The 144,179-nt window shown below is 33.7% G+C and overlaps 2 protein-coding genes and 1 long non-coding RNA gene across 3 annotated transcripts in view; 2 read left to right on the forward strand and 1 right to left on the reverse strand.

Annotated features, from left to right (window-relative positions):
* Positions 1 to 22,173: 22,173 nt before the first annotated feature.
* Positions 22,174 to 39,133, reverse strand: LOC127543806 (uncharacterized). The gene is made up of 5 exons (XR_007949310.1): positions 38,484 to 39,133; positions 29,261 to 29,413; positions 25,602 to 25,665; positions 23,472 to 23,520; positions 22,174 to 22,422 (listed from the first exon to the last, which is right to left on the reverse strand). It is a non-coding gene; the product is annotated as an uncharacterized LOC127543806 (long non-coding RNA).
* A 257-nt stretch (positions 39,134 to 39,390) lies between these two features.
* Positions 39,391 to 73,310, forward strand: VCPIP1 (valosin containing protein interacting protein 1). Its single transcript, XM_051970099.1, has 3 exons — positions 39,391 to 42,380; positions 47,262 to 47,348; positions 67,748 to 73,310. The coding sequence occupies exons 1-3, from the start codon at positions 39,677 to 39,679 to the stop codon at positions 68,614 to 68,616; spliced, it is 3,660 nt and encodes a 1,219-aa protein (XP_051826059.1). The 5' UTR covers positions 39,391 to 39,676; the 3' UTR covers positions 68,617 to 73,310.
* A 19,700-nt stretch (positions 73,311 to 93,010) lies between these two features.
* MYBL1 (MYB proto-oncogene like 1) overlaps positions 93,011 to 144,179 on the forward strand; it is a 53,009-nt gene continuing 1,840 nt past the window's right edge. Inside the window, exons 1-16 of the mRNA XM_051973639.1 lie at positions 93,011 to 93,168; positions 96,870 to 96,975; positions 97,288 to 97,359; positions 103,175 to 103,267; positions 109,717 to 109,937; positions 117,845 to 118,022; positions 120,676 to 120,750; positions 121,620 to 121,724; positions 129,889 to 130,122; positions 134,986 to 135,354; positions 136,082 to 136,224; positions 136,747 to 136,861; positions 138,721 to 138,837; positions 138,921 to 139,028; positions 141,814 to 141,993; positions 143,268 to 144,179. The exon at positions 143,268 to 144,179 is cut by the window's right edge and continues 1,840 nt beyond it. Coding sequence (XP_051829599.1) covers positions 93,011 to 93,168; positions 96,870 to 96,975; positions 97,288 to 97,359; positions 103,175 to 103,267; positions 109,717 to 109,937; positions 117,845 to 118,022; positions 120,676 to 120,750; positions 121,620 to 121,724; positions 129,889 to 130,122; positions 134,986 to 135,354; positions 136,082 to 136,224; positions 136,747 to 136,861; positions 138,721 to 138,837; positions 138,921 to 139,028; positions 141,814 to 141,993; positions 143,268 to 143,396 — 2,403 coding nt within the window. The 3' untranslated portion in view covers positions 143,397 to 144,179. The remainder of the gene's footprint in view (positions 93,169 to 96,869; positions 96,976 to 97,287; positions 97,360 to 103,174; positions 103,268 to 109,716; positions 109,938 to 117,844; positions 118,023 to 120,675; positions 120,751 to 121,619; positions 121,725 to 129,888; positions 130,123 to 134,985; positions 135,355 to 136,081; positions 136,225 to 136,746; positions 136,862 to 138,720; positions 138,838 to 138,920; positions 139,029 to 141,813; positions 141,994 to 143,267) is intronic.

Raw genomic sequence — 144,179 nt, forward strand, 5'->3', positions numbered from 1 at the left:
TATTTTAAAAATTAGCTAAATTCTCACAAACTAAATTATTATGAGGATTTTTATCTTTCATTTCCAGCCTCCTTAGCTCCCCCACCCCCACACTTAGTTCTTTTCCCTTTCTCTATCTTTCTTAGAAACCAAACTAGAATGGCTCAAAAATCATTAATATTCAATGGCTTTTCATGCATGTTATCAAAACTACAGTATACTATGCCTATTATTGATCATCCCTGAAGTAATGAAACAAAATGATCACAATAAAATCAGTTTCTCTGAAATGATGAGTAATTTCAATAAAGGTAAGAAAGCAATCACCCTTTATAAATAATAAGGGGCCAATACTAGTTTTATCTGGACTTCTTCTACCGACAAACAAAGTTTGAGTTTTTGAAGTTAAAGCAGCTTTGGCTTCTTTGACTCACTCTACCTCCAGTTAAATTTGGAGGTGGGGAGAAGTTTCTAATTTCTGAAATGAAGAAGGCTGAGATCTGGAATCAGCAGACTGAAGGAATTAATTGCTTTAAAAATGTTTGAGACTCTCTGGGCTATTTTCAGATCTTGTTAATTTAATAACAGTTGATGAGTGACATTGAATAAGCAGGTGGGGAACTTGAGAAGATGATAAAATTTAAAAGTCAGACACAAATACCTTTACCAAAAAGCTTTTATATACAAGCCAAATGCTGGGAATTGCTTTCATTCTTCATTAAAATGTACTGAACTCCAAAGTACACTAAGCACCAAATGGAATATTCAAAAAAGTTAGTTTCTGACTCTGAGGAGCAAGGCAAGGAAACCCACCTATATTTTTCTTTTCGTTTAGGTTTTTTCTTTTTTATGTAAGTAATAGAGGATCCTAGGAATTTTAGGGTCGCTAGGTGGCACAATAAAGAGAGTTCCAGGCCTACATTTAGACTCATATTCCTGAGTTTAAATCTGGCTTCAGACACTTATTATCTATGTGACCCTGGGCAAGTCACTTACTCTTATTTGTCTCAGTTTCCTCATCTGTAAAACGAGCTAGGGAAGGAGATGGCAAACTACTCGAGTATGTTTGCCAAGAAAACCCCCAATAGGATCATGAAGAGTCATATTAAAAACAACCAAATAACAGGATTTTTAGAGTGGTCTGACAAGACATAGGTATTGTTCTGTCAAAAGATAAAGTTAAGTTATTCCATGCAGATGAATTTGATTTACACATTTGTTTGTCTTGGTGAACTGATTCTTTGGAACTAGTGAATAAAGCAGGAAGATCACAGTGAGACATATATCACTAATATTAGCTTTTTAACACAAAAACTGTAAATTTTTCAACAAATTTTGCAAGAGAAGATAAGAAATAACTTGGAAAATATTATCTAGTAACAATTATGAATAGGCTCATGATAAAAGAAAAAAATAAAGTTATAAAAGAAATTTAAAAAAAAAAAAAAGCCTGGGATAGGATTAGAGTAAGGCCGTAAAAGGTTGAAAAGTTTTGATTGGAACAAAAGGAATAGGCTAGTGAGGATCCTTACTATTCAAACTGTATGAAGAATTATTGCTGGTAGGACCTTGACACAAAAAATTTTAGCTGTTGATTTTTAGTACACCGTGCTATCCTTCCCTGCTCACTGAACCCATATTAATAACAAGTTTGCTTTTTCACTTTGGCACTTGGGTTATGCTGTAAGAACATACTTAAGACTCTCCAAAGTCACTTCATAAAATAAAGTGGCATATTAAACTTTGAAACCTTTTGTTAACTTTTGGCTGAATAAACTATTACTTTGACTTATTGACATTCTGAATGATTTTATTCTAGATTATTTTTCTTGCCAATAAATCTTTGTTGTTCTTCAGTTATTTCAGTCACATCCAACTTTTTATGACCCTATTTGGGGTTTTCTTGGCAAAGATATTGGAGTGATTTGCCATTTCTTTCTCCAGCTCATTTTACAGATGAGGAAACTGAGGTAACCAGGTTAAGTGACTTTCCAGGTTACACAACTAATAAGTGCCTAAGACTGGATCCAGATCTGGTATTCTATCTACTATATTACCTAGTATCCCAGAGAACAGATCTACTTAGGAAATAATCATAGAGATTTTGATGGGTATTTCACTCAGGCATTAATGTACTGAATTGACAAATAAATATATTTTAGGTGCAAGCCATTGAACAGGCCTGTGGTATATATAAAGAAAAGTTCCTGCTCTCTTGAAATTGTCATAAAAATAAGCCATTAAAATTCTTTCTTTTCTAAATATTTCTCAGAGACTACCATTCCTTATCTCTTCCCAGCACAAAGATACATGTGCCAGAAAAAGCTAGTACATCCTCTCCCTTTTCTGGATGACCAAGGAAATGTCCCTAAATAATTTGAATAATTAGAGTAGGGGAAGAGGAGAGAGGAATTTGTAGATAAAAGGATAATTGAAAAAAATAGATTACTCTCCTAAATTCTGAGGTACAGTAGGAAGGACTGAACAGGGAGCACGATGAATAGATTTTAAAACAAGGAAGTAAATAGTAATGAATCACCATTAAACTACAGAAATCCGTTTTTAAGATACAAGGAAAAGGAGTTAACTATATGTTTCTTGTGTGAGGTTCTGGGCTCTGGAGATAGTGTATAAAATTAAGATTACTAGAAATAGGGCTCTTTTGATCTGCAAAAGCAAAAACAAAAAACCATAGGAGATCCTTTCAATGAAAATTTTTTTGTGTCAAGGTCCTACCTGCAATATTTCCTTCATATAGTTTTAATAGTAAGGATCCTCTCTATCCTATTCCTTTTGTTCCAGTCAAAACTTTTCAACCTTTTACTCCCTTACTCTAATCCTACTCCAGGCCTTTTTTTTCCCTTAATTTCTTTTATAACTTTATTTTCTTTTTTTTATTATGAGCCTATTAGTTTATAATTGTTACTAGATAATATTTTCCAAATTATTTCTTACCTTCTCTTGCAAAATTTGTTGGAAATTTTACATATTGCATATGAGGAAATATTAGAGAGCTGGTCCCCTGAAAAACCTGACTCCCCTCATCTGTAGGAGTTGAGAAGACCCATCAAACTGAAAGAATGAGACCAAAGTATCAGGAAGCAAGTGATAAGTGCCATCTGCTGGATATAAACAGAATTGCCAAACTTCTGGGGGCACATAGAGGAGGGGATGGCTTCTACGGAAGGGAGTCCATCTGCAATCAGGAATCCAATAGACAGATTGAAAGGAAGACAGAAAAGACTGTGATGAGAGGCACTGGAAACAAGTGTTTCCTTAGTGAGCTTAAGGGGGTAGATTTGAAGATAACTACCACAGTAGGAAAGCTGCTATGAAGAAGCAATGTAGTCCAAGAATTTGAGGAGGAAGCATTGACGGATGGGTGAGGAAAAAATTCTTGACCATTTCCAAATAGAATCCTGTGTGGGGCAGTACTGTTAGTCTTTCTGACTGTGAGGAGCTGGGCATCTGTTGCATCAATTTCTATGAATTTGTAAGTAAAACTTAGCTTTATTCTCAAGTGTGAGAGGAGTTAATGACCACCCAAGTGGAGGCTGATTCCAAAATCACAGAACCCGAGAGTTGTAAAGGATAATATAGATCACTTAGTTCAACTATTACCTGAATTGGAATCATAAAAGATATTTTTATTAATTTATCTCAAAGATAGTAAAATTCTGTTATTTGTTAAGGCAGTCCATTTCATTTTGGAATATTTCTAATTCTTAGGAAATATTGCCTTTGCATCAAACCTGAATTTGTATTATCAACCTATTACTCTTGGGCAGCTAGGTAAAGTGGATAGGGTCTGGAGTCAGGAAACCTTATCTTACTAAATGCAAACCTGAAGTTAGGAACTTACTAGCTTGATCCTGAGAAAGTCACTTAACCCTGTTTGCCTTAGTTTTCTCATCTGTAAAATGAGCTAGAGAAGGAAATGGCAAACCATTCCAGTATCTTTACTAAAAAACAAAACCGAAATGAGGTTAAAAGAATTGAACAGGACTAAACAACAAAAAATACCTATTCCTGTTAGTTTTTCTTTCCAGAAGAATCACACTAATCTCTCATCTGTGAGACAACCCTTCAGACACTTGAGATACCTATTATTCCTCCCTCTTCCTGTTAGCTTCATCAGATAAGGATCTCCAGCTCCTTTAATGGATCTTCAGATGAGTGGTCCTCAAGGGCTTTCACCATCTTCACTTTCCTCTTCTGGACATCTTATCAATATCTTTACTAAAATGCAGCACCCAGAGTCAAGCACAACACCCTAGATGTGGTTTGACCAGAACAAAGACTACTCCAGGAGAGTTATAGCTTAAGTGTTAATGTTCATTGAAGTGATCATGTAAAATGTATGGAAAAAAGTCATCATTCTTCAAGAAGAAATGAAGGGATCAAAGTGGTTCAGATTAGAACAGGAGTGAACCCTACAGCTAAGGACCTGCCTCTTTCCAATTCTAACTGGTTTGCTATTGAGTTTTTACTAGGGACCAGTTGCTATGCTACAAAAAATAAGACAGACAGTTCCTACTCTCAAGTTCCTACTCCTACATTCTACTGCAGATGGGGAAAAGGGAGAGGAAAATATCTAGCACTAGCACATGAGGGGAGTCTTGATTTCAGCCTTGAGAGAAATTAAGGCTCAGGTTTTTTTTGAGCTAATACTCATTCAGCAATTTAAAGCGAGGTAAGAAATGTGGCCAAAAAATGGTTTAGTTTGTCTACTTTAAAAATCAAATTGAAAGGGGAAGACCCTCAGAGTTTGAACCAAAACAGAAATAATTGCTACTTACACTTACTTTGGGCATCAAAACCCAAACAATGACTATTGATGATCTTCACTAGTACTGTGAGTTATGTGGGCTTTGCAGACAGGGGAGAAGGGTTAACTCTCTTGTGATCATAAGTATTACTCCTAAATATGAGTCCTTGTGAATCAGAACTTACCATGGAAGGAAAGAGAACTAGTTTGACTATTTATAGGTTCAGGCATGAGTTCTTGTTTTTTTTGTTTGTTTGTTTGTTTTTGTTGTATGGGATAGAATCTTTACTATAGTCACCATTTTGTTCATTTTAGGGTTTTTTGTTTGTTTGTTTGTTTTGTTTTGTTTGTTTGGAAACTGAAAATCCTTTGCCCTTTGGTCAGAAACAAATTCTGATGTTCCCAAAGGAAACATTTAGATAGGGATAGGTGTTTAAGAGATGCTTGTTAAGAAGCCCTCAATTTTGAACCTACTCCACCAAAGCCCATAATCATGAGTTGTAGGGCTGATCCATATTTGGAGGCATGTTACATCTTCAACTGTAGAATGGAGATATAACCTATAACATTGACCTCACAGAACAGCTGTGAGGATCAGCTTAAGTAATTTGAAAAAAAGCACTTTGTAAACTAATTATTAGTAAAGTAATTTAGTTTGGCTTGGCTAGGCAAACACTAGTTTGTATGCCAGGCACAAGTGCTAGGGATATAAATACAAGCAGAGAAAATGACATTACCCATCCTGAAGGAGCTTATATTCTAACGAAGGAAGACAGCTCATAAAAGGGAATTGAACATCAGTGGAGGAAGAGAGGAAAGGGAAAAAGATGGAGATACCCAGTCTACACTGGATATCATGGAAAAAGTCTGGGAGAATTAGGAGTGAATCCTGGAGAAGATTGTACACCATCAGCATACAGTTGTCAGACCAATCAATTTGTGGCAACATTCATTATGTAGCATATGAATGTGTAGGAGTAAAGAGACAAGAGCTCCAAAGAACTTTAGAGACTCTTTTGTGACTCATCTGTTTTTCTTTTGGATTTCCCTCTCTATTGGTTCTGAATTTTCTGACTTTCAGAACTCTGTGATAGGCATTTAGAAGCCTGTGTAAAATATCTGTGTGGTGACATATGGGTTCAAAGTTGGGTCCTTTGTTGCTTTGGGACCCGGATGCAGGGGAAATTGTTCCAGACTTGTTTTCAAATCTCTGCTCTGCCACAATACATATGTAACCTTGGGCTAATCATATAACATCTTTGAAACTCAGTTCTTCATTTATAAAAATGAAGTGATTTGATTAGATATCATTTAAGGTCCCTTGCAGCTCTAAATTCATCATTCCAAATATCAGAAAGTAAATCTGAGAAATAATACCTATAACAGTTGCATAAAAGTTTGGTGAAGACTATTTTACTGTCTGGGTTGTTGAGAATTTGAGGGAGAAAAGACATCCTGGTACCCTGGCTTCCAGTTTCAGGAGAAAAGATTCAGGATTCTAGATTCTCTTCAAGAAGAGATCCCTGATGGGAAAGAAAAATTTTGGAAAGAAGGTTGATGTGTAGAGGAGTTGGCACCTTGATCACATCCCTAACTCAGCCTTCTACCTTTGGGTAACATCTGGAATGCTCTCTCAGTTGAGATAAGATATCTTGCTTATTCACTATGTGTATTATCTTGAGTATCCTCATTTGTTTATCTTCTCTGATTTCTGTTTGATACTAGCTTAGATAAATGTATTTATTTGCTTTTTATTAGATGCATTCATTGTGGCTCTGGCATTTGTGGGGAAAGTCAATCTTTACTAGATATTTTGGGAAACTCCTTTCTCATTATCAGGCACTCAACTTGAACCTTTAAAATACATATATTAATTCCTTCAGAATGAAGAAAATATGAAGGAAGGTAGCTTTGCTGTAATAGATCTCAAAACGTATTATAAAATGGCAATCTGGCACTAGCTAAGAAACAGAGTGCTGAATCATTGGAATAGATTAGGCACACAATACACACTAGTAAATGATCATAGTAATTTAGTGTTTGATAAACTCTGAAGACCCTCCCTAGCTTTTGTGACAAGTACTCACTACTTGACAAAAACTTTTGGGAAAATTGGAAAACAATATGGCAAAAAGGTCAAAGATTAGGTCAAAATGGGAAAATTACTTAAATGTAGGTGATACTATAAATGATACTATAAACAAATAAGGAGAACAAGGAAGAGTTTACCTGTCAGATCAAAGGAGAAAAGAATTCATGACCAAACAACAGAGAGCATTATAAGATGTAAAATGGATAATTTTGATTACATTAAAAAGTTTTTGCAGAAACAAAACCAATGCAGCCAAAATTAGAAAGAAAACAGAAAAGCAGGGGGGGAAATTTACATCATCTCTGATAAAGGTCTCATTTCTCAACTATATGAAGTCAAATTTGTAAAGATACAAGCCATTCCCCAAATGACAAATGGTTAAAAGGATATGAACAGGTAATTTTCAGATGAAGAAATTAAAGCTATCTATAGTCATATGAAAAAATCCTCTAAATCACTATTGATTAGAGAAATCCAAATTGAAACATCTATGAGGAACCACCTCATAGCCATACAGATTGGCTAATGTGTCAGAAAAGGAAAATAATAAATGTTGAAGGAGCTACAGGAAAATTGGGACACTAATGCACTGTTGGGGGAGTTGTGAACTGATCAAATCATTCTGGAGAATAATTTAGAATCATGCCTAAAAGGCTATAAAATACGTGTACCCTTTGATCAAGCAATATCACTATTAGGTCTGTATTGCAGAGATTTTTTTCTTAAAAGGGAAAAGGACCTAACTGTACAAAAATATTTATAGCAATTCTTTTTGTAGAAGCAGAAGAACTGGAAATTAAAAGGATGTTCATTTGGAGAATGGCTGAACAGTGATATATGATTGTAATGGAAAACTTTTGTACTTTATGAAATGACCAGGAAGATTTCAGAAAAATCTAGAAAGCCTCATATAAACAGATGCAAAAGAGAAGTGAGCAGAATTAGAACATTGTAACAATAATATCATAAGATGATCAAATGTGAATAATTTATCTATTCTCAGCAGTTCATTGATCTAAGGCAATTCTAAAGGAATCACAATGTTTTCATGCTCTCCATTTCCAGAAAAGGAACTGACGGACTTTGAATACAGATTGCAGCATAATATTTTTGACATTTTTTTGGTGTGTTTTTGTCTGTTTCTTCTTTTGCAATATGATTAATATGGAACTGTTTTGTATGATTACAATATATAACTAACATCAAATCACTTTGCATCTGAAGGAGGGAGAGAATTTGGAATTGAAAAAATTTTAAAATAAATGTTTAAATGGTTTTTAAAAGTAATGGGGGAATGTAAGAAATGACCAGCAGGTTGAATACAGAGAAGCTCGGAGAGAGCATGAACTGATGTTGAGTGAAATGAGCAGAACCAGGAGATGATTTATATACCTCAACAACGACACTGTATGAGGATGTATTCTGATGGAAGTGGATTTCTTCAACAAAGAGAAGATCTAACTCAGTTTCAATTGATCAATGATGGACAGAAGCAGCTACACCCAAAGAAAGAACACTGGGAAATAAATGTAAACTGTTTGCATTTTTGTTTTTCTTCCTGGGTTATTTTTACCTTCTGAATCCAATTCTTCCTGCACACATATATTGTACCTAGGGTATACTGTGACATATTCAACTTGTATAGGACTGCTTGCCATCTGGGGGAGGGAATGGAGGAAGGAAGGGGAAAAGTCGGAACAGAAGTGAGTGCAAGGGATAATGTAAAAAATTACCCAGGCATGATTTGTCAATAAAAAGTTATAATTAAAAAAAATAATGGGGGAAAATATTATTCAAAAAAGCATCTCCCTAAGACTAGCAATATTTAGGGAAGCAGATAGATATACTTCTAGCTTGGTATCCTTTCTCTGAGGAGAATTGAATGGCTCATCTCTGGCCCCAAACTCTTACTTTTCTTTCTGGCAGGAACTAAAGTCTGCCTTGGAAAAGATTAAGTGGAGACTAGAAATATCTTTATTTACACCTTCCTCTCTGCCATATCCAGACAAATTCATGTGGTAATATAATCTATATGGGTAAAACATAGATCTCCCCACCCACACTTAAGTATGTAGCACAGATTCAGTTTATATGATCCTCAAAGATTGAACTGAACATCTTTATCCCTAGAAAAGGAGTGCCCAGTCATAGGCTCTGGAATATGATCTCATATCAAATCACAAATAGAAAATGGGAAAGTCACTGAATTGAAAACACTTCAATTTTGAACTTTTGTATAAAGAAACAGATGGTTTCATAATATTTCATCCCTATCCACTTAACCTAGTTGCTCTGAGTACAATAGTACCACTTAATATCTTTTTTCTTTTTTTAATGAATATTACAAAAATAATAAAAATATATTTTAATTATAGTTATAATACCTTTCTTACTCACTTATGCAGAAGAGGTAGTGGGGAACGGGGCTAGGGATAGGCACAGAAATAAAGCAACAGAATGATATTATACTCAGAGTGAAAGGAATATGGAGGTTCAATTTACACATCTGTAAAGGATATATTTTACTTGCTTTCCCAGTGAGTGGGAAGAGAGGAGAGAATTTATAACTTAAATAAAACTGAAATTTTAAAAAGGAGAGACATTCATTTCTGTGACCCTATATGGGGTCATGACCTATAGTTTAAGCAGCTTTGGTTTAGAGAAGTAATGGATTTTCAGCTACTCATTTTTTTTCCATAGCTTTTTATTTACAAGTTATATGCATGGGTAATTTTACAGCATTGACAATTGCCAAACCTTTTGTTCCAATTTTCCCCCTCCTTCCCCCATCCCCTCCCCTAGATGGCAGGATGACCAGTAGATGTTAACTATATTAAAGTATAAATTAGATACACAATAAGTATACATGACCAAACCGTTATTTTGCAGTACAAAAAGAATCAGACTCTGAAATAGTGTACAATTAGCCTGTGAAGGAAATCAAAAATGCAGGCAGGCAAAAATATAGGGATTGGAAATTCAATGTAATGGTTCTTAGTCATCTCCCAGAGTTCTTTCGCTGGGTGTAGCTGATTCAGTTCATTACTGCTCCATTGGAACTGATTTGGTTTATCTCATTGCTGATGATGGCCAAGTCCATCAGAATTGATCATCATATAGTATTATTGTTGAAGTATATAATGATCTCCTGGCCCTTTCAGCTACTCATTTTAAGATTTCATGTTTTATTATACATTGTCCCCCGATGTAAGTGTTGTTTATTTATCCATTTTGTGTTAGGAGTAAAAAAAATACTGTACACAGTATTCTAGTTTTTGAGTCTGTTTCTCTAGGGGAACCAACTCCATTATGCCAATTTGAAGTGATTGACAATCACTGAAAACAAAGTATAGTCCAAAGAAAGTTAGCGGATGGAGGCTCAGCATTAACTTCTCTTAATTCAGAATATCTCACACTACTCTCCACATGGGGGCTAGGAAACATACTTCCAGGAGAGTCAAGATGTTGAGTAATTTAGACCTTCTGTACCTGTTTCCAATTTGCTAACCAAGTGATTAAAGTGAGCCCTTTCACTTGGCTATGCCACCAGAACTGAAGTGCTGTCATAAGGAATCAGCAGAGCCTCAGGCACTTTCTGCTCTCTCTGGACATCTGCCCTGGATACCTTTCACTTATAGAAGCCAATGATAGTCATTGTTCCAAGGTGAGAGTCCTTAGACCTTTCTTGCCTTCTTTCTTCTCCTTCTCAGTTCTTTCTTCTTCGTGAAGAGAGCTCAGATCTTGTTTCAAAAGGTCAGGAAAGAGTAAACCTCTAGGTCTTTGGAGGCTGAGATTCTGGGAGAATTTTTACTGTATACCTGGAAGAGCTGCTCCAAGGAGCAAGGACTTCAGGACCCAGGGCAGCAGGAATGGCAGATTCATCTTAGTCGTGCCTTATGTAAGCAGGAACTTGATAGGATCAAGCTATGTAGAAATTATTAAGTCTGAGCCTGCTCTCCTCAGAGACTGAAGTGGTAGAAGGCAAACTGTACCCCTTCTCCCCCCAAGGTATCAGGGGGAGGGAACATTTGTATTTTTGTTTTTGTCAAACAATATTGCTAATCTTTGAAATAAATATCTTTGTAAGAGCTAGTTGATGTCATTGGGATAAATGGAACAGGAACATTATTCATTGTTGCTAACATGAAGGAGAAACACAACAAAGAATATTTGAACTGATTACATTCAATAATCACCACTCCCCTTCCCTTCTCCCCCATCATGCCTAGAATGATGAAGTTCCAAAGTTGGAGCAAAGTCATTTTTGCTCCGAGAGTGACGCTAGTGGGATACTCATACTCATTAATTGGTAGATCCACAAATCCACACACTCCTGGAAAAGAAGTACCACTGCACTATAGGAAGGGGCAGAGTTAAGGAAAGAAGATATATGACTCCCTAGTAACTACAGAGAAAATGGCACTTATTCATTTGGGGAAGCTCAGTACTCTGAAGTCAGTGTCTAATGGTACTGATGAGATGGAGAATTAAGGGTAAGAGATCCCCTCTGGTCGATGTGCAAGCCCAAAGTTTGTGGCAAAAGGGGATTTATTTGCACTAAGAAGACAGCTTGCTAAGAAGACAGTTTTCTTAATGGGCAGCGTCCTGTTAGAACTATCAAAAAGATGGATTTACACTAGAAGAAAATATCTTTATCAGTGGGCCTTCTTGATTAGGAATTAGCAAAGGTGGGTTAAGAAAACAGTACATTAAGAAGACAGCTTTCTTAGTAGGCACATTCCTGATTAGGAATTTGGCAAAGGTGGGTTAACAAATCCTTGATTATATCGGGTATATCTTGGCCTGGGGCTGGGGAGCAGTTTGAGCCACTCAAAAGGATGCTGACTATGCTCCAAGCTGATCTTTCCAATTGAATGTGAGTTGTCTGGGAAAGGTGTGCCCCCTCCCAGGGTTTGAGGATCAGGAATTCCCCCCCAAAGAGGACACAGTTTACATCTGCCCCCCCCTCCAAAGGTTAAAGGAAACACAATTTATATCAGTACCATCTGGTTTTTAAACAGTTATCTTCAATATTTATTTAAATAAAGCTGAAACTTTTATTCAGTTTTATTATGAGTTAGACTTTACAATTGTTTGAGAATAACTATTTTCATCATTCTATCAGCTCAAAAATATTTAGTTGCTTCCCAGTGCCTTTATAATATAAGAGTAAAACTTAATTTGGTATTCATGATCCTCTAGGGTGGCATTGTTGAAAGAAACTTCAGAAATCTTCTATTGCAATCTATTAACCAAAACCTAAATTTTACTGATAAATTCTTATTGAACCTCCACTTGAAGATGTTATGCCAGTTTTCTTTAACTGTTCTGCCTCAATTTCCCTGAATTGTTCTTAAAACTTAACAAAACCTTTTAAATCAACAAAACAGACAGACTGATCACACAGAACACAAAACACTGATTACACAGACAGGAGATTTACTCACACTTGTGCCAGAGGCACCCAGATTTATTGCCCAAAGACATATTCAGACCAGATATGTGTTTTAATAGACACTCAGAACAGATGGCACCCTAGCATCCCACAGAGTACCTCCCAGATTATTTGTGCCCATCAGTGTCTTATTTTCTGGGGACCCAATTATGCTAGCAAAACAGAACAGAAAGAAAACCACTTACCCTTCAGGGATTTTAAAACAGATTTTCCTATGGCCAAGTGAAGGTGTCCACAATGAGCCTTGCTGTGCTGAAACCTGCTCTTCTTCGTGGGAATAAAGAACAAACCAGAAAGGGTAGCCTCTTCAAAAGAGCCCAGACCTCAGTTGCCCCAAGGCTCACACAGAGACCAGAAGGTCTCCAATCTCTAATCCTGCTCTCAGTTCTCATGTATCGCAGGGAGCCTCCAAAATGTAATGCCGGAGAAACTGAGGCAGAACAATTAAAGGAAACTGTGGCATAACAAAGAGACCTCCAATGTCGGAGAATGCCCTTCTTCCTACAATAACACATTCTATGTATGTTTTTCAGATCATTCAATTCAGGTCTAATTATTTAAAGTAATGATTTAATGAGATGGAGGTTTATTAGAACAGATTGGCAACATCCTTGTCATTTAATAGACGATCCCTAATGAATGTAAACTTTGCATTTTTGTTTTTCTTCCCGGGTTACTTTTACCTTCTGAATCCAATTCTCCCTGTGCAACAAGAGAACTGTTCGGTTCTACACACATATATTGTATCTAGGATATACTGAGACATATTTAACATATATAGGACTACTTGCCATTTAGGGGAGGGGGTGGAGGGAGAGAGGGGAAAAATCAGAACAGAAGTGAGTGCAAGAGATAATGTTGTAAAAAAAAATTATCCTGGCATGGGTTCTGTCAATAAAAAGTTATTATTAAAAAAAAATAGATGATCCCTGAGAGCTGGTGTAAACCAAAAATTTCATTAACCTGTGGCCACCCTGGTAATATGCCTTTCTGAAGATACACTGATCTTTTGGGAATATATATAGAGTCCATCATTAAAGACCATATTCAAAAGGAGGTCCAGAGCCAAGATGGCAGAATAAAGAAGCACTTTTCTAAATTCTATTAACATTTCTCTCTAAATAACTTTGTAAAAAACATCAAATTGAATTCTAAGTGACGCAATCAATAGAAAGTCAAAGTAAATCATTTTTAAAGCCCATGGCAACTTAAAAGAAGTCAGAGAGGTCTATGGGCACTAGGGTAGGGTTAAGGGCAAAGTGAGCTAAAAACAATAGAAGCTGAGGTCTTAGAGGAAGTGACAGAAACAGCAGCTCTACTGTGAGCACTCAACAGCTAGACACAGTTAGGGATAAAATATCTAGTCAGAAAGGTAACACGGGACCCTTGTGCATACTCTGGGCCCGGGACAGGATGCCATTTTGCAGTGCTATTTGCCCATAATGCAGTTTGGGGTCATAGTCCAGTGCAGTTAGAAATGCTTTATGATCATAAGAAAAGTGAGGGTACTACCTGGGTATGAGTTGAGAGAGATCAGGGGTTCTATCTTCAGTATATTAGGTAAGTACCAAAGCATGAAAATTAGATCAGATCAGAAAATCAGTGACCATGCCTCTCCCTTGAAAGCACCAAAAACTAACAGATTCCCAGTGTAATGCCATAGAAACTGAGCAAGACAGAGGTTAGAGACCAATTTAATAGTTTATTAAATGGAGAGATATACTGGGCCCAAATGGATCTTGGTCCCAGGGCTGGACGAGACTATCATCTCAAAGAATCCAGCACTAAGTAATAGAGAGCAAGTTTTTTTTTATAGGATAACAAAGAACAATGACATAATAGGGGAGGTACCTAGATGGGGATAACCTAATGGGGGGGCGGGGGAAGGAGGCCCTAGGATGACACAATGGAGTGAGGTTACTGATATTCTAATGACATCTAAAATGGATAAACCTTTATCTTGTCAAACATTAAGAAGGAATGACTATAACCTAAAGATATAAAACCTTTATCTCATCAACCATTTAAGAGGGAATGATTTCAGCCTGGGGTTTTGGGGCAGAGCAACTGAGGTAGACCTTTATCTCATCAAACATTTAGAGGGAAAAGTTATAACCTGAGGCAGAATAACTAAATAAGACAATTAGGGAAACTAGGTCAGGACATCAAAAGGGAACTGTGGCACACCACCAGAACTATGAAAACCTAGGGTGGAAAGTCCTAACCTTGGGACAATCATCAATCCATTGAAATAAGCAATGTTTAATATAAAGTTCAAAATCAAGAAATATTCTGGGGAAATAGGCAAACAATAATAATAATAATTAAAAAAAGAATCTGATCATAAAAAACTACTATAGTAACTTAGAAATTCAAAACACAAACTCTTCCTTTACTTCCCTCCCTTTATCCATAGGGTATCATACCCTTTTTTTTTTTTTTTGGATTGCTGAACGCTCCCCAAAATAACCTGGGATTTACTAATTGATTTCTTTCATAAGGACCATGCTTTAAATGAAAACCACTCTGACTCTCACTGATTGGCCAACAATAGGTTCCAGGCCAAGCCCAAGTGGTCATTGTTTAGGTCCTGATTATTGCAATCACTTCTGCTTTGGCCAGAAACTTTCTCCCCAGCCTTAATCACTGAATGAGTGTGGCCTAAGGCAAAGTGAGATCTGTTGAAAACTTTATCTTAAAAAAGACCAAGACCTCCCACTGCATCCAAGGCCACCTCCACTCATCATGATCTATATCTGATTCTGGAGGGAAAAGTGAGACAGGGATGGTGACCTAGCCCAGCCCTTCCTCAATTAAATCCAGTTCCCTAGCCTATCATGGCATTACTTCCCACAACAACAACAATCTTGATAAGTGATCTTCACAATCTTGCTAAGACAATTCAAATGGAAGCAATTAAGTTTCCTGGAATGGCACTAATGTACTGTCCAAGTTTCACAGGCATACATCAATGATCAGCACAATGGATTTGTAGACCTAAGTTTGTAGAAAGTCTAATACTTCTTCTCTCCCACACTTTCCTTCAGTAAATTATTTACCTTGAAAAGGCCACAAGCAAAGACTAAAGTAGATGAAGAAGTGGAGGGAGAGTTGGTTCGTGACTGACTTTTTCTTCACAGATGATTTTGCACTCAATGCAGCTTCTGAGGCTGAGATGCTAGAAAGTATGAATTGATTCTCCACTGTGCTAATTTTGGCCTAATAATTAACATCAACAAAACAGAGGTTCTCCAACAGTCAGTGCCATACTGATGGGAGAACCTTGAAACTGTCCTTGACTTTTGGGGTGAACCCTGAAACTCTCCTAACAGGGACCCACCCTTGGGGCAGTTAAGCCGTTTCATTAAGATTGGCCCAGGACCACTTCCTACTTAGCTTGAACTTAAGTGGTCTCATTTAGCTAGAAATCTGGACCTGATATTTCTATTGAGTAGCTGACTTCGCCCTCTATTGAACTGAAAATTAGTCCAGGACCACTCCTATTTAGCTCATTCTACTGGAAATCTAGGCTTGGGGGCAGTGACAACATTGAAGTAATTTTATTCAATTGAAACTTGTAGAGGGCTGAAACTATGGAATCAATGCACTGAGGAAAGGACTGCTGAGCGCTTGAGGTTAACTTCTGATTGGATGATACTCTATGGGTATATGCTTGAAAAATGGTCCTTTCCACTATCCATACTGGCTCAATGATTGGTGTATAGAGGATTGTAGGGGGTAGAGAAAAGCTAGCCAGGAACACACTCTTGGCAGTAGATGAGGGAGAAGGCGGTTGCAGAGATTCTCTTCCATCCTCTTCACTTCTACCCCTAAAGACCAAGAATAAAGATGGACATTTGCTTATCCTGACTCCGGCTAATTCTGGGGCGTCCTGGGTGCTAGCGCAGTTGTTACAGAAACTTGTCTCAGTTTTCCTATTTGAAGGACATTTGGGGGGCTCACTTCTTTGAGAGGCCTAAAAGCAGGAATTATGCCATGCCAAGGGATCTTTCTTTGGCATAGTTGCCTGCCAGGACCCCTGCTTGCTGTGAAGACATTCTCTTCTCAGCATTAACCCCTCTTTATCTCTCTGCCAGGGTTTCTCTGCTAGGACCTTTATCTCTCTGCCAGGAGTGACTTCTCAGTGCCAATTAACTTCTTTTTGCCAGTCTAATATTTCACGTTCATGAATTCTTTCATGTTAGACCTGTGCCAAAAAAAAAAAGTCCAAAGTCTGACCAAAGAGGGGTTCCCACAACTCTCTGCACTGCCACTAACCTCATCATTTGGTTCCCTAATCTCATCAATACCATCCATATATGGAGCCATAGTTACAGCAAATGGAGAAATTTTGACTTCACTTTGATAGTATGCTTTCCAGGGACATACATGTGGATGATTAGGTTGATGCACTTACCAAAACTAGCTCAGCATCTCACATAAAAGAGACACATAAGGAAAAATTTTTACAATGGAGGGGAAAATGATGGAGTATATATGTATGGGGGACTGGGGAATGTATGAACCTCATTTTATTTTATTATTCATTTATTTATTTTATCATCTTACCTAAAGTAGGCAGGGAAGGGGCTAAAAGAAAAGCAGAATGATAAGAGGGAGGGCAAATAAGGGAGACAATCACCAGAAACAAAACAGACTTTTGAGGAGGGGACAAATTTTAGAAAAGGGAGGGGGGAGGAAGAAAATAGGATGGAGAGAAATACACAGTTAGCAATCATAATTGTGAATATGAATCAAATGAATTTACCCACAAAATGGAAGTGGAGAGCAGGCTAGATTAGAAATCAGGTAGAAATAGGATACCTTATGAGACACACACATGAGAATTCACATGCAGAATTTAAATAAAGACTGGAGCAGAATCTATTATGCTTCAGCTTAAATAAAAAAGGCAGGAATCATGATCTCAAGCAAAGAGAAAGCAAAAGTAGGCCTGCTTAAAAGAGAAAATCAGGGAAACTATATTTTGCTAAAAGGCATCATAGATAATGAAGAAATATCAATACTAAACATGTTTGCACTAAATACCAAAGCATTTTAATTATTTTTTCTCAATATTTTTTTTCAATTACATGTAAAGATTTTTTCAATACATATTTTTGTAAGATTTCGAGTTCTAATTTTTTTCTTCCTCCCTCCTTTTCCTCTTCCCCCTTCAAGAAAGGAAAAATCTAATATTTTTAAAAAATTGTTTCTTTTTATTATTATAGCTTTTTATTTACAAAACATATGCATGGGTAATTTTCAACATTGACCCTTGCAAAATCTTCTGATCCAACTTTTCCCCTCCTTCCCCCCATCCCCTCCCTTAGATGGCAAATAGTGCAATACATGTTAAATCTGCTAAAGTATATATTAAATATGATATATGTATACATATTTATACAGTTATTTTGCAGCATAAGAAAAATCGGATTTAGAAAGATGGTAAAAATAATCTGAGAAGGAAAACAAGAATGCAAGCAGACAATAACAGAAAGAGTGGAAATGCTATGTTGTGGTCCACACTCATTTACCATAGTTCTTTTGCTGGGTGTAGCTGGTTCTCTTCATTACTGAACAATTAGAATTGATTTGAATCATCTCATTGTTGAAGAAAGCCCCGTGCATCAGAATTGATCATCATATAGTAAACAATCTGATACTGATGTAAACTGTGTCTCCTTTGATCTTTGGGGGAGATGGACCTGGGTTAGAGAAACCCTAAAAATCTCAAACCCCTCTGGACTCTGGGAAGGGCCCCACCCTTCTTTTACGAGGGGAAAATTCCAGAGGATAATCTCCTCCTACAATTAAATTGGAGATCTTGGCCTGGGGCATAATCACCACCATTTATTGAGTTGAAAATTGGTCCCTCAAACTCATCTGGAGATTGTTCCCTCTCTTAGAGCCACAAAAAATCAATATAATTAAAGAAAGTGTGAGACCCCAAAACCTTTGCAAAAAATCCTAACAGGATTAGGCCCACTGAGAAGTTATTTTTTCAGTGTAATAAACCCATTTTTTGCCACAACCCTGACGTATGGGAATTGCGAATTCTTTTGCAAAGAACCTGCGGCACCAACTAGGAGATTTCTCAATCCTCAGTTCTCACACCTCAACAATATGAGTTATATATGAACAATCACTTAAACTATATTTCCACATTCGTCATCTTATGAAAGTAAAATCAGAACAAAAAAGGTAAACATGAGAAAGAAAAAGCAAATTTCTTAAAAGGTAAAACTATTATGTTTTGATCTGCATTTAGTCTCTACAATTCTCTCTCTGGATATGTGTAATGGGCTGAAACTGAGCAGATGCACGGAGATCCAAGCACTTAAGACTAATTACCAATTGGACAATATTCTTATCAGTATATGCTTGGAGAAAACTAACTTGATCTGTTATATAGGAGACTGGGTGGAGGATTTGGTGGGTGGAGTGAGAAAACCAGAGTCACTCCTGGCCGGATTGTATTTGATCTGCATTTAGTCTCTACAATTCTCTCTCTGGATATGTGTAATGGGCTGAAACTGAGCAGATGCACGGAGATCCAAGCACTTAAGACTAATTACCAATTGGACAATACTCTTATCAGTATATGCTTGGAGAAAACTAACTTGATCTGTTATATAGGAGACTGGGTGGAGGATTTGGTGGGTGGAGTGAGAAAACCAGAGTCACTCCTGGCCGGATTGTATTTTGCTTTCACTTCGTATTGCCACTCTGTTCATGTCCAAAAATAATAAAGATCAAGGACTTTTGCTGATCCTGACTCTGGCTGATTCTAAAGTATCCAGGATGCTAATGCGGTCTTCACAGATGTGGATGACATTTTTCCACCCTAAATCTAGTGGAATTTTCTTAGATCATTGTACTGCTGAGAAGAGTTGATTTGTATTGCTGAGTTATAATTGATCATCACATAATGTTGCTGTTATTATGCAATATTTTCCTGGTTCTCATTTCACTAAGCATCAGTTCATGTAAGCCTCTCCAGGCCTTTCTGAAATAATCCTACTCCTCATTTCCTATAAAACAATACTATTCCACTATATTCATATCCCATGATTTATTTATTTATTTGTTTATTTATTTTTGCTGAGGCAATTGGGATTAAGTGACTTGCCCAGGATCACACAGCTAGGAAGTATTAAGGATCTGAGACCAGATTTGAACTCAGGTCCTCCTGACTTCAGGGCTGGTACACCATCTAGTTGTCCCACCAGGATTTATTCAACTATTCTTCAATTGATGGGTATCCACTGAATTTCTAATTCCTTGCTACCACAAAAAGAATTACAAAAAACATTTTGCACATGTGAGCCCTTTTCCCTCTTTTATATATCTTTGGGATACAGACCTAGTAATGACATTACTGGATCAAAAGGTATGCACAGTTTTATAGTCCTTTGGCACAGTACTATAGTTCCATAGTACCTTTGGGTATGATTCCAAATTGCTCTCCATAATGGCTGGATCAGTTCACAACTCTACCAACAATGTATTTGTGTCCCAGTTTTCCCACATCTCCCCTAACATTTATCATCACCGTTTCCTGTCATCTTAACTAATCTGATAGATGTGAGGTGGTACCTCAGAATTGTTTTAATTTCTTTTTCTCTTATCAGTAGTGATTTAGAGCAATTTTTTTCATGTAATATAGATGGCTTTGATTTCTTGAACTGAAAACTATCTGTTCATATACTTTGATCATTTATCAATTAAAGAATGACTTGTATTCTTATAAATTTGAATTGGTTCTTTATATATTTTAGAAATGAGGACTTTATCTGAAATACTGGCTGAAAAAATTTTTTCCCTAAGCTTTCTGCTTCCCTTCTAATTGGCTACATGGTTTTGTTTGTGCAAAACCTTTTTGATAATATAATCAAAATTATCCATTTTGCATTTTATGTTCTCTTGATTCTTTGGTCATAAATCCTTTCCTTCTTCAAAGATCTGACAGTCCTTGCTCTCCTAATATGCTTATAGTTTCACCTTTTATGTCTAAATCACGAATCTATTTGGACATTATTTTGATATAGAGTATGAGATGTTGGTTTGTCTAGTTTCTGCCATACTGTTTTCCAGAATTTTTTGTAAAATAGTGGGTTCTTATGCCAGAAGCTGGAGTCTCTGGATTTATCAAACATGTAGAGGGCTGAAACTATTGAGTTGATGCATTGAGGTCAGGACTGCCAAGTGCTTGAGGCTAACTGCCAATTGGACAATACTCTATGGACATATGCTTGGAAAATGGTCCTTTCCACTATCTGTGCTGGCTCAATGATTGATGTATATAGAAGATTGTAGGAGGGACTAGGGGGTGGAGTAAGACTGGCCAGAGTCACATTTTGGTGGTAGACGAGGGAGGTGGTGTTTATGGAGATTCTGCTTCCATCCTGTTCTATCCTGCGTCTAAAGACCACGAATAAAGACTAAGGACTTTTGCTTATCCTGACTCTGGCTGTTTCTGGGGTATCCTGGGTGCTAGTGCAGTCATCACACAAACATTAGATTACTATGGTTATTGACTATTGTGTCTTGTGTACATAACTTGTTCTACTGATCCATCACTCTATTTTTTAGCCAATACCAAAGGTTTTAATGACTGCCACTTTACAGCTGGGTCACTTTCTTTTGAATTTTTTTTCATTAATTCCCTTGATATTCTTTTGTTCTTCCAAATGAATTTTGTAATTATTTTTTCTAGCTTTATAAAATAATTTTCATCAGTTTAATTGGCAATGAATAAATAGATGAATTTAAGTAGAATTATCATTTTTATTATATTAGCTTGTCCTGTCAATGAAGAATCAACACTTTTCTAACTGTTTAGATCTGACTGTGTGAAAAGTGGTATAGCATCTAAATTTTTAAAGGAAATATTAAGTGAATTATGGAAGGAAATAGTACAACTATACTAGTGAGGAAACCCAATTTATTTTTCTGAGATATAGATAAATCTAATCATAAAATAAATAAGAAGTTAAAAAGCTGAATAGAATTTTAGAAAAGTTAGACATGATAGACCTTTGATGTTTACTGAATAAGAAAGAAAAGAAAGGAATATGCCTTTTTCTCAGCTGTATATTGCACTTTTTTTTTTTGAAAATAAAAAATAAATATTTATTTTCAGTTCATTTCAATAAATGCTTAATATGCATTTGCCAAAGCCAGGTATTGTGCTGGACAGTAGAACAAGTCTTATTAACCTGAGGTTTGTGAATTTATTTTTTAAAATATTTTGATAACTGTATTTCAATATGATTTGTTTTCTTTTCTTTTTCTTTTTTTTTAATTATAGCTTTTTATTTACAAGTTATATGTATGGATAATTTTATAGCACTGACAATTGCCAAACCTTTTGTTCCAATTTTTCCCCTCCTTCCCCCCGCCCCCTCCCCCAGATGGCAGGTTGATCAATACATGTTAAATATGTTAAAGTATAAATTAAATACAATATAAGTATACATGTCCACACAGTTATGTGGACAAAAAGAATCGGATTTTGAAATAGTGTACAATTAGCCTGTGAAGGAAATCAAAAATGCAGGTGGACAAAAATAGAGGGATTGGGAATTCTATGTAGTGGTTCATAGTCATCTCCCAGAGTTCTTTTGCTGGGTGTAGCTGGTTCAATTCATTACTGCTCTATTGGAACTGATTTGGTTCATCTCATTACTGAAGAGGGCCATGTCCATCAGAATTGATCATCATATAATATTGTTGTTGAGGTATATAATGATCTCCTGGTCCTGCTCATTTCATTCAGCATCAGTTCATGCAAGTCTCTCCAGGCCTTTCTGAAATCATCCTGTTGGTCATTTCTTACAAAACAGTAATATAATAAGGATATTTTAGAGTCAAGACTAAGTTCTTTATATTTAATCAAAATCTTTTTCCATTATAGTTTTGGATTTTTACGACTAACAAGTATAATCCCTCGTTTTTGAAGACAAGAGATCTACTTCTCCTGCTCTTCCAAATTCTTATCTACTTTATTATAAATATCTTCAATTCCTTCAAATGATTCTCATCAGTCACCATCAGCTGAATATCTTCCAACTTTTCAGTCAACATACTTCTTTAAAAACAGCATCCCAGTCCTTGAAATGTGGTCTAATTAGAATAGAGAACAAATGAAATAGTACAAAGATTATACTAGGTCTTCTGGCTGCCATATCTTACTAGTGCCTGAAATTGCAGTTCTTTAAAAATCCCCAGTCTTTTAAAAAATGAAGGGTTACTTTTCTGTCATCCTGTATTTACACAGATGGTTATTAAAATCTGAGTGTAGAACTTGATATTTATTCTACTAAATTCCATCTTTTTCATCTATTAAAATGTGGACGGAATTTGTCACGAGAAAGTATGCCCACACAGAAACTAAGCACTGACCAATATCTAACACCATACTAAGATAAGGTCAAAATGTTTTCATGATTTAGACATAAAAAGTGATATTATAAGCAAATTTGAGCAACAAATGATAGTTTACCTCTCAGATCTGTGGGGAAAGAAGAAATTTGTGGTCAAAGAAGAATTAGTATACATTATAAAATGCAAAATGTATATTTTGATTATATTAAATTATAAAAATTTTGGACAAACAAAACAAATGCAGCCAAGATTAGAAGGGAAGCAGAAGCTGGTGAAAAATTTTACATTCAAGGGTTCTGATAAAGGCCTCATTTCTAAAACATATAGAGAATTGACTAAAATTTATAATTCCCATTCTTCAACTGATAGTCAAAAGATATGAAGACAATTTTCAGATGAAGAAATTAAAATAATTGCTAGACATATGGGAAAAATGGTCTAAATCACTATTGATCAGAAAAATGCAAGTTAGGACAATGCTGAGGTACCACTACACCTCTCAGATTGGCTAAAATGACAGGGAAAGATAATGATGAATGTTGGAGGGATGAGAGAAAACTGGGACTCTAATATATTATTAGTTGAACTGTGGATGTATCCAACCATTCTGAAGAGTAATTTGGAACTATGCCCAAAGGGCTACCAAACTGTGTATACCCTTTGATCCAGCAGTGTTTCTACTGGGCTTATATCCCTAAGAGATCATAAAAAAGGGAAAAGGACCCACATATGCAAAAACAAAAATAAAAAACACGCATCTTTCAAATTACTGAAGAAGTTACTTTTACCTTTTCTGAAATCTTGATTGAAATTATTTAAAGTTCTTGAATATAGGTACTTAAGGCAGTATATGAAAAAGAAGAGTCAAAATTAATAACACACCCTCCAAAGAAAGGCAAACACTCAATGATTTGGTCAAATTGATTGTACATTTTTCAATCAATATATACACTACACTCTTGTTATATTACACAATTTGTTTATAATCATCTGATTCCTTAATAGAGAAATGAAAGTCTTACTATGATTTCCATATACAATAGGGAAGCTTAGCCCAACATCTTAAATTACTCAAAATGATATTACCATTCTTAGGATAGAATCTCATGAGGTAGTTTCTTCTAAAATCTCTAGTCTTTACTACTTGAGGGTTTGCTTTTGCTCAGTGCTCTATTAAAGCACTGATCATTCTGTCATAATCAAAATGGCATCTTGGGCTTGTTATGATCTATTTTCAAGGGGAACTTGACCAATCAACCCTTTGTGGATTGACAGTGGCCAAGTTCATTTAAATATATGAATAAACTGAAGCCATACTTTAGTGTTTTAAGTTTTAGTATATCATAGTCTTATTCTTATTCCCTTCTCTCCCATAACATAAGTTCTTTTTTTTTTTTTCCATAACATAAGTTCTTGAAGAGAAATTGACTATGTTGGTTTTTATCCTCGTATCTAATGTGAACAAACTTGGAAGTCAGACAATAGGCATGTAATCTAGAGGCCTAGCACACAGTAGATATACAAATAAAAATATTAAGAAGACACTTTAAAGTTTTTCATTGCATGAGGTAACATTGCAAAATATTATCATTCCCATGTTAGAAATAAGAAATTGAGGCCAAGTGGAATTAAGTAACCATCTCAAGATCACAAAGGTGATAAATGTCCTGACTTCTAATCTTATATGCTCTCCCTATATATAACAATTATATGTGGTCATGGATGTAGGTCTAGAAGGACCCTCAGAGATCATCTCTTTAACCTTCCATTTTGCAGCTGAGGAAACTAATCCCAGGAGGTAACATCTTCCCAAGATTGCACAGGTAGGAAGTAGATGAGCCAGGACTGTAATTTAGGTTTTTTCAATATTCTTTACTTGGTACAAGCAATCATTGATTTCCATTTTTATGGCTGAACTTACAAAACAGAATAAACCATACATTTTTTTAAATGGATATTTTATTTGTAATTTTGTCCAATATTATGCTGTTTGGAAACATGAAGATTTTGCTTAGCATTTCAGATCTCTTCTAGCTCTTTAACTTATTTTTTACCTGATTTTTGAATGGGGAAAGGTTATATGATAACTTACCCTTTTTTGTGCAGGTGTATTGTTAACCAATTAATTTGAGCCAGTCACTTCTGGGATTTACTTTGCTGCTGTTGTTGTTTGGCCTGAATCTATGATTTTACTTGTGGGAGGAATTCTTAATGAAGAAAATGATTTTACCAACCAGTCTTAGAGAGTTGCCTTGGACATTATGTGGCAAAAATGACATGTAAAGGATCCTATTTGTCAATATTTTTTAGATCCAGATCTTTTTTTAAAAAGTGTTTGCTTATTTTTAATACACATTGCTTTTGAATCATGTTGGGAGAGAAAAATCAGAACAAAATGGAAAAACCATGGGAGGAAAAAAAAAAAAAACAGAAAAAAGAAGTGAACATAGCATGTGTTGATTTACATCATAGTTCTTTTTCTGAATACAAATGGCATTTTCTATCCAAAGTCTATTGGGATTACTTTAGATAGCCATGTATTCTTGATGCTGAAGATGGCGCTCTCTACTATATCAGACTGCCTATCCAGTCTATTAATATCATTAGGGCCTTTTCTTGCAGATTGTTTAGGCATTAATTCTTGAGTAGTTGTGGTCTGCTGACACCTAGTGCTAATGTCCCAATATGGCACTACTAAAGCAAATATGATGACTTCTAGTATAGTCTACAAAATATGGGCTTGCAGAAATTGGCTTCAAAAGGATTATTTTTCATTACTTTTTGATACTCATACATTAACTAGAAGGATGTGGAAAACTAATTCTTTATCATTCTAGGATTGACATAGGAAGTCTATATAAGCCAAAAAATTATGGTAATTTTTATATATTGCTGATTTATATAAATGTAATACTTACATATTCATTAATATAGATGATGAAAATGCCTGTTATTTGCTCATGAATAAATTGAGCTTCAATTCTGAAATGAGAGATGTTGTTGATTAAAATAAACTGTGGCAAACATATCCAGAGATAAAAACAGGTATTACATTAAATTAAACCTCAAAATTTGGGAGTTTAAGACTTTCCAATAATTGCTAATACAGTGAGTAGAATATTGAATTTGAAATCTGGAGACTAGCTTCCCATCCTGGCTTTCTTACCTATGTGGTCGTAGAAAAGTAACTTAATCTGTTAAGTAAAGTGAAAGATCTTTGATTTCATTAGTAAAGGGAAAATGCCAAGAAAATGCACACAAATGTAGACTGGCAAATTCTCTGCAATTTATAGTCTCTGAGCACTGAGTTATCTAGCTTTATTAGGGAGCTTTGAACCTAGGACTCCTTGGTTTAGAAGAGTATTCACTCACCATGCCAGCTCCTTCTGTCCCTACCCCCAATCATTTCTAAGTATGTGTTACCATGTCACAATGGCAACAACCACCACCAACAAACATTGAGAGACAGCATGACACAGTAGATGCCCTGAAACCTATATTTGCATCCTAGCCCGATTACTTGCTAACTTAGCATAATTCTGGTAAATTATTTAACCCAAGCCTTGGTTTCCTCATTTGTGAAATGTGGGGAATGATACTTAAAATTTCTCCTCACATTCTGAAAATAACCTGTTATTATTTATGAAGTCACTTCCATGGATTATACTATATTGCTGAGAATCAAAGTCAGCTTAACTAATTTCAAATACAAGGATAAAAACTGTCATAGTCTCTGCCCTCTAGAAACTGGTTTTCAACTGAAAAATCCTAAGGCTAAGACATTGAAACTTAAACATAGAAAACACATGCATGCTCTGTATAGCGTTACTATGCTAGATTAATTAATGACTTCATAATCATTAATTACAATTAAAACATTGTTTGATGGTGGTAGTGTTACTATTAGAGCCAAATCTTACATTAAAATGATGAAATATGGCTGTAATTTTGTTTTTAAGGACCTAAGAGATTCTTCCTACTCTCACTATAACAGTCTTTCATTTAATGTCATGTTGTTTCAAGCCCAATATGTAATGAGTTGGGGGTAACCCTACATTTCCTTCAACAGTACAATCCTTCATTTATCAGAGAGTAAATTATGCTTGCACAAGGAACTGAATTAGTGATTAGATCCAAAGGCATCTTGAACTCAACATATTTAAAACAGAGCTTTTTCTTTCTGCCACCCCCACATCCCAATCTTTCTTTTCTCTAGACTTCCCTGTTTCTTTTGGAGAGATCAATAACCTTAAATTACCCAGGTTCACTATGGAGTATCTTTGAATTTTCCTTTCCTTATCCTTTCATCCAATATAAGTCATAGCCATGACTTACCCATTCTACTTCCACTCCATTTCCTCTATTGTTCCCTATTCTCTATTCACAAGGCCACCACCCTAGCTTAGGCACTTAACCCTCCCCCAAACTACTGCTGCTTCTCATTGCTCAGCCATTGTCAGACTTTCCATGACCCTGTAGGCTACAGTATGCTGTCCATGAGGTTTTCTTGGTAAAAATATTGGAGTGGTTTGCCATTTCCTTCTCCAGTGGATTTTCAACAGCCTACTAATTGGACTCTTAGCTTTTCCTCTTTCCACTATATTCTCTAAACAGCTGCCAAAACAATTTTCTTAAAACACAGATCTTATTATGTTATAATTCTCACCCAATGCCCCTCAATATACAGTGACTATCAGTTGCCTAGGATAAAATGCAACCTCTTCATCTTGATATTTGTATTCATTACAATTTAAACCTAATCTTTCCATTACACCTAGAGAGCTATCAAATTGTGCATACTCTAGGATGCAGTAGTATCTGTGCTCAATCTGTATCCCAAAGAGATCACAAAAAAGGGAAAAGGACCCACATGTGCAAAAATGTTTTGTAGCAGCTCTTTTTATAGTGGCAAGAAACTGGAAATTGAGTGGATGCCCATCAATTGGAGAATGACTGAATAAATTATAGTGTATGAATGGTATGGAATATTATTGTTCTGTAAGAAATAATCAGCAGGATGATTTCAGAGAGACCTGGAGAGACTTATATGAACTGATGCTAAGTGTAGTGAGTAGAACCAAGAGACCATTGTACATAGCAACAAGATTATGTGATGATCAACAGTGATGGGCTTCGCTCTTTTCAATGAGATGAATCAGGCTAATTCCAATGGACATGTGATGGAGAGAGCAACCTGCATCCAGAAAGAGGATTATGGGGACTAAATGTGGATCATAACATAGTAGTTTCACCTTTTTTTGTTGTTTACTTGCTTTTTTTTCTTTTTCAATATTTTCCTTTTTGATCTGATTTTTCTTGTACAGCATGATAAATGTGGAAATATGTTTAGAGGAAAAAAAACCTAACTGTTGCAGACTTAATTCCTTTCCCATATTAAAATATGTTCAAACTGACCTATTTGTTTTTTTTTTTTAATTAAAGCTTTTTATTTACAAAACATATGCACCGGTAATTTTTCAACATTGACTTTTGCAAAACTTTGTGTTCCAAATTTTCCCTTGCTTCTTTTCATCCCCTCACCTAGATGGCAGGTAATACAATACATATTAAATCCAATATATGTATACATATTTATATAGTTATCTTGCTGCACAAGAAAAATCAGATCAAAAAGGAAAAAAAAACTGGTAAAGAAAACAAAATGCAAGCAAACAACAACAGAGAGTGACTATGTTGTGGTCCACACTCAGTTCCCATAGTACTCTCTCTGGATGTTGATGGCTCTTTTCATCACAAGATCATTGCAACTGATCTTAATCACCTCATTATTGGAAAGAGCCACAAAATTGACCTATTTGTACCATACATCTAATATACCATATTCACCTCCGTGCCTTTGTATAATATGTGGTACTTCCTTCTCATCTCTAACTTCCTTTACTATCCAGTTCATGTGTCATTTCACATGAAAAGTCTTTCCTGAGCCTCCTATTGGTAGAACTATTTCCTTCCTAAAAGTTCTTGTATTGTCTTATCTGTTATTTATTTGTACTCCTTAGAACAGTATATGTGTGCATATATATGTATATTGATATATCGCTATATACTATTTATATTTGTAATCCTATATATCTTATGCATTTAAAAAATATTATTCTGAGAAGGGGTCTTTTGGTTTGACCAGATCAAGGAGTCCATGACATAAAACTGCTTACAATTCCCTTCTCTAGAAGGATATAAGCTCCTCATAGGGACTTTTAAATTTCTTTCTTTGTATTCTACATCTCTAACACAGGGATATCATTAATAGATCCATGATTGGATGGCGTGTTTGAATATGTAATGGTACAAGCTTGTAATAGGTACAAGCTCTGATGTTTGGAGTAGAAAAACCCAGGTCAACTTAGTGCATTCCCTAGAATCTACCCTATCCCTTTTATTCTAGGCTTTGGACCTCACTAAAATATTAAATACATACATACATGTGTGTGTGTGTGTGTATTAAATACATACATGTGTGTGTGTGTGTGTGTGTATATATATAAAATACATATGTGTGTGTGTGTGTGTGTGTGTGTGTGTATATATATGCATTTACTTAATCTTATTTAGTCACCTTGAGCTGACTTAGTTGCAGAAAGTACTGCCTGTTTTAGATATTGCTGGGGAAGAGTTCATTGTTCAGTTGCACCCCACTAAGGTGGGTGCTTGCATCTACAACAGATTCTGGACATTTTTTGAGACTCTGTTGGTTTCCAGTTTCCATCACCTACAGAACACAGAAAGAAATGTTAGTAGTCACTAATATACTTATTATAACACTAAAATAAACAATGGCAAAAAATGGACACAAATTGCAATGGAGAAAGAGGAACACATGAACACTTGCTAACTTAATTCAGCCACTCAAATCAGGTTTTTTCTGTGTTAATTTCTTTTACTTGTAGCAAAGTAAAGTACGACTCCAAAGGAGTGATAAAATGAAGAGCTACTGCATTCTCTAACAGTGGGAACAAGAATCTGTTTTTGGGTCAACAAGGGTCCTTCCATCCAACCTGGCCCAGTAGGTGTAACACTCTCTGGTCATTCTAAAGTAGCAGTAGCTGAATTATTAATTTGGGTGTTGGACCAATGGTTTCGTAACTGCCTTTATTCAGTTTTTGAAGGGAAATCAGAGAAGCACTAATTCTATGCTGAGTAACTCTACAAAATCCTAATGGATGCAAGATGGAGATGATCCAGCTTCCTACCCAAATTTTGTCCACTCTCTCCATTTTTGCCTTTTTCCTAGAACTCTATGATACAGTCTCTGGAGCTTTCACAAGTTTTTGTCCTGTGGCCAACACAATATGGAGAAGATGTTTGTTTTTCTAGCTATTCTGCAGCAGGATGAGATTCTTAATACAGGTTTAAAAACAGACTGATTGATAGAATACTATCTTGGGGCAGCTGGATGGCACAGCGGATAGAGCACTGGATAGAACGCTGACTCTGAATTTAGGAGCATCTGGCCTCAGACACTTAACACTCCTAGCTGTATGACCCTGGGAAAGTCACTTAACCCCCAATTGCCTCAAAACAGCCTCAAAAAAGAGATAGGATAGTACCTTGTTCATAGTAAGCACTTAATATTTGTTGAATTTAATTGAATTCACAGGGGTCATGCCCTGTTTATGGGTAGTAAGACACTGATGAAATGTTTTTTGAATGGAACTGAACTAAGATAATGATAAAAATGGCAATTGCTCAAGTTTGAATGTTATTGAAACTTGATTTAAATTTTTTTTCGATCAAAAATTTTTTTCCTTTCTACCTCCATACTACCATCCCCCTAAAAAAAAAGAAAGAAAAAAGAAAAAAAAAACCTATAACAAATAGGTACAGCTAAGCAAAAGAAATTTCCATACTGGTTATATCCAGAAAACCAGTTTTCATTCTGTATCACCTCAGTGAGGAAGCAGGTAACACCTTTATCCTGGGTCCTATAAAGTCATGGTCGATCAATTGTGTTGATTCAAGTTCTTACATCTTCTAAAGTTGTTCATTTTTCAATGTTCTTACTGTACAGATTGCTTCTCAGGTTCTTTTCATTATACCCTGAATCAAGTCATAAAAATTTTCCCAGTTTTCTTTGACCTTATACCTTTCATTTTTCATTACATTCACATATCACAGTTTGTGCAAAAATTCCCTAATAAAACAGTTCTTTGGTCTCCAATTTTTAGCTAGTATGAAAAGTGGGTCTTTTCTCTCTCTCTCTCTCTCTCTCTCTCTCTCTTTTTGGCTTTTTGGGGTTTAGGACTAGTAATGGTACAGCTAGGTCAAAGATTATGCAATTTAGTAACTTTTTAGAACCGTTCCCAACTGTTAATCCAAAATAACTGTACTAATTCATCAAGAAGGGAATAAGCATTTACATACTGTATGCTATGTGCCTTACACTGTGCTAAATGCATTACAAATATCTCTTTTGAGATTTATGACAACCCTTCAAAGTCAGTGCTATTACTCTTATTTTACAATTAAGAAAACAGGCAAAAAATGTCAAAGAACTTGCTTTAGGTCACATAGCTAGGAAGTGTCTGAAGTTGGATATGAATTCAGGTCTTTCTGATTCCACATTCAGCATTCTCTACCTCTTGCTACAGGTTTTTATCAACAATGAATCAAAGTATTTGTTTTTGCTCTGCTCCAAGAACATTTTTCATTTATCTTTCCCTTCAATTTTGTCAATACAATAGACATGAGAGAGAACATCGGGATTGCTTTAAACTGCATTTCTCCAATAATTAATGTTTTGGAGCATTTCCTCATAAAGCTAAAGAAAGCTTGGATTTTTTTCTCCTTTAAAACTGTCTGTTCATATCCTTTTATCCTTTCTTGGTTGCAGGCAAGCTCTTATTCTTATACATTTGAAGCATTTCCTTATATGCCTTGGAAATGTGACCTTTACCAGAGAAACTTACTTTAAAGATTCTTTTTTTTTTTTTCATTGCTATTAACTATTTCCTTTTCAAACTTAGCTACATTGATTTTGTTTGTGGAAAAAAACTTTTAAAATTTTATGTTATCAAAATAGTCCATTTTATTTTCTGTGATTCTTTCTGTTCCTTGTTTGGTTATGAACTGTTTCCCTACCCATAAATCCAAAAAGTAATTTCTCTTTTACTCTGATTTGTTTATTATGTGACCTTTTATATCCAAGTCATATGACCATAGTGTGTGAGATGTTGTTCTAAACATAATTTTGGCCAGACTGTTTCTGTTTTCTTAGTAATTTTTGTCAAATAATGAGTTTGACCCCACTAACTGGTATCTTTGGATTTATTGAAGACTAAGTTACTAGTTTGGTTTGCTGAAATTTGAGTTTGTATGGTGAGAGTTCTGCAGAAAGTACTCATTTCAGGCTTTCTCTTCTCTATTGATCTTATCCCAGATAATTTCTGTCTGCTTAGAATTTTCCTAGGTGGTCTCCAAATTAGAGACCACTGATCAGAATGTAAATTGGAAAGAACCTCAAAAATCATCTAGTCCAACTAAATATCCAAACAGGATGCATATCTATGACATCCCTGATAAGGCGATAAACTTAGAAATGTCTGTTTCTTCTTGGAGACCTCCAATAAGGGAAACCTACCACCTCCTGCGATGATCCATTTTACTTATGGATAACTCTGTTACAAAGTTTTTCACTTGAAGCATACCAAGATGGTGAAATAGTAGGAAGCAATATCATGAGCTTCTCTCTACACACTCTTCCTAACAGTTCTAGAAAGTGAAGCAAACCAAATCCTGATAGGGAAATCCAGAAAAGGCTTCACTTGAGATCTCTGTCCAGTCTAACTCAGTCTAGAGAGACAGGCAGGGAAGTCTGTGGAGTTGGGCTCAGGCAAGGGACACACTGTGCTGTGATATACACAGAGCACTACACCACCAGGGGAAGAGTGAGCTCAGACGCATCTCCTAGGCCCATGTTAGTAGCCTGTGATTATGACAAGTGGAAGATTTGTCTCTCACTTCTCAGTCCTAGGTCATAGATCCTGGACAAAATAGAAGGGAGTCTAAATGTAGCACTGATATGCCACAATAGGGAGGCCCTGGTCAGTGTACGGAGAAAGGAGGATGTTCAGGAACTAGTTTTGAAGAAGTGATGTGGCTCAAACTTCAGGCACAAAGCAAAGTTTCACTTTCAAATTCTACTCCAGATTGCAAAGGAAGAACCAAAGTGAACCTCCCAGGCCAAAGAAGAGCTTACAGTTCTGTTGCTCTGAATCAACGGAGCTTTCTAGTTGGTTGACAGGGGTAAGGTTCAGCAGTAGTCTACTCTGGCTCAGACTTAAATCCAGGTTAGAAACTTGCAGAGCTCAGACCAGAGTGGTGACACTGACTTTGCTCTGAATTAGAATTTTGGGAGCACTGAAAGCTTGTAGATTCTTAGCCTGTCACTGAGATTCAATATCCCAAGAAAACAGCAACAGTAATAGCCCAAATTTTCCCTGTAGAAGTGTTGTAGAACCTCAAGATTTAAATGCAGGAGAATGATTCTGAAACATTTACAAGAACTGCTTCAGAGAAAAATACAGTTTGGACACAAACACAACTATAATTTTTGGAAGAGATGAAATGAGTTTAAGAAATATTTTTATAAATAGAAAAGAAAAAGTGAAAAAAGAAATGAAAGCTATGGAAGAAAAACTGTAAAGATTGGATAAACAATAAAATTAGCTAGTCAATTCAACTAAATTCAATTCAATCTAAGTCAACATTTATTAAGGACCTTTTCTGGACAAAGCACTGTTAGTTACTAACTGAAAACATCTGTTTATTGAGTTTAAGTTCACCTGAGAAGACACATTTTAAAAGATAAGTAAAACGTGGGGGGCATTCTAAGAACAATGATACTATAGGGTTCAGGAAAAGATTCACAGAGAAGCCCAAACTGAGTCTTGAAGGAATAAAATAATTGTGAGAAGCAGAGATAAGGAGTACAAACTAGTTATAGGAGATAATATATCCAAAGGTTTGGAGTCAGGAGATGATTCCAGGAGATGGAAGATTGAGAGAACAGCTAGTATTCTGGTTTGTTTGGAATCGAATGTCTGATTAGTATGAAAAAGGTTAAAAAAGTAGACAGGAGATAGATTGTGAAGGATTTTAGACTGGGAGGGACTGGAATTTGTATTTTATCCTAGATCACTGTGTGGGGAACCCTTGAAGGTTTCCAAACATAGGAATGGCATGGTGAAATCTCCAAAGTAATTTAACTGAAGTTTCATAGGAAGCAATTAGTGAACTGAACTGGGAGGTGTGTACATACACACACACGTCTGTATATACATATTTTGACATGTATATGGAAAGACAGTGACAGAGACAGAAAGAGCACTTGGGCTTATAATCACAGGCATAAAAATGATGGTTGTTTTCAATAGAAATAAAGAATTGTGAAGAAAATAAGAGAGGTGGTGTTTTGTTTGGACTCAGTGAGATGATGATGGGAAATTTAAGATAGTCATTAAGTAGCTTTTGATACAGGAATGAATTCAAGAGAGACTCCTAAGGTTTGGTGGTCAAGATGGTAGTGATTTGATTTGCCTGGCACATGCTAAACTTGTTCTTTATTTTTGCTTCAAACTCCAATCTTTTCATTCCTCCCTGTTCTTCTGGTACTTCACCCCTATCCTTCCTTCTCCTTTTTTCCCCTGACCTTTAGGAAGAGAAAAAGGAGATTACAATAAAAGAAATTTCAGAGCTTAAAGTAATGGAGATGGCAGAGGTATGAGTGACAAAGATATTCAACACATGACCATCTCTGTGGGTAGCTGTTGAAGATATATACATCATGGAAATTAAGGATGGTGATGAACTGAGTGTCAGGAGAATCTGAGGAAACATCAATATGTATACAGAAGTTTCTAAGTGTGAGGGCAAGGGTTGGAATGGAAAAACTAAATTAGATATTCAACATCTTGAAAAAAAGAAGAAAAGTTATCTGGAGGCTGGAAGACTAATAAAAATCAGACTCTATATAGGCCTTCATGTTGTCATGTGACAGTAGAGTAGAACTTTAGTACATAACTTAGTCAAGTTTGTATAGGTATTACAGATCTATCTATATCTATATCTATCTAAATAGAACCAGGCCCAGAAATGATGAGATCAAGCTCCAGTGCATTTGGGAAACTTGTGTAGCACTTTTAATGGAATCTTGGTTGCCCCCTTCTCAAAAAGTCCAACTCTTTTAATACCAATTTTCTTCTGGTAATCCAATGTGGCTGTCAACCACAGAATTTCAGAAAAATGTAGGCTGTAGCATATTTCTGCCAATGATTTGTATGGGAAAAGAATAATAGATGAGGTCTGAGTGAATTAAAATATTATTAAAGATAAATATATCTGGAGTGGGTCTGTGATGTAGGGAAAAGAAAGGACAAAAGATAGCCTGCATTTTCTATTGGTATACATAAAATAGGAAAAGAATTCAAGGAAGTCTTCCAACATATTGAATGGATCTTCTATGGAGGATTTATATAAAGACATAGATAAGAACTATACAGTATAAAGAGGTGTAGATAAGTTGTAATCTATACATAACAAGCCACACATATTTCAGAGAAATAGACTTGTTGAAGTACCAAAGGATGTACAGGAAGTATCACATCTAGTATTGAAGTACTTAAAGGGTAAATCTTCCTTTCCCGGCTCTAACACTTACAATCTGTAAACATCAAATCATTTGGTCATTCACTAAGTATCTATTGAAGATGTGCCAGGTATTGTACCAAGTAAGCACTGAGGATATATAAAGAAAGGCAGAAGATAGTTCCTGCTTTTGAGAAAATAACAGGGAGAGACAATGTGGAGCTTTAGTTTCCTAAATTATAAAATGAGAGGATTATACTAAACGACCTATAAGATCTCTTTCAGTTCTAAATCTATGATTTTCTATGTTTCACTCAGCATCTCCAATGTTTCAGTTATATAATAAATGGCAAATAATATCTATTTTTTTCTTTGTTTACTATTATATCATGTTACAGATCCATATGTATTTAACAGGAACTTGTCAGAAGCTAAAGACCTAGAAGAGGAATGAGGTGGCTCAAGTTCAAGTCTTTGGCTTAACTTCATATCCCCAGTCTACTTTATTTCTCTTTTATTCCTTTATTTCTCAGCCTTTTCCCCTTAATTGGCTGTGAATTGAAAATGAAGCACATTTATTATTCATTGCATATATAATCAAATTCTGTGTTCCTCATTCTTAATTACAAAAGCTTATGAACTGAAATTTTATTCTTAAAAACACAAGAGCCAACTAAATGAAATTAATTATTAAGTTCCCTTTTTTATCTCACTGGGGCTTTGGATTTACTTTTTTTTCTCTGTGTGTAAGGTGTATTTTGAGGGAAAGGACATTCATTGGTCTCACGGAACTAACAATACAGCAGGAAACTACAACATGTAGCTACTTTTTAAAAATAGAGAATTATGAAATTCTATGAGATTTAAGAAGATAGACAATTGCCACAAAGCGGGAGCAAACAGCACTAAACTCTAAAAAGTACAGGCTGAGAAGTCCCAGAACTGATATTTCTTGACATATCCCTTTCCCCTTGTCCCTATGTCCTTGCTCATCATCAATAGGGAGAACATTTCCTCTGATTTTGAGACTCAAAAACCTATCTTGGCTTGCTAGAATCCTTTCTTCCTCTCTTCCTTTCACCAAATAGCTGTGTAGTTCAGGGGTCAAGGTAACTGGACAGTGCTCTGGCTTGGTTACCATGGCAAAGTCACTTGGCCTCAGCCTGACAAACTGGATAACTAGATCTTCTCTTAGGCTAGGGAAATAAACTAAGATCATCTCTCCTGAAAACCATTTAATATATGGGAGAGGAAAGGAGAAAAGAAAGAGGATTGCTTACCCTTATGGCCTAATCTATTCTTTATTAGCCTGTTGTGAAGGCATCACTTCATTGCAGAACATCCTATACAATTAATTTCCACTAAGATCTCTCTCTTCTTTAAAAAGCACTTCTTCCAAGAAGTATTTTTTGACACAATTCTAGATTAGAAGTAACTGGTTCAAGTTATTTCTATAATTTCAGTGGCTATCCCCCTGATTATACTTATATGTATATATGCTGAAAATTAAGAAAATGTGGTGCTGCCATATGATCAAAATATTACTTGAAAAAGAAACAGTTTTAGCTCAGTATTACTGTTTGCAGAACATGGATGATGACTGCTGAGAGCCTGCCTAAATCTGAGGTTCTGTGAATAAAATACATTATTAGTTATACTACTAGGATATTGTGAAGGTTTTTGACATCTCATGTAATGGAATTTAGGAAAAGGTACTAAATAAAGGTCTGATATTTTTAGTGATTTTAGAGATTTTTAGGGAGGTCAGACAAGTAATGAAGCTGATTAAATAGTGGTAAGGGGGATTGCAATAAGTATTTCAAGAGCAATGTTATGTTTTTTTTGTTTAAAAAGGACTTGGAACTTCTAAAAATTATTTAAACAGATAAAATATGATTATCTAAAAGTTATATTTTTCAAGCATGTATGCTATAAGTGTATATATTATTTATAGGATATTGTGTATTATCCATTGTATGTATGCACATATACAAAATAATTCTGAAAGTCAGTTTTAGACAAGTATATTTTGTCTTATTTTTATAATTCAAAACTCAGAAAAATTAAATATTAAATTAATATATCATAATATGGTTCTTGAAAGAAATTATTATAGCACCTTTTCTCATTTTTAATCACTTTTACTACTTACCTAGGATTTGATTAAAATACTATATGCAAAATGCTTAGAACCTTAAAATACTACTTGTTAGTTATTATTTGATTGCATATAAGCAATCATATAACTGTACATACTATAGTGATGCTTTAAAAAAATACATGTAACATCACAATTGTTTAGAAACAAGATTTCTTTAAATTGAATCATTTATTCAACAAGCACTTAGTAAATGCCTACTATGTGCCAGGCATTGTGAGACAGACATCTACAGAAAATACAGAGTGAATTAATTCTCAGCAATTAGTTCTGGAAGAATTTATTTAACTTGGCGATGGAGTACTATCACTCCAATTGCTTGCATTTGAAAATTAATTCTATGAAGGTAAGTGAAATAGTAAAACTATATAAAAAAGATAACTTGGGCTTTGAAAAAAAAAAGAGGAAGAATTAAGAGATAATAGGAATTATTTTGCTTTAATGATCCACAAGCCATTTTTCTTTTTTGGTTAAATTAGTTGACAAATATTGGAAGAGAATCAAAACCAAGATCCTAGTGGGGGAACAACTAACTGCCTCCCAGAGCACTCATTTCATAATATTCATGTGACTCGAGTCAAAGCAGCTAATAGGACCGGCAGTTTCCTTGGCAGCCTCTGAAGCTCACATGACCTCAAGCTCAGTACTTTCTGTCTACATTTTGTGCCAAGACTTACAGAAACGTTCAGGCAGTTTATCTAAGTCTCCAGAAAGCAACATCAGCATTTCCATGAAGATAAACTTTGTTCCAGAAAAGTGAAGTGCTGATGACAGCACAGTTGTAAACCTGATAGATATATATAGATAGATCAGATAAGTTGTATGTGTACACGTACACACACATATTTGGGGGAGGGAAGGAGGAAGAGAAAGAGAGAGAGAGAGAGAGAGAGAGAGAGAGAGAGAGAGAGAGAGAGAGAGAGAGAGAGAGAGAGAGAGAGAGAGAGAGAGATCAACGTTCATTAGGAGAGGAACGTGGCCGCGATCCTAGTTAGTGGCAAGCCATAATAATGTCTTTAAAGGTAAACAAACACTCCACCTGGGAGACAGAGGCATGACTGGCTCTGATTGTAGTCAGTCGGATTCTCAGCGTTCTTCCCAGGAGCAGGTGGTGGCCTGGGCTGCCCCTCCTTCTCCTGGCAACCCATAACTTCCCTGGTCCCAAATGACTCAGCTCTCTTGACCTTTATGTAGTGAGTTGCAAAGATGAATCGGAAGAGAAACTGAACTCATTTCCCGGAGTGACAGTTCTAGCTAGAGGCTGCCTCCAGCATCCCCGCCCTGGTTGGGAGGAGGGAACAAATAGGAAGAGCTGAGAGGCTGGAAAGACCAGGGAGGAATCCCCTGACCCCACAGGGAAATCCCAAACCTTTCTTTTCTTCGTCTTCCCGCACTAGTTCACAACTCCTTCCAACCTTCTCAGCCCAATACTTCCCTGGTTGTTCATTTCCCAATAACTCTCTCTATCTCGAACTACCCATCACTCCACTTAAAGGTGTTGTGAATACAAAAGACTTCCTTACTATTTCCCGGCAAATAAAACCGGGTCCTCACCGGCACCCTTCCTTCTCCCAATCCTGCAAAGCGGTAGGGAAGTGCAACAGGTACCACCGTAGGGCAACCTAGGAAATGTGGTCCCTCGGTGGCTCAAGGTTGCGCCTTCAGGCAGACCAGGGAGCGACCTTAGACTACACCTCCCAGCAGGCAAAGCGAACCATCTTGTTTTCTCCTTGCATTACCATAGTTCTATACTTTCCCCTTCCTCTTCTTCCTTCGCTAGGCTCTGAGCCGCACTGCCTCACGGCACTCGTAGTCCTGACCCGGCCCAAGCCTTCATTATCCTGAGGTCAGAGCACACTGCTGGTAGACTCTAATTCCCAGGGGGCAGAGCGAAGGCCGCGCCTGCGCGTTCTCCTCGGGAGGGCGTGTGTGTATGTCTGTGTGTGAGAGAGGGGTAGGGAGAGAGAGTGTGAGAGAGAGTGTGCGGGGTAGGGTGGAGGCCGTTACGTTCGGGGCAACGGCTACGACAGTGAAGAAGCAATTAGAGAAGCCGCGTCCTGTGCTTCCGCCTTCACTTAGGTGTCGGTAGTGGGGCTGATAAGGAGAGGAAAGCGAATCGCCAGTCAGGCGAGCCGGGGCCTGGGCCGGGCTGAACGGGGCTAGTGCGGGTCAGGGCTATGAGCCTTTGAGGGGTCGCCCGGGGCGCGGAGCGAGACCCGAGAGCGGAGAGCGATGTCTCAGCCGCCGCCGCCACCGCCTCCCCCTCCTCCTCCTCCTCCTCCCGAGGCGCCGGCGGCGGCCGCCGCTGCGGCGGCGGCTCCGGGGGGGCTCGCGAAGCGGAAGGACCGACGCATCCTGTCCGGGAACTGCCCGGACCCCAAGTGCCAGGCGCGTTTGTTCTTCCCGGCCTCTGGCTCGGCCAGCATAGAGTGCACGGAGTGCGGGCAGCGGCACGAGCAGCACCAGCTGCTGGGGGTGGAGGAGGTGACCGACCCGGACGTGGTCCTACACAACCTGCTGCGGAACGCGCTGCTCGGGGTGACGGGGGCCCCCAAGAAGAACACGGAGCTGGTAAAGGTGCTGGGCCTCTCCAACTATCATTGCAAACTGTTATCGCCCATCCTGGCCCGATATGGGATGGACAAACAAACGGGCAGGGCTAAGCTGCTTAGAGACATGAATCAGGGCGAGTTGTTTGACTGCGCCCTGTTGGGCGACCGCGCCTTTCTCATTGAGCCTGAGCATGTCAACACTGTGGGTTATGGCAAGGACCGATCTGGAAGTCTGCTCTATTTGCATGATACCCTGGAGGACATTAAGAGGGCCAACCGGAGTCAGGAGTGCCTGATTCCAGTGCATGTAGATGGGGACGGACACTGCTTGGTGCATGCTGTGTCCCGGGCATTAGTGGGCCGGGAGCTATTTTGGCATGCCTTGAGAGAGAATCTTAAGCAGCACTTTCAGCAGCACCTGGCTCGATATCAAGCCCTTTTTCACGACTTCATTGATGCTGCTGAATGGGAGGACATTATCAACGAATGTGACCCCCTTTTTGTGCCACCTGAGGGTGTACCCTTGGGGTTGAGGAACATCCATATTTTTGGCCTTGCCAATGTGCTACACCGGCCTATTATTCTCCTGGATTCCCTCAGTGGCATGAGAAGCTCTGGGGACTATTCTGCCACTTTTCTTCCTGGACTCATCCCTGCAGAGAAGTGCACTGGTAGAGATGGCCATTTGAACAAACCAATCTGCATTGCATGGAGCAGCTCTGGCCGAAACCACTATATTCCTTTGGTTGGCATAAAAGGGGCTGCTTTACCCAAACTGCCTATGAAGCTACTTCCTAAAGCATGGGGAGTGCCTCAGGACCTCATTAAAAAATATATTAAACTTGAGGAGGATGGTGGGTGCGTGATTGGAGGAGATAGAAGTTTGCAGGACAAATATTTACTGAGACTTGTGGCTGCTATGGAAGAAGTCTTCATGGACAAACATGGTATTCATCCTAGTTTAGTTGCAGATGTTCATCAATATTTCTATAGGAGAACTGGGGTAATAGGAGTTCAACCTGAAGAAGTAACAGCAGCTGCAAAAAAAGCAGTGATGGATAATCGCCTTCACAAGTGTTTGATCTGTGGTGCCCTTTCTGAACTCCATGTCCCTTCTGAGTGGTTGTGCCCAGGAGGAAAATTGTATAACCTTGCCAAAAGTACCCATGGACAGCTGAGACCTGACAAAAATTATAGCTTCCCTTTGAATAACCTGGTGTGCTCATATGATTCAGGGAAGGATGTTCTGGTACCAGACTATAATCTGAGTAATCTAACAGCTTGTAATTGGTGCCATGGTACATCAGTGCGAAGAGTTAGAGGTGATGGTTCTGTTGTATATTTGGATGGGGACAGAACTAATACTAGATCCACTGGAGGCAAATGCGGTTGTGGATTCAAACATTTTTGGGAAGGTAAAGAATATGATAATCTGCCTGAAGCTTTTCCTATTACTTTGGAATGGAGTGGGAGAGTGGTCAGAGAAACAGTATATTGGTTCCAGTATGAAAGTGATGTGTCTTTGAATAGCAATGTTTATGACGTTGCAATGAAACTTGTTACCAAACATTTCCCTGGTGAATTTGGGAGTGAAATTCTAGTTCAGAAAGTTGTCCACACTATATTGCATCAGACAGCCAAAAAGAATCCTGATGACTACACTCCTGTAAATATTGATGGTGCTCATGTTCAGAGAGTTGAAGATGTACAACATGGGCAAGATTTGGAGTCTCAACTTCCAACTAAAATTATTCTTACTGGGCAGAAAACAAAAACTTTGCACAAGGAGGAATTAAATATGAGTAAAACTGAAAGAACTATTCAACAGAACATTACAGAACAAGCTTCTTTAATGCAGAAACGGAAAACTGAGAAGTTAAAACAAGAACAAAAAGCCCAACCTAGAACTGTTTCCCCAAGCATCATTCGTGATGGTCCATCATCTGCTCCTGCTACACCTACCAAGGCCCCTTATTCACCAGTATCTACTAAGGAGAAGAAGATCCGTATAACAACAAATGATGGCCGGCAGTCAATGCTTACACTCAAACCCTCAACAACCTATTTTGAACTTCAGGAAAGCATAGCCAGAGAATTTGATATTCCTCCATATTTACAATGTATTCGATATGGTTTTCCTCCTAAAGAGCTAATGCCCCCCAAAGCTGGAATGGAAAAAGAGCCTGTGCCCTTACAACATGGTGATAGAATAACAATAGAAATATTAAAAGGTAAAGAAGAAGGTGGTCAGCCCAGTGCAGCACACTCAGCACACATTGTGAAACATGAAGATATTGCTGTTACTAGTAAAATATCTTCTAAGGAACTTCAGGAGCAGACTGACAAGGAAATGTACTCCTTGTGTCTTCTGGCAACATTAATGGGTAAGATCAATTTACTTTATTTAGCATATATCTTTGTAAAATAAAGAAAATGCCCCCTTCTGTTCTTGAGAACCCTGAAACTGTGAAAATCAGATCATATATGCTTGGGATAAAAATGGTTTTGCTTTAGGTCTTTGATTTGCCTGAATAAATATGCCAGATAGCAAAGACGTGCTTTTGCTGTCTTAGATTCCTTAGAACAACATAATTTGTACTTGCAGTGGTTTTTAAATACCATGTCTGGCGTTTCATTTTCTTCGAAGGTTTAGATGGCAGTTGAGTTGAGTCTACCCACCATTTCTCCTTTGATTTTTTTTAAAATTTATTTTGTTTTCCTGTGCTTAGGTCAGGTGATTCAGGACTTCCTGTCTGATGAATTGCAGTTTCTGGTGTTGATATTTCCTCCCCACCCCCACCTAATTCAATGCTGGTGTTTTCTTAACTCTTTTCCAGTTTTTACCTCCTGCCCTTACTCTTGTTCACATCTTTTTTTTTTTCTTCTTAGTAGCTTTAAGTGCTTTTTTTGCTCTCAGTAAATCTGTCTTTGATTGTAATGAAAATGCCATAAAGAGAAAGAGGTAGTTAGTGGTAGGGTTGTTTTTGAAATATATTAGAGAGAGAATGACTTCCTTTCCAGTGATGCAGCTGAAATTAATGAAAAATCTCTTATTACCATTGAAATGTAATTTAAAGTTTTAGTCAATAATTTTGTTTTCTAGCAAGTTTGAATAGAAAGGTTTATAATATTGCAATGATATGTTGCCAACAAATTTGGATTTGTCTTAATTTTTTTTAAATTAGTAATTTGACCTCTATACATGGTGATATGATATGAAGAAAACAAATGTAGATTCTATTATTCCCTGATTTAGTTTTCTTGGGAGATTTTTGATTTCTGCAAGCATAGTGTCATAAGTGGTTCTATTCACCAAAATGCTACTGAATGTTTATTTTTTTAGGGAGAGGCTCAGGTTTTTTCCTGAAATTTTAATTTTGGGATTCTAAAAGTTACGGAAACTAAAATCTTATTAATGCTTTGGTTTAGTGGACAGAGTATTCAGGAAATTCAGGAAAGTCTAGTCCAAACTTCTCTATAAGCCAACTCATGATATTATAAAATTACCTAGACAAAAACTTGGTCATAATTTGTTTCTTCTCCAAATTTGTAGTGATTTTACAGTAAGAATTCTAATTCAGTGGATTTGAAGGGAAGTGTAAATTGTTGAATTAGACCTAGATTAACTCTTTAAATCAATTATTAAGTTTACAATAAACAAATATTAGTTAAACATGGTGTTATTGCTTATAAACATTCCCTTCTATGAATATTTGCTTTTTATGTTTAAATATAGAAACTTAAAGGATTTGGTAACTAAAAAGGATTTTAAATGTTACTCTAAAATATCTAATTTTATATATGAGGAAAATGAGGTTCAGATAGGGTGATTACTCACAGTTGTAGTTGCAAGTGGCAGAGGCAGGATTAGAACCCAAGTCTTTTGATTCCAAATCCAGTATTTTTTCTGTTAAACTTCAAGAGGCCATTTATTATAACTTTAAATACAACCTAAGATATTAATAAAATTTACATTTTTTGATGTGTATTTATAATTTTGAGTTCTAATCTTAACTTTGCCATTAACTACCTGTAGCCTTAAGCATGTCACTTGATCTTAACTTGTAAAATGAAGCAATTGGTCTAAACGGTATCTTGAGTATGTTTGGTAAAGAATGGAGAACACTTGGTGCCTGGACTGAAGAGGTTATAAAATAATGGAGCTCAGGATGGAGACAAAGTTTGAAGGATGTTTTGTTTCTTAAGTGACCCCAACTGAGTAAAGCTGGTGATAATTATGGTGCTTCTGGCACTTGACTACACTTCGTTTTATTTCCATCCTGAGTTGAAGGATTCCTGTGACTTTACAACTTTTATTAGATAGAGTCTAACATGTTCTTCCATGTAGCAAAATTTTAAAACCCTCAAGTATCAGCATTATATATAATTTTGAAAAATATACCTTAAAAAATAATAGATAATATAAAGATATTAAAACAGGTGGCTTTTAGCATATTCCATTAAAAAAAAGTTGACAAATAGTCAAGAGCCTCAATTTATTGTTTTATAGTATTTTTAGGTTCAGAATATCCATATATGAAATTCATTACATTTGCATCAGAAAAGCATCCCTCACTCAGGTGCATCTACCCTATGATTAATATTGGTTATTAGCCAGAGTGTAGAGCTAACCTTTTTTCTATAGAGTGGTGTTTTAGTACCAATTAAAAAAATAACAAAATTCAGGATTCTTCCTGAAAAATGTCATGTCTTATGAGATAGTTCATCTCTTCATCTGAATGTTTATTCAGTCTTTAAATGACACAATGGGTAAATTGTGCATCCTTTGATACCGTTGAGTACAGTATTAAAATGCCTTCTAAATCCAAATTTTACATAGTGTACTGTATTGTATTATTGGCTCAGTTTTACTGATCTTGTAGTATTAATTCAGTTTTCTTCTCCTCACAGTTTTTTAAGTGACATGCTAATTTAGCGAGAGTGAAAATAATTTATTTTAGATTGTATAAATAGTGGTATAATACCTTTTGTGTTTTATCAGTTTTCATATCAGTGACTCTTCACTTTTTAGGAAGGAGAGATGTTTCCATTATTTGATTTATAAACTTTTTCTTGATTCCATATCAGCTCCCAAAGAGCAGTGTGGATTCGATTCTAAGTGATATTAATTTACTATATATTTTTGATATCTTAAAACCCCTTGAAATTGTGTACACACAGGCAAGTTACAAAGCCAGTGTATATAGTGAATACTGTAGATGTAACTGTACATGAATATGTTCACTATATTTCTGAGTTTTTCTTTAAAATGAAAGGCAGTTTTATAAAATTAAAATGACACTTTATTGCCTCATGGTACTTCACTTTCTTTCCCTAGGCTTTCTGTGGATTATTATGTACTGTATACTCCTAACAGGGAAACTTTCATAACTTTGCATAAAATATCATTAATAGAGTTTGTGTCTAACTTAAAATGCATTTGCATAGTGTTGTATTTTGTTGTTTTACATGAAAACATGTTTTTTGTTTTAACATCGATTGCATAGAGAGGATGCACTTGAGAAGTTGGATATATTAAGGAGAAAGGCAAGCAGATGATTCCTGGGAGCTATTTTAGCTAAATAATCTATGTTAGAGAATGGAAATGAGAAAATTAATTGCATTAGTTTCTTCATTTAATTCATCTTTAAAATCTTTTGTAGCAGACACATTTTCCTCATTTGCAGTAGAAATTTGTATTTTGATGTCTTTTTAATGGTTATAGATTCTTCAGTTCATAGCCATATTCATTTTTTTGGTGAGTCTTAAGAGTATGTTGAATTATAAATTTTCACCACTAGTTTCACAAAATAGTTGAAATTTTTGTTTTGTGTTAATTTTTGCTCTCAAACTTTAATTTATAATCAGATCTTAATTATAGTATTCAGTTTATAAGTTTGTAATTAGTTTTAAGTCCTTGACTATTTTATTATTATTCAGGATACACACTTGATTTGTGTAAGAATTAGATTAGTACTTGGCATGCCATTACTGTGGATTCTGTTTATTGAGTTTTTTAAAAAGTATGGTATCATAGACTGGTAGATTAGAACTGAAAGGGACTTTAGACATCATCAAATACAACTCTCATTTTACAGGTGAGGAAAATAGTACCCAGGAAGATGTAGTATCTTACCTAAGTCATGTAGACTATACTAAGAAACAGTTATGGGATTAGAACCTATGTTATTTGACTTCAAATCCAGTATTCTTTCAACTATACCATTCTGTCCCTAATTAAAATTATAAAGTGGTTGTTAGGAATTGATTGAAAATCTAATTGTTAATTTTCCAACCATATTTATACCTGATAGACAAATTAAGTAAGAATGGGCAGGGAAAGAGGGTTTGTAATTCCAATTATGGGACTTCTGGGGCTGGTGCAAGAGCCAGAGAAGGCATGAGAATATTGAAAATGGGAATTAATTGCAAAGTATGGGTCTCTTGAGAATACGATTAGCTTTTAACCAAAGTTCTCACTTTTTCATTGATATCATTTATATTTGGCAAAATTATAAGTGGAGTAAGAGAATTTGTCCAAGATAGGTGATTTTCTGGGAAGAAGAAAAATAGTTTTGGTGAGTTAGAAAAGAGACTGTATTAAATATATAAAATCTATTGAAGGTTTAAGGTTGAAATGATCAAGAAAGGCTTCCTGGAGAAAGTAGGATTTTAGCTGGGAATTGAAGGAAGCCAGGAAAATCAGGAGGTGGAAATGAGAAAAGAGAGCAGTCAATGCATGGAGAAAGGGAAAACAATAGTCAGAAATTGAACAGAAGTAGAATCATGAGTGCTTTGTGTAGCACTAAGCAAGTTTTGCTGGGGGAAGTTATAAAAGAAATAATTGTTTTTATTTTTTGGCCCTTTTATTTTGAGCAGTAGTTAATAGTAGTTGCTCACATTTATATGTTGCTGAATAGTCTTATCAATTTTCACATTTTTTAATGGGCAAATCACTGATCTCTGAACCTCAGTTTTCTCATGGGTAAAATGGGGGAATAATAATATTTGCATTGCTTACTTCATAGGACTATTGTAAGGACAATCTTTTCTTTTGAATATTGGAGTTGCAACAGGCCTTAGAGATCATCTAGTTTAAACCTATTGTTTTCTTCAGCTGTGAATGTATAAAATGGTTTCATAAAAAAATCTCATTCTAAAACTATTATTTTTGTTTTTCTAATTGATATATTAAAATGAATTCTAGCCGGTATTATAGACTCTTGATACCAATATTGATTCTGAATCTGTTTTTTGTTCTACAGGAGAAGATATCTGGTCTCATGCGAAGGGACTTCCTCACTTGTTCCAACAGGGTGGGGTATTCTACAACATAATGAAGAAAACCATGGGTACAATTTATTTCTAACTTTATTCTTGTATAATATATCTACTCAAATCATGTTTATAATAGGGAAGTTTGCATTTAAATGGGTATACCTTAAAAAAAAAATCTGGAATTTAGCTATCATCTATATATAACAGTCAGATCAGTTAATGTGTTATTACAGTGATATCTGCTGGACAGATATTTTTCTTGTCTTATCACTAAAAATGTTCAAATAATTTGATCTTTCTTAATTTCTCCTTATCTAAAAATTGTCAAGTTCTAGAAGTAGGAAATTGGAGTAGTTTTTTTTTTTAATCTCTTGTCAGACAAAATCCATGGGATAATAGCTATATCTCAAAATTAGAAAGTTATAGTTATAGAGTAAAAAGCTAGCAAAGCCAGTGATAGAAATAGAACCAGAAAATATGTGCATTTAAAAAATTAAGTATCATAAATGATTATATTTGTGATTTTCTGGTCCAAATTTGTTAACCACTAATTAACTTTTTCCTCCACCTTTAATCTAACATACAATAATATATGTGTATACATACATATACATATGTGTGTGTGTATATTATATATACATATGCTTAGAGTCATAGGACACATATCTTTTTCTCCTTTGCTCACTAACATTTAAAATCTTTTCCTAAATTCTAGAGTTATTGTCCAGGCTTCTGTATCCTTTGGAGCTCTGGTCTTAGGAATCACCATTTATTTTTTGACTTATCCCGGTCTCATTAAATTTTACATTATAGTTTTCATTCCACTTAAAGTAATATTTTCTTTTTCTTAGTTTTTTCTTGATTATGTTTTTGGTTGAAATACCTATTTAATGTTTATTCTTTTGAGGGTTCTTAGCTATATGGCAAAAAAAAAAAAAAAAGTAAATTATTAAAATTTTGTTGCATTAAATCCAGCCATTTGTAATTGAATCTCCCTAAAAGATTGTCTTCTAATCTGTTTCTTGTAATCTTGTCATTGAAACAATGATAGCAATGCATAGTATAAATAGGCCAATGCATATGGGACAGTTTCACCTATAATTTTCTTCCAGTGTTTCAAAGGATCATTGTATGTTATATTTTCTATTTATATAGCTTCATTTCCCTTCACCCTCCCCTTTACCTCCCACCCTGGAAAACCTCCAAACTGTACTAACAGACACAATCAGCATGTAGTATAGCCATCATAGTTTGATCAGACCCATAATAACAAGTATCCTGAGATCTTTGTGCTTTGACTCATTTTTGATATGGAAGAAATTTAGTGTTATTTTTGAAATTTGGGAAAATATTTTAACTAAATAATTTTTAAAAATCCTCTAGCTTCTATGCTATACTAAACAGGTTAAGGCAGCTAGTGGAGAAATGGATAAAAGTATAGAGTCAATAGGAATCATCTCCCTGAGTTCAGATCTGGCCTCAGTAATTACTAGCTCTGTGACCTTGGGCAAATCACTTCCCTCTTTGCCTCTGCTCCTCATCTGTAAAATGAACTGGATAAAAAAATGGTAAAACTATTACAGTCCCTTTGCCAAGAAAACTTCAAATGAGATCCCAAAAAGTAGGATACGACTGAAACTACTAAACAGTAATAGCAACAAAAGAGGCTATAAAAGTATAATTCCATAATTTTTAAGTTGAAATATATTAATAAAATTAATATGAATATGTTCGTTATAACATCAAATAATCCAAATGACCATGAATGAAGGTCGTTCTTTGGGGAATGATACAATTTTTAATGTGCACTAACTTAAATCAAGTTTTTATAAGTATGGGGAGAAGCTTAAATATTATTCTAATTAAGTAATTAATTTTAATAGAACTTTATTGATATGATATTTCTATTCAGAATGGTATGAAGTTTGAAGAAGTAGCTGACTAGTTGCGCCATTGTTAGTTAGAGTGATTGAAGAAATAATGTGGATTTATTTGCTCTGCAATTCTTTTGGTTCTCTAAGATTTGAATGGAAAAAATGTAAAGTTACATTTAGTTTTGATGGAATTCATTATTATCAGTTCTTGAAAATCACACTAACCTATCAAAAAAAAATTGTTTTTCTCAACCTGATAGAAATTAGTTGTAGTAATTTTGCTATTGAGCAACCTAAAAAGTGGGGGAAATGTCTACTAGAAAGAATAGCAACTCTTCACTTTTTCCCCTCATTCTTCATTTTCAGAAAGAAGGGGACTACTTATGTTTTAGGTCATTCTTCCAATAGCAAAAGACTTGACTCTAAAAAACAAAAAGATTTATAATTTAAAAGTACTTATAAAGCTAAAATAGTCATATACTTTGGAGACATTAAAGCTTCTCCTCTTTTAAAAAATCTACAAAATTGTACAAGGATGAAGGATTATGTTGAATTATGCTTATTTTTTGCTATTAAAACATTATTTCATACTTAGGATTGTAAGGAAACATTAAATTTTGTGTTACACAGAGGCTAAAACAGGTTGGCGCTAAATATATTAAAGTGCAGGTCTGAATTTTTTTCAAGATTCAGGATTTGTGATAATTGGGAAGGGTTTATCAATTTTAACTTTTTATCATCTTGACAAAGAAAGTTAATAATGTAAAAAAATTGCAAGGGAGAATTTAGCTTTCTTTGTGTTAGGTACTTTAGCTCTCTTTTATAGATGAATATATTTTTGATACTCAAAATAGCTTTTATTCATATTTTTGTTTTTATATTTTCTGCTTTCCCTTTGGATCCTTCCCCTCTTCACTTCCCAGAGAACCATCCCTTATAAGAAAGAATTTTCTTTTTAAAGAAAAAATCTCAGCAAAAATGATCAATTTATCAAAAAATTAGTACATATATATCTATGTATATATATGTATGATTACAGACTTTAACCTCTTTAAAGTAGTGGGGGTAGTTCTTCTAGATCTTCTTCAAGCTTTTTAATTTTACAACATTCTTTTTGATTGTAGTTCTTTTTATTTACATTGATGTAATCATTGTATATATTGTTTTCCAGGCTCTGTTTAGTTTCTTTTCATCACTTTGTGTCTTTCCAAGCTTCTCTGTCTGTATTCATCATATTTATTGTTTTTTGAACTCAGTAATATTCCATTATATTCCACGATTTATTTAGCCCTTCCCAAATGATAGGCATTTACATTATTCACTTTATTTGCAGTTTTTTGCAACTACAAAAAAAAGTGCTGCTACAAAAATTTTGGTGTATTAATATTATTTTTACTTGTAGAAGACATTCTTTTCTGTCATGTCTATAGTCTGTCTGCAAGACTGTAGATCTTTGGTTAGAGTCCTTCACGTGATAAATACTGTCTATATGAACCTGGGCAAATCATTTAGTTGGCAACTCTCTAAAACTGTAAGTTATAGAAAAAGTACTGGGGTTGAGTGGAGTGGCAAATGATTGCTATTCCCAGGGAGGCAGAGGCTGATGGATTGCTCAATTCTGATTTGGAATGGGCTAAAACCATTTGATATCTACACTGAGTCTGATATCAGTTCCTAGAGAAAGATCATCAGTTGTAATTTCAGTATATTTTTAAAGATATGTCCTAAAAATACAGAATTAAAATTGTCTTATTTTAATTAAACAAAGCACTCCTAAAAGAAAATAAAATCTTTTCATAAAACTGTATAGACAGGAAGTTTTGGAAAGCCACAAAAATGTTTTAAAAATATATCATAGGATCTTAGATAAGAGTCAGGGATCTCAGACACCAGCCAGTTTTTTGAACTCAGTAATATTCCATTATATTCCACGATTTATTTAGCCCTTCCCAAATGATAGGCATTTACATTATTCACTTTATTTGCAGTTTTTTGCAACTACAAAAAAAAGTGCTGCTACAAAAATTTTGGTGTATTAATATTATTTTTACTTGTAGAAGACATTCTTTTCTGTCATGTCTATAGTCTGTCTGCAAGACTGTAGATCTTTGGTTAGAGTCCTTCACGTGATAAATACTGTCTATATGAACCTGGGCAAATCATTTAGTTGGCAACTCTCTAAAACTGTAAGTTATAGAAAAAGTACTGGGGTTGAGTGGAGTGGCAAATGATTGCTATTCCCAGGGAGGCAGAGGCTGATGGATTGCTCAATTCTGATTTGGAATGGGCTAAAACCATTTGATATCTACACTGAGTCTGATATCAGTTCCTAGAGAAAGATCATCAGTTGTAATTTCAGTATATTTTTAAAGATATGTCCTAAAAATACAGAATTAAAATTGTCTTATTTTAATTAAACAAAGCACTCCTAAAAGAAAATAAAATCTTTTCATAAAACTGTATAGACAGGAAGTTTTGGAAAGCCACAAAAATGTTTTAAAAATATATCATAGGATCTTAGATAAGAGTCAGGGATCTCAGACACCAGCCAGTCTATTTTACTCCTTCATATTATAGTTAAGGAAACTGGCGTAGGAAGACTAAGTGATTTGTTTTAAGGTCACACAGGTAATGAGCACCAGAGGCAAAATTTGAACCCCAGGTTTCTGACTGTAGAGCCAGTGTTTTTTCTGCTGTAACTCTCCCTCCCCCCTCCCCCCAATCTAATCAATTGGATTAGAAATAAAATTAGCCAACAAACATTTATTGTGTCATTTATATCCTAGGGATACAAAAAATAAAAATGAAATAGTTTGTGTCCTTAAGGAAGTTATTTTCTATTGAGAAGAAACACATATAGTGGTTGATTGATGACTGCTTATACAAACTAACCTACTATACTGATTGGCCTCAAACAGATCATATTTCAACTTCACATCCCATCAAACAATTTTACCATGTTCTTGTTCCCTTCCCTCCTTTCTTTAGGCCCCCTAAAATCTCTCCTTTTCCTGGCCATTATTACCCTTTATATGTTGTATTCCCTTAGAATGAAAGTTCTTTGAGGGCTGAAGATTTCTGGGTTTTCTTGGTTTTTTGTTTGTTTTTTAATTTGTATCCTCACTACTTCGCATAGTGCCTGGCCATCTGTAAGTGCTTAATACATACTTTTTCATTCATTCAGAGGTGAGGAGAGGGGATGCATTATAGGCATGGGGACAACCTTTGCAAAGTCATGGAAATTGGAGATAATGTGTCAAGTGAGAAACAGGAAGAACAACAGTTTGGCTGGACCACTGAATTCATGAAAGAGTATAATCTATAGTGCTGGAAAGGTAGGTTGGAGCCAGGCTGTGAAGGCTTTAAATGCCAAACAGATGAATTTGCATATGATGACAGAGGTAATAAGGGGTTACAGAAGGTTATTGAACAAGGAAGTGACTCTTTCAGACTTGTGCTTGAGGACTATCACTTTGGCAGCTATCTGAAGATTTGGAAAGTGGACAAGGCCAATTAGGAAGCTGTTGTGAGGGCAGACGAAGTGATGAGAACTCCATGAAATCTTGAGTATGAGCCATTTTTCATTGTTACATTCAAAGATTTTAGTTTTTCACTGTGGGCTTCAGAAAGTTTAATTTTTCTATGTGACAACAGACAAAAGTATAATAGTTTGTATATTTGTTAGTGAAATGCATTTTAAAAATATTTTGAATTTGGACCACAATTCAGACTGGCTTTTTATTTAATTACAGTGTTTCTGTTAGATTTTTTGTACATATGTGAAAAGAGAATATTAATTTTTTTTAATGGTGAGAAGCCCTGGGTTCAAGTTCTGCTTCTCACATGAACTATGTGACTATGGGCAAGGTATCTTAGTGCCCTAGGCAACTAAGACTCTTAAATTACAGATGAATCATTGACCTACATTGAGGAGTGACCACACTAGGTATGAAATCACAGGTACAGATTTGCTTCTCACCTCTACTAAAAGAAAAAAAAAAAAAGAAAAAAAAGGGAAAGTTGTATAGTTACCTAGATTGTAATAATTTATATATGTAGTGTTATAAAAATTTTTTAAATGGAGAGAGAAAAATTTTTAAAAATACATTTTTTAAATTAAAAAAATGAAATATATTTATGAGATATAAAAGCTTGATATAATTGAGTTAAGTTGCTTATAAAAACTGATAAAGATGCTTTATTTTATATAATGAATAATCAGTCCTCTGAAACATATCTGACAGCATATCCAGCATTCCATACCCATGATCCCACATTCCTCTAAGGAAAGATAATGTAGTACATTTCCTTATTTCTTCTTTCTTTGATAGCTCTAATGTTGTAGAAACTTTAATATATATCAGAGTAGCTTTTGTGGTTACTTTTACATAAAAGTTATATATGTGTGTGTGTGTGTGTGTGTGTGTGTGTCTGTACATATTATGTATAATTTATATGTATTATAGCAAACTTTTTTTTAAAAAATAGCCTTTTTTTTTCAAAATATATGCAAAGATACTTTTCAACGTTTACCCTTCAAAATCTTGTTCCAAATTTTTCCCCCTCCCTTCCCTCCACCCCCTCTCCTAGAGAGCAAGTATTTACACATTTATCATGCTGCACAAGAAAAATCAGATCTAAAAGGAGGAAAAAAGAGAAAAAAAAAAAAGCAAGCAAATAACAACAAAAAGGGTGGAAATACCATGTTGTGATCCACATTCAGTCCCATAGGCCTCTTTCTGGATGCAGATGGCTCTCTCCATCACAAATCTATTGGAATTGGCCTGAATCACCTCATTGTTGAAAAGAGCCATGTCCATCAGAATTGATCATTGTATAATCTTGCTGTTATTGTATATAATGATTTCTTGGTTCTGCTCATTTCACTCAACATCAGTTCACATAAGTCTCTTCAGGCCTCTCTGAAATCATCCTGCTGATCATTTCCTATAGAACAATAATTCTCCATAACATTCATATACCATAACTTATTCAGCCATTCTGCAACTGATGGGCATCCCCTCAGTTAACAGTTTCTTGCCACTACACAAAGGGCTGCCCTAAACATTTTTGCACATGTGGGTTCTTTTCCCTTTTTTGTGATCTTTTTGGGATTCAGGCCCAGTAGAAACATTGGTGGATCAAAGCGTATGCACAGTTAAATTTAGACTATGTTTGGCCAACATTCTAATTTTGGTCTTATTTTAGGGTAAATCAGGTCAGTGATATAATTTTCAGTCACCATAGATCCTTTCCTTTGTTAACATAGTCCACCTATGCCCTGTGTGACCATAGGCAAGTTACTTAGCCTCTCTGTGCCTATGTGTCCTTAACAGTAAAATAAAAGTTAGACTGATTCTCATTGATTAGCCACAAATTGGTCCTAGGCCAGGCCCCATTTGATCATTGTTTGGGTCCTGATTGACTCAGATTGAATATAAATCACAATCATTTCTGCTTTGGTCAGAAACCCTGAGGGTCTTCTCCTCCCAGGTTCATTTATTTATTTAGATTAGATGAAAGAAGAGATTCTGTGCCTCAATTTTTTCTTACCTAATCACTTCGGTAATCTTAATTACTTATCTTAAGTAATCTTAATCACTGAATGAGTGCAGCCTCAGTCAAACTGAGACCTGATGAACACCTTAAACCAAGAAAGGGCAAGGTCTTCCATTTCATGACCCTGGCCATCTTCAGTTTTTTGAGCTCTATCTGGCCACTGGACTCAAATTGCTCTGGAAAGGAAAGTGAAGCATGTGAGCTTGCTCAGCCCTCCCTCATTTATTTCTGATTCTCTTTCATGTCGGCATCACTCCCTGATGTCATGGTCCTCTTTGAGAACAAAGGACAAACTACAAGAAATTGGACCAGATGAAATTTTAAGTTCTTTCCAGCTTTAAACTTGTGATGTTTTTCCCTTGCATTTTTGACTTCAAATTATGCTTATCCTATCAGACATTTTCATGCTTTTTAGCTTATTCTATATAAACCTTATTTTCTCAATGTAATTGCAAAATTTTTAAGGATAAGGATTGTATTAGTTAATTTGCATTTTTTCAGTGCTTATTATGTACCAATCACTGCTAAACAGTGAGGATTCAAGGGCAAAATTGAAATAGTCCCTGTCTTCAAAAATCTTAGTTTTAATGAAGGAAGCAACATGTATATATTTAGCTCTATCCAAGATCCAAGTAGCAGCTGGGGGACCAGGAGAGGGTTCAAGCAGATGATGATGATGAGTTGGGTCTTGAAAGAAATCAAGGGAACAGCTAGGTGACATGGTGGATAGAATGTTGGGTCTGGAGTCAAGAGCACCTGAGTTCAAATTTGGCCTCAGACATTTACTAGTTGTGTTACCCTAGCCAAGTCATTTAACCCTGATTGCCTCCAAGAAAGAAAGAATGAACATAAGGATTTCAAGTCAGAGATGAGGAGGAATATTGTATGCCCTATTCAGTTTTCACTCTGTCGTTTTGGCTCTGTCTCCCTGTATGCCCTTTTCAGGCATAAAGAGTGGAAGTAGGAGAAGCAAGTAGATCAGTATGGCTGTACCATAGAGAGAATGGAGGGGCATATTGTGCAAGAGACTGGAAAGTTTGGAAGGGATGGGGTTGAGAAGAGCTTTGAGTGACAAACAGAAGTAGAATTATATTTTTTCTATTTGAACTAGAGGCAGTAGAGAACTGGAGTTTGAATAGAAGGTGACGTGGTCAGACCTATACTCTTGCACTTTAGGAAAACTTTCTACACATTTACTTATGTACATATACATACATATGAATTACACATATGTGTGTGTGATGTATGTATTTTGTGTGTACATGTATGTATATATACACACATACACAAATCCAGTGATAATCTGGATTGAACTGAACTATTGCTATTGTAAGTGCTAGGTCAGTATGATGATGAAGTTTATAAAAAAAAAAATTCAGGTTTTTAAACTACCTTTCTACATTGTAAAAAAGTTATTTTCATTATTTATGTAAAGGTAATTTTACTCTTTGAATTTGGGTAATCTGTATGTGATACTTATTTATTAATATTTTGCACCAGGATAATCAAAATGGCCCATTTCCTGGCTACGTCAGGTAACAGCTATTCACTATATTAGGTTTTGTAATAGTTGGGAGTTATAAGGATGTTAACTATCTATCACTATCTATCACTAAGAATAATTTTTATTCTTTAATAGCCGCATTTGGTTTGTGTAGAGAAAAAGTTAATTTACTGTTATCTAGCAGAAAGTTATGAAAGTAACTATAAATATTGGAACATAGAAGTTAATATTGTCTCTTGCCCTAGGGAAGTCCAGATTTATTTATTTAGAATGCTAAGAAATAGACTTGTCATTCAGGGAAGACAATAAGTTTAAGTGGTTGTTCTGTAAACTATTTTTCCTAGTTGATATTCAATGGGGGTAGGGGAGGGGAATCATTCCATATTGGGATATATTAATTTTCCAAAGTATTGATAGTCTTTAAATTTTATTCTTAAATAATTCCTTTCTTATATTTGACAGCTAATCAATAAGGCATCATGTAAATGTCAGCTGCTAGTATATAGATGTGATGGTTTGATGAGTTGTATGACTACTAGTCACAATTTAACCTTACAAAAAGTGCCATATTATAAGTTAGTGATTTGGCTCTAAAGTTAGTAGGCTACAAAATGAATTAACATTTATCCTTTTTTTGATAATCAACATAAATAGATGAGAAATGAAGAAACACTTTTATATTATTAGGTTAGTTAGGTGTAGCTGTATGAATTATATAGCTATAATATATGCATATATATATAGTTATATGATTATATAGCCATGAAACTATATAATCTGTTGTTTTAATTCAACAAGTATTTGTGAAATACTTAATATATAATAATGCTGTGCTGTGTTTTAGGGTATGCAAAGACAAAAAGATGAAATATTCCCTATCCTCAAATAACTTACATTCTATGTAATTCTAATTTCTCTCAGGAAAAAGGGTAGAGATGAAAAATTAAACACTGATGTGTTAAAATATCCCCTTTCCAAATGTTAGAGAATTGAAGGAACTCCCAAGAGAATGGCGAGCTTGATGTATTTTGAGAATTCTCTGAGACAGTAAAAGAAACCAAAAGTGGAATATAGGAGCTGGAAAGGACCTTAATCTAATTTATCCAGAAATCTAAGGTATGAGAAAGGCATAGTCCAAAGCTCAAAAGGGCCTTGAGAGAACTAAGGCAGGCAGCAATGATGAAAAAAAGAATGTGCAGGTTTTGCTAATCAAATTAGATGGGCTAGGAAACGCCAAGATCCCCAAGACAAAGGGCATACTAGAAGATCAAGTCTCCAGGTTGTAATAGTAGAAGAATGTTGGAGAATAGTTAAGGCCCAGTCACAGAAAAAATAAAGAAAGATTCTTAGGGAGAGAGACAGAAAGATGACAACTGAGTAAAAGGAGAAGTATCTTTGGAAAGTCATCTCTTTTTAACCACAGGAAAATATTAGTGAAATTGGGATCTCATTTTGTTTCTCTTCTGAATATTAGAGCAGTAAGTCATGTAGTCTGATCTATGAATTCTGCAAGTTAAATAATTATGGTTCACAGACCTTAAATAACTTATCCAGGGCCACAGAGTAATAAAGTAGTAGATTGGGATCTAATTCAAATATTTTAAATATATCCAGTTCTTTTTCTAATGTACCTTACACGAACCACCTTTAAAGATGAGAAGAAAGAAAATAAGGTAACATGCTATAAGAATAGTCTTTGTTCCCAAAATTGGGACAGAGTAGAGGTACTCTTAAGGGCTTTAAAACTGGTTTCAAGATAGTCTTACAAAAACTACTTTCAGATCTTTTTTTTTTTTTATCCCTTGAAATTTCTTCACACTACTGTAGTTTGATTATTTTTATTTAAACAGATTGTGCCTTAATCAGTTGGTAGAAAAGGTGAGGAAGAAAAAAAGAGTAAAACCAAAGATGTGGGAAGGTTGGGATCTAGAGTCTGTAAGAATGAACTGCATTGATAAAACATGGATGTCCCACTTCATTCTGACACTACTAGCAATGGATATACTTTAAATATTTTCATAGAATCGATGACTATGGACCTAGGATAAATTAAAAAAAAAAAAAAAGAACATTTACCTTTTTTTCTTAATAAACCACTGTGAACTTGCCCTTTAGAAATTTTATTGTTCTAAAAACTGGATTAGATGGCAAATGACATGAGTTCTCATCTTCAGGGTTTTGTTTTTTTAAATAAGCTATATAACCTTGAACAAATTATTTAATCTCTTTTAGCCTGAGCTTCTTTTTATAAAATGAGGTCTTGAACTGTAATATATTTGTTTTAAAATAGAACAAGATATATAGTAGAAGCCTTAGTTAACTGGAATGTAGTTTACTTAAGTAATTTTGAGTGTTTGTTGTGTATAAAGGTTAGTTGGTGAATGAGATGTAGAAGCATAAGACATAGTCACTACCTTAGAGAAACTTGAGCCTACTTGATGAAACTAGATAAATGCTAGATTTAAAAAAAAAAAAATTCTAAATAAAAAATTTCTAAGAGCAAACTGAACTTTTCCCCTTCAAAACAAAAAAAACAAAACACAACTTGGTTACTATAAACATTTCTTTTCGTTTGATTTTTGAAGTGTGATATACATATAAATCATAAGCTGCACTTCCACATTTAGCAGCTTGGCATCTCTCCATGGTGCTGGAGTCAGTCCCAATAGTCTCCAAGTGCTCAATCCAATATAGTCTCCTTTCTCTTACCTTTCTTTTTCTTACTCTCACCTTTCCCAACAATTACATTTCTCAGATCTGGCATCTATAAACAAAAATTCTTTTCAGAGGAATAAATGAACAGGTATTGTTTTTCAAAATAGGTAGGTAGGAAACACAACTTTTATAGACCACAGATCAGAAGATCATCTATTTAAAGCTGAAAAGAACTTTAGAGACCATTGAGTTCAGTTCTTCTACATACCTAATCTTGTCCTCCTCCCAAGTTCACTGAGGGGTATAGAAAGATAAGACCTCCGATTATGCTATTAGTCAAGGTGTTGGGTCCACTTTTCTAGAAAGTAATGTTGAACTGTTAAGAAAATGATTAAAAAATTCTATAACTATAACTTAGAGATCCCATTGCCAAGTATATATCCCAAGGACGCCATATTTATAATAGGCTTTTTTTTTTTTTTTTTTTTTTTGGTCATAGCATAGAATTAGAAACAAAGTAGATGCCCCTTAATTGGGAATTGCTTACATAATATAGTACATAAATGTAATGGAATGCTGTGATGCTTTAAGAAACTACAAACATGAAGAATATAAAGAAACATACAAATAGAAGCAAAGTTCACTAGAACCAGGAAAACATATCAACAATGACTTTTAAGAATTTAATAGAATGAAAAACTTAAATTGAATGCTTTGTAATTATTATGAGACCAAGTTTGAAACTGAAGGTGAGATTAGAAAATGTTTCCTTTATTTCTACAAAGAAACACACATCTAGGAAGTGTTAAATGTCTGAGGCTAGATTTGAACTCAGGTCCTCCTGATTTCAGGGCTAGGACCAGCAGGCTATTTCCAAGCATTCAGAGATGAGGTGATAAGGGCCTATATCAGGGTAGTGGTGAGAAATTGATATAATTGTTTTATAATAACATTTTGTAGTATTAAGAGCCATTTAATACATTCTAATTATTCTGAAATCTTATATATAAATACTTTGAAAACTCTAAACTTTTATTTATATATATATATAAAATTATAAACTTAGGTAAAAAAAAATTGATTATGTCAGGCTTCCTCTTTAAAATGAACAGAAACCATAACTAGATATACCTCCTAATATTTGCAATATATCACTTAGTGTCCCACATCATTAAGACTTCATCCCACAAGACAGAAGTTCTCTTCAGTTATGTTAAACCTCTCAGGAGCATTACCCAACTTTTTTTCCTTTTCTACACTCACAAAAGAAACAGTATCCTTTTCCCTTGCTAATTTGCTTTTCTTCCTCATTAGATTTTTAATACCTTGAGGACAAAGATTATCAAGTACCAAGTACGATACTTGCTTGATAATTATTTACTGGTTAAGTAGAAAAGAATACAACTACACTTAGATTTAATATTTATATACAAGCTTTTTATTATTACCCTATCAGGATTTTTGTAATTTTATATCTTTTTCATTTATTTTTGAAAGATATTGTTAACTTCCTTAGATAATCTTGAAAATATGAAATAATTGCTTAATTTTGACATTGTGCACATAATTTTGGTATGCATACAGCTTAATACAATTAAAAAAATTTTTTTAGAATAAGCTTAAAGAAATGGGGAGTTAAAAATGGTAAATAGTTTAATTGAAAAAAGTAAGAAAAAAACCTTGGCTTAAGTTGCAGCATGCAGTTTGTCAAAACAAGGAAATAGATTTACTATAATGATCTAGTATGGCTAAATATTTGACTTGGGAACCTCATTGAAATGTGCCTCTCTAAACAACACATAATACATATTATGTATATAGACATATATGTATATGTGTGTGTACATATATATGTATGTACATACATACATATATATGTACACACACATACATATATACATACATGTATATATATACACACACACACACACACACACATATAATTTCCCCCCAAATTACACACAAAAAAACTTTAACATCCATTTTTCAAATTTTGAGTCCCAAATTCTCTCCCTCCTTCCTCTCCCCACCTCATTGAGAAGGCAAGCAATTTGACATAGGTTACACATGTAGAGTCATGCAAAATATATTTGTTGTAAGTCATGTTGTGAAAGAAAAAGACAAAATAACCTAAGAAAAATTTTAAAAATATGCATTGATATGCATTTAGATCCCCATCTGTTCTTTCTCCGGAGATGGATAGCATTTTCATTATAAGTCCTTCAGAATTGTCTTGGATCATTTGTATTGCTGAGAATAGCTAAGTTATTTACAGTTGTTACTGTATACAATGTTCTCCTGCTTCTGCTTACTTCATTTTGCATCAGTTCTTTTAAGTCCAGGTTTTTGGAGAGCATACTATTCATTTTTCTTATAGTAAAATAGTATTCCTTCAAAAATCTTCATCATATACATATCATGTAAAACATCTTGTTCAGCCATTTTCCAGTTGATGGATACTCCTTCAATTTCCAATTCCTTGCCACCTCTATATTTTTCTACATACAAGTTCTTTTCCTTTTTGACTTTTTATCTCTTTGAGATATAGACTTTGTAGTGCTATTATTTGGTCAAAAGATATGCATGGTTTTATGTCCATTTAGACATAATATTACATTATCCTCCAGAATCTATTCTTAAGTCAGACCTTTGAGACTGGTTTATGCTCTTTTTCCATATGAAGGAGCTTCAAATACATGAAGATAATTGTTCAAAGCATTTCTTCTTTGCTAAATCTCTCTAGTTCTTGCAGCAGGTGCTAGATATAATTTGTGTTACTGTCTGGTATGTTTCCCATTTATCATTCCCTATTCCAGTTTATCATTTACCTCCCTGAAATGTGGCACACATAACTAAACACCGTATTCTAGATATAGTCTGACCAGGGATATTACAACAGGACTCTCAGTAAAATTCAAAATGACATTTGCTTTTTTTTTTTTTTTTTTTTTTTTTTGTTATGTCATTTGTATTGAATTTGAAGTCCATTAAGTTTGCTGGAGTTTATACACAGATCTATGGTTTAGTCACTATTTCATATCTTGTTCTTGAATTATCACTAACCCCAAAGTTTTATATTTATTTATTTCATTAAATTTCATAATTTTAGATTTATTTTTTTGGATCTTGCCTTTGTTATTTAGTTTTTTAACTACCCCTTCAAGTTTTGTTCTCTTTAAGTTTAATAAACATGTAATTTGTACTTTTATCCAAATCACTGATAAAATATTGACTAGATCTCTTTCATGCACCAGTAGAGACTTCTCTCCATTTTGCTAGTTAAAACTTGCAATTAAAACTTTCTAGGTCTGTTCATTTAACTAGTTTAAATCCATTTAACTCTGCAATCATTTGGCCTACCTCTCCATCTTATCTACAAAGAGAGGAAAAGCATGAGAGACTTTGTTAGATGTTTTCTAAAATCTTTGTATATGGCATTTACCTGCTCCCCTAGTATAGTAACCCTGTCAAAAAAATAAATTAGATTAGTTGGGTCTGACCTCTTCTTGATTAATTTATATTGGGTCTTAGTGATTACTGCTTTTACTTCTAAATGTTTATTAATTTAAAAATACATTTTAAAAATTTCCTCCAGGTATCAGTAAAGCTCACTTCTCTGTAGTTCGAAAAATTTATCTGTTTGTCTTTTTTTAAGAAATTGACATTTGGCTGTCTTCAATTTTGGGATTCCTTTTCCATGATTTTTTTTCATGATTATTCAAAGATCACCAACTACGAACCAGCTTAGATTCAATTGGACTATTCTCTTTTTGAAAGATATTAATTTATTTGGATGTGTGTTTATGTTTAAACAGATATATGATGATCAACTAGATACTATTCTCTCTCTCTTTTTTTTTAACCTTCCAGTAAACTCTTTTTGTTTTCTTTATTGTTTTTATTAGGGAAAAAAGTGGGAGTACAATAATACCCTATCTCCACCTGTTAACATCTGTTTCCTCTAAGTAGCATAACTTTTTTTTAAAGTATTTTTTTGTTTTTAGCATTCATTACTAGCTTCATCTGTTTCTGAGGTTTAGCCCTCTGGACATACTATTAACAATTTCAATTGTTGCCTGTGTTTTCATTTTCTCTTCTAAATTGATCTGTGCATATTCCTTGGATATTCATATTGGTATCATTATACTGCTCTTTACTGAAATTGTCATTAGAATAAGAAGGATCGAATTTCTTATCTTTTTCTTATGAATTTTAGGTCCTGGAAACTTATTCATCTGAAATCTTTGAAACTGAACAATTTGAAATTGACTGAAATTTTAAGTATGTTTCAGATTTGCTTGGTTTCTTCTTCCTTTACCTGATATGAACTTTCTAGGATAGATTAATCTTTTCTTTATAAAGTTCCTATCATTTCCACTTTGGCAGTCACTTTGATCAGAATCCTGTTAAAAATAAGAGTTCCTTTTGTACACTTTCTTAATCTTTTGAAGAATGAAATATTGTAAAACAAATCAAGAATTAATCATCTGCTCTACTATTAGAAAAGGGAGTGTTTGAGAAGATAACTTGTATAATTGAAATTCTCTATCTTTATTTACCCTTTAAAGGGTGCCTCCATCTCAATTTGTGATTAGTTTCTTGGACTCATTCATTTTCTTATTTTGTTTAGTAGTCTCACCATAATAACTTATTACTTCTTCCATTGTTTCTCATTCAAATGTTCCGTACTATGCTTTCCCTCTGTAGTTTGTGGATTTTTCTCTTGAATGTATTATCTTGATATTTGGTTTATACCACTTCTATTTTATCAACTTTTTGCATGTCAAATTCTAACATGGTCCTTATTGCCTTAAACCCAAACCACTCTGATTCTCATTGATTAGCCTCTAGAGGTCCCAGGCCAAGCCTTATTTGGTTATTGTTTGGGTCTTGATTGAGTCAGGTTGAATATCAATGAAAACAGTCATTTCTGCTTTGGCCAGAAACCCTGTTTGCCTCCTATTTTATTTTATTTATTTATTTGACTAGGGGAAAGAGGAGATTCTTTGCCCACTTGATAATTAGTCTTAATTGCTGAATGGGATGAGGCTTCAATCAAACTGAGACCTGTTGAGGGACCATAGCTTAAAAAGGTCCAGGTCTCCCATTGCCTCAAAAGCCATCTCCAGTTGTCCTGATCTACATCTGGCCACCAGACCTAGTGGAAAATGAGGCAGGTAACCTTGCACAGCCCTCTTTCACTTAAATCTACTTCATTTGGTATCGGTGGTATCATTGGTACCACCAATGGTATCACCTCCCTGATATCAAGATCCTCTTAGAAAAAGAAGGACAAACAACAGCAACTCTTAACATAGTCATATTCTAGTTACATATCATCAGAATTTGTAAGATTAAATTTACCTTGTGTTAACATAATTTACTTTATTATTAGTTAGATATCTAATATGTAAGAGTTATTCCTTCCCCTCATTTTCAATAATTTTGTGTCATACATGCTTCTTTGTGTTATCTGGCTTAATGGATTTTTATGAATTTTCTTCTTTTCCACTTATCATTTTCAATTTGAATTCTTTTTGGTCAATGTATCTTCTCTATAGGCATATTTTATATACAGGCATATTTTAAAAATAAATTTTCACTCTCCTTTCCAAGAAAGCTGTCTCCTTAAAAAATAAATAAATAAAAGAAGGAATAAGAAGGAAAAAATGAGCAAAATGGACCAATTCTTAGGGGAAAAAAATTTGTGTTATATTCATTGTTTTGTACCTATGGACTAGAACCTCTACTAAGACTAGCGGGGAGATATAGCTTCTCATATGCCTGTGTTGGGGACTAGGTTGATCTTTAAAATTTCACTATATTTGGTATTGATTGTTTTACAGTTCTTTCTATCTACATTGCTGTTAATTGTATAATGTTGGAATTTTTTTTTTTTGGCACTGCTTATTTCATTTTGTATCAGTCAATATGTTTTTCCTTACTTTTCTGTGTTTACGTTTAGTTTTTTCTTGCAGCACAATAATATTCCATTACGTTCATTTTCCCACAGTTTATTTGTTTAATGGACATCTACATTGCTTCCAGTTCTTTGCTACTACTAAAAAGTACCTGTGTTCACATATAAATTTTTGTAGAATTTTTCTTTCAGTGACATCATTAGAACATTATATCTTATAGTGAAATCTTTGAGTATGAATATTTTAGTCTCTTTATTTATATTACTTTTCAGAATGAATAGATGTCCAGTTCCATTAGCAGAGCACTGGTGTTTCTGTCTTGAGGCAGCTAAGTGATGAAGTGAAGACTCAAGTTCAGAAGTGTCCTCTGATGTTAGACTAATCTCTCTTTCTGTTTTTAAAAAATTCTTGCCCATTTTTAAAAGTCCAGTTCAAATGTCACCTTGCTATCTCCTCCAGTATTTACCAAGGGTTCTATACCTACCAAGTGCTAAGTGTATTAGTATAGTAACCCTTCCAGAAAAGAAAACAAGGTAAGTTTGTCATGGAATTTTTAATGAAGGGATGCTGGCCTTTAAGAAATCACCTCTTCTCTACCAGATCACAAACCAAAGAACCATTCTAGAACAATTCTAGAATCTTGCCTGTGATTGACTTCATTTTTACTAGCTAGTAGTTTGAGAGGCTCATAAAGCTGGAAGAGCTTTAGGCCATGTATTTAACTGAATCATTTTACTGGTAAGGAAAAGGGATTAAAGACTTGCTTAAGGTCACCTAAGTTTAGTATTACCAGTGGTAAGATTGAATCCAGGGTCCCCTGCCAAACCTAGTTCTCAATATTTGAGATGATATTTATCCATTTCAAATAATACAACACACTTTTTGATTTTGTTGTTGGGATTCATGAAAGATTATCGACCTGCAAGTAGTTTCATTACCTGTTTTGTACTTTTCACTGGACCAGGAAATCTTACATTCATTAATGGCAATTAGATACTTTATGATCTCCTTTATGTTTTTTGAATTCTAATTCCCTATTAAAATTTTATAAATTTACAGATTTTATAATTTCCAGTCTGATAATCATTCTCCTTTATAGAAAAAAAGCAGCAGCAAAGTAGGAATAAAGTAGTTCTTTCTTATATTTCTTATAACTGAAGAAATCCTTTTTTTGTTGTTATTTTGAGTACTTATTGCAAACCTCGACTCTTTTTGGCTTCCTGGATCAATGGGGCCTTTCCTATGTTATTAAATATAATTTTTAATATTCATATTTGTGTCTCCTTCCATGTTTGATACTGCCCTTCAAAAGTCTGAGTACCTTTAATGAGATCTCTGTTTAGTCACATTGTTCTCTTTAGATATATCTCCTTTGTCATCAGAATTCTGGAGAACTGCATAGTCAAGTTAATCAATAAACATCTGTTATGTGTTTACTATATGCTAGACACTATAAGGGCTAAATGCTGGAGATGCAAAGAATATTAAAAATACAAAAAAGTCTCTGTCTTTAAGGAATTTATGTGCTAATGCAGAAACAGCATGTAAATAAATAGGTATACATATACTGTTACCTTAAAGCAGAAGGCTCAAGTGGCCTGGAATTGGGAGATAGAAGATAGGGTGAGAATCAGAAAGGCCTCCTTTGGAAATGCCATTTGAGTTGAGTCATGAAAGACGCCAGGGATAAAAAAGAGGCTGAAATGAAAAGAGGACATTTAGGGTGTGTATGTGGGGGGTGTCAGTGCAATATCATAGAGATAGGAAATGAAAGAACAGCAGGTAAGCTGGGATTTCAAGATCAGAGTATGTATGTGTGGAGCAAAGAAAAGTTTTATTCTTGAAAGTTTCCAATCCCTTTTGAGTCATCTTACCTTTTTAGAGTTTTATATTTATAATAATATAATTCTAATATGTACTGTTAATGAATTTTGACATTAATTTTTTAAAATTATGTTTATTATTTTCAACTAACAAAAATTTCCCTGTTTTTTTGGGGGGAGATCTTTGTAACTAATAAACAAACAAAAAATAGCTGAAGATATTTTAATTTTGTTATCTGTTAGGAACTTTATATCCTGGCTCCAGATACCCTGTTGTGAATTGGCCTTGTGGCAGACTCCATTATGTATTCTTAACACTGTGTTGCTTTATTTTTTCTTGTTTCTTTATCTTCATTCATGTTTTTTCTCTTTTATCTCCCTCTCCAATGTCATGCTCCTATGAGGTTCATAAATTTCCATAAATTAAGTATTTTCATGATAGAAAACATTACCCTATCTCCCAAACTATTCCTTTTGGATGGGGAAGAAGTATATTTTAGATATAATTAATTTTGCCAAATAAATAGGTTTCTATTTTCTTTCTCATTTTAAGAACCTGAGCAAACTTTTTGTTATACACAATCTACATAATGGCATATGGACCCATGAATATTGTTTTTGTTTCTCTTTCCTATTGTCTCTGGTTAAGAATACATCATTTTAATAGGCCAGAAGACTAAATCTCATTCTCCAGTATGGTCTTAGGCAGTTAATTTATGTGTTGATAAAAATGATTTAATTTGAATTTTAGACGATTGAATAATATCTCCCTTGAATTACATATGGTAAACTTTCTCAGATACTTCATCTTCATTATAAATTGTTCTTTAGCTAATATTTTCCCCCAATAATTGTTTTTCTTTTCCTTTGTCATTTTTTCCCTTTTCTTTCAAGTAGATAAAAGGCTTATGAACAAATATTTTAAGTTTATTTTCTATATAGTAGGATGTCCTTGTTACTTTTAATTCTTTGGTTTCTCAACTACTAGGTGTAGAAAAGCTGCATAAAGCTGCTGACCATTTACTGAGTTAATGTAGTTAAGCTTCACTATATTTCAGAGGTAACAATACTTTTTTACTAATCTTTTAAATAAGAATTGAAGAAATTAAATTTCTGACTTTTTTCTCCTCTTCACAGGTATGACTGATGGCAAGCATTGCACTTTTCCACATCTTCCTGGTAGAACCTTTGTCTACAATGCTTCCGAAGATAGATTGGAATTGTGTGTGGATACTGCAGGGCACTTTCCCATTGGTCCTAATGTTGAAGATTTAGTGAAAGAGGCTGTAAGTCAGGTTCGAGCAGAGACTACTTCAAGAAGTCGAGAATCAAGTCCCTCACATGGTCTTTTGAAATTAGGTAGTGGTGGAGTAGTGAAAAAGAAATCAGAACAACTTCATAATGTGACTGCCTTCCAAGGAAAAGGGCATTCTCTTGGAACTGCATCTAGTAGCCCCCACCTCGAGCAGAGAGCTAGAGAAGGTCCAGTTGTCAGAAAACATACTTCCGGGACAGATTTTGCTGCTAGTTCTGCAAAACCAGATCCTTCTGTATTCACGGCGCCTTCTAGTAACAGTGAGCTTATTCGGATAGCTCCTGGAGTAGTAACAATGAGAGACAGCAGGCAGCTGGATCCTAACTTGATTGAAGCCCAGCGAAAAAAGTTGCAGGAAATGGTTTCATCTATCCAGGCGTCAATGGACAGGCACTTGCGGGATCAGAACACAGAGCAGTCACCAACTGATTTTCCTCAAAGGAAAGAAGTTGTAAGTTCATCAACAAAATCTGGGAGTTTTCAGGCTGGCTTACCTGAATCTTTTACTGTAACTGGTGGTACTGAGCATTTGAATGTGGAAACAACTGGTGGAAATGTGGCAAGTGCAGTAGGAACAACATTTGCCACAAGATCAAAAGCACAAAAAGGAAATTCTGTGGAGGAACCTGAAGAGATGGATAGTCAAGATGCTGACATGACTAATGCAACTGAGCCAATGGATCATTCTTGATTAGTGAGGGGCTGATAAGGGCAGAATGTTTATTGTGAATATGTAATGTTGTTGGCTGGACCACATACATGATTAGTCATTTAAAAGAAAAAAATCTTGTATGTATACTTCAAAGATTATATCTTGTTATTCAGTGCATGATAGCAAGTGTGTGATTGGCAATAGCTTTTAATATACTCCTGCCCAGGCTGGCTCTGAATTACCTGTAAATTAGTTATAAAAGATGCACTGAGAATGAGTTTCTGCTGTAGATGTGGGTAATTGAAAGCTCTTTGTAATTTTAATTCCATGAGAGTCTTAATTCTTAAAACATGTGAAAGTTCTCTTGCTAAAAGTATCTAAGATTATTGAAAAAGCTAGAACTGGGCAAAAATTAAATTTGTTAAAGTTAATATTATTCCAAATAACTATCCCAGACATTTATTATAGTGTAAAAATACATTTATGTAAATCTGAGAACAACCAGAACTGAACTGTATATTAAAATTCATAATACAGTATATTAGACACTTTATATGAACCTGACATTTCCTTAGATTTAAACACATTCATAAGAGTATGTATTCTTGATTAAAATAACTTGGAAATAGGGTGTAATGATACACAGTTTTTTTTGCCAGTTGAGCAAGATTAAAACAAAAAATGCTATTCTAGAATGATAAAGTGAATTTGATTCCGTTATGTTACTGTCTGTATCAACACAGCCAGTAGGATGCTCTGTTAGTAAGTGGTAGCATGTTAATATTGTCTGCTGAATCTCAAGCCAGGCAAATGCCACCTAATTTTTTAATCTCACAGAAAGGTTGGTTAGAGAGTGTTGTGGTAGGAAGTGCAATAGATAATGGTAGATAGAGTTACATGATCTCCAATTTTCAAAATTTTTCAGTCACAGAGAACTTATCAAATGAGAATTATTCTTTAATGAGTTGCTTTATTCTAAAAATTTGATCAATGGTATTTAACTTGTATATGCTAAGTGTCTTTGTTGAAATTTCTTGGAAGCAGGAAATGTTTCCTTTTTGGGGGGGAGGGTTGTTTTTTTGGGTGCCCATAGGATCATTATTTGTTGGCTTCACTTGAATTTGTGATGCAAATTTTGCTGCATCATACCCTGAGCAACTTGGCATTCACTTAGTGTATTCATAAAATCTTTAGTGCCAGCTTCCTTGAGAAGCAGCTGTCGTGCTTATTCCATAAGACAAAGAATGTTTATCCTGACGTGGTATTGCACTATTTTACCTCTTATCCTGCAGATTTGCATTCTGTTATGTGCATTTTGCTTTTACATTCTTCTTCTGTTCACTGAAATTGAGTTTGAATAGATGAAAGACAAAATTTATGTTAATAGTCTCTCCTCTAGAGCATTGAAGGCTTGACTCTTTCTGTTTGTACATGTAAAACGGGTCCATGAAAATATTTTAATTTGGAAAAAATCCACAGGTTATCCTATTATATACTTAAAAATCTTTTTTTTGTCATAAGGAATTGAGGCACTTTAATGCTACCTGGTTTAAAAAAAAAAAAAGGTTCTCTTTGTAAAAGTACATCATTTGAAGTCATGTAATTTTGGAGAATCTGAACACTTTAAAACTAAACTGAGTGAGGTATGTTTGGGTTAATTTTATCAAGTTTATTTTTTTTTTTTAATTTGGAAACTTTCAGGTTTTTGGTTTCTAAATTTTACTTAGAAGAATTTGTCTTTCTGCAGATCAGAGAGTAGGTTGAGGGAGATTTACAACTAATAATTTTATAGTATGTACTATTTTTGCATAAAGTGTGAAATATAACCACCAAGTAACATTTCACATTTGTGTATAAGAACTCTTATGTATAAATCTACAGACTACAGTATCTAACCACAATAATTATTTTGGCTTTCTTGGTCACTAAAATGTACATTTCCTCTTCTTTTACCACAGGGAAACTGTCTAACAAGGTAATTCCTTGCTTCCAGGTAAATCACAGAATCACCTTTTCTTTAACACAAAAATATTTTCTTCACTTGTGACTTTGTGTTTTGGATTGATGACTTACAAATCCTGTTTGAATATAAAGTAAAACAAACACAAAGTTAACTTCTCATATTAAGTTTTCATGCATATCTAATGTGAATCAGAATGTACAAGCCAAAGCAGGAATTTGGTCATAACCTCAGACATTTTATTAATTTCTGTTGCTACAGCATGGCTGCTTACATTACACTGATGTATGGACATTAGATCAGTAGTTTGGGCTCTCTTGTGTTTAAAGAATAAAAAGCTTGGCTCTGAAGTGATCAGATTCCTAGAAATGATTTTACCCCAGATGAGGTCTTGGATGGTGTAGGTGCTGCCTGATAGAGATAAGCAAAATGACAGATCTTCACTAAATCTCACAGTAAATAGAGGGTCTTTATAATTATTTTGTCTCATTCTACTTAATTACAGTCATCCTTTTTCTTTTACGTGTACAATAATCAAATAGATTGTTGTAGAATTTAACATTGTTATCTTAGTCCTACCCTTTATGATAGCATGGGAATCACTGTAAATGATCACCAAATTTTTACTTTGTGAGCTGGAATGTCTTGCAGTGGTCATTGCATTTTTATGTCCTCTTAGAAGTTATGCCATAATTTTAGGTTAACTTTTCAAACTAAGTTTTATTTTACAGTGTTTAGTTTGGTTGAAAATTTTAAATTAATTTCTGCATATCTTTCCCTTTCAGTTATCTTTCTTATAGGTAAACTTATCATGTTTGTTGTTAATGGTCCAAGTTCAGGGATATCTAAAAAAAAAAAAAAACCAGAATATTGGTAATGAGTATGGGGAAACCAGTTGAATTTTAAAAACTCATATATAACAACAAAATTGCACAATGCCATGTAGGAAAATATCTATTATTAACTGAATTTTGAACTATGAAAAGATGGTACATTCAAGAATAAGTTTAAAAGCCTGAAATTTATTGTTTTTCTTTTCACTATGCTTAAATATTCCTTGGGAAGTTTCTAAGTAGCTAAGAAATTTAGCAGCTGTTGTTGGCTGTGGAAGATATGAAGATAATTTCTTGCTTTGCAGCAGTATTGGGGTTGATTGGTTGGTTGTCCTCCTCCCTCCCCCAAATCTGCCTTACTGCTTACCGTTGAGATATGACTGAAAAACAGCAGATGTTTTTGGAAATTTTCAAAGTACCAAATTTAATGGAAGGTGAGCAATAATTTTTTTCAGGGCGTTGAACCTCAGGGAATATCATTTGGTAAAGTTTCACATACCAGTCAGTATTGACATCTGTTGAGCATCACTGATATATCATTTGTTAGCTACAAAATGGAAAAGTTTATAACAGTATTATTTTACATGGTTAACTACTCATATAAGCTGCTAGCTAACATTTTCCTATAAATTAACACTTAGGAATGTCTGACTTTTTAGGCACGACATTAATATGCCACTTCTCCTATTAATCATACAAAAACTTGACATTGACTTGAACTTTTTATTTATGCAATTATAAAATCTTTATTTTTCAAATCATATCATTTTGTTTTTAAAGCCATTCAAGAGTACTTTGATTTGGTCCATTATTAAAATACTGCAGAGAAGAATTTGAGATGAAAAAAAAATTCTCAGTTTACATTTGGGTTATTTTTCCCCCATGGGCCAAATTTTACAATTGAATTTAGATGGCCTTTTAAAATTATTTACAAAATTTAAAATTAATAACAAAATAGATATTCTGAAGTAAGACTGCTAGTGATTATTAGATCAGTTTTGCAAAATTATTTTGTCCTAATGCCCATCATTACTAATTTTGTAAGAAATTTATCATTTTGAGGACCAGAAGACCCAGAACTGTTGGTTTTTAAAAAATCATCATAGTTAAATGTATGCTTAGTGAATAAAATAACAAAGGGTACTAACAACATGAGATTTGCCAGATAGCTTACCAAGTTCTGCCATTTTTGACAATATATAGAAGTGTTAAATGTTTTAATTCATATGTTTAGGATTATTAAATCGTGGGAGTTTTAGCTTTGTTCCAAAACAGCAGGAATCATACAAAATGTGAATTACTGAAGAAAATGCCATTACTTGTATATTTGACATTGAATTTTTTTAAATTATGGAATCTTTATGCTTTTATATTACAATATTAACATGATTATTGTCATGTAAAAGAAAAGGAAAACTAGAACTTTTTAGTTGATGTTATTTTTCCTTGTCAATATCAGTTACTTAGTATTTTACATTTTAAGATCTTGCATCCTTTCTAAAATGCAGAATCCCATTTCTGAGCCTTTATGCCTGTGGTAGAGCAATAAAAGACTGAAAAGGTTATTAGTATTTTCAGGTTTATTTGACTTTGAGGATTATTGCCAAGAACTAATGAGTGCACTTTTTGGAGGAAAATGTTATTTAAAATATGTAAAAATAAGAAGTAATAGTGTATATATTTAGAAGACAACAAGTGCTTTAAGTGTTGACTAAAAGAAATTAGCATAGAAGTTACACCATCCCTCACAGCACTGATTGTTATCTAGCACGTTTTGATTTGTTTTATTTGTGATTGCTGTATTAATTACATTTGGGTTTTTTAAATCTGTAATGTAATGATAGTGTATTATAACAGTATATAGTGTACCATATTACACTTCACTGTACAGTATTTGGAGTTTTCTTTGGTTGCTATATTAAAATTATAAGTTAAAACATGCTGCTTTTTTCCCCACCTTCTCCACATCTCACAAATTTTGGTAATCATTTTTAATTCTTAAGTTTCCTTGGAATTATGCCTTAATATGTGATAGATGAAAACTATTTGAATAATCTGAAATATTTGTTACTGCATCAAAGGTTGTTTTATATTTTTTTGTAAGTTAGGTATTATAAAGAGAAATATTTAAAACATTTTCTTTCTAAATGCAGATCTAATTGTTGAATTTTTAAAACCTGATTTTTTAAATCGGGAGCAAAAAAAAGTTTAGCACTGTTAGCCATAAAGTATTGGTAATACTGGCTCTGAAATACCACACAAATAACAAAGACAATATGCTACAAAGCAAGGAATTCTTAACCATTTTTTTGTTCTGAACTCTTTTGGTATTATGATGGAGCTTTTGAGCTCTCATCTCAAAATAATGTTTTTAAATGCATAAAATAAATTAGGGTTACAAAGGAAACAAATTAAAATAGTTATAAAAATATTTTAAAATTTTAATAGACTACAGGTTAATAATCCCTGCTTTAAAGTAAGGACTTTGATTTTGTGTTAATTTTTTTTATAAAACTGGATTAGACATGAAAAATTTTCAGAATGTTGCTATCGAGCATTAAGCTACATGTTTTTCCCACCTAATCAGCTAAATTGAATCCTGCATTTGTCTATTTAAACAATAACAAGTTCTAAAATACACTTGAGTGATAACTTTTGATAAGTTAATTTGCTGCCTCCAATTTGTTTTGTATCCCCATCAGAATAAATAGAGCAATAGTGTTGAGTTAGCATGTTTGATAAAGTAGCAATCATAGGGAAATAACTTATTTAAATCACTTGGTATTTCATTAAGCCTAAAATTTTATTTAGTCATTTATGGTTGATAATTATTAGAATAAAGCTGATATTTGATGTATCTTCAAAAATTTATATAATCGTTTTATGACTGTAATCCTTTACCTTTTTCTACTAACTAGAGAAAAGCCCATGACTGGTTAAGCTTACTTAATGAGAACACAGCGATAAATGTCAGAAGCATGGGTTAGATCAGTAAGTGGATCTCTTAGCTTTGTTTGTTTTATGGCCCTTTTAACCTAGGCCAGCTGCTTTACCAATTGGTCATTTGGTGTCCTATTCAAAATCAGTCTCTGCCAGTTAATCAGGCTTTAAGAACCTGCTATTTGTCTCAAAGTGGGAAAAAGCCAACAAGAAAGTGTAGTTGGACCAAAAAAGCTATCAGCTCAGAAGACACATATATAATGGTAAGGAAATAATTTTTCCTTGTGACTATATATTTCAGATCTAGTTGAGCATCACCTCAGGGATCATTCATTTAAAAAACAAAACAATAAAAAAAAACCCATAAAAACCAAAAATCCTCCTGGTACCTGAAGGAATTATTTTCTTATCAAGATAACATTATATATAGTTTACAGAGCAGCAATGTGAAGATGCTTAGACTTTGTGGTGTTGAGGTTTTTTTCCTATTAAGCCCAGGGCTTGGCTGTCTTTTTTTAATAATCATTGGCCTGAGGTCAAATTAATGTGTGAAAATCTCAGAATTTATGTCAGGTTCACATATTGGTCAGTTCTGCTTGCAGGGAAAGAAAAATACAAAATGAGGCTATAAAGTAATGAGACTTGCTTGTGGACTGTCATTTATAATTTTGTTAGGTGAACACGAACTTGGTAACATTGTTGATAGACTAGAACAATTACAAGAAACATGCTATAAAATTACTCCTTGTGGTGTTTTTATGGCTGTTCTGTATTAATATAAATGATAATGTGTTGCACTGGTGGGCAAGGAATGAAATGGGTAGTATAAATCCTGTGTAGCTCAATCTCAACTGTTTTCACATATTCTCTTGTATAAAATGCTTAAAGGAATATATAGTACCCAAATTCATTAATAAGCAATAGTAAATATTAATAAGTTTGTCTCAATTTGCAGTGAATAATTAGACTTAAAATATAAAAAGAAAAACTGGTGCTAATTGTGTATTCATAAGTTAGTGAGTACATGAATTATGCACATTATTTTTCAGATTTTTATATAATTCAGATTTACAGTAATAAGTCCCTTTGTTGACATAGTTGTAGAGTAAAAGGGTGAAATCTTAAACAGTTCTTTGTACTTGTTTTGCAGATAAATAGAAAGCTATGGCAGGTCATTTTGTTATTAACACTTGCCAAACAGATAAGGATTTACACGAATTCTCTATACTAGTAATGTTACAGTTCAAGATTCTGTAACTTTTCAACTTCATGTTCTCAGGACACAGAAATGTCTGAAAATCACACTTTGAGTTATGCAATTATATATATATATCACACTTTGAGTTATGCAATTATATATATAGCTGAGGCAATTGGGGTTAAATGACTTGCCCAGGGTCCCATAGCTATGAAGTATTCCATGTCTGAGGCTGGATTTACAATTACATATATTTTAAACTTACTTTAATCTACATAAATTTGGTGGCGATTCCTTTTTGCAGATCTAGGGAAAATTATTTTTTTATAGCTCTTCTCCAGCTTCACTTCCCAGCATCTTGCAGCTTTTTCACCTTGACCCATTCTTTTTTCTCCCAATAATGGGCAGCTTCATTTTCTTCATTTCTCTTCCTTTTAGGAGAGGTTGTAAACATCTCAGAGTATAAATTCAATAATAGCTGTTTAAATTCACCTGCATTAAATAGTCCAGATTTGGGGGATTTAAAAAACCTATTTTCTATACTAAATGGGACTATTGATATTTTCCCCTTAGTCATGTTCCCAGAAGAACTTAATTCTATATTCTGCTTATTATAAATATTTACAATTTTATATAATTACCCAACATAGAGTTTGGTCATACTTAAAATATTTTACTTGCCTAGTAAATATATTTCTAGGTGCTTATGACTTTAGTTGAGACATAAATAACTCGTTTTTAAAAATCCAGTAGGTACTATTGAGCTAAGATTTTTTAGTCTCTCTTAGTGGAGCACAGTCCACTAAACTTTCTGGGAAGGAACTCAAGACTTTTGATTCACAAGTAACAATCTCTTTAATGATTTTGGTGTTGTGTGAAGAGTAGTTTCACAAGACTATATTTTTTAAAATATACAAAAACAAATTTGATCCAATTTGCAAATTTAAAATAATTCTGTCCTCAAATTTTATCATAAGAACATCATTCACTGATTGTTTAGTACTTATATGTGTTCATGTCATTATGTCTAGCAGGAATATCCCTAACAGCTAGCACAGTGCCTTACAGATAGTAGGTACTTAATGTTTATTGGATAAATGAATCACTTTCTTGGGATTTTGATATCTGTATTCTTTTCATGCCAAAAGCATAAATATTTTTCTTGTGATAAACCTTAAATAAAAAAAGGAATCACTTAAAAATTATAAAATCCTCATATACTCAAAATTGACTTTTCATTTAAAAATTAAACTGTAAATTTCAATTTTAATCCAGCAAACATTTGTTAAATGTCTGTTATGCACTAGGTACTGTGGTAAATTCTAGAGATTAAAAGACAACTAAGTAATTAAATGGAAGGGATAAGAAAATATAAGTATGGCTTAAGGTAAAATAAACTCAAATAAGACATCTAAAATTCTACAAGAAAATAGGCAGAATAGGTCACATTGAATGGGAGTCTAAAAAATTCTTCAAAGGTACTACTTCAGCTGGGCCTTGAAGAATTTCACTAGATGGCAGTACGGAGAGAATATGTTTCAAGTATTGATGATAATTTGGGTAAATGCACAGAGGGCAAAAGGCAACTGCTGGTAATTCAATTAGGCTGAAAGGTAGATTGGGTGCAAAGTAGGTTGGAAACATTCTAGAAGACATGAAATAGCAGTTCTATGGAATTTGCATTTTATTCTTCATGCCATAGGATTAGGGACTATTTAGTATGGCATGGAGTAAATGAGATATGTAGTTGTGTTTCCAATAACAATTTTTTTTCTTAATAAAAGAGTTTTTCTACTCTTAGTAGGTTGATAATAATTGTCCTAGTCTACTGAATAAAATCTCAGTATCAGCAGGGCTTACATGTTGAGTGTCAGGCTTTAGATGAATGACATGATTAATCCCTACCTTTTTAAATGTATGGTAACTTCAATCTTCTACTTAACAGATATAGCTTCAAATTTTCTCTAGTAATTCTTACTACCTAGAATCCCTTATCACTTTTTAACTAGTGGATAAGACTAAATCTGAGAGTAGATGGATGGATTGTGGCTAATGGAGGAAAAGAAAACAAGTTGGGGAAAAGTCATAACAAAAATTGACTAATAATGCCCCTCATGTTTTTAAGTTAATTTGCAAAAACATGTTTCAAGTATTATGTCCTGAGGACTGTAAGACATGGAAAGCTTAAATAAGAGACTCCTGTCATCTTGCCCTCTTCCTCACAAATTAAAATCTTAATACTGAACATGCCCATTACAACCAATAACATTACAAAACTTATTTGGGGCTTATTAATGACTAGAAATGAAAAGGAATAGTAGAAAATATGGTAGAGGAGAGTATTCTGACTATTTGTTTAGAAGGTATTGCTCAGAAAATTGAAGGGCAATAGTAAGACATTCTTTCCTTTTCCTTATATCTAGTCCCATTTCCCCCTCTGCCAAAAGAACCCTTAGTATCCACAGTGATTCCACTTTACTGCTTATACTCTTATTCATTTGAAAACATGCTAGACATTTGTGGGAAAGAATTTGGTTAACATCTAATCTGTGTTCTATCCCAAAGGTATTGTAAAAAAAAAAGTTGTTGAAAGATTGTTTTGTGTCTTGATTTGCAGTGTCTGAATTTTAGAGAAATTGAATGTCAGAGATGGGGGAAATAGTAAAGGTCAAGGGATTTGATTATAGTGGGGAAAAAAAATAAGAGGAGAAATAGTGAATCAAAGAAAAAAATATTTTTGTAGAACCAGAGGTGTCTTGAGTCTTTAGTGACTTAGAAATGAGAAAACTGAAGCTGAGTAAGTTTTACGTGATTATACAAGATCAAAAAGCCAAGTTCCTTTCAGAGATTGACTCCAAGTCCTGCTTTCTAGTTAAAGGTTCTCTCTACTACACCACACTGCCTCTTAAATTACATAAAGATCGATAATATACTTTTGATGTCTCCTAATATTGGTGTTTGATTACTCAGAATTCATGGAATTTAGAGGTGGAAAGGACTTTGAAGATCATGAAGTTCAATCTCTTCATGTAACAAACAGGTAAGCAAAATGAGGCCCCCAATGAGGAGAGATTGCCTCAAATTACTCAGGCCTGACTCCTGGTGTGATAACTCTTTTTTTTTTTTTTTTTTTCATTATATCACTGTTGTAACTATATATGGAACTCTTAAAAATTAGTAATAATAACTGTAAGAGTGAGAAAAATTGTGCAGTTCTGACTTTATGAAATAGCATGGCTCTGTCACTGCTTCTTAGTTGTCCTAGTCCAACACAAGTATTTAATTCAATTTAATTTAATTCAATTAAATATAGTCCTGCTATATACAGGTATATAGGCACTGTACCTTTTTGCACAGTAACTCATTGCTAGCTTTATTTCTCAATTTCCATCTGGCTTACAAGATTTTAGTATAGCAATGGCTTTCTTGGTTGTTAGGTGAAATGAATAACAGATTAAGTGCAGATACTCTGAGGAGATTTAACTAGGAAAAAATGTATTAAAGTTAAGTTTCTTTAATGAAAATTATATGTATGTCTGGATGGTCAATTTGACTCTGTCTATAATACAAAGTATGATCACATTGAATTTATTTTGTTATAATTAAAAGATTAGAAATTTAAACCAGAATATATTAAAATGTATATTTTTATAAAATTATATATTGAAGTAAACCCAGATTCTTAATTGTTTACACTGACATATAAGGTGTTTGTTTCTTTACTACATATAGGTGAAATTAATTCATAAATGGAACTTAATTCCATTCTAAAGAGGATTTTTAGTATTCCTTATAAGCAGTTTGAAGTATCATAGGCAAAAATCACTTGACCTAATTTGTAGGAGGAAGACATTGATGATTAAAACCCAACACATTTAAAGAATTGATCTTCAGAGAGATTGGTGTGGGCTCAACTCAGAGGGCCCCAAATACCAGACCACTACATAGGCATCCTGGGAGCCATGCTCCTCCCTTGATCCAAATTAAATATCTGTGATGAACATTTTTGATATCTCCGTAATTCAATTTCTACAAATAGGAATTCTGATTCTGCAGTTGTGAAAGACGAGCAGGGGTCTCTATATTCATATTCTCAATACCATAAAAGCATAAAAGAAGATGGTACTTAAGAGACAAGGCTAGTCTCATTGCAACTGGTGATTGGTTTCTTCTTGGTTATATATGTGTGCGTATACATATACATATATATATATATACATATATATATATGAAAATAAACATAATGCTTTTATGAGCATCAAAAACATGAGCTAGTCAACTTTCTGCTATTAGTATTCTGTTTGCATCTCTCCATAGTAACTATAGTTGATAATATAGTAACAAGACATCTGTACATTTATATCATGTTGGTGTAACAGGTGTAGTGAGATACTATACATATATGAGTATAAAAGCACAACCATTTGAATACTTAAAGATTTGGTGATTTCATTGGTGTGGTCATTCCCCATAGACAATGCAGTCCCTTTATCACTTGGAAGATTTTTGAAACTTGCTGTGGCCAGAAAATTCATCATCCAATCTGGTGACATTCTCTGAACCAGGTCTTAGGTTATAGATCTACAATCTAATTGAACTTATACTTGAAGTCTTTCCAAGTTGGGAGGACCTGTCTGAGCTTGTGCTCTGCTTAAATAGCATTGATAATTCAGTGGCAGCGTTACACCATGAAGATGCATCGGAGTAGGATTTTAACATTTTTTTAAGTTTGAGAAGGGGAAGACTGGAGATCCTAAGCAATTTTAAAGAAACACAGAATGAGGCTTAAAAGATTATGTTGTAAAAATGTGGCAATTTTTTATGTGCTTGAATATATACTAGCATGCTTTTACAGTGTGTTATAATATAACCTGTCTCCCATCATGGGATCACCAGATTTTTAGGGTCTAAAAGCCAAAGTAAGTCCTGGACTCTGGCTGAATGATTCTACTTAACCACTATTGCTTCAGTTTCCTCAGCTTAAAAAGGAGATAACAGCACTTACCTAAGCAGGGTTGTTGTGAGGATCAAACAGGATATTTGTATTGCACTTACCATGATGCCTAGCACATAGTAAATAAATGCTTATTTCCTTTCCTGAAACACATAATTTTCTCTCAGAGTTTCTGCAGTTAATATTGTAAATATTGGCTTTTGTGTTTTTTTTTTTTTTTTAAAGCCTTATATGAATTCCATGGCTCTATCGAAAAGGCTGTTTGGTATATATAACATCTCTAAAAATAATTTTTAATGGACTAGTTTTATTATTTTCTGCTAAAACTTTTAAGTTGTGTTTAATAAATTGATAGAGCATGCCAGGGAGTTATCAAGTTACTTTATTTGTAAAACTGAAGGATTTGGAGGAAAGAAGCTACATAAGGTCACCATGTGCAAAATTTCTTTTTTCCAGCATACCTTTTCACTTTGTTCTGTAGGTAGGGTGGAATAAGGAAAAATGGAGACGGCATCAGGCAAAGGTAAAAATAGTGAATTTTTAGTCTTGGTCTTGGGAACTGCAGTGCTATTGGCTAAAACTATATCTTCCACCACTTGAATATTGGGCCTCAGGAAATTTGGGGTAAGAGGTAAAGATAAAGCCTACTTTGATTTATATAGAAGAGCTTTAAGGTTTGATGAACACTATAATAGCAACTATGAAGCATTTAATAACTTGGTTTGTAAAAACAAGGTTTTGCAAAACTTAAATTATGCTATTTCACTTGATCCTTATATAATCTTAGGAGGCAAGTGCTATCATCCCGAGGAAACTTAGGCAAATAGAAGTCAAGTGTCTTTCCTGGAACATATAGCTAGTAATTGTTTGATGCAGAATTCAAATTCAAATTTTACCACCTCACTTATCTTGGCAAGATGTTCTTATCTTTCTCCAGGAAGAACTTGTATTTAAGATCAGAAGAATGGTTGAGAACATTAATCTCCAACCAGTCCTAGATGAAACTTTTAAAATGATATTTTTCAGATTATAATAGAACTTAGGAGACATCAAAAAGCATCTGTTATGATTAAGGAATACCTCCTGAAAAAACCTCAGCCAAACAACAAACCATGAAATCAGTTTTTGAGCCCAGGAGTTTCTATTGTAAATACAAAATTTTTAGGGTGGGCAATAGTATTGAGGAAAGGCCTCAAGTAAGGGATGACATCAGTTGAGCTACAAATTAGGACTTTCAGGTGGATTAAAAATCATTTACTGACTGAAAAAGACAGCATATTGAGCGAAAGGGAAGTTTTAAAATAGAATAAAATTGTAAAGTCACAGTTTCTGATTCAAAAAGGCTTCCCAGAAACCCAGATTTAAAAAAAAAAATGCAGCCGTTTTAAATTTTGTCAGGTCGGTAAAAAGCTTTTAACGTCCATTTGCACCTGCACCTCTGTTTTGCAAATATAGCACGCAAATTTTGTTTTTCTAAGTGGTTCAATAGAGCATGCTGCCTTGCCAATGAAAAGTGACATTTGACTTCTGGAGTACTCTATATTTACGTTTAAGTAACGAAGAAAAAAAGTTGAATGACTACTAGTAGTCTAATGTCCCCAGAAAAGAGAGGGTGCTTAAAAAAAATTATAAATGGGAGCTTCAGTTGATTTAGAAATCTTCCTCTCAGCCAGAGCGCAAGGTTTCTTTGAATTTAGTAAACCCACTTGCTATCCTCCAAGATAGGTTAAGGGACAGTAGGCGGAACAAGTCCTTTGGGATACGCGGACTCGCGCTCAGGTCCTCGAGGTAATTTCCATTTAGCTCCGGGAGGATCAGCCACGCCCGCTGCGCCCGCAGCTCCACGCCTGACTCCGAATGGCGGTGTGTGCCAGAACGTCTTACCTACCAGGAGCCAGTTTCGGCTGCCCACGCTGCAAGGAAGCGAGCGAAGGGACCGCAGGCAGCGGCTACAGGGGCAAGGGATTGCGTAAGCAGGCTCTGCTGAAGCCTCGGAATTAGTGCTACAGCGCCTGGGTAAGGGCCGAGTACCTAGTCCGCTTCCGCACTCCCCCGCCCCCGGGAAAACGCCAGGAACTCGCTTTCCCAGCTCGCCGTGCGCGTCTGTGTCCCCGTGCTCCGTCCCCTTGTGGGAACCAAGATTCCCCACCTCCCACCCGCTATAGGTCTCCCAGGCTTCGCCCAGTCAGCCCAGCCTTGTCATTTCTCCTCAGGTTCTAGGCGCCCCCTTCAGTACCCCCTGCGTCTCTTCACCCCGCAGCCTTTTCAGATTTTTTTTCTTCTTGTCTTAGCCAGTCTCCGGTCCGAGATCTCTCCCCCACCCCCCTTCTTGCGCGCGCTCTCCCCGCCCCACCTCTTCCCCCACCCCGCTCGCGTGCGGCTGCCCCAGCCAATGAGGTTCGGGGCCGCGTGCGCAGATTCAAACGGCGGCTCTAGAGGGAGGCTGGGCGCGAGATTCGGCGGTGCGGACAAAACCCACTGCAGGAGGCTGCTCGCCCCGCAGAGCTGCTCGCCGCGGGCAGGGTGGGGTGACGGTCGGGTCGGGCGCCGAACCGGACCTAGAGCAGGCGTAGACCGGGGCAGGGGAGGGGGAAAAAGGCAACACTCTGCCGTGACATGTCTTTGGCATCCCTCACCAGGACGGGCCAGAGTTAGACGCGGGACCCGGGAGCCCCAGGGTGCGAGGTGGGGAGGTCACAGTCCATCCCCCTCCTACCCCGCCCGCCCGCCCGTCCCCGGCGGGACTCGACCCATCGCCCTCCGTCCGGGGAGGGGGGGCGGTGAGGAGGGAACGAAGGCAGGAGAGAGGGTGGGAGAAGAGCCCGTTCTCGTCTGAGGCTGGAGGAGGCACAACCGCATCCCCTGTCCAGCCCGTGCCTATGCGGTACTTGAAGGATGGCGAAAAGGTCGCGCAGGTGGGTGACTTCCTTCCCCTTTGCCCACGTCCTTAGGCACCGCCTCACCTTTCCGCTTGTGGGGGCTCCGCCGCTCCATACCCCCTCCCCCCGGGCGGCCGTGACCCCTTCCCTAGCCCCACGTCTCGCTTACTTTCTCCTCCCACCTTTGACTCAGACGCGGATCTGTGGGAGATTGTGGGGTGGGTGATGGGTGGGAGACACTGTCATTAAAATACTTAAAAAGTGAAAATGACCTTGGCCCCCTTTTTCCCCCAGCCCTGCCTGCCCCCGGGGGAGGGTAGTTAGCCCATCCTAGTCCCCAGGACCCCCCCACTGCCTCTGGGTTAAACTTCTCCAGCCCCATCCTCGGGGGCTCGGGCAGCTGTCAGAACACCTAATCCTGCAAGGGTCTTCTTCCTGGGTAAAATACTCTTTGCTTCGGTTCAGAAAATACACCAGGAGATGAAAAGAGGGCGGAGTTTCTTTAATTCTGCTAGGACAACCGGAATATGAATCAAGGTGCTGTAAAAAAAAAAAAAAAATGGGGGGGGGATTACAACCTCAAGTAGTTGAGGGATGAATCTTTGCTTCATAAAAATGCCACATCAGCATATTTTACATTCTCCAAAGTGGAAATCGTGGTCTTAATGAATTTAATTGCTTGACTGACTGAATCCACTGATACTACAATACAGATGTTCTAATGAGTTTACGGTTCCAATTTCCCTTGAACTTTCTCCCTGTAAGGACGAGAAAACCACTTTAGAATCGGACTCATTGTTTTTGGGGTATGATAATTGACTAGGGATCTGAGAGGTTTTTGGCCACCAATTCCAGAAGAGTCCAAGGGTATTTGAGAGGCTGCAAAGTGTGATGGACTTGGAGTAAGTCCATTGGTCCACAACTATTGCTGTACCTTTGTGATCTTGGGCAAATCACTTAACCTCTCTTTGTGGTTCAGTTTCCTTATCTATAAAGGAGTTGGAATGGGCAATCTTAAAAGTCTTAGCTTCTAGATGCTATAATTTCTGTAATTACTTGTGTATTCTCTTCTTTTGTCATTATCCTTAGTTTTTTCTGTAAAGAAGTCTCAGACTGCTTGCAGTATCTAAGTAAAACAGTATTTTTGATAGTTAATATTTGAAAGTATTATATCTCTGACTACCTAGGTGTTAAACATATATTATGAAGTACACATTTTTGTTATTGAAGAATTCACAGCAAGATGAATCATTGCAGTATAAGACAAGACCTAATCTTATTCTTTAGTGTCCTTATTCTTTAAAGTTTTGAAGCTGCCCCGAAACTGTAGTAAATAAAAAAAATTAATCTTTCTAATTGTTATTATTTAGTAACCTGAAAAGGATGTTTTAGATTTTTTTTTAAGCGATCTGAATGTCTTTTTATTTTTTCAGCTATAAAACAAACCTCAGATTTCCCTGAGGGTGATGTTCTGACATTTAATATTCATATTTAATTTTGGTCCCATTAAAAACACAGTTTGGGAAAAATCACACATATTATTACTACAATTTATATTATTTAAAAAGTGAAATATAATTTCTTAAGCTCCAACTTTACAGAATCAAAGTTGGAAAGGACCATATATACCATCTGGTCTAGCCTAGCACTCCTCTCTACATCATACATTTATTCATGGTGGTTATAGAACTGTAATATAGGAACAATCGTTGATAACCTTATACACAGAATACTGAGAGGGACAAAATTAAAAACCAGAAGCTACTTTCAGAGACCTCCAAAACACTGAACACAGAAAACTAACAGTCTTTAGAATTTTAGGACCCTGAAGTAAACCTTGAATCTAGCAGATTGAATTTGTAGAAAATAAATTTCTTTTTAAAAATGGTGAGCTAATGAATAAAGTGAGTAGGCTTATCCTTCCTTTTATCAAGTAAATAATAGTTAAGTTTAAATTTCTGTTTATCTGGCTTTTGTATCTATTATTTTTCTCATTAATTTTATTTAAATTTTTTCTTTTTACTCAAACTCCATCAACCATTTGTGAGTGAAAAAGTTATCGAAGGACTTGATTCTCTTGTTTACAAACATAATAGCAAAAAATATCAGTATTAACTTTTTGTTACCATCTTGTAGTTGGGAATGTTTCATATTTCTAGTACACAAAGTATAAAATATAAAGATAACTTGTTTCCCTTGTTTCTTTTCTCATGTTGATTACATTAGTTATATTGTTGACTTTAACTTCTTACTAGCTATTAAGTAAGTTAAAATAGAAATTGTAATTGGAAGCTGCTAAGGTTAAATTGATAGAAAATAATAGAAAGTGTCACAAATCTTTTACAGTAATTAAACTTAGATTTAAAAATAAAAAGAACCTATTCCTCTTGGGGAGAGTGAAGGAGAATGGAATGCAAGAATAGCTACATAAAATGATGTTTTTTCTTAGGCTTCTATATTGTACTGAGGTGCTTTGGACCATAAATATTTAGAATAAAATTAGTTTGTGTGTATGTAAATATAACTTATTTAGCTAAGAAGTTAATATAGTGTAAAATGAGGAAGTATGCCCTTATTCATCACCCATAGGAAGTGTTTACTGTCTCTAATGATAGATGTCACAGCAGATTATTTCCTTCCTTCTGTAATTGGAATTTTTTTTTTAGACAATGATTTCATGTAGCACATCTCCCAAAGGCATTGTAACTAACAGTTAAAATATATTTATCGCATAATCATTTTGCATAAGATCATATACATGAATGCTGTATGATGTTATTTCTATGCAACTTGTAAAAAAATACAATTTAAGTGAAGACCTTGTGTTACCTCAGGTGTGACATACAGAAAGTACTTTTGATCTGAATATTTTGTGAACATCAGAAATTAATAATTAATTAATTAATTTAATTAAATTATTAAGCATCAGCAAATAGCATTTTTTGTTATCTTTTTCTTTCAGTTATTTTTTCAATGATTTTATTCTTTCATAGTGAATTGATGCATAGGTAGAATTATAAGTATTGCTAAAACATCTAACATACCATAAGAGGTCATTCAATTCTTAAACTTTTGCAAATGTATTAAATTTTTTAAAACTGGGTTGCGTATAATTTTACAGACAAATAAAGAATTAAAAGATAGAAAACTTTTCTGCTATTAACTTGGGTTGAGTCACACTTGAAATTTCTCAGAAATGAAATCACTATTAGTCATAAGGCAATAGCAAATCCTTCAGTGGGGAGGAGTAATAATATGAGAGGAGAAAAAAGAGCATTTCTTAATATAACATTTCCATTCAGGTTGGTAGTTTGTTTGCTTGTGATCTGACCTGTAATTTCATTCATTGAACTTCTGTAAGTTAACACCCTACTGATATAGGCCTGCAAATTTTCTGCAACTTTGTCTTAAGACAGTTTATTAGGAGACTTGCCCACAATCTCAAAACGATTATGTGTCAGAGTTGGAACATGAATCCAGTATTTTGTGACTTCTGAGGGACTTTCAATACCCTGTATATGATACTGCCTATCGTATAAGGTTTAAAAAAAAAAAAAAAACAGAACTCTGAAATAGGAAAAAGGGTGAATGGTTTCTGGTCATTGTTTTATCTGTCTTTCTAGCCTTGGACAAGTCATCTGACTTATGGTTAGTTTTCTGACTTTTTTCATCAATAAAATGAGTGTGTGTGCGCGTGCACACACATACACAGAGTCTCTTATTGGTAAGGTTTATTTTTTAATTAAATATTTTGTTAGAAATTTAACTTTGAAGATCAATTTAGCTTTCAAAGTAACTATTTAAATTTTTATTTAACGTATAAAGTATCAGTTTTCATTCACTCCTAAATCCTTATTGAGATTTTGTCCATTCTTCTATTTATTCTAATTCACTTTTATATTGTTGTAGTTAGTATATCATTTATTCTTCTGATTCTGTTCTCCCTCCCTACTCTTATTTCATAAAGATCATTTCATATTTTTTTTGTATTCAAACCATTTATTGGCTTTAATTGCATTTTGGCCTTCTAGCATATAGATATACCACAGTTTATTTCACCTTTTTATCTGTTAGACATTTAGGGATTTTAATAGTTCTCTGCAATTGCCTGTAATACAGTCTTTGAACAGACACATCCTTTTAATTTCCTTTTCTTTGCACTTTCAGGCTATTTTTCTGGGACTTGAATTATTGGTTCAAACAATAAGGTTTAGTTTTTACATGGTTGGTTATAATCTTTCAATATTTAGTTTGCTTCTGATATTTAGTCAAAAGAATCACTTTGGAATGTGTGAAGACAAGTCCTTTGCTACACATTGGTGGTGTGATGACAGCTCTTATTTGAATAAGCTATTAATGAATGCAATACACAATATTGGCCACAAGATGGCCTAATTTCATTTTGATAAATGAACCTAGTCACCTTCCTAACTGGAATGAGATGAAAATCACAACTTCACACACTTGAAGCAGTGTATTACTAACTAAAAAGCATTTAGACATGGGACATTTTATTCAAGATATAAAGTTATAATCTTCTTTCAAAATCTCCAGAAAATTAGTTCTATCCATACTTTTAAATCAAAAGTTGTTTTTATTTTTGTTTGGAAAGGAAATAACCAGAATTCTACTAACTCTACATTAGGTATTTAGCTACCTTGATGTACTTCTTTAAGGAGAATAACTAGTATCACTTAAAGATAGAATATAAAGGATAAGTTTGAATGCTAGCTATTTGCTCATTTATTTTTTTACATGTAGAGGCATAATTATATTGTTAATCTCAAGTTAAAATTATAATTAACTAGGTTCATTAATCAATAAGCATTTATTAAGCAATATCATATTTATTCTTCTTTGATAATCTTATTAATTTTTACTTAAGATTCTTTTCTCAGACTGATTAACTACAAAATTAGTATTTTCTTTTGTAACAATCTTTCCTGTACCTCCCCTCCACCCCAGTTGTGCCAAATCATAGTACCTTTGAGAACTAAATTCTGAATGGAAATTAAAAGACTGAGTTCAAGTTCTATTTCTGCTTTTATAACTCTAGAGAAATGATTTTGCTATTCTGCTGTGCTCTTTCTGCCCCCCTCCCTTATTTTTGATTAGTTATTTGTGCTAGTTTAATAATAACTTAACATCTACCCCTTATGGTAATTGACTGAATTTATTTGGGAAGAAAATATTGCCTTGGTAGAGGACTGACTAATTGTAATGTGTATGTGAAAAGAGAGAGAGAGAGAGAGAGAGAGAGAAAGAAAGTAAGTGTGTGTGTGTGTGTGTGTGTGTGATTTAAATAGGCAGAAAAATAGAGGAGATTTGATTTGACATGTCCCGGATTAAGGCAAACATTTTTATGGGCTTTATTTCTATTATTATCTAATTGGATGTGGTCACTCGTACTATTCCCATATTTCTGCCTTGTATCACAGCATCCTAGAGTTTCATTCTTTGTACAGATGAGGAAATTGAAACCCAAAGATGATAGATAAGTGACTACCCCGGGTCATATTCAGAGCCAGAACCTGGCCTTTTGACTCCAAGCCCAGGGCTTTTCCCACTGTGCTATGCAGCCTCTTATATTGTCCATAAAGATAGAATGAGAGACTTTGTCAAGGCTTTACTGAAACTCAAAAAGAAAGTATAAAGGAGAAGTTATGTCTGTGGCATTCAACAACAACAAAAGATTATAATATCCTGGAATGACCTGTTCTTGGTGAAGCCATGATGACTCTTGGCAAATGTCTTTTTATTTTTAAAATGCTTACATGCCTTTAATAAAATGTTTCAGAATTTTGTCAGGATTGAAGGTCAAGGTCTTTAGTTTTTGGATTCAAAATCTTCTCACCCTCACCATCCCCTTTCACAATTTCCCCTCTTCCTCCCTCCCCCTCCCCCTTTTTAAAGTCATGACAAGGAAGCAATGATGACTGGAATCACTATGGTGGGGACTGGAAGAATGATAGTGAATTATAGAAATAGATACATCACAAGAAGTAGAGGATTTTGGGGGGAAATAATGGTTTTAATTTGATATTGTTGAATCTAGGTAGAAATGTCATGTGGTCTGATCTTCAAAAAAGGTCAAGTCCAGTGATAGATTGGTTAGTTTGCACTGATAGCTCATTTTTATTAATGACTTAAATGAACCATACATGGTTTGCTTATTAAGTTTGTACGTAATACAAGAAAGTTAACACTGTAAGACAAACAGGATCCCAAATGGTTCTTTTTAAAAGAAAATTTTTGTTGATACATTTTGTTTCAGAACAACATACAGATGTCTATTGTACTCCTATGTGATTCCTTTACTATGTAGTCTTTCCCTCAAATACTTGCTGACTGTGAAACCCAAACTGAACTTTGGTGCCACTTCAATGAAACTTCCCTGATTTTCTTAGCAGTTATTATCTTCCTCTACAATTTTGCAAGTACTGAATTTGTTTTTGTATATGTTTGTATTCACTTAGTATGAGGGTTCTTAACTTTTTTGTGTCATGAAATAGTGATTTTTATTAAGTCATCTCTTTGTGACTCCATGGATCATTCCTTTTTTCTTGGCAAAGATACTGGAGGTATTTGCCATTTTCTTCTGCAGTGAATTAAGGCAAACAGGTTAAGTGACTTGTCCATGCGCTAATGTCTGAGATTAGATTTGAATTTGGCTTTCCTATCTTCAGGATTAGCACTTATTCACTTAGCTATCTAGCCGTCCCATGGCCCTATATACCCCCTTCTCAAAATAATGTTTTTAAAATACATAAGAATAAAAGGGATTACAAAGGAAGCCTATTAAATTGAAATTAAGATGTGATTTTTTTTCCCCATCCAAGTTTATGGACCTCCAGAAATCTATCCACAGGTCCTTTGGGGGTTCATAGATCCCAGATTAAGAATTTCTTTGCCATGGTAGAAGTAGTAAACTCTTTGAGGATAGGTACTGTTTTTGGTTTATTTTTGTATCCTTAGCACCTAGTGCCTTGCAACCAGTAACTAGTATGTGCTAATAAAACATGGAATTAAATTTGACAGGTTATAAGTGTCATTTTACTTGATATTTTTCATTATTAGTAATTGTTTGGACATTTTTAATATAGTTGTTGATAGTTTTTATGTTATAATTTCTAATTTTTATTTTGGTAACTTCACATTTTTTGACTACTTATCTTTTAGTGAATGAGTTATAATCATAGTTTTGGATGTCACACTTTTATTGAAGATGCTTTACACCATTATTTCCCCCTATCTTTATATTTTCTTCTTCCAATTACATTTTTTATATGAAAACTTTTATATCTTTTATTTTGTGATATTTCATAGGTAATTGCTGACATTCATTCCAAAAGTATAAAAGAAAAATTATTACATTTTTTGACTTTTTAATATTTAGCTTTTTCCTATTTTATTCTTTTATCCATTTGAAATTTATTACGATATGTGGTATAAGATACTAATCTAAATCTGTTTTCTTCCATGTTGCTCCTAAGTTCCATGAATAATTTTTTTTCTTTCTTTTTCACTTTGTGTTCTTGGGTTTCTACAAAATATGGTGGCTACAGACAATTCCTTTTGCATCTTGTTTATCTAATCTTTTACTGGACAGTTAAAATTATTTTTTATTCACTATAAGGTAGTTTTTGACAAATTATTTTGAAATCTTATATTTCCAAACCCTCTTTCAAAGAGGTTCTGAACAGCTATATAATGGTGGACCAAATTTAATATGAAATTTAATAATGACAAATTAGTATAAAACTTTACACTTGGGTTAAAAAATTTGCTGCTGATAAACAAGATATTGGCACATGGTTAGACAATAGTTCATATGAGATTAAAATTTAGGTATTAGTGGGATAAATAATTATTAAATGTAGATAAATTAATAGAGAAAATATAAACAGAATGGAGAAAAGACAGTGAAAGAATAAAGCCTGGGCTATGCCTTCTTTTCATGGTGAATACTTGAATTTTTTTTTCCCACTTGATGACAATAGCCATCACTCCAAAATGTATCTAAATTGTTTGGTTTACCAAAGCAACAAATTGTGTATTATATATATATGTTTATTCAATAGTAAGCATGATAATTTCATATATATATATAATAATTTTTTATTTTTTTCCAAATAACATCTTTTTAAAGATCATTCAAAACCTCGTGTTTCAAATTTTTCTCCAACCCAATATAGATTAGACATGTGTAATTCTTCTAAACATATTCCCATATTTATCAAGACATAATGATTCTTTTAAAAGGATATGCTTGCTATCTCGTGGAGGGAGTGGGGGGGGAGGGAATTGGAGCACAAGATTTTACAAGGGTCAGTGTTTAAAAAATTATCCTTGCATACATTTTGAAAATAAAAAGCTTCAATTAAAAAGAAAAGAAATCATTCATATGTGAGAGTGAATTATTTATTATTATTATCAGGTATTGCCTACAGGGAGGAAATCAGAATGCAGTGATGCCTTATATTCTTTGTAGAGAACCAGCAGGCATTATGAGTAGAGTGATTGAAGAATCTTTGAACATTTAACTTGGTCTGAATTGTAAAATTATGGAAATGTTAAGGCAAGGAATGTTGGAGAGGACTGTGATGCATCTGTTTGCTTTTTTTTTTTAAATCAGTTTTGTAGGATTATATCTCAGTAGTAGTAATAATACTATATAATAATACTGTACTGTGAAGTGGAAAAGGAATTGATTTGTAGTCAGGATCCTGAATTTTATGCCTATGGTGTATGTGAACTTGAGTAAGTCATGAACTTCCCTGACTTCTCTCTGGCATCTCTCACATGGAAGAGGAACTGTAGCAATCTAGTAAGATCAAGTCATGAAGAATTTATTAAACATTTACTAGTAGTTTTAGCCACTAAGCACAGGGAATATAAATAAAATGAAACCTTTGCCCTCAAGGGCATTCTAAAGAGAAAAGACTACATAGAAAAGAAAGTTAAAAAGGGGAGGGATAGTAAAGAAAGTATCCCTATTTGAGTATAGCAGAAAAAGCAGGAGTATTTTAAAGTCTCTTCCAACTCTAAATTAATGATCCTTTGATTTCACTTTCAGAATTTTGCATTTGAAATGTTAAATTATTACCTCACTATGTTTCAATCTCCATTGAATTAGTTCTCTTTGGAGGTGGATAGCAGTTTTCTTCAAGTCTTTTGGAATTGTCTTGAATCATTGTACTGATCAGAATAACCAAGTCTTTCACATTTGATTATTGTTACACTATTGTTGTCACTGTGTACAGTGTTCTAACTCCACTTCCTTCACTTTTCATCAACTCATGTAATTCTTCCCAGGCTTTTCTAAAACCATCCCATTTGTCATTTCTTATGCACATTAGTATTCCATCAGCCATATACTACAACTTGTTCAGCCACTGTCCTAGTTGATGAGCCATCCCTTCAATTTCTAATTCTTTATTACCTCTAAAAGACCTGCTATAATTACCTTTTTACATATTGGTCCTTTTCCCTTTGATCTCTGTGATACAGACCTAGTGGTATTTGGCCATTAAAATGGTCAAATGAACATTTTAATAGCTTTCTGGCTGTTGCCTCTCTTTAAGAACTCAAAGAATATGAGTCATTTGATCTCAGGTGAGATGAATGAAGTGGGAAACTCAGAGAGTGTGAAATGAGCTCCAGTTTATTATGTCGTACAGCCTTGTTGAGATACATTTTTGCAAGCATGATCAGTGCATGAACAGTAGGCATTGCCCCAAACACCATTTAGAGAAGCAGCTCATGGGCTTTGTGTATGTATGGTATCTGCCAATGGGAGGAGAGCCAATCCAGCAACTCGCTCATAGGTGACAGGCCCTGTTAAGACAGCCCTGCTTACAAGCAACTGTGCTGTGATCCTCAGACCAAAATTCGTTCCCATAGTCACAAATCATTGCTCCCTCCTCAGACAAGAGCTTTTCTGCAACATGGCAGAAAACTTATTGTGTACCAAAGGTCAAGGTGGCCTCTTTATTCCCTTTCAGCAGGGTCCCATAGCCTAGCATCTGGGCATGGTTCCAAATTATTTTCCATACTAATTAGATCAATCCACAATTCTACCAACAGTGTATAAATGTCCCTATTTTTTTTTTACACTCCCTCCAGCATTTGTTATTTTTCTTTTTTATCATGTTAATCAATCTAATAAGTATGAAGTGGCACCTCTACTCTCCATGCCTGTGACTTTCCAGAGCATAACATCCTTTCCTGGCCTCCACTGCTTGATATGAATATTACTAAAAATAAGCCCTAATTGAAGGCTTGAAAGCAGGGATTGAATTTTTTTGGTATACTTATCCCCTGGGTTAGCATAGTACCTAATAGATAGTGAGCTCTTCACAAATACTTTTTCATTCATTTAATGTTTCAAGTGTCTTTGTCTTATCTCTTTAATTTGTAGGATAAATTTATCTAGAATTAAGACTTATAAAGATTAGCACAATTTAATGAATTAAATTAAAATGTTATGAAAGCATATATAAGTTAAGTCTATGGTGTCATAAGCATGGATACAAGTACAGATTCCAACTATATCCATGACTTTTTAATAATTCTCTTCCATATCTTTCTTTAGGTACTCCAAGAGAATCTATTCAGTATGCTACAGGCTTTCCTGTGCTTCTTTTAATACCTCTGTGATAGTAGGAAAACCTAAATTGCTTGTTTTATTTCCAATAAATGACTAGCTCTTTTCCTTTTCTAGTTATATTTGATCTTGATATCTTTTATGTCACATTTCATAGAAAAGTCATTGTTAGTATTTTGCTGAAATCTATGTAATAACCAGAGCTTATTAAAAATTTTCCCTTTAGTTATTATAATTTTGATTTTTCTAAAATTATTGGTATCCCAGCATTTGCAGCACCAGGATAATATAGTTGTTAAAAAGTTGAACTACTTCATCAAGCAGTTTGGAATCACTGAGAGCACTGGCATCACTTTAGCTCAAAAAAATATTGCATAAAAAGCATAAATGATTTCTTGATTATTACAGGACAGTGAGAGATGAATAATGGACAAGAATAGTAATAGAGATATTAATATTGCATAAAAAGCATTAATGATTTCTTGATTATTACAGGACAAGTGATAGGTGAATAGTAGATTAGAATAGAAATAGAAATATTAAGATATTATTCTTTAGTTTTAGAAATATTTCTCTGAGCTTGCATTTTTAGTGCAAAAATCAGTATGTTCATCAAAGATGTCTCTAGACTTGTTCTCATCTGTATCAGCATTGCAGAAAATTGCCTTCTTAACACCTTCGATGATGCTTGTGAAAGTAAGCAAGGGAAATATCTCTTTTTTTCCAAGAGTTAACTTAGGGAAAATTATAAAGTGGGTTGTCTTTGCTGTACTTTTATCTTCTGTTCCCTGGTGCCTAGGGCCCTCAATCTACCTTTGCCATCATCTCCACCACTACATCTTTTCCTGCTCTTCCCCCATTTATGTTTTCTATGTAGATTCTCTCCTTTTCTACTATAAAATTACCTTTCTTGCATACCTACATTTATCCCCCAAATCCAAAGTCCTATTTATTCAGTGTAATAGGTTTAAGTTAGATCTCTGAAGAAAAATATCTAATAACTTCATAAGGTTTGAATGACTGATCTAATCTCTTAATTGCCGATTGATAAAAGGTATAAGAATATGAACAGCAGTTTAAAATTTTAAAAAAATTTTTTCTTTTGTTGTTTTTTTTTTTTTTTAATTAAGGCTTTTTATTTTCAAAACACATGCATGGATAATTCTTCAACATTAATCCTTGTAAAACGTTGTGTTCCAATTTTTCCCTCCCTTCCCCTACCCTCTCCCTTAGATGGCAAGTAGTCCAATATATGTTAAACATGGTAGAAATATATATTAAATCCAATATATGTATGCATATTTATACAATAACCTTGCTGCACAAGAAAAATCAAGTTAAACTGGAAAAAAATGAGAAGGAAAATAAAATGCAAGTAAACAACAACAAAAAGAGTGAAAATGCTATGTTGTGAACCATACTCAGTTCCCACAGTCCTCTCCCTGGGTGTAGAAGACTCTCTTCTCTTATGGTCCTTGGAACTGGTCTGAATCATCTCATTGTTGAAGAGAGTCACATCCATCAGAATTGATCATTGTATAATCTTGTTGCTGGGTACAACGATTTCCTGGTTCTGCTAATTTCACTTAGCATCAGTGGTATTTTCATTTATTTATTTTTATTATAGCTTTTTATTTACAAGGTATATGCATGGGTAATTTTTCAGCATTGACCCTTGCAAAACCCTCTTTTTCAACTTTTCCCCTCCTTCTCCCTACCTCCTCTCCTAGATGGCAGGCAGACCTATACATGTTAAATATGTTAAAGTATATGTTAAATACAATATATGTATACATATCCATACAGCTATTTTGCTGCACAAGAAAAATTGGCCTTAGACAGAAGGTAAAAATAATATGAGAAGGAAATAAAAAATGCAAGTGAACAAAAACAGAGGGAGTGGAAATGCTATGTTGTAGTTCATATTCATTTCCTGTACTTCTTTCATTGGGTGTAGCTGGTTCAATTCATTATTATTATTGGAACTGATTTGATTCATCTCATTGTTGAAGATGGCCACATCCATCAGAATTGATCATCACATAGTACTGTTGTTGAAGTATATAATGACCTTCTGGTCCTGCTCATTTCACTCAGTATTAGTTCATGTAAGTCTCTCCAAGCCTTTCTGAAATCATCTTGCTGGTCATTTCTTACAGAACAATAATATTCCATAATAGTCATACAACACAACTTATTCAGCCATTCTCCAATTGATCGGCATCCATTCAATTTTCAGTTTCTAACCACTCCAAAAAGGGCTGCCACAAACATATTTGCACATACAGGTCCCTTTCCCTTCTTTAGGATCTCTTTGGGATATAAGCCCAGTAGTAACACTGCTGGATCAAAGGGTATGTACAGTTTGATAACTTTTTGAGCATAGTTCCAAATTGCTCTCCAGAATGGTTGAATTCAGTGAACCAGTTTTTAAAGGATGAAATCCAAGCCATTTGAAATCAATACCATATAGAAAAATGTTCCAAATGCTAATAATTAGGGACATGTCAAATAAAGCAACCCTTTGAAGTTCTACTTTATCCTCATCAGATAAGCAAAGATGACAATTGCTGGAGCTCCTTAAACAGGAAAAACAGGTACATTAGTGCACTGTGAATTGGTATAGCTCTTCTGGAAAACTATTTGGAACCATGCTTCCCCAAATCACTAAACTGCATGCTGATTTAACCCAGCAATGCCAAAACAAGGCCAAAAGTCAAAGAAAGAAGAAAAATATGTACATGTACAGAAATGTTTAGAACAACTTGCTTTGTAGCAACTATGAATTAGAAACTAGGTATTCTCAACTGGGGAATGGTTGAACAAATACAGAAATAGCAACAAGATGTAAATATCTTACTAGGTCCTTTGGCTTTATAAAGTTAAACAAAACTTGATCTCTTGAATTTATTGCTTTAATAGTGAGGATGAAGATGATGACCTTCAATATGCTGATCATGATTATGAAGTACCACAGCAAAAAGGATTGAAGAAGCTCTGGAACAGAGTAAAATGGACAAGGGATGAGGTAATGTTTGACATGAATTTTATATGGAATGGGGAAAGACTGTATTTTGTACTTATGTTTATTGCTCAGTGCTTTATATATGAGTAAGATGTTTTTTAAAAACACACCCTAATAACCATGGCATGCATATTTTTCTTGCCTTAAGTGTCTACAGGAATAGTAGCAGATTAATATAAAGATCAAATCAGCAGAGAGTACAATTGTATTGTCTGGACATTTTCTTCCAGATATAACCATCAGCAATACTGTGACTGAAATGTTTCTATTCTCAATCTTGAATTTATTGAATTCTAATTTGCATCTTTTTCTTAGGATGACAAGCTAAAGAAATTGGTAGAACAACATGGAACAGATGATTGGACTCTAATTGCTAGTCACCTTCAAGTAAGTGAAATATTTGTTAAATTTTTTGCTGTCATACCAGTTTAGACATGTTAAGCATTAAACCAAATAATGGAGTTGAGATTGAACACATTTCTCAAAGAATTTCCACTATCAAAGGTTGCTTATGCCTTAAAAAATGACATATTATTTACTAAATACTGATTCTCCCAGGAACTGAAAATTATCATTTTCTATGAAGGTGACTCCCAAGTCTATATATTTAGCCAGAATCTCTTTCTTGAGCCATAGTCCTGCATCAACTGCCTCCTAGATATCTTAAATTTAGCCTGTCTGTTGAGATGTGAGAATTGAATCCCCTGACAGCAGTGGGATTCCCTTTGGCCATTAGCAGGCTTTGTGAAAGAATTTGCAATCCCCTATGAATACAGACTGGAGGTTTTTTGTGGCAAATATGGATTTATTTACTCTTTTCTTAGCTGGCAAAATCCTGTTAGGACTATTGCAAAGATGGGTTTACACTGAGAAGAAAATATCTTTATCAGTGGATAAAATTCTGTTAGAACTTATGCAAAGGTTTACACATGAGAAAGACCAGCAGGCTTAGTCCAGAAAGGCATTAGCAAAGATTTGGAGTTCAGAGTAGTCTTTTATTAGCCTGCTGAGGTTTGAGGCTGAGGTTAGAGGCTGGGGAGATTAAGGGCTAATTTTCCATGTTATAGAGGGAGGTAATTATTCCCCAGGCCAAGATCTCCAATTGAATGAGATTACTTATCTGGGAGTGTCCCTTGTGGACAGAAGGGTGGGCCCTCTCCCAGAAGCCAGAGTTCAGGACCACTCTTCTCCTACAGTTTACATCAGGGCCCTTCCCCCACAGATTAAAGGGGACACAGTTTACATCATGTCCAATATTGAACACATCATCTTTGCTCTTTAAGCCTCTTACTCTGTAAAACTTCCTTAACTTGAGGGTTGCAACCTTCTTTCCAATCCCTTAGGTTCACCATTTTAAACTCTTCACTCTCCCTTAAACACTTTATGTTCAACCAGCTCCTAAATCTTGCTCATTTTAAACATCTTTTAAATCTTTCCTTTTATGCCCTCTCAACAAGGGCTATTCCAATTCAGGTTCTCAGTACCTTTGTATTATATTTGCCTCCTAATTGGTCTTTCTGCTCCTAAACTTTCTCTTCTTTAATTCTTTCTCTACATTGCTGTCAAAATAATCTTCCTGAATTAGGATTCTGTGTCATTTCTCTATCTGACAAATCTTCAGTAATTTAAAATAAAATTCAAAGTAAAAATAAAGCCCTTCACAATTCCAACTCTAGCTTTTCTTTCTAGGTTTAGATTGTTCCTTTTCATATATTCTTTTCTAGTCAAACTGTAACTTATTGTTGCTAACTGGAACTTGGTATTTTCTCTCTTTAAATAGGCTATCTCCTATACTTAGAAAGTACTGTTATCACAGCCTTTCCATCAAATTGCTTAGCCTCCTCCAAAGCCTCCTCCAAAGCTTAAAAGAAGTGCTCTCTTCTAAAGGAAAACTCTGCAGATTCCTCTAATTGTTAGTGTCCTCTCCTTGCTTGAATTTTCTTTAATTTAGTCATCTGTGTATTGCCTTATTTCTTTCCTTCCCTCCTTCCCATCAAGGATATTTAAGGCTCTTGAGGGCAAGAATTGTTTTTATGACTTGTCTTTCTATTCTCAGCACCTATCATAATATGCTGCATGTATTGAGGGACAAATAAATTGTCATTCAATTAAATTGACTTTTCAAAAAATGATGCATTTTAGAATTAAATTATTTCACTCTAATTAAGTTTATATTGTATATCTTGAGAATATTGTTATTATCCTTTCATCATTATGACACTGGGAAGTAGGTGGAAACTTTAGTTTGATAAATAACTTAATTGCAGGGAAATTTTGAAAGCTAGTAAAAAACGAGGAGGACTACTTAGAATTTTATTTCAACTAAGTCTTAAGATTTTTAAGCAGCAGAGTTTGGTTCTTTTTATATCATGATCAGCTTTTTCAAAAATTAGATTAACTTTGCTGATTTGGAGACAGATTATGAAAAACTAAAAGGTCCTTGCATTTCTGGCAAATGTAAATCGAAATGGCATAAAATGCATAATATACTTTACAAATCATGATATTTACAAATATTGTAAAATACTGTACTTGTGCTTTAAGTAAAAATGAAGTAGTCGCGAATGCTATGAGAACATATAGAAGTAATAAAACTTAGTTGTTTTGTAGTAATTGACAGAATGAAATTAATTAGCTTTGGTATAAAAAAATCGGAGATAATTCAATTTGAATCAAAATATTATATGATTCACAAGGCTTAGTAGAACCTCTGCACTTAACTACTGTGAACTGGGAAAATTTGATCACTGAGTTTTTTAGGATTATATGTAAAATATGAATGGAAAAGCATAAAGATTTTCATAACAATAAAGTACATGCATTTTGTATCTTCTAATTTGTCAGAGGTTTCTTTTATTTACTTTATGACTCAGTTATGTTCTGAGTACTTGGGTAAAGAAGGTACATTAAAAATATTATTTTCAGTTCAACAAACGTTTATTAAGTAAAAATGTAGGTCTTATAAAAGCAATTTCACATGTGTCTCATATATGTTATTTGGTTTAAAATATTTTATCTTGGTGACGTACAGATCCTGAGATTATCCTTATACAACAGGGAGCAGCTATATTTTTTCCAGTTTACATATGGCAGAAACACAGAGATAAATGTGATTTATCCCACTTTACATAGTGATAAAACTAGAATCCAATGTTATTTGATTCATGATCTAATTTTTTTTTAAAGAATACAGCGCATTTAGGTTCTTTCTTATTTATATTCAGCCATTTTTCAGTTGGACACAACTCTTTTTTTTTTTTTTTTTTAACTAGCTTTTTTATTTAGAAGTTATATGCATGGGTAATTTTACAGCATTGATAATTGCCAAACCTTTTGTTCCAATTTTTCCCCTCCTTCTCTCCACCCCTTCCCCTAGATGGCAGGATGACCAATACATGTTAAATTTATTAGAGTATAAATTAAATACAAAATAGGTATACATGTCCAAACCATTATTTTGCTGTACAAAAAGAATCGGAATCCGAAATATTGTACAGTTAGCCTGTGAAGGAAATAAAAAATGCAGGCGGACAAAAATAGAGGCATTGGGAATTTGATGTAATGGTTCTTAGTCACCTCCCAGAGTTCTTTCGCTAAGTGTAGCTGGTTCAGTTCATTACTGCTCCATTAGAACTGACTTGGTTCATCTCATTGCTGAAGATGGCCAGGTCCATCAGAGTTGATCATCACATAGTATTGTTGTTGAAGTATATAATGACCTTCTGGTCCTTCTCATTTCATTCAGCATCAGTTCGTGTAAGTCTCTCCAGGCCTTTCTGAAATCATCCTGTTGGTCATTTCTTATAGAACAATAATATTCCATATTATTCATATACCACAATTTATTCAGCCATTCTCCAATTCATGGGCATCTACTCAGTTTCCAGTTTCTGGCCACTACAAAGAGGGCTGCCACAAACATTCTTGCACATATAGGTCCCTTTCCCTTCTTTAAGATCTCTTTGGGATATAAGCCCAGTAGTAACACTGCGGGGTCAAAGGATATGCACAGTTTGATAACTTTTTGAGCATAGTTTCAAATTGCTCTCCAGAATGGCTGGATGTATTCACAATTCCACCAACAATGTATTAGTGGACACAACTCTTTATGACCCCTTTTGGAGTTTTCTTGGCAGTAGTACTACAGTGGTTTGCCATTTTCTTTTCCATCTCATTTTACAGATTGGGAAACTGAGGCAAACAGAAGTAAGTGACTTGCCCCAGGGTCACATAGCTAGTAAAGTGAGGCCAGATTTGAAATTCTTCCTAATTCCTGACCTAGTATTCTATCCATTGAGTCACCTGTTTGCCCTGTATTTAAGTACTAATTTAGTAACTACTAAACTGACAATGCCTACTATGAAGGAAACACCACATGTTTTGAAAGAATTGAAATTAATCAAAAAAGGGTCATAATTATATCTTAAAACATTGTACATTAAAAAATTAAATTAATATTTATTGAATTCCAAACTACACACATTTCTTTGTTTTTATGACCAGTATTCTTAATCTGGAGAGGCAGGAAGTTATATACCCCAAAATTTCCTACTTTTCCTTTTTTTTTTTTTTTTTTTTTTGTATATCTAGTCTAAAATTCTTCTTTTGGAAAAAAAATTTTTTTTTATATCTAACTTCTACCTGCTGTGATTTAAATCAGCCCATTCCTGCCCTTTTTTTTTTTTTTTTTTGGTCTTGATTGAGATAGGAACTGTAGTGGACTTGAACTGATGCATTAATTTTTATTCATTTAATTGAATCTTATATGTTTATTGTGTATTTTGTTTATTTATTTAATTTTTATTTATATATATATTTATGTAATTCACAATTAAAGAATTGTGGAAAGTTCTCTCTTTCTTTTTTAAAAATTTAATAGCTTTTTATTTACAAGTTATATGCATGGGTAATTTTACAGCATTGACAATTGCCAAACCTTTTGTTCCAATTTTTCCCCTCCTTCCCCCCACTTCCTCCCCTAGATGGCAGGATGACCAATACATGTTAAATATATTATAGTATAAATTAAATACAAAATAAGTATACATGTCCAAACCATTATTTTGCTGTACAAAAAGAATAGAACTCTGAAATATTTGTACAATTAGCCTGTGAAGGAAATCAAAAATGCAGGCGGGCAAAAATATAGGGATTGGGAATTCGATGTAATGGTTCTTAGTCATCTTCCAGAGTTCTTTCGCTGAATGTAGCTGGTTCAGTTCATTACTGCTCCATTAGAACTGATTTGGTATGGAAAGTTCTTTTGATGAAGTTTTTAAAATATCTGTTTCTATTTTCTAAATATGTTAGCATAAGTATTTGAGAGATAAATTGGAGACAAAAGTTTAATACATTTAAAAACTGTAGTAAAATCCAAGTACTTTGTGTTGTAATGTTGCCACTTTCTAATTGAGCAAGTCATTTTCTCATTGACTTACATGGTTTGGTACTTTTTTCTTGCCAAATTGGTTTGTTTTGAGAAACTGTATTTTCTATATTACAGGAGCTCATTTCATTTGATAAGATTCTTTATGTTGGTCTGAATTTTAGAATTGAGAATTTATCTACATTGTTTCAAGATATACTTGAAGCAGTAATTAGAAAGCATTTATTGGCATCTTATAACACCATACCTAGAAGTGAAATATTACCATATATTATGACTGAATATATGTTCATATTTGCCAGGACCAAGACTACCATATCAACAAACCATTATTGTCTTGCTTTTCTTTTGCTGTTCTTCGTATTACCTTATCTTTTGCTCGCATTGAGTTGAGATATACATGCTTGTGCACTGTAATTTTGGCACCCAGGCCTCTGTAATAGTTAATTTTAGCTTTGTTCTACTGTTTCAAGAGTAGATTAATAGCAAGATGGCCATGTATACTTCATCCTAATTCAACATTTGTTTTTATTGAATAGATTAAGTCCTTGGGATAAAGAGAACAAATATTTAGTCATAAAACTTCTCATGTATATATAGATGTATATGTGCATATATACACAGGCACATATACTTGTATATATACATATGTGTGTGTATGCATAAAATAATATCAGTATAAGAATCCTAAGTGTGAAAGCTTATTATTGTCAAGTTGTAGGATTTTTGAAATTAAGTTTCCTTTCATGTTTGGGGAAATATTGTTGTGGGAAGGAAAGTATTTCATAGTTAAATAATTTTAAAACTATGTTTCAGAACCGATCTGATTTTCAGTGTCAGCATCGATGGCAGAAAGTTTTAAACCCAGAATTAATCAAAGGTCCGTGGACTAAAGAAGAAGATCAGAGGGTAATAAATTCATGTTTTTTTTTTCCCCTGTGGTGAAGAAATAATAGGTAAAGTTATAAGATCTTGTTTTTCTACTTGCTATTTGTAATCTTGTTATGCAAAATATCAGTTTATTTTGATTTCATGTCTTAGTCTTCCTTCAAGCTTCAAAATAAAATATTAGTATATATTGTTCTTTTGAAATGTAGGTTTCTTCATATTATATCTCATTGAATAGAGGGCAACTAACTATACACTTGATTATATGACTTCTATTTTTATTAATATATGGTGATGAGGAGTCAATTTTTAATAGCTTGTTCACCTTTTCTCAGTCTTATTTGCAGTTGGTTGTGTCAGCCATTAAAAAAGAAAAAAGAAAGAAAACAAATCTAATATAATAAAATGATAAACTAAGGAGGAATTTTGAATCCAGAGAGCCTTTCATCAGATAAAAGAATTAGAGTGGAAGAGAGCCTAAAAGGAGACTAGTGACATTGACAGTTCTGGATTGGAAAGTCTTCAAAGTTTAACCTGGTCCAAAAGAAACCAAAGGGAGGTTGTGATTGCAGTTTGATTGCAAACACACAAAACAGCTAGGGGAACCAGATTGGTGATTACCCTTTTAGAGGGGTCAGTATATTTTTCAAAGTGAATATCTTGCATATTTCACTGAAGGACAGTTTTTTACTTAAATAAGAACACTATCATATAATCTTTTTCTGTCACATTGTTAAACTCATATTGTAGGTCTTGCTATGTCATGTGAATCATCTAAAATATTAGTTATTCACTATAGCACTTATCTAAACAAGAATAAAAATTAATATATATTGATCATTAGCCTGTGTACTATGTTCCATGGTAGAAATAAGATGACCTGGAGCACAGGAGAGAAATCTGTGGGTAATGCTGGATTTAGCTGACCTGAAAATGGGCTGGGCTCTTCTGTTTCTACTATTGAAGTTTGGGACTTGCCATCTTTATTATTCAATCAGGAGAATCCATCAACACAGGCATCCTTCTCCTTAATATTCAATCACAGATTACTCTGGGGAAGAGTTTCAAAAGATGTGGTTTTGAATCCTTACTGTGCTACTTATTAGCTGTTAGACATTAGACCAAAAAAATAAAAAATCAAAATCTTTAAGTGCTTTAGTTTCCCTAGGTGATCCCTAATATGTATATCAAAGTCAATATTTTATGAATAGAAATGTAATATAATACCACATGTGTGTTTATTTCTCTGTGGTTAGTATGTTTATGTTCATAAAGGTCATTACAACAAAACCATCAAGTTTTCATTTATTCATTCATTTATTTATTTATTTATTTATTTATTTATTTTTCTTTTCTGTAGACAAGGAAAGTAATGTTCTAAAACGTTATGACTTTGCCCAAAGTGACCAGAATGTCTGGTTCTATGTCTGATGTTCTTTCTGCTTTACCATATTGCCTCTCTATATCATTGTATATTTTAAAATTTCTTTTAAGAGTAAAACGGACCTTATCTGTTTTGTTTGAATTATATTTTTATAAATTTTTTTCATTGGTTTTTTTCTAATTTTCTAATTAAGAGAGTTCTGTTAAATTTCTTGAATTAGCAACTATGTTGTCATCATATGGATTGAATTTTCATTTCATTAATTCCTTCTAAAAGTTGTATAGGAAAGTTAAGTGTATATTGACAAAAATATCCTTTTTGAAGTTATGCTCAGGATCCTTGAATGTGATTTTCTTATTTTATTTTATAGTGTGTACGCTTATCTTGAAATGCATCTCTAACTCTAATGGAAATCATTGGGGAAAGTATGATTTGATATATAAATATTCACTTTACAAACTATTCAGGAATTATAATCTAATGTGTAAAACAACACCCACTTCTGCTTTTAAATCTATATGTGTAAGTGCTTTTTTTATATAGTAGGCATTGTTCACAACAAAATTTTGTTCATTTTATCCTTGAGATGAAAATTAATGGATTATTACAATAGCAGCAGCCTTTTATCAGATACAAAAGGGGCACTTTAGATTAAAATAACAGTAGCAAAAAATGCAGTTCTATTAGAATTAACTAAATACTGGATAGTGGGAATCACAATGAACAAGTGTCCCAAAAAATTGTAATAATGATGACAATGCAATTTGTTAGAACTTCATTTCCTTTCCATTCTGGTCTTCTATCTTTTTAAAATCTACTTCTGAGTCTTTTTCTTCCTTTTCTCATTTTAACAAACATTTGAGTGCCCAGGGTTAGGAAGAGAGAGAAGAAGGAGAATAAGAAATAGTCTCTGCCTTTGTGAATGTAAATAATAAATAAATAAAAATAGATTTGTTAATATAAATAAGAACTTTATGCAAGACTATAAAACTGGGTAAAATACTTTAATCTCAGGTCCAAAGTACTTTGTTAATTCAGAGGGAATTTGTATCAGAGGGAAAATAAAAAGATTCATATTGATATTTTTCACAACAAACTTTTGAGATAGTATTATCTCCATTTTATAGATGAAGAAAACTAAGGCATAGGGAAGTGACTTTTTTATGGTCACATCTAGTAAGTGACCAAGCTAGAATTCAAATTTATCTTCGCCTGACTCCAAGTTCTCTTCCCTTTTTTACTATGTAATATTTATATGTGTGTATATACACATAAACATATGTATTATTTCCCTAAGATGACAATTACTGGATGATTACAGTTAAGAGTAGTCTTATACAATGAAGAAAGAACGCTTTAGATTAAAATACAATACCAAACAACACAATTGAATATCTAAATGTCTAATGCTTTAATGTAGTATTTTAATATTTACATGATATATATATTCTCTCATTTGAATCTCTTAGCAGCCCTAGGAGTAGGTGCTGTGGTTGTTATTCTCCTTATTTTACAGATGAGGAAACAGGTTCAGAGAAGTTAAGTGACTTGTCCATGATTACAAGCCTAGTTAGTATGTGTCAGAGGCAAAATTTGAATGCATGTAATCTTGATTCCCCTGCTTCCCATTATACAGAAAGCACCAAATCCTCAAGGTAGTCCATAGAATCAGTTTAGTTTCCTGATACCATTTTGATATAGACTAGATTGAAACTGTCCCATAAAATACATTCTTGTTTTATACTTTTATTTCAGAATTTGTGTCAGATATTTAAATTGTGAAAAAATAGAAAATGATAATCTCATTTTTCCTTATTCATTCAGGAGATTGGGGATATTATGGAGAGAGCTATTTGGGGAATAATGTGATAATATAATTCCAGTAAATGTAATTCTAGTAAATTCTAGCAGGGGAGAAGAATGGGTATATTTTGAGAACATTGGCTTAGCCTTTGCTGATTAGTGATGTTTTTTAATACCACTAGATAATTATAAATAGCTTCACAATCTATTGTTTATAGCGTAGACCCTTAAGACTGAAACAGTGCACATGACATCTAATTGTCATTGCCGTTTTGCATTTTTTAATTAAAAATAGATATTTATCAATATATTGTTGTTGAACAATGCAATTAGTTGTTTCAGAAAAAGATTTTTTGGGCAGGCATTTAATAATAACATAAACCATTGAGAAAAGTGATTTTTGCCTCACTCTACTATATTCCCAGTGAGAAGTTGAGGTTGGGAGGGTAGGGAAGGGAAAGAAGCTGATTTATAATTTAAAGGTTTAGCTGGCTATGGATATAGACAGTCATAATAATTTTTTATTTTCAATACTGATCTAATTGAAGGATTGAAGGTATTGATTAGCTTATTTTTTTAAGACTTAGAAAACATCTACTGATAGAACAGGAGAAATTTAAGGACTTTAAACTCTGAAAGTGATCTGTTAATTACATTAGTGAAAATGAATTTTTTTTAAAGGATTGAAAAATTCTTATATCATTACTGTTGTTTATAGTAAGTTAATTTAGACAAATCAAGTTTAGCTTCTAAAGCACTTGCTTTAATATTTTTACTGATATTTTTTGTCTTTATAATTACAGAATATTCAGTTTCTTTTTGTTTTCATTTGTTATCTTTAATCATTATGTGTATCATAAGTGAGTCATTCCACTTGTTTTCCTCATGTTTTCCTATGATCCTGTGAATTCTTTTTTTAAACATTATGGAAATATTACATTACACTTATGTACTACAGTTTGATTAAGCATTCTCTCTAGTCAATGATCAACTATAAGCACTTGTATTAATCATATTTTCATTTTGGAAATCACAATGAACAAGTGTCCCAAAAAATTGTAATAATGATGACAATGCAATTTGTTAGAACTTCATTTCCTTTCCATTCTGGTCTTCTATCTTTTTAAAATCTACTTCTGAGTCTTTTTCTTCCTTTTCTCATTTTAACAAACATTTGAGTGCCCAGGGTTAGGAAGAGAGAGAAGAAGGAGAATAAGAAATAGTCTCTGCCTTTGTGAATGTAAATAATAAATAAATAAAAATAGATTTGTTAATATAAATAAGAACTTTATGCAAGACTATAAAACTGGGTAAAATACTTTAATCTGAGGTCCAAAGTACTTTGTTAATTCAGAGGGAATTTGTATAAGAGGGAAAATAAAAAGATTCATATTGATATTTTTCACAACAAACTTTTGAGATAGTATTATCTCCATTTTATAGATGAAGAAAACTAAGGCATAGGGAAGTGACTTTTTTATGGTCACATCTAGTAAGTGACCAAGCTAGAATTCAAATTTATCTTCGCCTGACTCCAAGTTCTCTTCCCTTTTTTACTATGTAATATTTATATGTGTGTATATACACATAAACATATGTATTATTTCCCTAAGATGACAATTACTGGATGATTACAGTTAAGAGTAGTCTTATACAATGAAGAAAGAACGCTTTAGATTAAAATACAATACCAAACAACACAATTGAATATCTAAATGTCTAATGCTTTAATGTAGTATTTTAATATTTACATGATATATATATTCTCTCATTTGAATCTCTTAGCAGCCCTAGGAGTAGGTGCTGTGGTTGTTATTCTCCTTATTTTACAGATGAGGAAACAGGTTCAGAGAAGTTAAGTGACTTGTCCATGATTACAAGCCTAGTTAGTATGTGTCAGAGGCAAAATTTGAATGCATGTAATCTTGATTCCCCTGCTTCCCATTATACAGAAAGCACCAAATCCTCAAGGTAGTCCATAGAATCAGTTTAGTTTCCTGATACCATTTTGATATAGACTAGATTGAAACTGTCCCATAAAATACATTCTTGTTTTATACTTTTATTTCAGAATTTGTGTCAGATATTTAAATTGTGAAAAAATAGAAAATGATAATCTCATTTTTCCTTATTCATTCAGGAGATTGGGGATATTATGGAGAGAGCTATTTGGGGAATAATATGATAATATAATTCCAGTAAATGTAATTCTAGTAAATTCTAGCAGGGGAGAAGAATGGGTATATTTTGAGAACATTGGCTTAGCCTTTGCTGATTAGTGATGTTTTTTAATACCACTAGATAATTATAAATAGCTTCACAATCTATTGTTTATAGCGTAGACCCTTAAGACTGAAACAGTGCACATGACATCTAATTGTCATTGCCGTTTTGCATTTTTAAATTAAAAATAGATATTTATCAATATATTGTTGTTGAACAATGCAATTAGTTGTTTCAGAAAAAGATTTTTTGGGCAGGCATTTAATAATAACATTGAGAAAAGTGATTTTTGCCTCACTCTACTATATTCCCAGTGAGAAGTTGAGGTTGGGAGGGTAGGGAAGGGAAAGAAGCTGATTTATAATTTAAAGGTTTAGCTGGCTATGGATATAGACAGTCATAATAATTTTTTATTTTCAATACTGATCTAATTGAAGGATTGAAGGTATTGATTAGCTTATTTTTTTAAGACTTAGAAAACATCTACTGATAGAACAGGAGAAATTTAAGGACTTTAAACTCTGAAAGTGATCTGTTAATTACATTAGTGAAAATGAATTTTTTTTAAAGGATTGAAAAATTCTTATATCATTACTGTTGTTTATAGTAAGTTAATTTAGACAAATCAAGTTTAGCTTCTAAAGCACTTGCTTTAATATTTTTACTGATATTTTTTGTCTTTATAATTACAGAATATTCAGTTTCTTTTTGTTTTCATTTGTTATCTTTAATCATTATGTGTATCATAAGTGAGTCATTCCACTTGTTTTCCTCATGTTTTCCTATGATCCTGTGAATTCTTTTTTTAAACATTATGGAAATATTACATTACACTTATGTACTACAGTTTGATTAAGCATTCTCTCTAGTCAATGATCAACTATAAGCACTTGTATTAATCATATTTTCATTTTGGAAATCTGAAGAAGTGCTTTTCACAGTTGTTGGGCTAGTTAGAGTTGAGTTTTTCAATTGGGCATTGAATTTTTAGTGATATTATTCAAATTTTAATAATAAATTTTTTTTTGTTTCCACTTTAAAACATATCCTTTTTTTTCAGGTTATTGAATTAGTTCAGAAATATGGCCCAAAGCGCTGGTCTTTAATTGCAAAACATTTAAAAGGAAGAATAGGGAAGCAGTGTCGAGAGAGGTGGCATAACCATCTGAATCCTGAAGTAAAGAAGTCTTCCTGGACAGAAGAGGAGGACAGAATAATCTATGAAGCACATAAACGGTTGGGAAATCGTTGGGCTGAAATTGCCAAACTACTTCCTGGAAGGTGCTTATGTAAATGTATATATTTTTTTCTGTAATGAAACATAATCTTTACTAACATTTGTCATGATATTTATAAGACAAAGCAAACTTAGAGGAAAAATTAAATAGTAACATCTTCAAAGCTTTCTATGGATCTTAATCTAAAATTAGACTTTTTAAAGTAAGTAATCTTTTAGGGTTTTTCATTTTAATGTATTTTTTACTGTAAGTATAATTTTCAAATAAGTAGTATTAGAATCAATTCAGTAGCAATTATATAGGCATATAAAACTGATTTTTTTGGTGTATATATTGTTTTTGTTTTTATCTGGTAACAGTTCAGTATTAAGCAGATACTTTTTAGACAAGCATAGGTTCAATGGGAATGGGAAAAATTCAAATCTTAGATATAGTTCTTGTACAAAAGATTACTTTTTTATAATGACTGTATCAGCTCTGTGGCTAGCAATATACTGACTAAAACAAAAAGCTTAGATGCTGTGTGTGTATGTTATGTGTATGTGTGTGTGGGCCTGTATGTGTTTAAAAATTGTTATTGCATTAATTTTGATGCTAATACATAGCTCAGTAGAATTGATTTTTCAGATTTTTAAAAATAATTTGAGACCTTACAGAAATATAAAATCGTTGGAGAGAGGGGGAATTCATATTAGAAGTAGTTGCTCTGGACCAGATATGCTAGCATCTAGATATGCTAGATTTGCATTGCATTTTATAGTTTTAAAAGCACTTTCTCAAATGTTATCTCATTTGATCTTCCCTATAATCCTAAGAAGGAAATAGGTAGATATAGGTCATTCCTTTTTGACAAATGAGGAAATCATGGCTTCAAGAGATTATGTGATTATCAAAACCAGAATAAAAACTCCCATTTTCTAATGCATCACTTTATTCCACTGTGAACTTTGTCTTACACACATTTCATCGTCATTGAGCTGAAAAAGAATTCAGATGTTTGTCTAGTGTTATGGCAATGACAATTGGTCATCCGGTCCCCCTTGGAAATGTTTTTCATAATCATATCAAGATGTGAATCTGCATCACAGTAATTTCTGTCTGAAGATTCTACATCTTTCTTCCTGATATTTAATGATTACTATGGTGTGCTCCTCTAAATTTCATATTCTCTACTTTCCCCAATACCTTCAATTGGGCCTTCTATTGCTCAACTATCTTTTCACATATCCTAGATTATCAATTTCTAATGAAAAATGGAATGTTTATTTAAAAATCCCTAAGACTTTGTCACATGAACTACTTTTTAACAGCATTTTTCCTCATCCTGTGGCTATGCAGTTGAATTCAAGTATTGCCTATTTATATAGATTAGATATACAAATAGATGTCTGTAGATCTAAATTTAGTTCTTTATATCCCTAATAGGTTTCATCTTATTAATTTCTGCCCTTCCTTCCAATTTGTCAAGATAACTTTCACTCTTGAGACAGTCTGTCATCCAATTTATTAGGCATCCTTCCCAGATTTGTACTATCTGTGTGTTTGATGAATGTGCTATTTATGCCTTAGTTGAAACTATTGACAAAAACATTGAACAAGACTAAATTGTAGCATTCCAGAGAATTTTTCTCCAGGTTGATATTGGCTGATAAATTACCATTCTTTGGGTCCAGTCATTCAATTGTGGTAAATAACAATATTATTAACATTTATATAACATTTTAAGACTTGTTCAATACCTTATGTTATCTTATTTAAATATTTTAAAACCCTGTGAGATATGTATTAGAGGAATTTTATTATTTCCATTTTACAGATGAGGAAATTGAGATTCAAAGAGGTTCTCATTGGCCCAAGCTTATACAGGTAGTGAATTTCTGATTAGGATTTGACTCCAGGTTCTCACTAGCTCTCAGGGCATCTGAGTGGTATAGTGTGGCTAGAGTGCTGGGCCTGGAGTCAGGCGGATGAGACTAGGAAATCTAACTTCAGATACTTAGTAGGTTTGGACCCTGAGCAAGTTATTTAACCCTCTTTCTCAGTTTCCTCATCTGGAAAATAAACTGGAGGTGGAAATGGCAAATTATTCCAGTATCTTTGCCAAGAAAATCCTAAATGGGATGACAAAGAGATGGACATGACTAAAAAACAACTAAATAACATCATGATCCCCAGTATAGCATTCTGTTCTAGTAAAGGGATAGAAATATTTTCTCTGTGTTTCTAAATTATCCCTATAACAATCTTCCAGTATTTTGCCAAGAATCAGTTTTATGTTCGCCAGGCTTTATTTTACCACTCTCTCAGCTGTTTTCTGAAATATTTGTTAATCTTCATTCCTGCAGCACTTCTCTTATCTTCCATATCAACAGCAATGGTTCAATAATCCCTGTTCTCAAGTACTTTCAGTATCCTGGTATGGAGTTTGACCTGGGCAGCTAGGTGACACATTGGATAAGATGTTGGGCTTAAATCTGGGAAGACTTGAGTTCAAATTCAACCTCAGAAACTTCCTGGCTATCTGACTTTGGGCAAGTAACTTAATCTCTGTTTGCCATTGGAGAAGGAAATAACAAACCATTCCAGTATCTTTGCCAAGAAAACCCTATGGACAGTGGTGCATGGGATACCAAAGAGTTGGACATGACTGAACAGTAACAATGGAGTTTGCCCAAGTCAGGTGACTGGAACCTATTTAGGGATCTAGTTTACTTCTATTTCTTAATTATATATTTCATTCTCACATTAACCATTTTTGTTTTTTCCTTTCCAGGTCATATATTATTCTCCTTCATAGAGGAAATAGAAGCAAAATAAAATCTGATTAGTTTTACTTCTCTTTGTTATCATCCTGTTCACTTAAACAGGAATTCTCTCTCTTCTTTAATCTTACTTTTAATCTCTTAGTTGAACAAACATTTTCTATTGTTTTGCTACTTAAATTTATAGGACCACTCCAGTCTTTAATACTTAGTTCTCATTTATGTGTTTTTGATTCTGTTTGCTTTCTATATTAATTTAAAAATAGGTCATCAGAAAGTTCCACTATAGGCCTTTCAGAGTTCTTAGACTCTTTAGTGTTGTCTTTGTCATAGATGTAATTTGTAATTATTATTAGAGTTTCACTTTATAGAGCCTCCCATCTCACTTGAAGTGAGAGATCCTTTTTAGAATCATAGACTTAACAGGTCCTATCAGATTTATATTTAAATATTTTGAAATATTTTTAAAGTCAAATAAATTTTTTCCCTTTAAGCACAGTTTTGAATATGCCAGACAAATGTGTTTTTCATCATTTATGATGAATATTAAGTTCCCCAGATTCTCCTAATTTCTACTACTCTGATAAATTCCCTTCATTGTACAAAATCAAGTCCAACTCAGCAGGTAGCTTTTTAATTTACCATATTTTGATAGGTGAAATTAGTAGCAAATCTAAGTCCTGTATTGTTTAAGTATTCTCAACTTTTAATAGAGACATTCAGCATTTTTAATTGAAATCCTCCAAAACCATTGTGTTCTATCTGCCACAGTTTTGTTATACACATTAGAAACTTCTTATTCATTTCCTGTAGCTTTTTATGTGATAACATTCCCAACATATCATTTCTATTTCTCTTATTTTATCTTCACTCAAGTGTTCTTCACTGTTTTTTTCTCCAGGCTTATGCATTTCTAAAGTATGTAATTATTCTATATGGTCCCTTCTCTTTCTGAGTATTCAGTAAGTCCTATTCTCATGCCTCAGTGGTATGGAAGTGACTCTGGGTTCTGAAATGTGCTATATCTATTAAGTTAGGTAAGTCTTATCAAGCTAAGAAGACTAATAACCTAATGAATTTGTGTGTCTGATGCTTGAAGACCAAACTAGCCTTCTAGTTCTTCTGAAGTTCATTACTAGGTTGACTGCAATGAAATTTTTAAACAATTCTTTAAAAAAAAAAATTCTTTTGAGTCATAGCTGGATTAAACTACAGTCTGTCAGTGAAGGCAGTCGTCAGTCCAAGGAAATCACAGATCCTAGAAGTATTGAATTATCCTTTTTTGACTGGAAAATTCTAAGTTTTTCATTACATCTTTGGATTCTCTAGTTTCCTTTTTATTTTCTTAGCTATTTACTTCTCATAGCTTCCTTTCTGTACCTTCAGCTGACAGCAATTACAAAAATACCAGTTCTGTTCATGTATTTTTCACTTTGCTGCCTGGATCTTCAAAATCCCTAGAGAGTATTTCTTTTTTTTTTTTTTTTTTTTTTTTAACTCTTCTTATTGATTTACATGTGAATCACCAGAAGATATAGTCTTTCATTCTGATAAGTTTCAAGAGGATCTCTATCATCTCATTCCCAGAAGAATACTATACTTTCTAAATGTTTTTATATAATTTTACATATGTCCATTTCTACAGGGAGTTGCCTCTATCATCATCATGACACATTTCTTCTTGATGCAGTAACTGAAATCCTGCCTCTTGGTGGCAACTTTGGATCCTCCTTATGCTGTAATAATAATTATTGACACTTTAATAGTTTGTTTAGTTGAACTTTTAAGTTTGTAAAAGTACTTAATATAATTTTTCTCATTGGATAATTTCTTGAAAGGATTAGAAGTTACTTCATTCTCAAGAAGTCTGTGGGAACAGGTTTGTTTTTTCCTTTATTTTTCTCCTGAATTAAATAATATTTCTTTGCCCAGACTAAATAGAAAGTCTTGTACCTTCTGTAATGTAGAGACCATTTTGTACTTGATATGTACATAAATCTTGCTTTCTTTCTGGAAGAAATACATACAGCTCTTCAAATCTTAGACTTGCATATTCCATAGAGCCTTGTATATATTAGTGATCAATAACTATTTAATGAATGTGCAGTAAAAGGTATACATATTGAAAAAAATGGAATTACTATACAAAAATATTATCTTTTCTTACCATGATTCTTGTCTCTTTGATATTTTTTCTCATCCTTGAAAATAAAGATTTTTTCTAATCATATCCCCAGTACCTGTTACAGATTATAGTAGATTTTAAATAAATATTCCTTGGTTGATTGTAGATTGATCTAAGATCTAGGATATCTTTTATTTTAGATGAGATTAATATTTGATTATCATTTTTTGACACTTGTAGTCTTGCCTTGCTATCTCTAACTTAAATATATTTTTAAAAATTGGAATAAAATGGGGCAGCTAGGTAGAGTAGTGGATAGAGCACTAGCCCTGAAGTTAGGAGGGCCTGAGTTCAAATCTGTCCTCAGACTTAATACTTCTGTCTATGTGATCCTGGGCAAGTCACTTAACCCCAGTTGCCTGAGCAAAAAAAAAAAAAAGGGCTAAGAATTGTATAGTCTATCTAGGCTGTTATGTTTTCTGCCATTTCATTTTCCTCCAATAAATAATTCCTCTTGAATAGTGAGGATATGAAAAAATGGAATCCTTCAGTTTCCCTCCAGTATAATGCAACAAAAGTAGTAGTAAAAACTTTTTGGTTCAAAACCTGAAAAATCCTCACGACAAAGAAAGCTTTAAATTAAAAGATCTTATTTTGATAAAATCATGGATTGTTCGAGGTATCATTGTTGCTAATTACCACAATTACAGATGTAGTTCACTGCTTCTCTACATTTTCTTTTCCTGTGTAATTCTTGTCTTTTTTTTTAACTTATAAATTCTTGGAAAAAATCTTGCCCAACATATTGAACATCATCTTGTTCTGTTTGTGTCTTAAAGCTACTAAGTCCCAGTTGACCTATCCATCTATTATCCATCTATTGCTTGACTATCTCATATCTTTTTCTGGTCATTCTTAGCTTTGGCAATATCCTGTACCCTATTCCTGTATACAAAGTGTGTAGAGTGTCAGAGATAGGGGAGAACCCTGGGTGAGGTATAAGACCCTTTAGTCCAGTTGAACTCTGCTGATGTGTCTTGTTTGGCTCTCCATCCCTGCTATGGACATCTTGGCTTTTCTAAGAAGTCAGGGAGCATGACAACCTGTGTTGTAATTAAAGCAGAGTTCCACTGAGTTCCAAAGAGTCTTGTACCTCACCTAGAGTTCCACATTGTCTGTGACCCACCACAAAAATGCTTTTGATAACACATTGGCTTATACCTACTATGCATCTGTCTATTTTCTTTTGAATTACTTAAATTCTTATGAGACTGTGGTATCCTAGGATTTATAACTTTGTAATATTCCTGGAAAAATATTTATAGTAATAAGAGGTAGATGGACTTCTTTGCAGTATCAAGCAGTTTGAGATAATTGAAAGCAGTTTGCCAAATGTAGTCTACTCTCATCTCCTCTTCCACCTTGATTCTAGACCTACTTTATTATCCAACTGTAATGTATCCAAAATGACTGTTGACATTGGCTGGCATCCCAATTATCTTTTTGAACAGTATGTGGTTTTTGATAAATTTTATTTTTCCAGATGTTGGTGATTTTGTTGTTGTTGTTGTTGTTTGTTATAATGCATTCCATAAAGGTATTTCATAGTGTTGCAGAATCTGATACACTTAATATTATTTCATTAGGGAATCAGGATATTTGGAGAAATCAGCCATATTAGAATCTTATATATAACATTACTCATGACTGAGGCAAACATCTCTGATATACACATATGTATTTCCTTTGTAGGATTTAGCTTGATGGTTTTTGCAGCATGACTTTCTTTCTATGTCCTTAAGGCCTAACCTTATCAAAGTATCTTCACAACTTTATTCTCTTAAGTGACATTATCACTTCGTATAATTTAGTCCAGTACATTGGTTTTTTAAAATCCTCAAGTCTTTGGATTTTTTGTTGTTGTTGTTGTTGATGAGAATAGCTGATTTTGAAAATGCCTATCTGTTCCAGTTTGTGTTTCTATCCTTCCTGTTTCTTAAGTGCTCAGTTTAATCTGGTTCTGCTGGACCAAGTTTTTTGTGTTTTTTTTTTCTCTCCCCCCCTCCACCCTTCCAGGCACATGTTCTTTTCACTACTTTTTTCACTTATTTTGTGAGGCTATAAATCTATTTAAAATTTTTAGAGGCTTCATTTTTGTGTTAGATGATAATTTCATCATCAGAGCAGCTAAGTGGCACAGAGAATGGAGTACTGAGCCTGGAGTTACAAAGATCTGCCTTCAAATTTAGCATCATACAATAAATCCCAGTAGTAAGTAGGACCTGGCCAAGTCACTTAATCTCTGTTTGCCTTAGTTTCCTCCTTTGTAAAATGTGGATAATAATAGTATTTACTCCTAGTGTAGTCCTGAAGATCTAATGAGATAATAATTATAAAATGCTTATAAGCACAGTGCCAGGCACATAGTAAGCACTATATAAATATTAGATATAATAATTGTTTAGCTTTTAATAATAAGAAATGACAGATCTCAGATGTTTGTAATTGGCAAAATATTGCTCAGTTGGTAGATTATAAATATTAATATGCATGTTTTTTATTTTGATCACATAAATTTACCTCTTGTTTATTCAGCATATTTTAGTTTTATAATTCACTTTTAAATAAATGATACAGAACTCTTTTCTTGATTTTTATTTCTAGATAATAGAGTACTTATTACAAAGTAGTATTTTCCTCATTGTAAGATTTATTTTATTGTCCTTTTGATTTGTTAGCATAAATTTTTTTTTTTTAAAGCATTTGGGATTAAATGATTGACCCAGGGTCACACAGCATCTGAGGCTGGATTTGAATTCTAGTCCTTCTGATTCCAGGGCTAGTATGCCATTTTTTTTAACATAATTTTGAACTTGAAATATTTATGTATTTTCTTCTAGAGTTCTGAGAAGTTTGACCTTTTTTAATAAAACATTTAATTTCAGCAATTGTAAAAAGTTAAGTTTTAAAGTAATTTGTATAATTTCTAAAGTTTAAAAATTCTTAAAATCCTATTCCACCCCCTTTTTCACCTATTTTTAATTGTGCACTATCACTTCTTAGGACTGATAATTCTATTAAAAATCATTGGAATTCTACTATGCGAAGAAAAGTGGAACAGGAAGGCTACTTACAAGATGGAATCAAATCAGAGCGATCTGCTTCATCAAAACTTCAACACAAACCTTGTGCGACTATGGACCATTTGCAAACCCAGAATCAGTTTTACATACCTGTTCAGGCACATATTTTTTTAATATCTTTATTTTTTAAATGGTTTAGTTGCTATATAGGAAAAGATTTATTTTCTTAATATTATTGGTCCAATGTTATTTAATAGTATTGAAAAGAGAATAAATATTTTAAGTTTCCATACTGAGGGAGGGAATTAAGAAAGTTATAAAAGATGTAAATGCTACAGGTGATAATCTTAGCTAGATATTAGTGGATAGTTTTGTTTTCAATATGTTTTTCTCATAGACAAATATTACTTTAAATTTGCCCCATTATTTAAAGCTTTGATCTTATCTAGTTAAAAGTCATATGTATATATTGTAGTTCACTTGATCTATGAGGATGGATGAATGATAGGCAAATTTGATTTATAGTCTATATAAACTATATTTTAGTCTTAATGGCATCTCACTTTATCTCTAAATATCAGGTTATACGAATATCTGGCAAGGGTTGGGAATACCAGTTCAATTTAATCATCAACTGATATCTTGACTGAATTAAATCTTGTTTCTCTTCCCACATAACTAATTGTTTATTGGATTTAATAAGTCATTTTTTCAAATTGGTTGTAAATTTACTGAGACAGTTCAACAAATTGAGGAAGTTCCTAAAGCTCCTCAAATTGCAGAACTACAATAATATTCTACTTATATTGTACTCTACCACTAATTAGTTGTGTAGCATTTGATAAAAAAATCTCTCTGGGCTTCAGTTTCTGCATCTGTAAAGAGGAGATTTGTGAATGAAAGCATATCTAATATCCTACCTTTAAAATTTTAGAATATAATTTTTTTTCTTATATAATCCTTTCTTGATATCTGTCAACCCATAAGATATAAAATAGATGAAGTCTAGATTGAGGTGTTGCCTTCTGAAAAATGAGATATCAGTAGTAATTAGAGTTGTTCTAATTAGTTGTTGTATCAGATTTATATTTTTATTCTTTTAAGTAGAAATAAAGTTTAGCCATAATTTATGAAAGAAAATTTAGAGGGAAAGAATATGATTGTATAAAGATAAAGATAATTATAAAAAATAGATCTCTCCTGAAATCCTACTTAAAATAATAAAGAAGTAACATTGGGTTCCTGGATCTAAATCACTTGAGCTAAAGCTCAGATAAGTGCTACAGGATTGAAAAGTCCTTCACATATGCACTAGGCTAGCTAAACACTAGCAGATTATTACTTTAGGTAATTACTTTTTGGGAATATAGAACAGCTTATAAAAACTACTTATGCTAAAGTATAAAGTTGGAATCTGAACCATTGAAATCACAGATATTTTGAAGTAGTAAAGTACATAAGTAGTAATTTATTAGTTCAGACATTTAAGTTTAATACTACTTATTTATATTTTATGGACAGTACTTTGCTCATAGAAACTTACATATTTTAATTTATTTTCTATTCATCTTTATAAGTATGAATTGATATTATCTCTTAATTAGATTTTAAACTGATATACCCTATTCCTCTACTAGATTAAAACCTATATATCCTGTCCTTTACTTAGATTCAAGCTGATATGTTATTCCTCAATTAGAATGATAAATATACATTTATTAAATAATAAAGTATATATTAAACAATTGCTTTGTATATGCCAGGTATTATGCTAAGCTGTCAAAGAAATTAATTGAATTTAAGAAAAAAGATACAAATAATTCTTAAAACAATAATTGGGGATAAGAGTTTATGGATTTTAATTTTAAAAACCCCACAATTCTATTTGAAAAAAAAAATAGAGGCATTTGAAACTTCATATGGAGGAAGGACTATTTAAAGCAAATAGTTATTTGGGTTAGCCATCAAAAAAGTAAGGAGGAATCCGTATTTAAATTCCTTTGGAATCTAGATAAGACAAGTAAAAAAAAAATCCCTATACATATTCTCTTTTGTTGCAACAGATTCTCTAATAATTCTACAATGATTAGAAAAAGTGTAGGGGAAGTAAAAGAAACCTCATTTAGTACGTTGTCAGTGTCGGTAGTACTACATATTTCTACTGCTCTTCTTCAAGCATTATTCCTTTAAATATATATTTTTAAAATTTATTTTTCTCTATATTAGGAATGGAATGGGGTGAAGCCTTGTCTCTAGTCCTTATCTTTTGAGCCTGACCTCTTCTTAGTGATTAAGCATATTTAATCCCTATAAATTTTTGGAATGATAGGTTGTATAGCAGGATTCCCACCTTACCAAAATGGGGGCTTTTCAAAATTTGTGGCAGAAGAATAACGTGAATTTGTGTAAAGGTGAAATTTGTTGATCTGGGCCAAAGACTGACCTCAGATCTATCCATTAAATCGAGGAGAGATTTCAAAAATCTTTTCTAACAAACATTCTAATTTAAGGACATAATTTTCAGAAGTTATGAAATTCAAGATCCCAAGTTAAAATTGCATATTTTAGACCTCCAAAGAACATTTTATTTTTTATTTCCATTGACTCATTCAGTAAATTAATTTAGCAAAATGTTCTATATTGGTGAATTATAAAGGTTCAGTTAATACATAGGAAATAATTGGTTAGAAACTTTGAGAGTTTTTCCCCATTCTTTAATCCTGATATTTTACAGTGATAATGTTTGTTTACTTTTTAATGTCAAAATGTATGTTTATAATGTATTAAGAAATCTAATGTGATTATTTTTAGATCCCAGGCTATCAGTATGTGTCACCAGAAGGCAACTGTGTAGAACATGTTCAGACTTCTTCTGCATTTATTCAGGTAGGGTTTTTTTTTTTTTTTTTTTTTTTAAAGAAAGGATATATTACTATTTTTGCAAATCTGATAGAGCTCATTTTCTCTTATATATAACCAGCATAGTTATGTGCCTAACTTAAGAATTGGTCAAAGGAAGTAATGTGAAAGTGTTTTGGAGAGTAAATTTCCCAATAAAAAATTAACAAATATTGTAATATTTAAAAAAAACTTGAAAATTTCTTTTTTTTAAAACTTGTAATTATAAAAATATTTTTGCTCAAGATTAGTATGTTTATTTTTTACCAAAAGCTGTGATTTCTTTGGTATAAGGAACTCCCAGTAAAGAAATATGCTGCACCAATGCAGATTGGAAACTGCTTCAAAATAAATAGTGTGAACGAGTTTTCTGAGTAAATGATAAATTAAATGACTTACCCAACCTTACACTGCCTCAGTGTGTCAGGGTAGGAATTGAACCCACATCTTTCTGATTTTTGAGATCAATTCAAATTATCTTCTGTGTGTCTTCTTGCAATGGCATACATTTCTTCGTATTAACAGAAAACAGCTTAAAATAAAAATAAATTTAAAAATTCACTATAAATTAATGTAAATTTTTAAAAAAATTAATGTAGCAAGCAAGGTGTTGCTTCACCTTGGTAACACTGGTTTGCTCATTTTAAATATATCTTTTCCTTAATATGTAATCTGAAAATATTTACTAGTATTCTGTTATAAGACCTAGAACAATTAGGTCTAATTGGTTAAATTGGCTTTCTAAGAATCCTGAAGATAATTCTGAACATAATCTGGAACAGGCAATAATATAACTATAGCTATTTTTATTTTGCTCTTTCCTTTCTTCTTTTGCCTTTGTTAAATACTCCTTTCAGCAGCCATTTGTTGATGATGATCCAGATAAGGAAAAGAAAATAAAAGAACTTGAATTGCTTCTTATGTCAGCAGAGAATGAAGTTAGAAGAAAGCGAGTTTCATCGGTAAGGAGTAACCTTGAATAGGTTAGAAATGAATTATTTTCCTTCTTAAGCCTTTTTTTTTTTTTTAGTATATTTCTTATATTGCTTAATGACAATAAGTCAGCAACTAGAAAATGTGACAATCAATTTGTATTCATATTTAAAAATAGATTAATAGCTCCTTAAATTCTCAACATATGAGATAGATTGCTTGGTTTTCAAGGCAGGGATATGGTAGAAAGAGTACTGGCTCTGCAGTCAGAGAACCCAAGTTCCAAACCCACTAAAGATAGTGTGACTTTGGTTACGTTATGTAACTTTCCAGCCTCAGTTTCTTTATTTGGGAAATGATGAATTTGGATTAAGTGATTTCTGACAATCCCAACTCTTATGACTTATGATATGAACCTCTTTATATATACTTCTCAGCATTCTATGGTTTCAAGAAAGCTGATGTAATAAATATTAAAAATATAACCTCTTTGTGCTATTTTAAGTTTTATAAGTTTTTTTGGAGTGTGCTTTTATTGCTGTTTCTGTCGATAATATAATCATCCTTTCATTCCCTCAGATTCAAAATCTTGAACTTACCCTTGACTCTTCTCTGTCCCTCAACTAACTAATTCATTCAGTTTCCAAGATTTGTCAATTCTTTCTCCACAATATTTCTTATATCAGGCTATCTTATTCCTATTCCCAAAACTTCAATAACAATAAAAAAGCATTCACTTATTACCTGCTTTGTGAAAGACACTGTGCCAGGTGCTAAGGGTACAAAGAATGAAAGAGTCCTTCACAAGAAGTTTACTTTCTAATGGGGAAGATAAATACACATATAACTATGTATATAATAAATGTAAAATGAATACATAAAAAATATAAATAAAATTAAACATGGAGTTTGGGAGGGAAAGCACTAGCCCCTGGGCTGAATCAAATAAAGCTTCTTGCAGAAAATGGTGCTTCATTCAGTCATTTTCAGTCATATTCAACTCTTCGTGACCTCATTTGGGGGTTTGCTCGGCATAGATACTGGAGTGGTTTGCCATTTCCTTTTCCAGCGTATTTTATAGATGAGGAAATCGAGGCATGCTTAGTGACATGCTCAATCAAAAAAATGTGGTGCTTGAGCTGTGTCTTAAAGGAAGAAATGGAAGCTGGGGCAAAGTTGAGGAGTGAGGACTTTCTGGGCAGGAGAGACACTTCATTGCCATTGCAAAAAGATGAAAGCTGGAGGGTCTCAAGTGAGGAACAGATGATGTACCAATTTATCTGGATTGCAGAATATGAGAGAAAAGGAGAAGAAAGTAATGTCCATTGGAACCAGGTAATGAAAGGCTACAAAAGTTAAACAGAAGAGTTTATATTTCATCCTATAGGTAATTGAGTTAGATTTGATTTGGTCAGAGCTATACTTAATGAGGATTGTTTTGGCAGCATTTATAGAATTAAATGGTTTGATGAGAAACTTGTAAGGGAAATTAAGTACAAAGCTTTTATAATAATCTGGGTAAGAGGCGATAAGGACTTAAACTAAGATGATTGTATAAATAGAGAGAGGAGGAATTGGAAGTGATACATGTAGAGGCAGAAATTGAAAGATCAGCTGATTAGATATGTGAGGCAAGAGAATGAATAATTTAGAATGAAGTTGAGATTGAGAATCTAAGTTACTGGAAGTGATGGTAGAAGTTTGGAAGAGGGGGAAGATTTTAGGGGAAAGATGAATTCCATTTTGGAAGTGTTTTAGATATGTTGAATTTGAGATGGGTGGTAATTCAAGGAAGATAAAGAGATCTCTGAGTTCTTAATAGATAATAGTTAAACCTATGAGATTTAATGAAGGTCCATGGAGAGAGTTAAGAAGAGTGAGAAGATGGAAACTTTCATCTCCTTTTTAGAGTTTTTTTTTTTTTAAATATGGGTTTTCATCCCATTTCTTCCTCCTCCTCATTTTTCAGATGTCATTTCATACTCTCTCCTTTTACACCCAAATGTAAGGCCAATTCTTCTACATGTATCCTTGATTCTGTTACCTACCATCTTTTCCAGTAGATTGCTTCTACTATTATTCTCACGTTTTCTCTTATAGTTGGTTTACTCCTTTTTACTGACGCCTTCCCTGCTGTTTACAAATATATCTGTCTCTCCTATTTAAACTCCCCTCTCCTCCACCCACATAACTTTATTTGGTCCTACCATCTTGGCTTAAGTGTCATCATTCTTTATGTTTCTCTCCCATTTTGGATAAATTTCTTGAGAAAAGTATCTGTAAACATTACCTCTACTTCTTTTCCTCAGTTTTTTCTAAATTCTCTATAATCTGACTTCTCATTTTATCATTCAACTACATCTGCTCTCTTTAAAGTTAGCTTGTTGCTAAATCTAATGGACTTATTTCAGTCCACATACTTTTGACAGCTATAGCTTCTGATACTGTTGATTACCTCCTGAGCAGTGTGTTTCTTTTTTTAGTTTCCGTGACACTGTTTCTCCTATTTGACATCTCCTTGGTCCCCTTTGCTGGTTCTTCATCCCTACCTACTAAGTCATGTTTACTAAGAGTAATTTCCTGCCAAAACTCTGACTTGGGCCATTGGTTTTCCTGATGGTTTTAGGCTTCCCTGGTTTCCTCTGGGATCCAGTTTAAATTCTTACTTCTGAGTAGTCCTCTTTGGATCTCCTCTAGTTGCAAACATTTTTCCTTTGAAATTATTTTCTATCTGTTTTGTACATAACAAATCTTGTATATTTAATTTCTCTCATTAGAAGATGAGCTTCTTCCAGGAATGAATTTCTTTTTTGGCCTTTCTTTTGTATTACCATCACTTATCACAATAACCAAACACATAACAAGTATCTTAATAAATGCTTGCTAAGTGATGTAGAGTATTGTATTTGCCTTCTAATTGGTATCCTTGCTTCTCTCCTCTTTTTGGGGGAAAGGGGCTTACATTTTTTTCCCTCATTGCTTTCAATTTAAAAAGTTTACACACTATCTTCTCCTTAAAACATTTTGATGTACAATGGACAATTTAAAAAATTGTCTCGAAACTGATTCTCCATTTCATACTGCTTATTAATTATTAAAAACAGATGATAAATTCTACAAGTTAGCATTCAAAACTGTCTTGCTTATCTGCTCATTCTGTTCTCTGCATTAAAAAATTTAAAAAATGTTCCAGTGGTCCTCTTTTTTTGCATCACTATTACCAACTTTTCTCCTTGTTAAAACTTGAGAGGAAAAACTCCAGGGCCTTGTAACAAATAAGAATAGTAAAGGAAAACAAATTCAGATTAGTGGCTATGGACAAGAATGTATCTTTCTATATGTGTCCTCTGTGTCAGAAAGCATCGTGTATCATCATAGATCTTCAGGAGACATGGTTGGTCATTGTTGTGGTCAAAGTCCTTTCAAGGTTCTTTTTTCTTTATAATGTTTTTGAACTTGTATACATTTCCCCCCCAGTTCCTCTCATTACTTTTTACATTAGTTTTTACTACCCAGGATTCTTTGAAATAATCTCGTTATTTTTTTTAGGCACAATAATATTCATTACATTACCCTGCTCTTCTCAATCCATTAGATTCTAGTTCTTTTTTTCCTTTGAATTCCCTCCTTCAGGATCAGGTAGGTTATTTTGCTTTTAACTATTTCTTTCTTTTTATTTTTCTCCCTCTTAATGTTCCTTCCTTTCTCCTCTCCCCCTCTGCCCACAATCTTACTTTTTAATCTTCTCTTTTAAATTTGCTTATTTCTACACCAGACTATGATTATCCCTATGTATATTCAACCTTCTTTTGTTTCAGATAAGTGAGATCCATCTGATGCTTATTTCATTCATCCCTTCCTCCATGTTTGTATCTTTCTTACATATATCAGGAAAAAAAGCAAGTTCCATTCCTTTCTTTCAAATTTCTACAGGAGTATATCCCTTTTACCTTCCCATCATGCTCATAACAGAAATAATCCACCTTAGATCCTCTGTTTTTCTCATTTAATTCCCTCGATATTTTGTAAAGACACTAAGATTTTGCTGGAACACTTGTTTCTTCTCTTATTAGAATGTTAGCACTATATTATTGTCTTATAACTTCTGTTTTTTCTTGACTCTCATGTTTGTATTTTGAAGTTTCTTTTCAATTCTGGTCTTTTCATCACCAATGTTTGCAATTCTTCTTTTCCTTTGTAGAATTATATTCAGCTTTGCTGATTAAAATATTTTTGGTTATAGGCCTTTTGGAATTTTGTGTTCCTAGCCTCTTATTTTAGTAGAAATTGCCTTATCGTATATGATCTTATAAAAATTATATGACCCTAATGATGACTCTTGGTAATTGAACTGCTTCTTTCTGAATATTTGAAATATTTTTTTTTTCTTTTAACTTAGTAGCTCTGGATTTTGGCTGTGATATTCCTTAGATTTTTCTTTTGGGGGGTTTATTTCTTAGGAGGTGATTAGTGGGTTCTTTCTATCCTCTGGTTCCAATAAATCTGGCCAGTTTTCATTTATGCGTTTCTTTTTTTTTTTTTTTCTTTTTAATCACAGCTTTAAAGGAAGTCAGTGATTCCTAAATTTTCACTTCTTGACCTCTTTTTCTAAATCGTTTGTTTTTTCATAGTGAATGTCTTAAATTTTCTTGTTTTTTTTTTTTCCTCCAGATATCTTTTTGTTGTTGTTTTGATTTTTTTTTTTTAAACACTTATATTCTCACTGATTTGTTTGGTCTATTCTAGTTTTCAGGGAACCTATTAACTTGAGTGAGGTTGTCATTTCCCTTTTTTTCTTTTCAATTTTTTCTCTAGAAACTTTATTTCATTTTTAATCTTTTGTTTCATTTCTTCTAGGTATTTCTTGTAGTTCTTTTGGAAAATTGATTTTTTTCTTGAATATCTGCTTGTGGTTATAAAGTTAGTTTCTTCTATTTTAAGTGTCTCTGTAGCTATTAGAATTTTTCACTTTGTGGATTGAACATGCTTTATTTCTCTATACTTAGTGCCTTAATTGGGCATTTTTGTGCCAGGGTTCATACCTTGTTTCATTTTTGGATGAAGTGAACTCTCCATGCTCTCACATTAGGGGCTCTTGGGTTCTTGTATGTTTAAGATTCAAATGGCTAGATCAAGATCCAGTGCTTGACCTTAACTCTTGGTCTATTCTGGTCTGAGAAGTACGCTTTTGATTTCTGCTAATCCTATGGGCTTCCAAGGTTCCCCCCTTGGGGCTTTCTGGAAGGCTCTCACTCTTGCTGGTGATCACTATCCTACATAATACATGTATCACTGGACCATTTCTGGTCATCGTGGAGGCTACCTGTTATTTCGCTTGTGTTGGCACTGGTTTATCTGTCTTGTGTGGAAAGAATAAGCAAAAATTTAGCATTTCCTTCAGTTGGGAGTGTAGGCATTCTAAGGGGGAGGCCTTGACACAAAAAAGATCAAAAGCCCTTGAATTAAAACATTACCTTATTCTTGAAATTACTTTAACTTTGTTCACATTTCTATTTACTTAACTGTGTACAAAACTCTTTTCCTTTGCCCTCCTCCATTTCCCCATTTTTTCTCCCTGAGATCCAGTATCATTTTTTTGTTTTGTTTTGGTGTGTCTTAGACATAGTAGATGTTATATATAATTGAACTGAAAAATGGAAATAAACTGGGGAAATATAACATTGTGTAAGCAATGCAAATCATTAATATTTTGATGCTTTTTGAAAACCTTATTAAAAATTATTTTGTTTGGATATTGTGTACAAATAAGAGAGAAATCAAATATTTGCAGAGAGGTTAATAACTTCTGAACTCTGGATAGTTGAAATCATAGCTAGATGTTGTAAGCTTATATGATTGATGGGTAGTATTAGAATCCTAGTAATATACATTTATTCTTTAGTGATTATATTAGAATTGTAAAGGAGGTTTGAGTTTATTAAAATACTTAGAAATGTTTATCTTAATTATTAGTTTGGGATTGTGATGAACAATAATCTATTTTGAACCACCAAGCACAGTGACGGGATGATTACAGGGAATAAGATTATGGACAATCACTAGGTAGATGTTGAAACAACATAGTTATTAATTTGGCATCATGAACTAACTGGTGATAGATAACTGAATTCCTAAACACAGTAGATATTTAGTATTTGTTGAAAATAAAATTTTCATTAAAAATATTTTATTAATAATGTGCCTAAAATATAATAGCTCTAATTAAATGTTTATTGGATTGGACTGTATGATTATGGGGAAAGCATAATGTATTTGAAGTAGCAAATTATAGGCAAGTAGATGAATAAGATGGAAATAGACCTGTGATCTTACTGGAAAAGGAACTGCTACTAAAGAAATTTCTTCTACTTGTGCAAATCTGGACCTTCTCTGTAATTTATAGTTTTCGAGAATTGCCAGAGGGAAGCAGAGCTGGCATTAGGCAGAGTCGAACTAAAAACCTCATAACTTCCTGCCTCTGAAGTGGACTTGTTCTCCATTACATAATGTTGCTGTCTCTGTGGATGAATGAAAGGATTTTAAATGTGATTATCTCTAAATCATCCTAAAATTTTGGCCTTAATGAGGGAAAAACTGCATATTCGACTTAACATTAGTCTTATTCCGATATTTTAAATAATAATTTGCACTTTAAAAAGTAGATTTAACAAGATCAGTACAATCAGACAAAAAAAACTCCACCATTATTACACAAGTTATTTTATTAATTAACCTGATATCTAAAATCCACTATTGATATTTGCTTGGTTTATTTGGATTGAGATTTCCTCAAGAAAAAGCACTCTAGAGAAGCGCATAGATAGGTTCTATTATCTCCTTACTTCAAGATATTTCTTTTTAGGATTAATTTGTAAAATAATTCTTAATTCCCATCATTCAGATAGGGTAGGTTTTTTTTTTCCCTTCTGATCTCAAGGCAAATTGTCTATATCCATTTTTTATTAAAATTCAGTTGTAAAAGGTCTTGAATCCAAGACATGTTGGGCTATACTTTGCCAATCTACATAATTATTCTGCATATTTTAGCATAAATATACTTAGATTGTAACTGTGTATTGTTTTTTGAGTTTAGCAAATCTTACTTTCTGTTATGTTGCCATTACCTTCTCTACTTATTTAACCCCTTTATTGATGTGATACTATCACTAATTCCAACCATTTGGCTTCTAGTAAAAAAAAATTTAACCATTCAAGCATTTCATTATATTTTATCTGTACTAAAATAAATTAGTAAGCTAAAAGGGAAAGAGATAGTTGGGAAAATATAATTCTATTTAAGTTGGTAAGATTCTTAAGACATAATGGCTGTGTGTGTTTGGCATGAAATGGGCAATTAGAAAAAATTTTAACTGATGGAAGTTTTGAGGGGAAACTGCAAAGATTAGAGAAATTAATAATTAATTTAGCCAAATATCAATAACTGATTACCTTGAAGCTACTTGGCTGTGTTAAACCTGGTATAAGGATATAAGGTATAAGCAAGGTGCTATGAATTAGAATATTTTTGTAATGTCGGTGAAGAACATTGGTAACATTCTTTCCTACTTTATTCATCAACATTTTTGATCAAAGTTATTAAAATGTTTTGAAACTTAATTTTATATATGAAATTGTATAAGATAGTACCCTTTAAAACAGTCCTTGAATTAATTGGTCATTGAATTTGTTTCATTTTTGATGCTTAAGAGAACTATCATTGAATCTTTCTAAAGTCCTTTGAAACTTCTTTTGACAAATCATATTGAAAATCTGTTAAAAATGTTGAAATATGAATCCACATTTATATAGACTAAAGAAAGCCATTAAAATTATTTTTGATCAACTTTGCCTTCTGAATAGCTTTCTAGACTGCATAGTAATTAGGAAAAATAGGAAATTCTGTATTTTATATATTGATAGTATTTAATAGAAAGCATGTTTTTAAAACTGTAGAGTGATTTTTACAAATTTAAAAAAAGCATTTCATTAACAGCAACATCTAGAGAATTGACATAATTTATTAAAATTGTTTTCTTTGATGCTGATTTTGGAGACTCATGATAATTTAATGTAAATGATATACCCAAATAAAATCTGTTTTAAGAGGAACTTTTTGCTTTAAATCCATATGTGTTAGATACATGTGCATTTAAAATCACAGATATATAACAGTTATTTATTCTGTATTTTTAGCAGACGGGAAGTTTTTCTAGCTGGTCCGGTAGTTTCCTTATGGATGATAGCATGTCTAATACTCTAAATAGTCTTGAGGAGCAAACTAGTGAGTTTTACAGTATGGATGAAAATCAGAACGCATCTGCCCAGCAAAATTCACCCACCAAATTCCTGGCTGTGGAAGCAAATGCTGTGTTGTCATCTCTACAGACAATTCCAGAATTTGCAGAGACATTAGAACTCATTGAATCTGTAAGTTTGATATTTTATAATTCAATTCATTAAACAATCAGATTGATTTTTTTGTTTTTTTTTGCAAAGGTTCCCATTTAGAATAGATATTAAATTCTTATCACTGTATATTTCTCTTTTTTTCTTAAACTTTTTTGTTTGATTGTTGGTCATTAGGGGATTGTTGTTTTTCTTGTGGTTGCAATTTCAAAGTATATATCAAGTTTTTCTAAACATAAAATTCTGAAATTCAAACCAACTGTAATAGATAATGACACACGTTCACTCTGTCTCTATCTCTGTCTCTGTCTCTCTGAAAATCATTTACAAAAAGAAGCCATAACTCCTTTTCAGAAATTGGGAAACTTCACAAAATCAGAAATAGAAAGAAAGGCCTTTTGAGGATCAGTATCGCGAGAGACATTCAGTGACCTGTGTACCCAGGATCATAATGCTGGCAAACCGAGCCTTTGCCAATATTTATCCCTGAGAAGTCAAAGGACTTTGGGCAGGTTACCTCGCTTGTCTTGGTTAACTCACTTGTCTTTGTCTATGTTCCCTCATTTATAAAATTAAAAAGTTAGACTATGTCTAAAAAAGTGATTACTTATTTCAAGGGACTATGGTTTTCATTTGTGTGGGTATTTTCTCTCCCAACTCAGATCACGAGTCCTCTATGCTTTAGTAGAATTTTTATGAATTCCCAGAGCCAAAAATTCATCACTGTAGCCAAACTAGCCATGATGCTCTTTGAACTTAACTAGGCTGGTCTTTGTACAGCAAACAAAAAGTCTTTTCCTGGGTCCATATTTGAAATATAAAGTATTAGCTTAAATTAGTTACTGATTAAGGACTGATTTTTATAGCTATTATAAACTTCAGTGTCTATTGATTTTCAGGTCAGTTCTTAAGCTGGTACCTGTGACTTGGTCTCTAAACATGCTAAAAAATGCTCTTTCTGAGTACAGTTTCTTCAGTGGGTGTGTGATAAGTAGGAAGGATAATCTCTAGTTTTAATCACAGTTGCTTATGTTTATATAGCACTTTTAGATTTACAAAGTTCTTTGCTCATGATAATTCTGTGAACTAGGAAGAAAACAAGTATTATCTTTTTTTTTTTTTTATGGCTAAGGGGTTAGGCTTATACAAAGTAAAACTAATAAATGGTTAGAGTCAAGATTTGAGTTCCATTATTATCCTTTCTGCTATTATCCATTATTATCACATAATAATCTTGTCTTTCTCAAATTTGAGCAAGGCTGGATATCAACTCTGCAAAAGCCATAGAATATTAATGTCAGTGGATCTATATTTGTGAGACTCCTGAGCTAGAATATATTCCCTGTTATATTTTTGTTTTGCTCTTGGTGTGAAAATTTTCTTGAGCTCGTTCTGACAAGGATATGTTTAGTATGTTCAAGAATAGCCCCGAAAAAGTATTCCTTTACTTACATTGAAAAAAATGTATATAATTTAAGAAAGTTTTATATTTTTGTATTGGCTCCTTTAAAAAATCAGAATAAAAGTTTATTTTAGACAGGAATTTTTGTTTGATTTGAGAATCAGTTTTGAATGTTACACATGCTCATTTAATCTTAATACTGTCCTATTTTGAATTTTATAAGATACTCTCAGGAATAAATTATATTTAATCATTCTAAGACTAAAAAAGAGTAATTTGTTACAGTTTTTCTTCAGTGAACCCTGAAAGTAAAATATTTTGATGAGTAACGTATTCTTAGATTTTATACACATACTTATGTAATATATCTTGTATATGCGTATATATCTTAGTTTGTATGTGTATATATGTATATATGCGCACACACATATATATGTATATAAAACTTTGAAATAGCTTTATTGCTTTGTAATACCTTTCCACATTAAAAGTTAACTCAAAGAGCTATATGGTATTAAATTATAATCATATCTGAACAGTTAAAATTACTTAGAATTTACACTTTTAAAAAAGAAAAACAACTAGACTATTGAATTACAAAATGGATTTGCAGCTTAAATATTCTGACAAAATACTTAGCTCATTACTGACAAATTAATTCGTTGCATCATCTTGCCATTTATTTTCTTAGGCATTGTTTTGTAGAATACAAAAGAATAGCATTTCAAGTTTAAGCATTTGGTCCCAGAACTCATTTTGCTTTCGGATTTGGAAGAGTTAAAATTCTGACAAAACTAGAGACGATTTAATCTTCCCTGACCTTTCCACCTTCTTACTTTCCTAAATAGGCAACAAACTTTAAAAAAAACAAAAACAAAATACAACAACCCAGTAACTCTTCCTACTTTACCTTCCCTAGAAAAAGATCATACTTTGTATTCATACCATATCTTAAAGTTTAGTATTGTTTTTGCTTAAAGTAATCTATTTCTTTTAATTCTTCAGGCAGATTTTCTTGTTCTGTGGGATTCTTGTAGAAAGGATTGTATTTGTAGCCTTTGACAGAACCCAAAATCCTTAATGAGTTAATGCAATCAGTTGGAAGAAAATCCTGGTGGTTTCTCAAGTACATTTTGCCAGTATGGTAGTAGGCATTATGAGTTTCTTTTATGATTCTGGCAAAATAAACTACCCATGGGGCTAGAATGAAAGTCGGAATAGACTTGATAAGTAGCTACTGCTTGGGTCAATACAGGAGGATCTGCCAGAACTGTGTCTTTTCTAACAGATCTCATCAATCTCCTGACCATATACCATACATCCTTACCACCTGTGGGCATGCAGGCAAGTCAATAGAATGAAACATTCTTGTGTGAGCCATACAAGAGATACTTGTTCATACAAAATGTGGGATCGTTACAAGTCTTCACATAATTTTTTTATGATTAAAATTCCTTCACTGGAATAATTTTATACACCTTTCTTTCAAAATAGTTTTCTTGAGCTTAATTTGGTCTGGATTGCCAGCTGCAGTTCATTCGATTTACTCCTGATGTTGGAATCTTTACAAACTGCTAACTCATTAGAGTTGATAGATTATTGATCTGATCTTACAAGAAGATGTTTTGGGCCAGAATCTGAAACAAGATACTAAGTAGAACTAATTGATATAATGCTTGTGTTCACACCTTTACTCATTGGAGTTCACAAGTATTGGAGTTCACAAGATTCACATCCCCAGTGAAGGGATAAATTAGATTGTTGACAACTTTATCCTCTAACTACACAGTGTGGTTGGGGAAGAAGGAGAGAGATATTACATGGGGAAGAGTAGATGAAGGGGAAGTAGGCTATCAGAATGCTGCTTGAAATTAATATTTAATTTATCCAAATATCAAAACTTCTGTAGTTGTCATGGATCTCAAAATCTGTAGACATACTCTGGTCTAGCATTCAGATTCTGAAAGAGCTTGACTGGTCATGTTAAAATAATTTGCATTCTTTTGCTGAGAGCTTCTTACAAGACAAGTGCCAAGCCTCAACTGAAAAGGGCAGCATTACCCAGAAGGAAGTGTTTCCAGAGTGGCTCTAATTGATCACTATCCCCTATTCCATATGAAGAAGGAAAGAGTCCTGTGATTTGAGACAATGAATCTCCTCAGTTAAAAGGATGATTTTCTTCTTGCAAAAATTATTTTCACTTTTTTGTTTTATGACATCTTAGATGTCACTTATCACTGTATGTAGGTCAAGAAGCAACAGAGCTGAACATGGAACAACTGACTGTTTAATATAGGAAAAGGAATACAGGAAGACTATATGTTGTCACCTTATTTATTTAACTACTATGCAGAATATATGTTGTGAAATGCCAGGCTGGATGAATCAAAAGTTGAGGTTTCTGGGAAAAATATAAACAAACTCAGATATGTGGAAAATAGCATCCTGCTGGCAGAAAGTGAAAAAGAATTTAAAAACCTCTTGATGAGAGTAAAAGACAAGATTGTAAAAACTGGCTTGAAATTTAACATAAAAACCCTAAGATATAACAACTAGTCCCTTCATTTCCTGGCAAATAGAGAAGAAATGGAAGCAGTATTAGATTTTATAGTCTTGGACACAAAGATCACTGCAAGAAAGCAATGACAAATCTGGACAGCACACTAAAAAACAGAAATTACTTAGCCAGCACAGGCTATAATCTCTGGTCAAAGCTATGGTTTTTCCATTATTAGTGTATGATTATGAAAATTGATCTATAAAGAAAACTCAGCACCACACAATACTTTATTTTGAATTGTATTGCTGAAGAAGACTTTTGGAACTTGGACTTCAAGAAAATCGAATCAATAAATATCTAAAAGATTGATTGAGGCTATTCACTAGAAGATCAGATAAAGAAGCTGAAACACTTTGACCACGTAATGAGAAGACAGGACTCATTGGGAAAGACCCTTATATTGGGAAAGATTGAAGGCAAAAGGAAAAAAAGGCAGAGGATGTGATGGATAGTTTCATGCAAAGAACTTGAACACATGGTGGAGGAGGCCTGACATGCTATGGTCCGTGGGGTCACAGAGTCAGACATGACTGAACAACACATTTCTAAAGCTTCGAGACATGCATTGTATCAGGCAGTGATTTCAGATCTTTTGAACAGGAAGCTGAGAATCCGCTTATCCAGAACCAAGGAACTCCCTTTTAGATAAAGTATTTTTAACATTATTTGTTTTGATACACTTTCATACTTAGCTCCCAATGTCAAAGTGATATGTTATTTAAAATATTCCAGATTGGAAAGAGGGTAAAACTGGGAACTTAATGAATTGTTCTTAAATAGTAAAAATATCCAACTACAGTAGATTGTTAATGATGGAAATAAGTGCTTTTATTGACCCTTTGGGAATAAAGTCAACTAGTGTTCAAGATTATATCTAAATGCCCTATCAAATTAACTTTAATAATAACTTACTGTATTGCAGGATCCTGTAGCTTGGAGTGATGTTACCAGTTTTGACCTTTCTGATGCTGCTGCTTCTCCTGTTAAACCCACCCCAGTTAAATTGATGCGAATTCAGCACAGTGAAGGAGCTATGGAATGTCAGTTTAATGTCAGTCTTGTACTGGAAGGAAAAAAAAACAATTTCAGTAGTGGAGAGAGTGAAATTATTCCTTCAGTATCCCCAAATGTGGCTAAGTTTAGTACTCCACCTACTATCTTAAGAAAGAAGAGAAGAATGCGAGTTGGTCAGTCACCAATTGGTGAACTCAATGATGGGTCATTTAATGACGCTGTCAATATTGCACTAAAACATACACCAGTTAAAACACTACCATTTTCTCCTTCACAGGTATGGTGTTACTTATTTAAATATTTTAGAAGTCCTTAGTAATTGTTGATTATGCTAAAAATTGATATTGTAATCCATGGATCTAGATTTTAAAATGCATATTTAAAATTCTTGAACAATGAGGGCTAAGTTTCCAGTCTGATTTGAACTGAGAAACCATAGAGCCACATGTTAGAATTATAAAAAACAAAAAAAAAAAAAAACCAAGTGGAGGCATGAAACACTTATGAATGAATTTTGTTATATTTTTCTAAAAAATATTTATTATTATGCTTTGTTTTAGAGGAAACTATAGATAACAAATTCATAGGTGCTATTAATCTTATATATTTTAAGAGGAAGAGGAAAGTAATTTTAAAATTATACATATTTGATGTATTGAAATACTTCATTGAATCTGTAATAACATTAATATGATCACTCTCTTTAGTGTTACAGATTGTAACTCCTCCACACATTCTCAATATTTGTCCATGCCTTACTTTAAATTTTCCATGTAAGCAAAGGAACAAATATTTATTATGTACTTAACTATGTGCCAGGCATTGTGCTAAGCTAAAAATCTACCCAATGTTCTGAAGACCTATATCTAGATCATTTTATATTATATGAATATTGTATGACATTTAGATGCCACTTAGTGTTAACATCCCTTTAACATTGGCATGCGGATTTTCAAAGATAAAATTATTTTTAAATTGTGCTTCCCCCCTCCCTTTTTTTAAAGTTTTTCAATACATGCCCTGGAAATGAACAACTTAATATTGAAAATCCTGCATTTACATCAACCCCAATTTGTGGCCAAAAAGTACTTATCACAACTCCTCTTCACAAGGAAACTACACCCAAAGATCAAAAGGAGAATGCAGGGTAAGTGAACATTTAAGTGTATTCAATGTTCAGAGAAAGTGAGCAGTGAGTTTTAAAGTGGTTATTCACTGAAATGGCTTTGTAATTTATATGTTTACATTTATATAATCCCATAAAACCATTACATTTAGGAATTTTAAATGTCAACTGTTTTCTTTTGTCCTGTATGCTGGAAGAATTACTTTTTAAAAATAGCAATTTTTAATGTTTAATTTTTAAAATTTTAAATTAATTTTAAATTATTAAAATAATTAATTTTAAATTTAAATTTTTAAAAATAGCAACAACTGGCAACTAGGTAACATTGAGGATATAGATAAGATTCATTAAAGTAGAAGTTGGAATTAGATGACATCATCTCTTTTGTCCTTTCAGCTTTGTAGTAAAATAATTCTAACTGCCCTTCCCTATTGTATTCTAAATCTTTGTAGTCAATAAAGTTTTTGTTTAAAAAAAAGATGAAAAGTTAAATAAAATGGATATTAAAAATTTTAATGTGATTTTGATTTGTCTGTTTGATAGATTTAGAACCCCTACAATTAGAAGATCTATACTGGGTACCACACCAAGAACTCCAACTCCTTTTAAAAATGCTCTTGCTGCTCAAGAGAAAAAATATGGACCTCTAAAAATTGTGGTAGGTATATATTTTTTCTCAGTCCAGATTATAAGTGTGTGTGCATGTGTGTGTGTGTGTGTGCATAGTGATTGATAGGGACTTTTTCTTAGTATAAGAATGAATTATAATGGTTTGATAGGAAAAATCTAAAAGTAGTTACCAACCATATAATGATTGTTAGTAGAAGTGTTATTACAATAAATTTTCAGTTTGCTTGAGTGATCTCATTAAATCTGGGGAAATAAAAGCCATTGGAAAAGTTTTTCTTTATAAAGAGAAAATTTCTTTTCATACACATCCACACTATATAATTTCATCACCTTATCTGAACATATAATAGTCTTTCTTCAGTATCAAGTTGACAGTACTTTTGTCCAAATTTCTTAAATTTTCTGGTGGTGCTTTGTCATTACATTTCTTAACACTTCCTTGTAAAAATAATTTTTTAAAGGTTTTAGATCATAGACAAAAACTTTCATAATGATTGATAGTAGATAATTAATTCTGCCTGTGTGAAATTAAATGGAGGGGAGGAGACATGACTTGAAGTACTGATTTCTTTTAGATTACTGCTTAAAATTATTCAATTAACTTAGTTAAGAAATTATATTGAGATATATTTGTGAAGTTTGGTTAGGAATTATATTGAAAACTAGAAATACCCATAAATAGAATAGTAATTTAATAATTCAATTTCATTGAAGAATTGAATTAAAACAGACTTTATTTAAAATTTTGGTAGGTAATACCTGTTATCTTTTAGGTCTACCTTTTAAAAAAAAAAAAAAAAGACGAATTTTTTCTCAATGTCTCTTCCTCCAAGTAAGACCTTTTTAAAATCTCATTTAATTTCCAAAGAGAGTTTTTGCAAGTGCTAATCTCATTTTCTTAATTTCTGCTTGAAATATTGATTAGTCGAAATCTCTGTGCTATTTAAGCAAAGTACTCCTTACATAGAGAACTATAATTAAATTTGTCATTTTATTAAGAATCTTTAAGGAAGTTTTCTATTCCTAGTGATTAGTTGGTAGATTCAAGGTGATGTTAAAATTAATATCTTCTCCAGAGAGAAGTTATGATATAATACTCAACATGGGCTCAGTAATCTTGAGCAAACCACCTAATTTGGTTTAGTTTTTTAGGTTAGTTCTAGAGTCAACTCACTAAGACTTTTGAATTGCCGAGAAGATAATGGCCTTCACCTGAAGAATTTCTTTATCTTGGAATTTGCTCTACCAGTTAAATCACATCTCCAGTAAAAAGGTCTTCACTAAAAATTGGGAACTTTGTCAACTTATCTAAGAGAAAGCTGAAGGAATTGGCTCCTTAAAGTACATAAAGCTTATAATAAAAGTATTATGCTTTTGTAAGAAAAATGTGTTTTGAATTTGCTAATAAAGACAGTTATCCAGTGACTTTTACTTCACTGATTCAGTGAGGTTGCTCTAGCCTAGGAAATAGATTGATGAATAAAGTTATGATATTTTTTACAAAAAATAAAGCTTTTAATTTTATATTTGAATTTTATATTTATCCTTCTTTGCTAATTTCCTTTCTAGCTTAATTTGTATTGCATTTCCCACAATTTCCCATTTCTAAAATATCTCCATAATTTCCTTAAAAATATATCTGGAAAATGTGATTAGATTAGGAAATGGTGAGATAATGTTCTCACAAAATAGATTTTATTAATTCAAAATGTACCATTTCCTTTTTTGCCAGGAAAATGTAGCCCTTTAGCATATATTTTCTTCAATTTAAAAAATTCTTAGGTTTTGAGAAAATTATACAAATAGTGGCAAACTTTCAAAGGAAACTGATTGGTTATGAGAAAAAGAGTGGTTTTAGTAGAACACTTTTTTATCCTTTAAATCCAGTCACAGCCACTTGCCTTCTTAGAGGAAGATATTCGTGAGGTTTTAAAAGAAGAAACTGGAACAGACATATTCCTCAAAGAGGAAGATGACTCTACCTATAAGAGCTGCAAACAAGAGGTAAATTCAGAATGTTTTAGTATCTTAAATCAATATCCATTTTGTTCTGTAATAATTCTTCCTTTATAAATTGTTCATTCCAGCATGTTTCTTCTGTGAAGAAAGTCAGAAAATCATTAGTTTTAGATAATTGGGAAAAAGAAGAACCTGGTACTCAGCTATTAACAGAAGACAACATTTCAGATATGCAGGTTGGTGAATAGCTTTTTAAATATATAAAATTTGAAACTTAGAAGAATTCTAATTTTCATGGTATTTTTGCCTTTTTTTGTTGAATATCAGGTTCTGATTTGCTATTTATTAGGTAGCCAGAACTAGTACATTAGAAATTCATGGTGGATGAGTGCTTTTCAATATGGAATTTTTTAAAGAATCATCAGTGTTCCTCCAGTTTCATGTGCATTTGAGATACTTGAAGCTTATTACTGTCTGGAATAAAAAGCATTAATGGCACCAGGGCTTTTCATTGCTTTTCTCCAAGATATTAGTTGATCTTAGCTGATATGCCATTATACAAATAATACAAATAAAGCTAGGGGAACATAGCAGTTACTTAATAGAATATTTGTCAGACTTTAGGAACAATTAGGCTTCAGTTCTTGAGACTAAAGACAAGAAAAAGAACCATTTCAAACAAAAGAAGTTAACTCTTTCCAGCCTTATGTGTCTCAGATTGTTACCTGAGGAATCAATTGTTTATTTTTATTACTGCTTACTGTAGGAGGTAAGAAATATCCAGCTCTGCCTGGCAGCTTTAATTCACCATTCCTATTTCTAAGTAGGCACAAATAACCCTGGGATATTTGCATTTCTTCTTTCTTTCCCCTTGATTTCCCCCCACCTCCTTTATTGTCAGTGCTCCAAGAAATAAAAGTACATTTTAAGAAATGAGTTTCACAAAGCCATACCCTAGGTATACATTTATAGGCTTTGTAATAGGGGAAAGTATGTTATTGTTAGTCAAGTTGTGAAAAGAAAATAATCTGAAAGGTTTTTTTTTGTTTTGTTTTGTTTTGTTTTTGTTCCCTTTTCAAGTCTTTACTCCATTCCATCAGATGCTCTAATACTACTAGATTTTCAGATTGCAGAAAGATGAGGTATTTTATGCAGTCACTTAACAGGTTAAAGTAATGGCACCAGTAAATTATAAATGCTGTTGTCACTTTTTTTCATCTTTCTTTGATACTGCCTACTTTGATACATGCTTCTAGATGCCCTAAGGAGAGGGTTTGGGAATACTGTCACATGTTCTCTGTAGACGTTCTGTACTCTCACCTCAAACACCTGGTTCTGGCCTTCCTCTTCTTGCATTGCACCCTTAAAAAAAAGGAAAGAAGTTTCTTTGATCTTCTTCAATGGTTTTATGATTTCATTGATGTGGTTACTCTCTATAATATTGTAGATTGCCACTCATCATGTGCAATTCTTGTCCATGTTCTCCTATAAATCTGCCATAGGGGTCTACTCTTAATTTCTTTGTATTGCATGGATATCAGTGAATCTGTGCCTTGATTTTCCCTTAATATTACACCAAAGCTGCATTCCAATCAAGGTCATCTAGACTTCTCTTTACCATTAGAAATGGTATTTTGCAAAGCAAACAATTCTGTTGAAAAATTGCTCCTCTGTCTTTTCGGATCTTCCTTGTATGGAAATGACTCCCAGTAACTTCTACCCCATGGTCCTGGTTCTGTCCTCTGACACAAACAGAAAAAATCTATTTTTTCAATGCCATGACTCTTCAGAAATTCTAAAGACCTCTTGATCTGATCTTCTTTACTTCAACAACCTTGGTTTCTTCAAATGTTTCTTGTGTTTCATGGTCAAGAAGACAGCATAATGTAGAGAAAAGAGGACTAGATTTGAAATAAAAGGAGACCTGGGTTCAGTTCTTTTCATCTGTTACTAATTGTAATCATAGGCAAATCACTTAGATTGAATTTCTTCATTTGTAAAATTGGAATATTAATGCCTCTAGTATTTATTTTATAGGGTATTTGAGTATCAAATGAGATAATGATTGTATCTAGCAATCCTTAAAAGTATGACGTAAATGTCATGATATTAATATGACTTTCCTTTTCTGTAGATTTACATCATTCCAGTTTGTCAGTTTCCCTCTTAAAATATGACAACCATAATATAATATTCAATACATAGTTTTCCCACAGGACAATTGTATCCCTTGTGTCCTTGACTTAAATACTGTACTAATACTCATGCAGTGGACTAATACTTATGCAGTTTGGGATTATAGTGTGTTTTTCAGAAGCCACAATTGATTTTCATGATGCTCAGACCTTTTTCATCTGAATTGTTGTTAAGGCATATTTACCTAATTTAAAATAAAATAAAACCTAAATGAAAGGTATCGTTCTTCATTGTATGTTCATCTTGCTGCTGCTTTATTCGGGTTTAGAGAAATGTTTTAAAATTTTGATTCTGTCATCTGGCATATTAACTATGCCTCTTTTATCACTTTGTATCATCCACAAATTTGATGAACATAGCATTAGGTAATTTGGAATGATTAACTTTATAGAAAGGATAAGGTGTTTTTACTGTAATGAGAAGTGCTGAGGATTTTTGTTGGTTGTTTTAAGCCAAATCTGTAGGGAAAAAAATATTTATGGCAGCTTTGCTTTAAAGTCATATATATAGTGTAGGTGATTAATTGTTTTTAAAATGGCCATTATTGCTTATATTTGTGTTTTTTTGGTGATACTTTCATGGTTAGAGTATGATGCTGTTAGAATTACAGTTCTCGAAAACTATAAATTTCTATGTTTTTCTTGTTTCCATCTCTGAAACCTTTGTTTAATTCCTATCAATTACTCATCTTTAATATCATAGACAAAGCTTTCTTGGGAAAGAAATAAAGCCCACTTCAAGCTCAAATTTTATATTTTATCCCCTTTTAAAATTTTAATTAGTTGTAGGTATTTTATTTTCATTTCTCCTTTTTCCCCCTTTTAGTCAGAAAATATCTTTACAACATCTTTATTAATGATACCATTATTGGAAATACATGACAACAGGTGCAACCTGACACCAGAAAAACAAGATATAAATTCAGCCAACAAAACATACACACTTACTAAAAAGAAACCAAATCCTAGCACTTCCAAAGGTGTCAAATTGGAAAAGTCTCTTCAGGTATGGATTTATAAAATTTTTTTAGTGATTTAAAAAATATTCAGTTATCAACTTGGTCCTACTGGTCATGAATTCTTTTCTTTCTAGACTGCAACCAATATAATAGTCACTAAAGGATGCACTGACTGCTATTTTACAATTCAGTTTAAATCTGGGTTTCAAAAAGAGAATCTGTCATTTACAAATCTATATATGTAGGTTAAACAATCTGAGATGTAACAAAGTCTCTACACTGGTGGTTTTCAAGCTTCTTTGACTGATGGTACACTAAATTTATGCCTGTGTTTTTGGCACCCATCCTTTTATAATAAATGCAGCCCTGAAAGGATGTGTGGTTGGGGGCTGTCCCAGCAACCCCGTTGCTACACATGATTGTTCTGCTTGAGCAATGAACGCCTGTGAGCTTCTGGCAGGCAGGTCATACAACAAAACCCCTTTCCCAGCTGCAGAGCAACTGTAGTACAGCTGCAGATCTAGGCTAGAGCATTGTCTTTTAGGTATGATACACATTGGAAAATGAGAGGGCATCGAAGAGAGAAGTTTCTTTTCATGCCTGAGAGGATGAAGAAATAGCAAACTTCTAGATACTTAAACATTTCTAAGGAATGACATTTGCAATCTGGTATATCCTCTCACAATGTCCAGGAGTTACTCTGAGTCACAATATTAGTTAAACTTATTTTTGGAAGCATTTGGGAGAATTTTGTTGTTGGTAATATGCAAATGGCCATTTGAAGCATAAATTTAGCTATTCAGTATATGGAAGTCTGGATATATAAAACAGATGAACTAAGAGGTAATTATTAGCTTTATAAAAGGATTCACATATGGTTATTTTAGATAGCAAGCTCAGTGCATTTTAAATTTTTCAATACAGAAATGTAATTTATATTTTTTTCAGGGATACCTCTGTTGCAAAAATTGATAGTAGTATGATACCCTGTATTCTAATAAGTAAAATATGAACTTTGTGCCATTCTTTATGAATTGTTATGCAAGAAATCCATTGTATTTTAAATAAATTTCTTAATATCGTATTCTCATCCTTTTCTTATAAACTTCAACACAATAAAGCCTGAAAAGGAATTGTTGAAGTTTGCTCTTCACACTCAAGCTCAACTACTAGGAAAATGTCTTTAAACTTTCCCCCAAGGGAACTATAAATTTGACTGACAATGAGCGAATTCACTTTTAAACCTAAAATTCTGAATTGGTATAGCTATGTTTATTGTGGTAAATTTTAACTTTATTGTCATGTGTGTTTCTCTTTTTAGTCCAATTGTGAATGGGAGGCAGTGGTTTATGGAAAGACTGAAGATCAACTTATAATGACAGAACAAGCAAGAAGATACCTGAGCACATACACGGCAGCAAGCAGCACTTCCAGGGCATTAATACTGTAATTGTCAAGATAGCTGTGGAAAGCATGCCATTTCTTTACTATGTATTCTGCACTAAATTCAAGTGTAGTGAAATTTGTCAATGAATTGTTTTTAAACATTTTTAAGATGGCCTTAAAATTTTTCACATCTTTTAAATAAATATCAGGCAGGCTAAAAGCTAAATCATTTTAGTATGGGGTTATCAGAACAATCTTGCAGTATTTTAAGGGATCTTAAAAATTGTTTTTAAAGAACAGTAAGAAAAGCAGCATATTAGAACATGAATAAGTATTTTAATAGCAAATTTTCCACATTTCGTTTCCATAAAATGTTGTCTACTATTTCGATGCTCTCTTGATGCTGCAGTTTTGTTGTAGAGTAGGTTATAAGTACTTAATGATTTCTGAAACAACATGACTTGCGTATGGGAGAGCATACACAGTTTAATGAAAGTACTTTGGCTTACGTGCTTATTTGCTTATGTAGCACTCTGTTCTACTATGTATTAAGAAACACAGTGGAAAGAAACATAAAAGAAGGGTAGAAAGTTGCACTACTAGTTTTTTGTATTCTTCAAAAACAGTGAAATTAACTACAGTGTTAAATATATTTATTTGAAATTGGTACTAGAAATAAGATGGGTTGAATAAAGGGTTTTTTCATTTTTAGTACAGAGTCAGTATTTTCTTCATAAATCTCAGAAGAGCTGAGAGCTTTGTTGAATGTATTGTACAGTATGTAGGGGCAGGAAAACTTTGTAAATTGGAAAGGAGTCTGTTTTTATAATTTATTTTCATTTTAAAG

Source organism: Antechinus flavipes, chromosome 1, assembly GCF_016432865.1.
Source record: "Antechinus flavipes isolate AdamAnt ecotype Samford, QLD, Australia chromosome 1, AdamAnt_v2, whole genome shotgun sequence".
Classification (NCBI taxonomy): domain Eukaryota; kingdom Metazoa; phylum Chordata; class Mammalia; order Dasyuromorphia; family Dasyuridae; genus Antechinus; species Antechinus flavipes.

Coding starts and splice junctions, on each gene's coding strand:
- VCPIP1 (XM_051970099.1), top strand. CDS start 39,677: ATGTCTCAGCCGCCGCCGCCACCGCCTCCCCCTCCTCCTCCTCCTCCT. Junction 42,381..47,261: donor TCTTCTGGCAACATTAATGG/GTAAGATCAATT, acceptor TTTGTTCTACAG/GAGAAGATATCTGGTCTCAT. Junction 47,349..67,747: donor CATAATGAAGAAAACCATGG/GTACAATTTATT, acceptor TCCTCTTCACAG/GTATGACTGATGGCAAGCAT.